This window comes from Rattus norvegicus, chromosome 1 (assembly GCF_036323735.1).
Source record: "Rattus norvegicus strain BN/NHsdMcwi chromosome 1, GRCr8, whole genome shotgun sequence".
In the NCBI taxonomy this organism is placed as follows: domain Eukaryota; kingdom Metazoa; phylum Chordata; class Mammalia; order Rodentia; family Muridae; genus Rattus; species Rattus norvegicus.
The window spans coordinates 207,099,636-207,222,601 of NC_086019.1; the positions used below are offsets into that span (position 1 = coordinate 207,099,636).

A 122,966-nucleotide genomic window follows, 5' to 3' on the forward strand; every position below is an offset into this window, starting at 1 on the left:
GACACCTCCGGGAAGACTGGTGAGGCAGGGCAGCCGCAACCAGTGCCCTGAATGAAAGACAGGGAGTGCAGTCAGCCCTTACCAGGCCCCCAAGGGTAGCATACAACCTCCAGAGAGCACATGTAACCCATCTGTACATGTACCCCATGAGACAGCAGTGTGGCCCCATCTATACGTGTACCCCAACACAAACAGTGGTACAGACTCCATCTGTGTGTGGACCCCAACAGAGGGTGGTGTAGACCCCATCTGAGTGTGCACCCCAATACACATTGCTCTGGTTCCTGTGGGAAACACACACACACACACACACACACACACACGGCTGTAAATACACTATGTGGTGATGTACCTGGATGCTCTGTGCCCTCCATGTGTACAGTATCAAAAGAAAAGATTGTTCACTGACCCTGGCTACAGCCCAGCGGGAAAGGTTCTATGAGCATCAAACCAGCTTTAGGGCCAGTGGCACACCTGGCAGGAGAGATGGGCTCAGCCAGTCTGTCATGGGGACATAGAACCAAAGGGAATGGACAGTGACTGTGACACCAGGGTAAAGGACTCTGGCTAAGTAGACCTGTCATGATGCTGCTGAAGGCAGGCTAGGGAATTAGATATCACGTGGGTGGGCACCCTCAATACACTAAATGAGAAACATAGACAAACACGTTTGTGTCTTTCCGCAATGTCAGAGTGCACTGATTAATAGCAGTATAGCCACAAGGTGAGACCATTTCCATGGCAGCATTTGCCAGATAATCCTGCTTTCTTTTTTAGCCTGGCCGAGGCAAACACAAGTTCTTTTCAATCTTAATTACTAATATTGACTCTCAGAGCACACACCACACAGCAAACACATCTATCTATAGCTCTGTCTACCTATGTATGTCACATAATGGCTACAAAGTTTTAAAGGGTCCTGAGAAGCCAAAACTGGGAAAGTAATAGGGCTCTAAGAGTCTCTCTATTGATAAGATAGAAGCAGGATGGAGCTAAAGCAGAGACTGGAGGGGCTGGAGCGGTTTTTGTAGCATCGGGCCTGCTGGGTGGTCAGAGCTGAGCATTAGGAGGGAGGTGAAGTGAAGCGGCTGGGTCCACATGAGCCAACGGTTGGATAGACAGAGGTGCAAGCAAAGGAACGGGGGGGGGGGCAGTTGAATAGGCCACATCAACGGTGGGCACCAAACCAGCAGAAGCCCCTGAGACAGATATTCTCTCCCTGTCAGTTCTACGCACACCACACACACACTCACACGCACACACATACTAGGGTGGTTGGATGACTGGGGCAGAGAGGACATTGCCATCCATCCTTATCTCTTTGTGAAGGCTGGGTGAGGGATGTCCACCTTTTTCCTTGGTCTGTGAATTCTTGGGTCTGTTTCTCTGGTAAAAATCTAATATGCCTATGTATCCCCACAGTCTCAACCCACCCCAATTCATCTTTACGGTGACACCCTTTCTACTCCCGAGACTATTTATCCATCTGTGTCTCCTGTGTGGTGCTCGGCAGACAGTATCATTCCTGTGTCCACCAAGGCACACAGCCACCCTCATCTTCTAAATGGAGTCAAAAACTGCTTACAAAATGTACTTTCTTTTCTTTTCTTTTCTTTTCTTTTTTTTTGGAGCTGGGGACCAAACCCAGGGCCTTGCACTTGCTAGGCAAGCGCTCTACCACTGAGCTAAATCCCCAACCCCTACAAAATGTACTCTTTCAGGGCAACACACAGCCTATTTTTCTTTAGAAAAAGAAAAAAAAAAAAGAAAGAAAAGAAAAAAAAAAAAAACCCACCAAACTGGCTGTGGTAGCACAGGCCTTTAAATTCCAGCACTTTAGAGGCAGAGGCAGGCTGAGCTTTGTGAGTTTGAGGCTGGCCTGGTCTACAAAGCAAGTTCCAAGAGAGCCAGAGCTACACAGAGACTTGTCTTGTCTTGACAAAAAAAAAAAAAAAAAAAAAAAAAGCAAGGGGCTGGAGAAACAGCTCATGGGTTAAGAGCAATTGCTGCTCTTCCGGAGGACACAGGTTCAATTCCCAGCACCCCACAGGGCAGCTCATATTTCTTTGTACACGCAGGCAAAACACCAATGATCATAAAATAAAAATAAGTTTTGAAACATTTTTTTTTTGTTCTTTTTTTTCGGAGCTGGGGACCGAACCCAGGGCCTTGCGCTTCCTAGGCAAGCGCTCTACCACTGAGCTAAATCCCCAACCCCAAAACATTTTTTAAAATGTGCAGAATGCAGAGTAATGTATGGCAGGACACAACCTGATCTCAACCGATAGGGGGCATCCTACAAACACATGAGGGTACTCAGGTGTCAGGAGAGGGGCTGCTGACCTGACTTAGCAGTGAGGGTCCTTCATTTTCTTTTCTTTCTTTTTTTTTTTTTTTAAGGTTTACTTATTTATGTATGTGAATACACTGTCACTGTCTTCAGACACACCAGAAGAGGGCATCGGATCCCATTACAGATGGCTGTGAGCCACCATGTGGTTGCTGGGAATTGAACTCAGGACCTCTGGAAGAGCAGTTAGTACTCTTAACCGTTTAGCCATCTCTCCAGCCCCGAGGTTCCTTCTTTTGTACAAGGAAGTTCAGGGACAGGACAGCAGGCAGGGGACAAAGGAGACTGGGTGAAGTGTGGCCAAGCAGAGCATCTCTGTCCACACCCAGTATACACATACACCAACACAGCTCAAAACTCCACGCATGCACACACTAATGTCCCTCACAAATACAGCCTCTCACATGTGTAAGTACACCTCAACGCACACCCATTCATACTTACTCCCACATCCATGCACGCACGCGCACGCGCGCGCGCGCACACACACACACACACACACACACACACACACACACAGCCACGTTCCTGTATGCATTACACCCAGTGTGACTGGGCACTTTTTTAGATTTTTTTTTTCCAGAAATGTATACTCGGAAAAATTAATACAAAGAGTGTTGAACCCAATGGATCCCGAAACGAATCTCGTGTCCTTGCCTTGCTCTGAAAGGCAGCTCAGCAGCCCAGAACTGCTTGAACAGAATGGCTAAGCTGGGAACAGAATAGGCCATTACCCTGGGCAGGAGGGCTCCATGGACTAGAAGCTGGCTGTGGCTGTGGTTCAGAACTGAATGGGGAACTGGAAACCCCAGTAAGCCCTGGTTCTAAGCATGCCACTCACAGTAATGGAGGATTAAGGATCAAAAAAAAAAAAAAAAAAAAAAGACGGTTGGGAGGTGTGTGAGATTGGAAACAAGAGGCCGTTGAGCTGTTCCCACAGGCCAGGAATGCACATGAAACTCCCAAAGGCTGACCTCAGCCTAGGACCCAAAGCACACTCCAACAGTGGCAGAACAGAGACGCCCCAACCCAGCAAGGAGGGGACTTTTACATCGTGTCTTGGGAAAGCACTGAATAACTCTGAACCCAAGAGGAAGTCTTAGAGGGCAGCAGGAAGTACTTGGGGTTGAAGGGTAATAGAGCCGTGCTAGGGAACAGGAGGGACACAGGATAAACCATGGGCCCCTCTGCTTACATTAGACAAGGGAACACAGCCTCCATGTCAGTTAGGTGCACGAGTTACACACAGGACTTGGGAAATTCGCAGAAGAGCCAAGAACTAACGAGAAATGGAGACTCTGAGGAGACCGTGATAAACACAAGTTAATAAGTAGAGGAGGACCACAAAGACAAAAGCCAGGTCTGAAAGACAGGTGGGTTGTGTCACCTGCCAGATATCTGATGGAAAGTTCAGTGGCCAGAGGGGACAGATACAGATAATGAGCAGCCGGAAAGAGGGCTATAACGGCAGAGATGGTCCGGACTTAATTGCCCCAGAAGAATGTCACAAACACATTGCAGCAATCTACCTAGAAACTGGATAAAACAGCCCAGTCCCCAGGGCAACGTGCCTTGCAAAATAGGGCCAGGTAAGGAGTAAACCAACCCTCTTGAAAAGTGCTGACACCATGGCCAAATCGCTCCCGCCAACCCTGCTCTGCACTTTTAAAAACAGTATCTTGCCCATAGTGAAGATGGCTTCACATCGGAAACCAGAAAGGTGGGATTTGAGTTCACAGGACATTAAAATGGTGAAAAGTCCACAAGGACAAGTTGAAAACTGGTACAAAGCTCAGTGGCAAAGCCATCTGTTCAGCATTCATGGGCCGCCCAGAGCTGCAAAGGTTAAGAGGTTTTTAAAAGTAGCACAGAGCACACTCTATGATTCTGGAAGCTAAGCATAGAGATGCTTGCCCTTAATCCCAGCACTTGGGAGGCAGAGGCAGTCCAAGCTCTGAGGATTTGAAGTCAGCCTGGAGTACATATACAGTTCCAAGCTAGTCGGGGCTATACAATGAAACTCTGTCACACAACAACAGCACCAAAAATAATACATGATGGTTCCAGGAGGCAAGTCAAGATGAGGCCATCTTCCTAAAACCTACAGAGAGGCTTAACCCTGGGAAGTGGGTGGCTAGGATATTCCTTTTAAGATAAAGAACCAAGCAAGAGCCCCGGCATGGTGATACACATCTGTAATCCCAGAGTTTGGAAGACTGAGATAGGATTGCTGGGAAATTGAAGCCTGTCTGGGGCAGGGGTTGGGGGAGGATGTCTCAAAAACACCAAAGCAAACAAATAAAAGTAGGTAAAAGCTGAGCGTTTGCTGTTCCACACATAGGAGGATAAAATAGAAGGATTTTTTTGAGTTCAAGACAAGTAGCCTAGGCTACACACGCAGTGAGTTCCAGTTCAGCCTGGGCTACAGAGTAAGAGTTTGTCTCGGGGTTGGGATTTAGCTCAGTGGTAGAGCACTTGCCTAGCAAGCTCAAGGCCCTGGGTTCAGTCCCCAGCTCTGAAAAAAAAAAAAAAAAAAGAGTTTGTCTCAAAAACTAAGACAGTAAAGCAAAGCCGGCCTGTGACTTGGTTGGTAGAGGGTTTGCCTATCGTGTGCAAGCCCCTGGGTTCCATTCCCACCACTTGGGGGTGGAGGCTGGAGGATCAGAACTTTAAGGTTATCTTCAGCTATTCAGTGTGAGATCAGCCTGGACTACGTGAGACTCGGTCTCAAAAACAAACAAACAATAAAAATATTAAGGCAAAGGAGCAAGAACGTCAGCTTGTACTTCAAACAGACCAGATGTCTTCGTCCGTTTGAAAAAAGATAAAGGAATGTTTTGAAGAGGGATTTGCAGGCAAAGGAAAAAAAAAAAAGCCTCCGTTATCATTCTGAACAGCTGAGCCAAGGGTTCTGAACTGTCAGAAGTGAGCGAGATGGAGCAGTGTAAGCCTCCTTAGGATTAGGGCAGAGCTGAGACCGGATGATGTCCAGAGACAGCTGTGGTGGTCTGAGAATTCCCACTAACTGAGGAGGCTGAGGCAGGAGGATCAGGGGGTCAGATTGGACTCCATTGTGAGACTTTGTCTCCTTTCTTCTCCAAAGAAAAATATACCAAGGGAAAAAAATTGGAAGTTTTTATTTTTTAAAAAGTTAAGTTACCGTTATTTGTGCATGTGTGGGGTGTACCTGTGAGCCATGCTATGTATGGAGAGACCAGGGAGCACCTTTGGGGAGTTGGTTCTCTTCTTCCGAGAGATTTGGAGATCTTGGGTTTGCATGGCAAGCGTTTCTGTCCACTGAACATCCTGTCAGCCTCCAAACTGAAAACATTTCAAAAATACGATAAGAACGAATCCAACAGCTCTTTTTCTTCTCTTTCTCGTCCCTCTCCCTTGTCTCATTCTCTCATTACAACCTCTCCACGTGGAAAAAAGAAAAGAATAAATCCAACAAAAGACATGCAGGACAGTTCTGGAGCAAGTCTGAAGATAAAGCTCCCCACTGAAAGACATTCAGGGGACTTGGGGCTATTTACTGGCCCTGTGTTCCAGTCCTCAGGTAAAGAGATATTACCAAAGTGATAGCCACAGGGACTCTTTGGGATCCACAGAGTGGGTAGGGACAGGCTTAGTTAGACCCGTGGGGTGTGGGCTGGGGACTCAGAGCTTTGGAGCAAGGTGAATCCTGACTAACAGAAGAGACAAAAGAAGGTGTCTGGGATGAGGAGCGCCCTGACCAGACGCCAGGGGGTGCTCAGGTGTCAGGATGGGGAGCTTATGGACTTGACTAACAGGATTCTTTGTTAATGCCTAGGGATGGGCTCAGGGGAAGTGCAGGGGCCTGGCTGAAGTGTGGTGAAGCAGAGAATCTTCCAAAATAAGTTGTTCATAGCCCACAGAAAGCCCAAGACAGTGTTGGGGGGGGGGTAGTGGCAAATGTACCAAATCAAAAGTCTGAGTGTAGCAGCATTTGGGAGAGAAAGTCCAGACTATCCCTAGTTTGATACCAGCCTGAACAACACTGTAAGTTCAAGACTAGCCTGGGCTATGTAATAAGACCCTGTCTCAGAAAACCAAAAGTTAGAGGCAAAAGAAAAACAAAAGAATCTGAGCACCCACCCACCAAGGGCCAAAGATTAGATCAAGTGTGGTTTTAGTCATGAGGAGTCCCATACCACTGAAGCATCTGACCCACAGCTCTCAGACACTACGGCAAGTCAGAAGGTACATACTGGATGAAGGAGGGCAGCATGCAAAAGAGGAATGCAGCAGGACACCTCCATACAAGTTAAAGCTATTTTATATTTAAGGGATAGGTTAGGCTACATGTAAGTCAGTGGTAGAGCACTTGCTTCAAGGACTTGGGGTTGAGCCCCAAGAAGTTAAAAAAAAAAAGAACAAAACAAAACCCCAAAACCTAAACTAAACTAAAAAATGTATCCTATGTGCTGAGACTTGCAGAGCTCGGTGGAATTCACATGAAGGGTCCCTGGAGCCTGGTAGAGGAGGGGACGACAGGGCCAAGGGGCCACACGGAGCCTAAGGGTGCATTCCTCACGTTCCTTGCCTTGCGCCAGCACTGGACAGGCGGGTGGGGGTTTTTCCTGCTTTAATTATGCCTTCTGTACATCTCAACAATTAAACAGTTCAATAGCTACTTTCTATGGAGAGAAGGGCATCACAAAAACTCTAATTTTATGGAGGGAAGGACACTGCAAAAAACTCTAATTTCTATAGAGGGAAGGACGTTGCAAAAACTCTAACTTTTATGGAGGGAAGGACATCGCAAAAACTCTAGTTTCTATAGAGGGAAGGACGTCGCAAAAACCTCTAATTTTTATGGAGGGAAGGACATCGCAAAAACTCTAGTTTCTATAGAGGGAAGGACGTTGCAAAAACCTCTAATTTTTATGGAGGAAAGGACATCGCAAAAACTCTAATTTCTATGGGGGGAAGGACATCACCAAAAGCCTATCTTTACATTCACAAGCAAACAGAATAAACACTGCAGTAACCAAGGAAAGCTATAAATAAGCCCTATCTTTGTCTGCCCAGCCAGAGAAACCCTGAGCCCCCACCTCAGGCAGGAACCACGCACGGATGCCTGCTTTTGCCATTACTGCTTTACCCGGGTCTGAAAACCCAAGACAATGCGAAAAGATGTTCAACGGAAATAAGATGTATAACTTCTGGAAAGGAGGAGACCAAAATACCACATTCTTGCGGCCCCCAGAGAGCCAGAGGAAGAGTTCTCAGGATGAATGAGGGGTTCAGGGAGCAGTCAGATGCAAAATGTGTATTGTAAATCAATATATTTTATTATTTTCCACCAGCAACCAGCCAGAAGATACAGAAAAGTAAAAAAAAAAAAAAAGTTTCCATTAGGAAAAAAAATCATAAAAACAACAGCCACAATCAAAGTCCTAAAAGTACTTAGACAGGATCCTCTTGAGAACTGTCCTGGTCTACAGATAGAAAATTTCAAACTACTACAACATGTTAAAATGAAACTTGAAGAAAAGATAAAAACAGGAAAAAAAAGATTATGCTTTTGCACACAAAGCTTGACTCTTAACACCAACCCCCAAATTAGTGCATACTGTACAGTTTACCAGAGTTTTTAAAACAAAATTATTTTCTATTTGATTGCCTCTTTGTTGGGACAGGGTCTCCTGCAGTCTAAGCTGGCCTAGGACTCATTGTGTAGCCAAGCCAAACCTGCTGGGATGACAGGTTGGTGCTCCACTGTTAGAATCAACCAACATTGTAACAGGGGGTTCTTGAGGATAAAGGCCAGGGGTAAGACAGCCTTCAGAGTGACAATTCTAAAATTCAATACAGGAAAAAAAAAAAAAAAAGGAAGCTGTGGCTAAGAAAGCAGAATGCAGTTTCATAAGGTATGGTCCCTGCCTACTGAGACTGCACAAAACAGCCTTGGTCTTTGTCTCCTGTGACCCCCCTAGCCAAGGAAGTGGACCCTACCATCATTTGGGGTCCAAGAACAGCACACAGATGTTCAAGCCAGTCTCCACGGAGCTCCCCCCAGACCACCCGGCTACCAAGTGACAAGCTCAGCAGGGACACGCTGACCATGCCTTCCGTGCCCCGTAGCATTCATCCCTTTCCCACAGTGTTTATCAGCATTAAACAGTGAACACAAGAGAGCTTGCGGGGGTGCACAGCCCCCTCGAGAAGGCGGTATGTTTGACAGAAAAGGATGAGAAAATAAAATATAAATTGGGAAGGAAAAGGGGAGAATGGGATTTTTGTTCCCATTCTATTCCTAAGGCAGGGAGGGAGTTAGAAAGTTCAGCAGAAGAAAAATTGTTAAAAAATAAAATCAGGGTGGATGTGATCAAGAGACGTTTAATGCATGTATGAAATGTTCAAAGAATACATAAAATAGTATTTAAAAGTAAATTGAAAAATTCAGAAGGAAAATCTGTTTGTTTTTTCAGATCTGTTTTCCTGCTGAGAAACATTTTCCCAGCTTAAAAACAAAACAACAAACAGAATTGTGGAGGACAAAGAGGATAGTAGATTCTACTTCTTAAAAGTTAATTTCTGTTTTTGATATAGGGTCTCATGTATTCCAGGCTGGCCTTGAACTCACTATGCAGCCCAGGCTGGCCTTAAAGTCACTATGTTGCTCCACATGATCCTGAACTCTGATCCTCCTGCCTCCACGGCCCACGTGCTGGGAAACTTTACATTTTCTGTATATCAAAACATTGTCCAAAATGAAAAGGCACATTTCCACTCCTGGCTAAAATGGAGTAATAGAGACCGGATTTACCCGCCTGCCTGCAGCAGCGGACAAAACAAAAGAACAAAACAAAACAGACACAAAGCCATGGAACAATGATGTCTAGGGCGCCGCACATCAGCTGGCAAAGACAATGACCCCTGCGCAACGGAAACGTCTAGGGGGCCTCTCACTGCCCAGCTCTCTTCCCTGAGAGAATTCCCAGGCCTCAGGCAGGAAGGGAGCAAGGTGGAGCCCCGAGATATTTGAGGGAAAGAGCTGAGCTGAGGGTCTGAGGGACTGAGGTAACTGTAGCTCAAGAAACAGACTCAGAGGGGGCAGGGCAGTGCAGCACAGTGGGAGAACCTGGGGCCCTGCAAGCATGGCTGGGGCCAGCGCAAGCCTGGGAAACAGTCCTCTGAGTGCTGCAGATTCCCGTGCCCAGGAATGGTGTCGGTTCCCACCAGCCGGGGCAGAGGGCTGCAGGCTCATGGGTCTTGGGTCTGGGAAACCTTGCCCAAGTCTTCAGGACCTTTGGCCTGGAGCTGAACATTCTTCCAGACCTGCCTGTGAGAAATCATAAAACCAAGACCTGGAGGATCCAGCTCCCCCGCTCTGCGCCCCCCTCCTCCCCGCCTCTGTGTGTGTGTTTTGAGATAGGGTTACAGTCTGCTTACTCAGTTTCTACACTGCCAGAGATCAAACCCAGGCTTCGTGTGTGTGGGGCATGCAGTCTATCAACTACAAAGCCCAAAAATATTTATAGAAATGTGAAGATACTGGGCACTTGCTGAGGCAAAACTCAGGATGTCCGGGGTCCCATAAAACCCACCAAGCAGAAACAAAGCAAGAAAGGTAGCACACGGGGTGGTGGTCATGAGGCCAAAACAAACGGGGTGAGGCTGAATGAGACCCCAAGGTACTCACTAAGACAGCCAGCTGGAAGGGTCTGGAGGGAAAGAAAATGGCATAAAGAGATGAACACTGGTTTGAACAGGAGGTGGGGCAGCTAGTTGGGGAGGGGGACCAGGGGACAAACAGCTATGTGGGCTGCACGTGGTCCTGACCACACAGGAGGCAGGGTAGCTCGGACTGAATGTGTGCTTAGCCTGCACTAGGTTCTGACTTCCATCTCTAGCAAAACAGAACTAAGGGATTAGTCTAAACATCCCAGGTAAGAAGCAAGCTGCAAACTGCGGCTGGGGAATATGGCTTCAACCATTCAGTACTTGCCTAGTGTGCACGAAGTCCTGGGGTCAATCCCAGTACCACATATTGGGGTGCTGTACTGTGCTGTATTGTGCTCAGGTGTGATCCTTAGACACATGTGACAGATAAAACAGTTACTGTGTCTTAGGATGGTCCATGCCCATACTCCTGGCTGTGTCTTCCACACTTCTTTTTTCTTTACCTAACCCTATGCTTGAAGTCATTATCAAACACGCCTTTTTAGAGACTGGCCCAATGGTTGAAAGCATTTGCTGCTTTTTCAGAGGACCTCCGCTCCAACCCCAGCACCCACATGACACCTAACAGTCATCTGTAATTCCAGTCTCAGGGGAACACCTTTTTCTGGCTTCTGCAGACCCTGTGTTCACTTGGTGGACAGACCTAAAAACAGGCACACATTCACACAAATAAAATGAAAATAGATAAATTTAAAAGAAAATAAAATGTGTTTAATAAACCTGAATCTGTTTTACACTGGCGAAGAAATAAGGGGGGGGGGGGAATCAAACTTGCCAAGTTGAAAAAAAAATCTGCCCCCTCCATGTTTTAAATGTGGACACAGGGGTTGGGGATTTAGCTCAGTGGTAGAGCGCTTGCCTAACAAGTGCAAGGCCCTGAGTTCGGTCCCCAGCTCCGAAAAAAAGAAAAAAGAAAAAAAGAAAAACAAAACAAAACAAAACAAAAACGTGGATACAAATGGTTTAAAAGAAATAACGAATTTCAGAGAGCTGAAAGGAAGAATAAGAGAGTCCCCAGCTGGGCCAGGCTGCAGTGTGCCCAAGTGTGCCCTGACTATCACAGCACTGGGGAGGCTGAGGCAGGAGGATGGGGAGTGTGAGGCCAACTTGGATTATATAGAAAGACTTTGTTTCAGAGAGGGGCAGGGGTGAGGAACAAGGACTGGTGGTCTAAAACTTTACTGTCTCCCAATAACTAACAGAAAGTCAGCAATCCTGTGTGGACCTGACCACACAGCCACATAGGTTTGCTTGTTGACAGTGACAGGACACCCAATCCCTCTCAGGCATGCTCTTCCCAGTGTGTAGAAAATACCCACACCAAACCGAGTTCTGGGCCTTTACATCAGACTTAATAGGTTGAGAAGGATTCAAGCCCTATAAAGTATGTGCTTTGACCATAATGGAATTAAATTATAAATCAATAACAGAAAGATCCTTGGAAAATACCCAAGTATTTGGAAACTCAATAACATACTTTTAAACAAGGAAAAAAAAAACAAGGAAATTGGGGAGTGTTCTGAACAGGAGGAAAATGAACCCCAGCGCTGAGGGCTAAGAAATGCCACTCAGGAGGCCTTGGTCGTGGGGGGGGGGTTGTCGCTGAAGACCTGTGTGGGAAACTGAGAAAGGGCTTGACCCGGGGATCTCAGCTCTCACATCTCAGAATGCAGAAAAAGAAAAACAGTCAGACCAAAGGAAGCAGGAGGAGGGAAATGATCCAGCAGGGAAGTGGAAGCTGGGGGTGGGGGGCTGTTAGAAACGAAAAAGCAATGAGAAAAACCAAGAAACCCCAAACCTGGTTCTTAGAGGATCAGTACAATTGATCAACCTCTGGCCAATGTGATTGGGGTGGGGGTTGGAGGGGGAGAGAAATCTTGGCCACAGGAGAAGAGCTCAAGCCTTTCTACCCAAACCCCCAGGCCACGTGGCTTCTTTAGAAGATATGACCAAATATTTAAAGAAGAGATAATAGCCATTATATACATTTCTTAAAAGGATAAATAAAGAGGAGAGAGTACTTCTCAACTGCATGAGGTCAGACTATCCCACAGAAAATCAAAGTCACGAGAAACCAATAGTGTGCACCACCTCTCCCCAACCCCAAATAAAACTAAAATTGTAGCCAGCAGAACCCAACTCTCCGTGAAAGGGTTAATGCATAGTGATCGACTGTGGAACTAACGAACAGTTACTGTGACACTGGAAAACCAGAGTGACCCATTGTGTGAGGGACTCAACAGGGAGAAACACAAGGTGATCATTTTTGTTGTTTCAGACGGAGTCTCTTGTAGCTCAGGATGGCCTGCACTAACCAGGCAGCCTAGGAGCCTCAAATGCTGGATCTTCCTGCCTCCATACTTCTTGAGGGTTGGGATTACAAACCATCCACCCGACCCAGCTGATATCTCTTAGCATCATCTCTTAGCAAACATCCACTCCTGATTTACTTAGGGGGAAACAGCAGCTCTCAGCGGTGTGGAGAACTCCCTGGGCCCCTCCAGGAGGTCCAAAGCAGCTCTCCCCACTGCTGAGAACCAGTGGGGGTCTGGGATAGCTGTCCCCAGACCCCTCCTGTGCCCCCTTGCTTTCTCCAAAGGGGTTGCTCACTTGGGCAATCTGGCTGCTGACATAAAGAGAAAGTTGAAATGGGTTTTGTTTATAGATAACGCAGGCATCTTATCTGATAAAATCTTGAGAAAAAATTTGAAAATAGGGGTCTGGTAAGGTTGCCAGAGACAAGATGGATACACAAGATCAAATTTATCTCCATGGAATGGTCTGGCATTGACATCTTCAAGATGCCATTTTCCAGTAATATAAAAATACACCAACGGCTAGTGATAGTTATGACAGTGTGAGATACCGGTATCTGGAGAAGCAGAAAACAGAACCGAAGGGCATCCTTGGATAAATGGGGCTGCTGGGGGCTCATGTTGATAAGCAGCCCAGTTCTCCCTGAATTTGTAAAAATTAACTGGAGATTGTAAAATTTAAACCGATGGTGAAACCTGCTGAGACTGAGATAAAATTGTTCTTGTCAGGCCCAAACAACTTGAGAGCCGGGAAGCAATAAAGACCTCCTGCCTGACTGGCCCAGATAACTACTTTCTCAGGCACATTCTGAAGGCCCACCAGAGATTCCTTCCCATTCCACACCCCCACCAGCTCTGCACGAATGCACAGATTTCTGCAACAAAGTTTATCTTTAACATTCTTTCAGCCTGCAGCAATGCCTACAATGTACTCCGGACAGAAGACAACTCTGTGGGTACCTCCACCAAGGAGCTGGCGCCAAAGCCGCCCCTGGCTCTTCAAGATTGACAGGTGAACTTTGTTCCCCGGGAGTTTACGTAAATGGCTCCCTTTTTCTGCTCTTAAAAAACTTCCCGTTGGCCCCATCTTTGAATGCATGCATACTTTACGGTGGCACCAGGGTTTCTGTACAATGTTCCGCAGATCAAGTCCCCTGTAAACATCATCACTGGTGATGGTTTTGTGAACGGAATCTCGCAAACAGCCCCAAACGGCACAAACATCCTTGAACGAGAACAATAAAATCAGAGTGCCTACATTGTGAGAACTAAAACTCTAAACAGGGTGGCACTGGTATAAAACACTGAAATAGATCAAGGGACAAGATGCTCCGGAGATGAGCACCACAGGACTTCTGGAAAAACAAAAAACCATTTTTATTGCATGTACTTATTTATTTTGTATGGAGAGTATGCACGCCACAGTGCTTATGTGGAGGTCAGAGGCCAACCCTTGGGAGTTGGCTCTCTCCGCGTGAGTTCTGGGAATCCAATTCAGGGAGTCAGCAAGCGCTGTACCCACTGAGCTGTCACCAAGTCTTGACACAAGGTGCAAAGGCAACTGAGTGAAAAACGGCCTTTTAAAGAAACTTGTCTAGGACAACTGAATGCTTAAATTAAAAAAAAAAGGAAAAAGAAAAAGAAATAAAAGAATAACAGAGCTCGTACCCTATACAGCATGTAAAATCTATTGACAAACAAGTAATAGGAACACAGAACACAAGAGAAAGTCTTTGTGGTTTGGGTCATTCAGAGGGTTATTGGTCACAGCACTAAAAGCATATTCTCTAGAACAAACTGACAAGCTGGAATTTATTATTATTATCATCATCATCATCATCATTATTATTACTATTACTATTATTATTACTATTTCTAATTTGGTTCTTCCAGTGATAACTACAGGGAGGCTGAGAAGCCAAGCTGGGGACCAAGAGAGAGAATTTCTGCATAGCATGAGATTTGTTAGGTCCAAGATTAGAAAGCAAATTGCCAGTGGTGGCTCATACCTTCAATCCCAGCACTCAGGAGGCAGAAGCAGGCAGGTTTCTGAATTCAAGACAAGACTTGCCTACAGAGTGAATTCCAGGATGGCTAAGGTTACACAGAGAAACCCTGTCTTGAAGGAAAAACAACAAGAACAACAAAATAGACAAACAAAAACAAAACGAAGGCAGCAAACATCCCAAATGCAAAACATTGGCTGGAGATCAGAGGCACGTGGAGGGGTGGGGAGGCCCACAGAGCCATAGGATGCTTTGCTGGCATCTCAGATGGCAATGTGTGTTAACGCCAACCCAAATGCCCTCTGTAAATATGGCCTGTCATTATATGAAGGTCACCTTCAAACTAAAAGGCTAACCACAAATTGGAAAAGAGGTGTGTTGTGCGAGTGTGTGTGTGTGCATGCATGTGTGTCTGGGTTTCTCATAGTTCAGGCTAGCTTTCTAACTCACCACATAGCTAAGGATGGCCTCAGACTTCTGATCGTCCTTTCCTCCACCTCCCAAGTGCTGGGATTACAGCTGCCCTCCATAATATGTGGTTATCACGGGGTGGAGATGCGGCTTGCTCAGGGGACACAACTACTACAGAGGAGCCAGAATGGGACTCCTGTGTTCGTGTTGGGAGGACCAGGTGTATCCTTAGCCTGAAGTCCCAAAGTCCCTACACTGTCCATCTTGAAGTCCCAAAGTCACCTGACATTCATCCAGAAACTTTCATCCAGAAGGGAATTGAGGAACCCTGATGGGACAGGCTTGAGGTAGGTAGTTGAAGTGGCAATACCGTCCCCTTTTACAATGTGTCCTAAGATCAGTTCCTTATCTCCCATAAGGGACCCTTTCCTTCTCCCTTTCTTTTCCAGGCCATTAGGACCCCAGCTCCCAGGGCCATGTGGCATCTCCCTGCTCAGCACCTTCTTCGTACTCCTGACTTCTAGGGAGTCTTTTTCTCCCAGAGTTATATGTGCTATATGTCACATTTAAGGTCACTTCACACTTGAATGCTTCCTTCACATGGGGGAGTCTCAGAACCACCTAATTTTAGAGCTGGTCAGCAAGTCAGCTCAGTTTGGGTAAAGGTGCTTGCTTCCAAGCCTGTTGAATCTAAATTTAATCTCCCAGACCCACATGGTCTACTAAGTCTCTTCCCTAGCAGGCATGGTAGCTTTGTTTTATGACCTTGAGCCCATCTTAAATATGGCTAACACCAGTCCTTAGTAAGGAAAGGACAACTCTGTATTTCTCTGGTCTTCACGTCCCCTCTTTTAGCCACTGACCTCTTGGAGGAGGTGTAGTGTACCGGGCTGTGGCAGTCCAGTCAGACTGAGCAACGAGTGAGGGAGGAAGTGGGAGAAAACCCAGGAAGTCTGATCTGGAGAGATAGAGAAAGGGGCCTCAGGATTCAGGAGAGACTAATATCATCTGCTACTGGGCCATGACCACACTCAGTTTGCATCACAACCCAGGAGGCTTAGATGTGGGCAGGAATCTGTGCTTTAATTCCTTCATCCTAGGTGACCCCAATGGTCATTTTTCTCATTAAATGTGTCACTCCAGATGCTTCTCTCAGAGCCACCACTATGGGCTCTTCTAATGTGCCTGATATCTCCACCCATGTCTCCTTCCCTGAGCCCCCAAAGACAACTGTGTTGTCACCGGGTACAGACAGAAACCTACAAGAACCGAGGGAGCTGGAAAGCAGCATAGAGAATCTATGGGGAGCATGGGAGGAAGGAGGAGAGAGCTGCAATACCACCGAGTCAGGACAAGACTACAGACAGGGGTCCCTCAGTTAGGGCCAAGCTAGTCGGTGTCTGACCTGCAGGGCTGAGGACTTGTGAGCAGAGAGGCCTTGGGAGGTTAGTGGCCTCTTGAAGGAGGTGTGGCCAGGGGCTCCTGGGACAGGGAGTATGCAGGGCTGCTGGGCTGCAACTGTGGCTGGGCAGCCAAGAAAGGGAGGCAAGGAGAAAGGAGGGGGTCCTGGGAGTCCTGCCTGGGAGGGAAAACAACCCAGTCTGGTTGGGAGAGGGGCTTTAGACCTCAGACAGGAGGTCCAGTCCACCCCACCCTTCCCCATCTCTGCTGCCCAAGGGATTGTTGGCCAGGCTGTGACTGGATTGTTGAGGGGGATAGGGTCCTACATGGGATGGGGCCTGGGTGTAGCGTCTGATGTGCTTTGGTGGGAAAGGGGACAAAGAGCTGGCAGAGTCTAGAGGAAGGATAGGTTGTAGAACACAGGGTGGGGACTAGCCGGCCAGGCCTTGGTGAGTCTTATGGTGTGGTTTGGTCCAATCCAGAAAAAGGGGAGTGGGAACCAAGGTACTGCTGGGCCACCTACAACAAGGGAACAGACTAGATTCACAGAGTAGATTTGGGGTACAGGGTGTATGACTGTGATTGGTGGGGTCGTGCATTGTTGGGGTGGGGAAATAGGACAGTAGTAGAATCCACCAGCCAGCAGTGCAGAGATGCGGGACTGCTCATGGCAAAATGTGGTGCCCTTGTGGGTGGGGAAGCATGTGGGTGTAGGGTGCTTACAGGCTGAGGAGCAGGGAGGTAGACTATACACCAAGTGGTATGCAGGATTCTGTTCAGTGTACAAGTCCGGGTGGGGCAAACCGGTACAGAGTGCACGCGGGCTTTTTGCGGGACCGGGTGAGGGGCGGGGCTGTGCAATGAGTGTAAGGCTGAGAGGCGGGGTGCACTGTGTCGGGGGCGGTGCGCAAGCAGCTTGCGGTGCACGGGTGGGGGTGGGGCTTTGTGGGTGCGTGGTTGGGGGTGGGGTAGGGTTTGCGGGACACCCACGGTGCGGGGCCCTGCGGTGCAGGGAGAGGGTAGCGCGGCCTCCGGAAGCGAGGGGGCGCTGTGCCAGCGCGGGCGCTGTGCGGGGCCAGCGTCGCTCCTTCCTGACCAGGAGGTGCGGCTGCCATGGCGCGGAATGTGTTGTGAGTAAAGTCGTGGCCCGGCCAAGCGGGCTGCCTAGCCCAGGTCGGGCGGGTGCGGGGCCCGGGCCGGAAGCGGAGGGGCCCGCACACGGCAGGAAACCCGCCGGGGTCCACGCAGCAGGGCCACCGCGGCGTAGTGTCCTGGCTGTCAATCACAGCCAGCGGCTACGGCCGATTTGGCCGACAGCCAGGGCTGAGCCGGGATTGGCCGGTGCCTGCGAGGACCCCTAGCCCAAGCCCCCAAAAGTTGCTACATTCACTGGTCTCCACGTGGCCAGCCATGCTGGCCTCCTACTTTCTAAGCCGGAAACACGTGTTCAGTAAACACGTTACCCACTGCTTGGGTGGCCCCAGGTTGAGCATTAGTACGGTTTTGAGGGTTCTCATGGAAGTGGAATTTGGGGGACCCTGCTCACAGATGGGGAGAGGACTGGTGGAATTGCTTGGTGGGCAACCTTGTGGTTTCTTTCTGGCTGGGAGAGACCAGGGACCTCAAAACCAGGCCAGTGTGAGGCAGAGCCAGCCTAGTTCAGCTTATGTGATCACCCCCTGGCTTTGCAGGGAGCCAGTGGGAGCCATGTGTGAATGGGTGATGGGTAGGTGAGGGCAGGGTGATACCAGGGATGAGACCTGAGCTTCTGGTGGACGAGTTACCATCCACCAGTAGGGAGCCAGGCTCCCAGGAGGAGAAGAGAACCAAGAGTACCACTTGAGGTATGCTGTTTGGGGTGCTTGTGAAAGAAATAGTAGAAAGGAAGTTAAAGGAACCCTAAAAGCCCAGACCTCAGAAGAGCAGCAAGACTGAAGAGCAGGGAGGGTCCTAGGACCAAGACCAGGCTGTAAGTTTTCCAAGGGGAATTACCAGGCTTGGGATGCGCCTGGCAGTCTTGTGGGTAAAGTTTGTGGGCAAGGGCAAATCTAGGGAGAAGAGAAATTTGCCAATAGTTCACGACTTCAGTGTGGTCTCAGGGCTTCTGACCTCAGGTCCTAGTCCCAAAAAGACTTGGGGTTTTAGTGAACATTGCTCCCCCTTTCTATCCTAAGGAAGGTCTTCCCAATTTTGTCTTCATGCTATGCCACAATTGGGCCCTACTGATAATGTGAAGCCCCTTAGGTACCATAGTTGGATGTGTAAATCAGAGGCTCCGTATCCCCCTTCAGAACCTGCCCTATTCTTTCCTGCCCACTTGGCTGCCTGTTCCTATAGGCACAGACCTTAAGGCCCTCTCCGGAGGCTCTGCCAGATCACTGGTGGCAGTTTCTAGACTGATGGTCTGCCAACAATGTATGGATTTGGTCATTAGGTAGGCTCTTGAGCTGTTGAGTTTGGCAAACATTTAGCAGTGGGACCTGCCTCTGAGGCTCCCACCATGCTACCTTGGGAGTCATCTGAAACCCAGGTACCTAAAACTTCTCAGCCCTAAAAGTCCCCTGGCGCTCTCAGCCTGGTGCTTCCAGTGTCGTGTTCCCTGGGCTTACAGAGCCAGAATATACTTGTCCAAAGCTAGATCAGCATGGAGCTCAGTCTATCGTAGGGCTGGGTGCTCCCAGGTCTGGCCTACATGCCATACCTCTGGTTATCTGTGTGATCCTAGGTGGTCCCATGTACCCATCGTCCACCTGGGGACCGTGAACTATGCACTTTTAGTAACTCCACAGACCTTGAGTTGCTCCCTTCCACTTCCATGATTGCTCAGGTGGGCAGGGAGGTGTGCAAGACCACCAGGCAGAGATTCTGCTTTGCCTACAGGCCTGATCATGGTGGGAAACAGTGGCTACCCCCAACTCTTGCTTGTTTGGGTAGTTTTAGGACTCGAGTGAGGCGTTGCCAGCTCGGAGCATCATGTTGGAAACACTGTGTTCTCTAGTTCCCAACCTGTTTTCCTCCCTCTCAAGGAGCACGGGCTTTTCTATGCTGGGTGGGAGAGTACTCGGGCTAGCCATGGAAACACCCAGAAGCAGGAATTAGTAGGCCTTTGGAAGAGGTGTTATCTCCAAGCCGAGTACCACCACGGCCCTGTTTATGAGGTACCCCCTTCCTTGTTCTTAAATTTTCACAAGCTGGGACTATTGTTCTGCTACCACAGCTATGAGCCTCAGTTCCTGTTTTTGTTTGTTTCTTTGTTTTAGCTGCCTTTTTGCCCTTTCTATAGGTGAGCTGTAGTGTCAGTGACCCTGGAACCCCAGAAGGGAGGCTAAGGACTAGGAAAGCTGCTTGCTCCCGCACTGATGAAACCATGCATTAGGGACAGGTCCTCTGTATAACTGTCCCAGCCTGCCTTGACCCCCCTGCTGTGAGAGGACACATGAGCCTACCTCACTGTCTGTGTGATCCTAATCCCCTAATTTCTCCCGAGCAGGTACCCCCTCTACCAGCTGGGCGGCCCTCAGCTCCGTGTGTTTCGAACTAACTTCTTCATTCAGTTGGTGCGGCCTGGTACCGCACAGCCTGAAGATACAGTGCAATTCCGGATCCCCATGGAGTAAGTAAGCCCCAGAGGAGTTCAGGGGCTGGGGAGTGACCTCCAGGATGTGGGCCCTGTCCTGTTTTTTAGCTCAGCTCCCAGGGCCAGGCTTTTCCTGTGGTGGAAAGACCTGGGGCCACTTTGCTTGCTCAGCGGATGGTGGAGGGGCCTGGTGTTTGCAGAGCTTCAGGCAGCCAAAGAGTAAGCGTGCTCTTGGCTGGCTTCCTGGCTCGCCCTCCACCTGGGGAAAGCTTAGCAGAAAGCCTGAGATTTGTTGAATTCTTGCCTCCATCCTTTTCCCAGGAAAGGAGTCCCCGGAGGCTGGGTTGGAGCATGCTGAGATTTGCAGAGCTTCTAGTGTGTTAGCTCCGAGTTCCTCACCTCGAGCTGCTCACTTCAGTGTACCCCCTTTTAAGGAAGGTGCAGTGCAACCTCATCTGCCCGTGCTTCTCTGACTCTTAAAATCCTCAGGGACCAGCTCATCTGGGACAGAGGGTGGGAGTTGGGGTGGGGGGCAGGAGCAGATCCCTGTAGAAGCTGGGTTAGGGTCTCTTTGACTTTACAGACATACACAGAAACTTATGGCGCCAGGGTTGTGCTGAAAGCCACCATGGGCTTTGTCCACCAAAGAGGCCGCTGTGGCAGCAAGTGACTCATAGACCCCCAGGGGCAAGTCTTTAGTTACAGGTAGGAGCCCAGGCCTGACTACAGGCCTGATATCTTACATTTTATCAGGGTGAGCCCAGCCGGCTCCAGGTGATGACCAAGGATACAGGTGGAGAAGACCAACCAAGTAAACAGTTCTGATGGAATGAGACCCTCATTGCTCTAACTTATCTTTTTATCTGGAAAGGACAGCACTGGCGCCGGCCTCACCTGGCCACAGCTGCTTCTTGGACTTTCACCCTTATCCTTGGGTGAGATATCTGTCTTTTTATCTAGGCTTAGCTAAGACTTGTTTTCTTTCTGTCTCATCCAGGATGACCAGGGTGGACCTTCGAAATTACCTTGAGCAGATTTACAACGTTCCTGTGGCTGCTGTGCGCACACGGGTACAGCATGGTGGGTACCTGTGTTGGTGGCTTGCCACCAGGATATAGCCCTTGCCTACTTCATGTTGTCCTCAGACTCTCCATGAGGAGAAACAAAGGCCTGAGGGGCTTGAGTGATTTGCCAGAGTCATAGGGACCCCTTGGTGGAAGTCTGTGCCCAGCCTCTTGTAGCTCATTGAAGGTTCTCAGCACTTTTAGCTGTGACCCTGAAATGTCCCCTGTTCCTTTGAACCACTTTCTTACCCTGGGCTGGTCTCTAGTGGGCCTCCACAGTCTCCTCCTGTAGTAGATCCTAACATAGCCCACCCATCAGTGGCAGATTGGTGCTACCCTCCTAGAAATGCCCTTCCTAGAGAATCAACATTTCACCAGAGAGCAAAGAAATCCCTTTTGTTCTTTTTAAGTCTTCTGTTGTCATTTCAGTTTTCAAAAAACTTTTTTTTTTGGCCATTGTTTTGGTTTCCGGTGACAGAGTTTTTCTGTGTAACCCTGGCTGTCCTGGAACTCAGTCTGTAGACCAGACTGCCCTCAAACTCAGAGATCTGCCTGCCTCTGCCCCTGAGTACTGGTATTAAAGGTTTATGTCCCCACCAGCTGGCTCAAAGACCATTTTCACTTAATCAGAGAAATTGGTTTTAGCAGCTCTACTGGGATGTCTGCCTGAGACCCTTCTCTGGTGTTCAGCCTGCCATTTGAAACTCCTGTTTGATATACTGTGCCTTACTAGAAAATGGTTCCTAGATTTGGAGGCTGACTGGGGGGGGGGGGGGCTGAAGTTAAGGCAGGGTCTGGTCTGCTGTCCCCTTACAGGCTCCAACAGGAGGAGGGACCATAAGAATGTGAGGATCAAGAAACCGGACTACAAAGTGGCCTACGTGCAGCTGGTGAGTGAGACGGCTCACTGTCATCAGCTGTGTCCTGGGGCTGTTTGTGCAATGCATTCTACCTCACCAGGACCCAGACCTGGGGCAGGAGGAGCCCAGGTCCTAGTGCACCTCCGTAGAGCACTTATGTAGACCTCAGTAGACCCATTCCTTATTTTGTGCTACAAGCCCACGCCTTGGTTACCTGTGTTTGGAGAAAACAAAAAAATTACAGTGTGAATGTGAAAAGCCACAGCCCAGTGAGGGTACCTGGTCTGGTGCAGATTGTCTATTCCCCTGGGAGCCCATTGCGGTGAAAAGGTTGAAGTCCCTGGGGTATATGGGCCCTTCACAATCTTCTGTTAGCCATGATAGTGATCCTAGGCGCCAAATCCCCTTCATCACATCCTTGCCTGGGGTGCTGGGAGCGGACTACTAGCCTGGGTCTTTATTCACAAGATACAGACTTGCCCAGAAAGAGGCACATTTTCAAACTTTCTCTCAGAGCCTCTGCCCTGGACCCACTGTCGTTGAGACCAAATTTTAAACCACAAGTGCCCTTTGGTCTCAGTCTCCGGACAGAATCCCTTTTGACCTCTGGGAATGTTGCAGGGAAGACTCCACTGGCAGGGTCCATTAACTAACCCCCCACCGCTCAAACCCCACAGGGGGGCTTCCTCCAATTTCTCCAGTTTCTGTGTAAACAGCCCTCCAGGGAGCCCCAGCCTCCACAGCAGACCACTAGATGGCAGTCATGCAATTGAGAATGGGCTCCTCCCACCCGCCCCGGGCTGCGTGGCTGTTTGTTCAAAGACCCTGTGAGGGAGGCAGCTCTGCTAGAAAAAAGAGCTACAGTTGTTCTAAACGGGGGGCTAATATTTGCTGTGCATAAAATCAGCCCATGCAGGTGGGAAAGGACGGCCTGGGCCCTCGGAAGGCTGTGTGTGTTTGTGTGTTGGACGTTGAATCCACCCATCTGTCTCTGTCAGGGCCTGTGGGGCCACATCCATATGCTGGCATTTGCCACAAGTCACTTCAGAGACAGCTATGGTTACAAGTAGCTTTTGAGACATCTGAGCCCCTACATTCCCCTCCTCATCCCCACAACACTCATGAAAGCTGGACTCAGTAGTTCTCAGATCTGGCAGCTGCAGCTGCCACCAGGCATGTCCACCTTTCTCTGTGAAACCGTGATAAATGGAGGGGCCCCCCGTCATGTCCACACTAGGCAAGACTTCTCGACCAGAATTAAACTTTGTAATGCGCCCCCTTCTCGGCTCCAGCCTAGTAATGGTTAGTGTTTGGGGCTTCCTGGTATCTGCAAAGGCTGTCTTTGTCTTTTTCGTTTGTCTTTTATGGGTGGGGGGCTTCTGGTAACTGCATTGTGAGGTTCAGGAAGGGGCAACCAGAGAGAGAGAGAGAGAGAGAGAGAGAGAAGAGGAGAGGAGAGAGAGGGAGGGAGAGAGAGGCAGCTCATTGTGAGTGTAGAAGGGGAAAGGCGGGTCCCACGTGGTGGGCGACCACATTTTTCTTCTGAGAACCTGATAAACATCTTTTTGGTCTGGTGGGGAGGGAGCCCTAGCAAGCTCTCAGTCCCCACACAACAAAAAGAGCATTGACCATGTTTACACAGGGTGGCGTTTGACTGAGTGGTGCACACAGGCCATGAGCCCTCGGCTCCAGAGTAAATGCTACAGGCAGGCACAGTCCAGCCCAACAATGGCCCGTGGGGCCCCTAGGATTACTGGAGTCAGGACTGGCTTCTCCACTTTTCCCCTGGCCTTTTTTCCTTTCCTGCCTTGGGCCCCTCAAAACCGGCTCTCCCTCCTTAGAGGGTGGGTGGCTACATTTTTTCAAAAGTATGAAGCAATTATCTCTTAGAGATAAGTCTTCATACTGGTACCCATAGATGGTGATGCAGGTCCCTCACATCTGCTCTTTCGAAATCCCCCCCTAGCCCCTTGCATCTGTCTTTATCTCTGGAACTTTATCTCTGGACCTTAAGCTGTTGTTTTGCCATCAAAGCTAGCAGTCAATTCTGGATGGGCAGTCGGCTCTGCTTAGGGACTTCTGCCTCCCCCATTTTACCTTTGAAACACCGTCCCCAGTAGCACTGGCTATCTTTGAGCTCCTTGTGTAACCAAGGATGACTTTCAATTTTTGATCCTTGTGCCTCCTCCTCCCTCCCCTGTGCTAGGACACAGGCTTGAACAGCACCAAGTTTTAGGTAGTAGTGGAGCTCAAATCCTGGGCCTCATGGGTGCTAGGCAAAACTACCAACTAAGCTACCTGCCCAGCCCCAAGGTGCACATCTCTGACAGAACTTACTAAGGTCTCAGATCCAGAATTCCGTATCTGTCCACCTCTGAGACAAGAGGGGATGGCAGGAGGGGCCTCTGCCTCAAGGTTGGCTCTTTCTACCCCTAACCTCTTATCTTGGAGATGTTAGCAGCAGCCTAAGTGAGCCTCTAGAGCCTTGCAGAAATGGCTTCCTTCTCCTTCCCAGGGCCTTCACTGTTTCTGGCCCATGTGCTTGGGGCCTCAGGCTGGGGCTCAGCCGTACTGACACACTGAACTTCTAATGAAAGACGTAAAAGCAGTTAATTTGCAAAGCCAGGCTTGATTTATAGACTGCTGCGTATGTAGGTTTCTGTGTACGTTGTGTGCATTTTATTTGCCAAGTTTGGAGCCTAGAGGAGGGCGGCCTTTAATGTGGCTGAAGGCCTTTAGATATTTTGGATGGAAAAAGTTTTTAGCATGGCACCAGACGTCATTTGTGTCCTGTTTTTCTGCTCCTAGTTCCTGCCCCCAGTTCCACCGGCAGCCGCCTGGTGAATGGGCCTTTGCTGGACTGCATTTAACGAGCCCTGGGTTGGTACAGACCCCCGTAAAGAGACAATGTCCTTGAAAAGGGCCATTGTCCTGGTTATAGCCTGTTGGTGATAGATAAAGGTTGAAGGGCTGGGCGGCAAGGTGTTTGTTTTCCCAGCAGGAACCCTGCCTAGAGACATGGCAGCTCATCTTCCTGTTGTCTGTCATCCAGGGTCCAGGATCATTAGCAGCCCAGCAGTGAGTCCTGAGTGTGATTGGAAGGCTAGCCTCTCAATTAAGCCCCTATTTCTCTCCCCAGGCCCACGGGCAGACCTTCACTTTCCCAGATCTTTTCCCAGAAAAGGAACCCACTTCTCCAGACCCTCTGGAAGAGGAGCTACCCCAGCAGAGGCAAAGCAGCGACCCACGGTGCCCTGGTATCCCTTCCTGGTTTGGCCTATGACCTCTGACAGCAGGTTCTGGGCCACAGACCCTAGTGAGCACAGTGGTTCTGACAAGCCCAAATAAAAATTCTTTGTGGAGAAAGAAACTGTTGGACACTTTGCCTTTTGTAGTGCATATACCTCTGGGTCCCTGACACAAGGTACAGGAGCCCTGACAGTGGGTAGAAGTTCACCCTTCTTGTGGGTGAGCTTTCTGGGGTACAGAGACAGCAGTGTGAACATCTGTACTTGATAGGACATCCCAGGGTGGTTCTGTGGGAGCAGAGGCCCACTGCTAGACAAACAAGTGAGCCCCAGGAAAACAGTCCCAGGTTGCAGTTCTCATTCAGGGTTGGGGGACAGGCTGGGAGGGAATTGCCTGTCCAGACAGGTTTTAGTGTGTGTGATACAATGGCAGGAAGGACGGGAAGGGCAAATCTGCAGGCTCTGGGGACTCTGTCATTGCAGGGAGATAGCCAGGCCACCACGACCAGAGGCTGTGGGTGATGAGACATGAAGAGCCCCTTGGAGACTGTAGGACTGCGGGGAAGGAGGTTCTCAGGAGATAACAAGGAGCAGAAGGCCAGCAGGATTGATTGCTAGATAAAGGCACTTCCCTTTAAGCCTGGGGGCCTGAGTTCAATTCCCAGAAGTCACGTAAAGTGGATGGACAAAGCAAACTTTACAAGGTTGTCCTCTGATTTTCACATACATTCATAGCACACATTCCCACAACAGCCATCATGCATACGAAGATAATTCTTAAGGTTTTTAAAGGTACACAGTCGTGACTCTAGTTGCGTTGAGTAGAATCATGAAGGTGTATGTGTCAGCACTGATGTCCGAGTTCGTGTGTGTGTGTGTGTGTGTGTGTGTGTGTTGTTGGTGTTGGTTTGGATTTGGTTTTTTGAGACATGGTTTCTCTGTGGTAGACCATTTTGGCTTCATGCTCAGAGATCTGCCTCTCTCTGCCCCAAGTGATAAGATTAAAAGTGTGTTCCACTATTCCTGGCCTGAGTTTGTGTTTGTGACTGTGTCTGTATATGACTGTGTCAAGGTGTCAGTGTGTCTGTCATTTTACTGACTGAGTCTGTAAATGAAGTTTCTCTGCCTGTGTCCTGTTAGTGGGTTATGATATCTGAGAGTGTGACTGTGTCTCAGAGTTATGTGTATGATTCTGTGACTGATTTTGTTTATTTGTTTGGTTGTTTGGTTGATTTTTAGTTTCTCTTTGTAGTCCTAACCTCAAACTCACAGAGATCCACTTGCCTCTCTGCCTCTAGAGTGCTAGGATCAAAGGCGTGTGACACCACACCCAGTTGAGATTGTGACTGTGTTTTAATGCACCCATCTCAGTATGAGTCTGCGTGATTGTGACTGTATATGTCAGTGTAACTGTCACAATATGTTTACTTTAAGTTTGTGTGTCTGAGTATCTGACTATGTCAGTGTGTGTCTCTGTGTGTGTGTGTGTCTGTGACTGTGTCAGTGTGTGAGTGAGTATGTGGCTGTGTATATGTATGTCTGTGACCGTCTTGAGTATGTAACTTTGTGTGTTAATGTGTGTGTCTGTACCTGTGTGTTAAACTGTGTGTCATTGTGTGTCTGAGTATATCTGTGACTGTGTGAGTGTGTCAGTGTTTCTGTGTCTATTTCTGTGTGTCTGGGTGTGGTATGTCTCGGTGTGTGTGTTTTAAGTTCGTGATTATATGACTGTCTCAGTGTTTCTGATTATGAGTGTGTCTTGGAGTGAAACTTGATTCTGAGGAGGAAATTTGCTTAGAGATTTGGGGAGGAGTAACAGTCTCATCAGAGTACTGTGGATTAGCCCATTCCCACCACTCATGTGCCTGCGTGGCATCTTGCTCTGCAGCATGGCTCTGCTGTGGGTTGTGGGTTCTGAGCAGGGACTGGGGCCCCCTGAGATGGAGTCAGTGCTCTCAGCCCCACCCCCACTGGAGTGCACAGGCAGGCGGGAGGAGGGGGGCATGCTGGCTGAGGCTGAAGGCCAGCAAAAGCACCCTTCAAGTGTTGATTTAGAGGATGGGGAAGGTCAGGAAGTGGGCAGGAGAACTGTATTTTCCTTAGAGAAATAATTCATGGGGCCCCGGGCACGGAGGACCCTCACTGTTGGGGGAGGAGGAATCCCATCTTTCACGCTGCCTGCACAAGGAACTGTTTGCAACCTCCAGAGGGGCACAGGCAGTCTTGGGGGCCAAGGTCATCCTTCATCATGTCCTGCTGGCTGCCACAGTCCCCCACCAGCTTTGCCCCTGTCACACACACACCCCACCAGGGCTCTCACATGCCCAGGCTACATCCCACTCTTTTAGCCAGAGGAGGAGGAAGGGGTCTCTAGCTGCTGGTGACTGCTTTCCCAATATGCAGGAGGCTACCTGGGCAGGGGAGCTGGGGTGATCTGGGGTACAATAGCCACTTCAGTATAGAACCAAGTGACCTACAGTAAGACAGCCTAGGTGGGCCAATGACTGTAGACATGGAAACGGGGCCAGCTGCCTCCTTGTTACCAGACCCCCTTGTCATCTCTACTTTGTACACATTAGCCCAGCAACTCCAGAGATGCCGCATTAGGGCAGAGCCTCAAGGGGGGTTTTCTGTACTGGGCCCCAAAGGATGTGCTCACCATAGATAGGGTGATACAAGGCAGGGGTGAGCTACTATAGCAGGCTCCTGTACAAGCTGTACAAGTGTATATACCGCGCATGCGCGCGCGTACACACACACACACACACACACACACACACACACACACGTATATACACACCTCATGAACCCATAGAGAGTACCCCACTTTTGATCCCAGTCTGGCTGGTAGAGTTTGAGGAGATCGCCTTCTACAGTCACTCAAGGGGTCCTGAAATTTCCATATCCCTCTCTGGTTTTCATGGGCCTGTGGGCCTCTCTGGGCCTGTGAGACTTATCTTCGAGGAGTACTTCTTGCTTGGCTGATCAAAACAGGCAGAAAAGCCCAGTCTTGCTCACCACACCACAGATATGGACTGAGGAGAAGTCCAGAGGTTATGGTCTGGAATAGGGTACTCTAGAAGTCAGGACATGGGCCCCGTCTGAAGCTACCTACACCACCCCCCACCCCCCCACCCCCGATACCTACTGTTGTCTGGGAGGAGCAGGCTAGGTGTCCAATCCATCTGAAGCATAAGAGCTGGCTTCTCTGTGACTCAGTGTCCCTTTCTTTTAAATAACCCTCAAAGGAAGGGCATATCTCCCCACCCTGTGATTCTAAGTTACGTCAGCTGAGTGTGAGGGCAGGGGGAACCCCAGAAGGTGGGCTGCCTACCAGCAGGTTAGCACAGAGGGTGAGTGTAGAAGACTGAAGCTCTAAGGTCTGAAGAGAGAACCAACATTTTGTTACCTTGGTCAGGAGAGAGCTGGTCTTGGGACATTAATGTCTGCCTTTTGTTTTGCATTACACTGATTGGGCTGGAGTTCAGCTAGTAGCAGTAACGGCTCAGTAGTTAAGAGCACACACTGGGTTTGGTTCCTGGCACCCACATCAGGCTGTTCCCCACAGCATACAGCTCCAGGGTGATCCAAGGCTTCTGAGCGATGCAAGGATCCTCTTATGTGTACCTACCCCACACACAGATGCACACAGACACATAATTAAAAGTCTTTAAAAAAATACAGGAAAATTGCACTTACATATTTATTATGTGTGAAAGTGTGTAAAGGTCAGAGGACAAATTTCAGGACTCCATTTTCTACTTCCAGGGAATCAAACCAAGCTCATCGGGTATGGTGGCAGGTGACTTTACCTGCTGAATGTTCTCCCCCAGCCCCATCGTTTCTGACTTTTAAATAGCTTTACAGAGGTACGGTTTGCACACTGTACGGACGGTGCTTCAGTGTGCGAGTCAGTGGCTTCCAGTGTGTTGCCAGAGTTGTGTACATTTTCACAAACTGTCACCTTTGGCTGTGTGCCTCCCCCACTGCTTACCCTTCTCAGCCACAGGCACCCACATCTTACCTTCTTCTGTCCCTGTGGATGTGGTAATTCTAGGGACAACACATGAGTGGTGCTGCAAAAGGTCTGTCTTTCCTGTCTTCAAATAGTACCTTCAATGTCCGTCCAAAGTAGAAGGCAGAATTTTCCTCCTTTTCAGGGCCGAGTAATATTCTGTGGTATGGGTGGACTTTTTTTTTGTTTTTGTTTTTGTTTTGTTTTGTTTTTTCGGAGCTGGGGACCGAACCTAGGGCCTTGCGCTCGCTAGGCAAGTGCTCTACCGCTGAGCTAAATCCCCAACCCCGGGTGGACTGTTTTGTTCGTGTGTGGGGGCGGGGGGGGGGAGCTTGGGAATCATAGCTACCGTCTGGCTCTTGGGGCTGGTGATGTTATTCGAATTGGCTATGTGGACATGTGTCATTGTTTCTCCTGAGGAGGCTGTGCATTCTTGACCCCCGTGGTCAAGGATGCTGGCTGTCCTTTGAGCAGGGCTCCTTCCCTGAACCCTCTTTGTCTCCAGGTTTGTGCCCATTTTCTGGGATGTTGATCTAATCTTGGGCCTCCTCAAGCTTCACTCTCAGCTCAAGCCTCAGGAGGAGGCAGGATTCCTGTATAAGGCTGCAGGGACAGCCGATGGGCCCACAGGTCCTTACCTCCACTTTGCAACCAGCTGTGAAGAATGATTCTGGGCCTGGGGAGATGGCTTAGTGGGTATGAGGTACTTGCTATGCAAACATGAGGGCTTGAATTAGCTCCTGGGAACCCCTGTAAAAAGGCAGGCGTGATAGGAGGTGCTTGTAGTTGTAGGGCTGAGGAAGAAGGGATACCTGGGGCTCTGCCAGCCTGGCCAGTTAAATTAGAAGGAGAGCCCCCAGGTCCCAGTGAAACACACAAAAAACAAAAATGCTGGACATGTCTCTCCTAAGGAATGACACTTGGGGTTGACCTCTGGCCTCCACACATGTGTACAGACATGGACTCACATACAAAGAAATTTTCTGTACTGTCCTACACATCCCAGTTTTCAGGACTTTTGATATAGCCTTTCTTTGATGGGAGGTACCATTTCCCTCCTGACACTTCTGCCCCTGTTTCTCCTTCAATTATATAGTTTGCAGAGACAAAGGGAGAAAGGGCTCCCCAGGGACCTTACTTGATTCCCACCAGCTCAGCCTTGCAGAAATGAGGGCGCTAAGGGACCTATAGACCCTCATTTCATCCAGGCCTCGGAGGAACACTACCTCCAGCCCTTCCCATGAGGAACCTGCTTAGTGTCTGCATTGGTCACCCCATCTGAGCTCACCCCCCAGCACCAATCTCCCAAATGGCTTCATTATTTCTTGGTAAATAAGGTTTTTCTGTTGCTGCCACATCTGGCTTTGATTGGCTCCAGCCTCTGAGGGTTCTGTCGTTATGGCCAAGGAAGGAAGCCGCCCTGGTCCTGCACTCCTCCCCATTCCAGACCGGTCCCTGCTCCGTATTTTTACCATACATCTGCAACTCTGTATTTCATCAGATGCCTCTGCCTGGTGGGCCATATGCTGAAGTAGAGTCAGCCTTTGTGTGGTTGGGGCCTTGAAGGTTCACCTTGAGCTACACTTCCTCGCCCTGTCATGCCTTCGGAAGTGTCCCTATCCTTAGATCTAAGCCTCTACACCGCCTTCCCTTTCAGAGAGGAATAAGATGTTGGACGTGTTCATAGCTCCTACATGCAAGTCATGGTGTGAGGTGAGGTGGGACCACTGCCTGCCTGTACCGGGATTGTGTGTGTGTGTGGTGTGTGTGTGTGTGTGTGTGTGTGTGTGGTGTGTGTGTGGTGTGTGTGTGTGTGTGTGTGGTGTGTGTGTGTGTGTGTGGTGTGTGTGTGTGTGTGGTGTGTGTGTGTGTGGTGTGTGTGTGTGTGTGTGGTGTGTGTGTGTGTGTGTGGTGTGTGTGTGTGTGTGTGTGTGTGTGTGTGTGTGTGTGCTCACTACCACAGCAGATACTTCTGCAAGATGAAGGTTCTGGGGCAGAGGCTGGGAAGGTTGTGAACCTGCTGTATCTAGCTGTAACACTCACTCTGGCCCACCAGCTGGACATCTGTACCACACAACCACAGAGCCACCAGGAACCCACCAGCTCTCCTGAGGCCCAGCCAGATTTAGGGCCTCTGATAGGCAGGATTGGGTCTCTCCTTCCTTCGGCTGTATGTAAGGCAGAGAACAGTCTTCCTTCTCATGAGAGAGCCTCCAGACCTAGTATTCTAGCATCTTTGGGACTACCATCTCCTTCCCTGCCACGGGGAGTGTCCCCAGGGCCCTCAGGAGCAGAGTTGTTTTCTCTTAGACTTTGTGGGTGTTAGTGCCAGCTGTGAATGGACCAATGCAGTGTGCCCAACCCCTGGAACACCTTGCTCTGCGTGTGAGTGTGTGTGTGTGTGTGTGTGTGTGTGTGTGTCAGGGGGTTGCAGTTTGGATACTAGAACAGAGACTGCTGTGTGCTGTGTGACGGGGGGGGGGTTTAATCTATGCATCAATTTCCCCTTGCACATGCTACCGTGTGCAAGGCCAATAGCTCTCTCAGAGGGTGTGTGCTTAGATACCTGGGGTGAGTCACCTTCCTGTCCCTCTGTTAACCACTGGACCTTTAGCTACCCTTCAGGGCTAGCTCAATTTATCAGCCAAACATTGTCTAATACTTATTGCAGTAGTTCTCAACATTCTTTATGCTGTGATCGTTTAATAAATTTCCTTATGTTGTGGTGACCCCCAACCATATTTCTGTTGCTATATCATAACTGTAAGTTCGCTGCTGTGTCTTAGTTCCTAAGACCATCAGAAATATGTGTTTCCTGGTGAATACTATCCACAGGTTGAGAACTGCTGATTTAGTGGGTCAAGCCTGAAAAAAATTGGGGTACACCATTCGGTCCCCAGCACAGACCAGACCTACAGGGTTTTGCCCATTGAACCTAGGAGGTTGGACAGTGAAAATTTTGAAACATCAAGAGGATCTGACCCCTGTTCCCAGAACTTAAAAGAGTGTCCTGGGGATGGAGTACTTTGGGGTATTGTTGGGGACCTAATAGGGCAAATTCTCAAACTCTGTCTCTCACTTTCCTGCTACAGCCCAGAACCAGGGCCTCCCCGGCAGGCCAACTCATAGGAGCGAGAGTATGAACTTGGCCCTTGCAATTGTGGGGACTGCCCCCACTTCACTTCAACCTAGGAGTTCCCAACATCCTCTGGGCTGGGGCAGGGGAAGCTGCTGCTCAGCAAAACAGGGCGTCCCCACCTCCCACCCTCTTCCCTTCCTACCTTCACTTTATGAAGTGTTTGGGATTCCATGGGCCAAACAGCTGGATGTTCCCTACCCCAGTTCTCCCTGGGACCTCAGCGGCGGCTAGGGCCTTAAATAATTCTTATAAAGACCATGTCAGCCCCAAACTGTGTGATACCTGATTTGTAGCACTCATAAAACTCCAAGCCTGCTGCCAGAGAGGGGGAGGGCTGAGACCAGCACATAGAGGCCTCATTTCCCGCCAGTGTGTGTATAAGTGTGTTCACAAGTGACTGAGGGATGCCTGGGGGCAGAGGGGGGGTCACCCCAAGCAGTGAGACCCTTCAGATCAGGTCTCCATGTTTACCACCCCCATCAGGGACAGCTGGTCCTGCTCAGTCCCCATGAGTCCCAAAGGCTTAACTTTGACCAAGCTGGGGTGGCTCGCTGCTTCATGAGGAATGGCCATGGCCAGAGGTCAAGATGGCTGCAAAGATCAAGGGGGCTAACCAGAGTAACAACAGTCTGCCTAGGAAGAGGCATGATGAGGGCAGCAGCTTCTACCTGATGGATGGACAACCTTGGGAAGTGAACAAGATGCCACCGGCCCAGCAGTTACTCTGAATAAGCTCCAAGAGAGAACAAGGGGCTGGCTTGCAGTGGGAATGAGCCTCTGGTTCCCAAGCTCCAAAGGAGTGCCCAGTTCAAGTGAGTGAAGATCCCTTAGATCTGGGCTACATCATACTTATCTGTGAAAGTTCACAGCAGGCCCCAAATGGTGAAAGGGAAAGGGAACATGGTCAGAGAATCCAGCCTCAGGATTAGAAATGCCCAGGTGACTCCGGGAACAACCCAGCGTCACACACCATCCAGTGGACCCAAAGCAGATCTTCTCCCCAACAAGGGAACAAGAGTCCTTAGCGTCCACCCCAGGTGGTAGCCAGGCTGGTCCCAGGCCGGTCAGGTCATCAGGTCTGGATAATAAGCCTTGTGCAGGCTGCAGGCAGGATGCGAGGCTCCTGGGTAGGGGGTGTCGTTAAAACCCCAGATCAAAGGGCTTGGAAACAGCTCATTAGGAAAGCCAGCCCGGCGGCAGGCTCAGACAGGGTCTGCTGTTTCTGTGCTTTGCCTTTGCTGGATGAGAAGGCCCAACCCCTCCCCCACCTTCCTACTGGACCATTCCCTAGGGTCACAGATTACCTCCTGGGGCTTTGAGCAGTTCAGGGTGGCCCCTTGTGCTCCCATTTTGCCTCAGCTAGCATCTCTCAGTTTCTGAGGATACCTGATAGAGCATTGGGACCTGGTCTAAAGGCCCTTATGAAGGTTTATGGAACACCCTATGTGTCCACAAGTGTAGGAATGACAACCCCTCCTCTCCGGTACTCATGGCCTTGCATCTAGTGCAAGTGTGTGACAGCAGTCACAGAGCATTTGACACAACTCATAAGCCCTACACTTAGAAATATCAAGGCCAGCCTGGGCTACATCGTGAGACTGGTGTCTCAAAAAACTAAAGAAAACAAAACAGACAACAGCCAAAATCCAGGCAGGGAGCTCTCATTGCTTCAGGGAATATTTGATGTCAAGAGTAGGCAAGGGGGCTTCTTGAAGGGAAACATGGCTTAAGTCAAGAAGGTCTGGAATCCAGTTCCCACTCTAAGGCCATGCTGGTCTTGTGAGGTCCTTGGCTACAGACTTCTTTTTCTTTTTCTTTTTTTTTTTTCTTTTTTCTTTTTTTCAGAGCTGGGGACTGAACCCAGGGCCCTGTGTTTGCTAGGCAAGCGCTCTACCACTGAGCTAAATCCCCAACCCCTACAGACTTCTTTATATAAAATATATCACGTGGGCCAGACATGGTGAGGTAGATCTGTAATCTCAGAACCTGGGAAATGGATGCAAGAATCAAGAGTTCGAAGCCAGCTCATAGTGATTTCAAAGACAGTTTAGATGACCTTGTCTCAAAATAAAACAACAAACAATAACAATTACGAAAAGCCTGTTATAGGCCAGGCATGTAGCTCAGTAAGTAGAGTGCTTGCTTGGCATATAACAGGCCCTGGGTTCAATCCCCAGGGTTGATAAAACCAAACCAAAAACAAAACGTGGTGTTATAATACCACCCACATGAGGTCCTGGTTGGCAGAAGAACAATAATAGGCTGATCTATTTCCAGGATTCTCATCCACCAAGCCCCTATCCTCTGTCCCAGTGGGTCCAGGAGTTAGGCAATGCCTTAATGCCTCCCTGCCTAGCCTAGTCCCTGTCCCTTCCTCCCAACGGCCACGGTGTGGCAGAATGTGGCCAGGCATGGGCACCTCATGGACAAATTGCTCCTCAAAGCTGGCACTGCTCCCTGCTGGCATGCAAAGGGAGCCTCCCTTTGTGCCGGCCCAGACCCCAACCACGAGGTGGCGTGGCCAGCCTGCCCAGTCACCAAGACCAACTGACATGCCAGTTGGAGTGATTCTATTTCCAGGATGGTCAGGACTTTGGAAGAGCTATAAAGTCCAATCCTTTAGGCCTACTCAGACCACTAGGACATCCCATTTCCTGAAGAAGCATCCCATGACCTAAGGCACTCTACAACACTTATGTCCGGCCCCCAAAGTGATCTCTCACTGGGGTGGGGGCAACCAGGCAGGCCTTGTATTCATTCAGAATCATCGTTCTGAAGCTGGCAGAGACGCTATACAGGTCTTGGGGTCCTGTTAGGTCTCTTGTCTGGGTTTCGGGCATCATCCTGTTCTCGACACTGGTGTCATTTGACATACTCTTAGGTATCCCCTTCCTCAGCTTCCAGAGGTCCTATTGTTGGGACACAGGTACCCAGACTGCAGAACTATGACTTTTCCTGAGTCCCAACTCAGCCGAGTGGCCTTACATAAGTAGCTTATGCCCAAATCAGGGGAGAGAGCAGTTAGCCTGAGGCTGGGGGTTCGGGGGACATTGGAGTTGGGGGTTCAGGGGACATTGATGCTCACACTATCATGCAGTTGTGAATGGATATGCCATAGGAAACTTATGCCCAAAGAATAGGACCACTTGCTCCAGACACCACACAACCTACTGGGCACTGTTGGATTTGAGGGGTCCTCCAGAGATTGGGGGTACCTTAGTATGTGAACATTTTGAGTTTTTCCCTGTGTCCCTGGGATGAGGCAGTCTAAATTCTGGAAGGGGCTCCTAAAAATAAATCCCAGGCTCGAGGTTCAGCAGGCCCTCTGGGGTTAGGAGCAGCTGTTCTCCTCATCTTGGCCTGTCTTCACCTCCCAGAACATCCCCTGCCTGCTGGGCCCTGGGCCTCTCCCGAGCTAAATCCTCCTTGGCCCCTCGATCGGTACATAACGGGAAAAGTATGTGTTCTGAGCCTCCTTTGGGGTTTGAGGAGGACATGGCCACTTGTGCTGGGATAAAAGGAGCCAACAGCTGCCCAAGGAGGGTGATGAAGGATGGCAGGAATGTCCTTTATCCGAAAATATCGGATGGCCCTCGAGATGGCGGGAAGCCCACCCCAGCCGTCCTCTGCCGAAATAGAAGTGCCTCTTGGAGCGTTCACAGTTGCTCCCGTCAGTCAATATGGCCCCGGTCAGACTGGTGCTTACTATTGACAGACTTTGTAAGGTTTCAGGGACCCCCACGCTGTAAGAAAAATACAGGGGCCCCAGAAAGGGACTGAAAAGAGCCATCTAAATCTCCAGGTCTGGTGTCTCACTCATGACCTAGATAGAGAGCAGGGCATTGTTTCTTACATGTTTCTGCTTTCTCACAGGTTCTTCCTCCCACCCATGAATCTCTATCCACTGCCTGAAATGAACAACCTTAGGGACCAAAGACTGGGAGGACCCCAGGATCTAGGAAAACATTATAGATAGGGGTGCCAGAAACACTCTTCTTTGTAAAGTTGTGGGGACATAGTGGAAAAGGGCAGGGTGCTCCCATTTGGGAAACTGGACCTGAGTCTTAAGTGGCCAGAGGCTCTAAAGAGGGACAGAGTGACCAAGTGGGGACATGGGGCTTAAGAACTGGCGCCAGTCTGACGGACATAGTCTGGCAAACTGAGCCACATGCTTGCCTATGGAGCTCATGGAAGATTCTTGATGAGTCTGGAAGGGCTGGGGCCAGGGCATGAGAGTCCTGAGAGGGTACAGGGCACCTGACGTTGGCACGGGGCACCTAGCAGCATCCAGTCACCTCTGAGATATGACTCCTTCTTGGGCCTCTGTGTCATCGTCCTGGCAACGTTAGGAGCAATAGACAAACAGTACCCCTAGCCTGTGATGTCTTCTTGGTGGGGTGGACAACAAGAGAGAGACACAGCCAAGTTTGAGAGAAGCAAGTACTGACTTTGTGAGGGTTCTGCCTGACCATGTGTGCTCTGCATTTTCCTGCCAAGTTAGTATGTCGTGAGGATTCAGTGTGGGGCTTGGATGAGTGTTAGAGATCAGGGCTCCCAAGATCTTGGGATAAGGTAGAGAACTATGTGGTATCTCTTCGCACCCCAAGTTTTTGGTTTTTGTTGTTTGTTTCATTTTTGAGTCAGGTCTTGACTTTGTCCTACAGCCAAGGATGGCCCTGAAGATCCCAGTCTCTTGCTGCCACCTCTCCAGTTTTGAGACTACAATGTGTGCTGCCGTGTCCCATGTCCAGTTCATGTAGTGCAGATGAAACCTAGGGTTTCGGATATACAGGCAGTCACTCTCCCCACTGAGTTCCATCCCCAGTCCTTCCCCACTGACTTCTGTAGGCTCTGGGACCATTAATTCTAAGGGCGGCAATCCTTTTCCCCTTTAGAGACCTCAGTGTCTTAGTTTCTTCTGTTGGACACAGGATCCCACTTTTGGGGGTGACTGAATGCTCAGCAGGGTCTCTGGGGTAGCTGGTTCTGAGCCTTGGGCCACCTGAAGGGGGCAGTAGAGGAGTAAGCATGCCCAGCTGGGCTCACTGCTTGGGGGGCCTCCTGCCCCCAAGCCAGGCCAGTTGGTTCCACATGGCGCCTTCCTCCACCCCCACCCATGGAATGTTGCTGCAGAACTGCAGGTCTGGCGCAAACACACCCAGGGCCCCCGCCAGAGCAGCCCACCCCCACCCCATACCTTCCTGTCAGGGAGGTCCCAGGCTCTGTGCTCTCCTAGCCTGTTTTCTGATATTTTTCTGGGTGGGGAACAGCCTAAACGAGTTGGGTCTGCTCACAGGAGATAGGGGGCTGAGGCAAGAGCCGGGCACTTTTGGTTCTTTGTCTTTGGAGGCTTCTGCTTAGGGCAGTTCTTTCTCCACCATCTACAACCAAGCCTCAGTGGGTCTGAGAGCTGTGTGCACCCAGGGCCATGTGGTGGTAGGGGGCAGTGGGAGCATGGTGTCCCCAAGTATCGGCCAATGGTGGCGCTGCTGACCAGGAGGCAACAGAACATCTCCCTCTAGGAGAGGTCAGATACCCTGCTGGCCTAGCTGCCCTTTGAAGCTTAACTGTCCCCAACCTGAGCCTTCCAGGACCCCAAATTAGTCTCTGAGGCTGCTGGTCAAGAGGCCATGGCGTCACTGTGAAACTCGAGCTTCCTGGGGCCGAAGGGTCCTGACCAAAGAAGGAGCGCCTGTGTACACAGAAGGCCAATAGCCTTCTAGAAGGCTCAAGTGTCCCCATTATGGATGTGCCCCCAAGGTGGCCTTCTTGCTGTTGCCTCTTCCCCCAACCCCCACCCCAAGCCCCGAGGCCTGTGTCTCACAGCCTCAGGCCCTGCCTCCCTGAGGGCTTCAGGGATCGAGTTCCCCTCCTGGCCGTGTCTTATCTCTGGAAAAGCGATTACAGGGTTTCTACATTAAATTTTCAGCGTGAAGCTTTTTTTTTGTATGAAGTTTGAAGTGGGTTTTTTTTTTTTTTTTCCAAATAACACCTGGAGAGGAAGGACACAAAAGAAGAATGTTGGCTCACAAAACTCTGGGCTGGGGGTGGCTGTCCTGCAACCCTGCCTCATTCAGCCCCTCAGTGCCTTCTCTCCCCAGCCCTGTTTGAGCTATTATAAGTTAACCCTCTCATGGCCTTCATTCGTCCCCGAGCCTGTATCCACTATGACCTACAGATTGGTACCACAGCTTACAGAATCATGGGGCCTGAACCCCTCAGTCATGCACCCCTCCGCTGGCCTTTTGCTTGGTGTGTGCTGTCTCCAGGCAGCCTGGCTTACCTTTACTTAAAGCTAGGCATGCCTGCTTGGGACCTCTCTGGGCCCTCGGAGATTGGTAATGGCTGGGGCCTGCTGTTTTCCTCTCTTGGTAATTGAAGGGGCCACTTGGGAAATCTACTCTCAAGCTTGTCTGTTGGGTCATTTTGATTTGGGGATTTCCAAACATTGGGGCCATGAAAGGTCACCCCGCTGACCCCAGCCTGCCTCATTATGTCACAGCCAGATTGCTGTGGTACCTGATGGAATCCAGAAGGCCCAAGCCGGTGGGAGGGCAGGCAGGCAGGCAGGCAGTAGGCTGAGATGTGGGGGCAGGGCACTAGGCCCAGCTTATCCCAGTTCTAAGCAAAGCTGCCTTCCCAGTCTTCCTCTTGTCAGAAATATCAGCCATGGTACCACAAGTCCAGGCTGTGTGTGTCCTGCCAACCTTGCCCTTGGGCAGCAGGCACCAGCCACTTGTTCTGACTCCCTAGGCCCTTGAATGGACCTTGTCCGTTGTCCAGTCTCTCACAAGTGTCTTTACGTCCCTTCCCACCACTGTTGGCTGCTTTTATCCTAGTTCACTGGCCCCTAGCCCTCCCACAAGCCCCTTGGCACCTCCCCAGCCCCTCAAAGGCCCTATGGACCCATTTTGCAGCCCTTACCGGGGACTGTAGGAATTTGCCTACCCAGCCAAGTGAGCAACACTTCCAGCCACCCAGTCCCTTGTTGAGCTTTTCTCTTGTTTCCATTACTTTGATGAGCAGCCGAAGGGTCCCTTTCTGCCCCATATTATAATTTTCTTGGGTGATTACTGGGCTCAGGTCCAAGCTCCCCCAACTAACAGCACCCTCCCCCCCAGGAGAGATGTGCAGTCTTGGGGAAAAGACATCTGTAAACCAGAAGAACCAGGATTGCCTCTGGCCTTTCTCCTCTCCCAGAGACTCCCTTTCTCTCAAAGTCTCCAAAAGGCATCCATGCTCAACTTGGCTGTCCCCTAACCCCTGACTCCCAGTCAATGCCCATCCATACTTACGAGCCACAGAGGATGATGTCTATGGCCAGAGAGGGCAGCCGAGGGTACAAGCATGGCTTGTATCCACTTGCTACCCGCTAGTTCTCAGTGCTTCAGCAACTCCATAGCCCCCTTCCCTGCCAGGACATGGGTGAGTGGAACTACCTAGACTCACCCTTCTTCTCCTGGAAGGAGCTTGTTATCCCTGAAATCTAGCTTTCTTCTGTGAGTGAGAACTGAAGGGCATTCTGAGGTGTGTAATTGGAGTGTAATGTGGAGGATCCTTCCCCTCAGTTTCTTCAGGGCCTTGGAGGCTGATGTGGGTAAGTAATTAAGTGATCAGGGTAGAGGCATCAGAGAGGAGGATAGATGTTTAACCTCCTCCCCCAATGACAGCCAGTAGCCCAGCTGAGCATCCAGGCCTTGCTCATCCCCGTGTGCCCTGGAAATGGGAGACGGCTCAGCAGTGCCTGAGGCCAGGCACTGAGCACTGAGTTCCTTTCTATCCCTTGGAGCCTGGCTTGGCCCATGGGCTTAGCTGGTCAGCACTGTCCATAAACCTCACAAGTAGCAGTCAGAGGTTGGCGGGTAAGGCACAGCACTCCTTCAGAGGCAGAGTTGGCCAAGGCAGAGTTGAGCTACTCAGGACACTGTGTGCTAGACCCGGCCATGTTTGTCCCTGCTTCCTCCTCACCTTTGCAGCATCCAGCCTCCCCTCCGTGCTTTGAGATTCCTTCACCTCCTCCTTTGCCTCTCTCTGACCTTCTTACCCACACAACCCTCCTGAAAGCCAGTGAAGGGCAAGATGGCTGGAGCACCGTCTATCCAGGAGCAGCTCGTTTTCTCTCTCTCCCAGCAGTGGCAGGCAAGCCCAAGGAGAAGGGCACCTTAGACATGCCCAACACCCTGGTGGTGGCCCCAGCCCCAAGAGGTGGGGATCTGGAGCCTGACCATGGCACCTCTTGGGACGAGAGTCTCTTGTTCAAGTAAGACCTTGATAGTCCTGGTGTGGAGGTTGGGTTAATTCCAGACCCCAAATCCACCTCCTTTGCTGTATCAAAGATTGTCCATGGCCGGCGACAAGCCCAGAGTCCAATGGTGTTGTTGGTCTTGGGGTACAGCGGGACTCTGGCTGTACTGTAACAAGAGCAGTGGTGCTAGTTGTCTAACTGCAACAAGGTGGCCTTCAAGGTGAAGCAATACCCATTCGTTCCCAGTGATCAGCATAAGGGTGATGCGTGGTTTTCTCTCGGTTCACAGTGAGCCCGGCACCAGGGAACCCACATACTAGCACTGCCCAGTTCTGAGGCAAGACCTCTCCCAGCTCCTCCCAAGCTCTCGTGGCCCCAGATGAAGCTCCTTCTTCAGCTTCTCACATGGCAAAGCAGCCTGTTTCCATTCCTCTGTGTCTACCCGCTCAGGGAAGTCCTCAAATCATTTCTTCTGCCTCAGAGTGTCCTGGGCCGCCACCTTTCTTACTCTCCTGCCACCATATGAAGAGGGACCAAGAGGAAGTGGAAAATTTCAAGAAGAAGGGAAAGAGGGTCTGTTGGCTTGATGGGGCCAGGGCTGGCCCAGCAGGTGAGACGGCTTGGGGAAGGTGGACGGGCTTTATAGGAGACAAGTGAACACTTTGTGGATTTTGGAAAGAGTTAAGAAGATAGAAACACATCAAGGGGAAAACATAGTTTGAAGAATATGGTGCCACTCCTGGACCCAAATGCTAGCTTTAGGTGAGGTGACATTCTGGTAGAAGGAAGGACAGAAAAGAAAAGCAAGATGGAAAGAAGAAAGCCCAACTTTGTCCAGAGAAGAGAGTGTTTCTGGCCCCAGGGACCATGACAAGACCCTCCAGGCCCAGATATGCTGGGGGCTTGTGGGGAGGGTACCCCTCTCTGCAGAGGATGGCTTGTACCTGCACCCCACAGAACTAGATACTGGTAACTGCCTCCTGTGTGGCCATCACAGAAAGGCATTGCCTCCCACTGGATGCTCTGCCTTGAGCCAGCCATCAAGATGGGCACCATTTTTTTTTTAATGACCATGTATTCTTCAGGACTGGAGATAGGGGAAACCCCTCAGCCATCCTGGGACCTGGAATGCTGGGCAGTTGGTAGCCAGAGTGCCCTGTACCAGACACAAGACACAGGGCTAGCAATTTCAGGAAGAAAAGGTAGTTTCTGTGTCTTGGGGATAGTAAAAGGTAATCTATGTGCTGGTCTGGGGTAACGTGGCATTAAGGGAACTGTGCTGGGGGCCCCTGGGACATACTTCCTCTCCTGTTAGTATCACCCAAGAGGTTTGGGGAGATGAGAGAGGAAAAGGGGTCCTGAGGTAGTAGACATTGGGAGGTGTGTCTTGAGATTATGGTTGGAAAGACAAGGCTCTAGGGACTGGGTCTGTCAACGGCTGAATGAGACCTAGTAGGAGGTCTGCTTGGATGAAGGAGGCCTCATCCTAAGGGACCTGGTTAAGAAGAAGCATGAAGAGGGTGTAGGGACCTAGGCTGGTCCCTCTTCCCTGCCATGTTCTGGGAGGCTCCTTGCACAGAAGGTAGTCTCAGCACTCCCTCCAGTCATGAGGCCCCATTTTGTCCTCACTGCCTGGTCCCATAGCTTTTTCTGTTCTCTGGACATCGGTTCTAGTGCAGATTGGGGTGTCAACCTACCCATCTCCGCTGGATTGAGCTGGAGAATGTCTGAAGAAAACACTCGCGTATGCACGCATACACACACACACACACACACACACACACACACACACACACCTAAGAACACAAAGGCTTATTGGTTATCTCAAGACCTAAAGGGGGAAGGGGAGAATAAAGGAAAGGAACAAAGATCAGATTCCTGACTTCGATCCCCTTGAGCCTCCCAGTCTCTGGACTAATTATTTGCTTAGGTCAAAGCTCCCAGAGGGGCCAGGGGCCAGGGGCTGGGGGATTAGGGTGAGGGGCACAAGGCTCTTTCCCGGATGAGATCTGTTTATCCCAAGGCCAATTGGCCTCCAGAGCAGAACAGTGGGGGCGGCTAACTTGCTCCGGGTACAGGCAGGCTTATCTGCTCAGAGGGGCACCCTTCTGAGACTGGGGGCCCGAGAGCGGCCCCTCTGTTCCATATCTCCTGGCAAGACAGGAGGAGGGGAAGAGACAGAATTGGATGGGGCTGGGGATGCCTCCTGATGTAGGAGGAGCCCCGGGGGCCATGACAAGACCCTCCATGCCCAGATATGCTGGGGGCTGGTGGGGAGGGTACCCCTCTCTGCAGTAGAGGCTGCTTGTACCTGCAGCCCACAGAGCTAGATACTGGTAACTGCCTCCTGTGTGGCCATCACAGAAAGGCATTGCCTCCCACTGGATGCTCTGCTTTGATTGGCCCCTAAGAGAGTCCTTAAGTCCTCAGAGACCTCATTAGACCCCTACCTGGCCCTACAGTGCTGGGGCCAGACCCCCTAGATTCATTGAGGGCTTACTGTTTTCAGCTTCCAGAGCTCCAACCTGAATATCTTGATACTGACCTGTCCTGAGCTGGTCAGCCAAGCTATGATGGTGGCCGTGCTGTGTTCTGGACTGTAGTGGTCTTCGGCTTTGGTGCTGGGAGTTGAGAGAGGAGGGTCTAGTTCTGAGAGATGTCCATCTGCTTGGCCTTCATGTTCTTCTAGCCATGACATGACTTCACACTTACCTCCATCCCTGTTACATCCTTGAACATCTCTCTAAGACCTGGGGACCCACAGTGGCTGCTCCCCCACAGGGGCTGGCTGGGAAAAGGTCCACAGTTCAGGGCACACAACGGGGCGGCCTGGGATTGGTCACTGCCTGAATGTCCCCGGACGGATGCCCGGGTGCCCTTGGGCAGCCTTCCCCTCGGACAGTCTGTCCAGGCTGGGGAAACCCAAAGCCAAAGGGATTAAGAAGAAGGGACACAATTGACTCTCCCTTGGCTGTGCTGATTTGTGCTTCATTTAGTGTATATTCACCCAGTGGGTGAAAACATGAAGGTCATGATGCCAGCGATCCTCCAATGTCCTCTTGCTCAGGTCAGCCTCCCACAGATGCCCAGCTCCGCCCTGCCCCACCCTGCCCTATCCATTGCACCCTTGTTTGCCTTCCCTCCAGCAGCCACCTTACGGATTCCTGTGGCTGCACAGAAAGGAACAGAGAGCCTGGTCCTAGCTCCTGCACACATAGAGGTATACAGGGACCCTCAATATGGATGTCCAAGATAGTCTCCAAAGAATAGCAGGCTTGAGTCGAGACCCAAGGGTTCTGCTTCACCATCTACCCCAGATTCTGAACACTGATCGATGTCCCCTTCCTGACTCTCATGATGGACACTGCTTGATCAAAGTGGAAGCTCTGAGAACTGGTCTTGAGAGCCAAGATCGTCCTTCCTGCATGGAAACCAAGCCACTCTCTTGTAGACTGAGGTTGTCCATGGATGCTGATGGCGTATCTTGGTCGTACTCTGAGCCAGAGAACAGACAGAAGAGCGGATCTTGGGTTCCATGTTGTGCCACCTCTTTTTGGTACCCTTAGTACTGTCTGGGCTCCAACCATTGGTTAGAAGCCTCGGGAAGGCATCCTTCCACTCGTGGACAGGGGTTCATCGGGGAAGAGGCTTATTGTTTTCAGCTCCCAGAGCTCCAACCTGAATATCTTGATACTGACCTGTCCTGGTCTTTCATAGAACGTCATGTGGGGAAAATGCTCTAAACTTTTCTTACTTGTCAGTAGCAGGGTGATAATGATGGCCTTGATCTTAATCATACCAGATCACCTTTGCAAAGTGACAGGGAAGGAATAGAGCCTGACTTTCTGTCTCATCTCAGCCCCAAACTCTTTTTGACTCCCTTAGCCTCTGCCCGGCAAAGTATTTCAGTCCATTTTTTCTGGGGCCGAGACCTCCATGGATTTTTTTGGGGGGGGTAGGGGGGTTCAGTGCTCCATCATGGCGGAAGGCCCCAGTGTGCTGGCTGAAGTGTGGGGGTGGGGCAGCTTTCTCTCCTCTCTCCCCAAACTCAGACTGGACCACTTAAGAATAATGAGGTCCAGGTGGCCTCACGTGAGCCTCGATCCTTGCTGGCTGCGGGGGCCAAGCCTCCACCCCTCCACCTCCCGCCAGGAGCAGCTAATGACAACCAGAGTTGGGAAGGTGTGACTCCTCAGCTGTCAGGGGTTTTGCAGGGACCCTGGCCGGCAGGTGGGACCCAGGGCAGGGATGGGTCAGGTTGCAGGGCCTATTCTGCTGTTCAGTCTCCAGGACACAGCCCTAGGTTCTGCCGGGCCTGGTTCTTTGCCTGTCTCTCCTGGCTCTCAATCCATCTAGTGCTCTCTACCTAAGAGGTGAGATGACAAACTCCAGTTCCCTCACCACACAGGACCACCTCTGCATCCACTCTGCCCTGAGAGAGAACAAGCAAGTTGGGAGGCCTTGACGCTGCAGCCAGAGAGGAAGATAAAACACTTAGACACTGCTCATGCCGATTACCACGAAGCTGTGTGCTTGTATGGCTTAGTGTGTTACATATCACAACATAATAAAACAAAAGGCCTACAGTACAATATGAAGGAGTGAATTCATAGAGGACAGGAGTCCTGCTTTCCACCCCTACATGTGGCATCTCTCTGGTCATCTCAGGAGAATCTATAGGTGTTCCTGTGATCCCTCAGCTCCCTCCAGGAGACATGATCTCTTCCCTCTCACCTTTGGTCCCTCAATGCTCTAGCCTTCAGTTTCCTGGATAAAGGGAGCTATCCAGCCCCAAATAGGCCAGCAGTGGACATCTTGGCAAAATATGGAAGTGTGGGATATATAAAGGCTACCTGCCTCTTGAGCACGCAGACCCAACTTCTCAAGTATGTTTGGCCCTGTTTAAAGAGCCTTTCTTTTGTGTGTGTGTGTGTGTGTGTGTGTGTGTGTGTGTGTGGTGTGTATGTGGTGTGTGTGTATGTGGTGTGTGTGTGGTGTGTGTGTATATGTGTGGGGGGTGTGTGTGTATGTCGTGTGTGTGTATGGTGTGTGTGTATGTGGTGTATGTGTGTATGGTGTGTGTGTGGTGTGTGTGTGTGGTGTGTGTGTATATGTGTATGGGGTGTGTGTGTATGTCGTGTGTGTGTGTATGGTGTGTGTGTATGTGGTGTATGTGTGTATGGTGTGTGTGTGTGGTGTGTGTGTGGTGTGTGTGTATATGTGTATGGGGTGTGTGTGTATGTCGTGTGTGTGTACATGGTGTGAGTATGGTGTGTGTATATGGTGTGTGTGTGTATATGGTGTGTGTGTATGTGGTGTGTGTGTGTGTATGGTGTGTGTGTATGTGGTATGGTGTATATGTGTGTATGTGGGGTGTGTGTGTGTATGGTGTGTGTGTGTGGTGTGTGTGTGTGTGTATGTGGTGTGGTGTATATATGTGTATGCAGTGTGGTGTGTGTGTGGTGTGTGGTGTGTGTGGTGTGTGTGTGTGTGTGTGTGTGTGTGTGCGTGCTATAGTTCTTCCTGTGGGAAAGCCCAAGCAGGACAGGGGCAATGCAGAACCACAGGGAGAGGACCCAAGAGGAGTGGGTAATTCAGTGAGTAATCTGGTGGCCCAGTGGTCCCAGCTCAAGAAGATCTTTTGGTCACATTGCTTGGGGGTCCCACTGTGGCATGCAGAGGAAACTTTCTGCTTTCTGTCATGAAATGGAGTGGAGAAAGAGGAAAGCAAAGATGGGCGCCTTTGGCGGGATGTCAGGGCCTCGGGCAGGAAGGACCGGGTGGGGGTTCGATCTGGCTGCATTGACAGAGGGGGTGGTGGGGGCAAAGGGCAGGCAGCAGGCGTGGGGGGCAGCTAGGGATCAAGGCTGGGCCGGTGGTGGGAAGAACAAAGGCTGAGCCCGCTAGAATGCTTGCCGATAATGACATGTGGGGCGGGCAGGCAGGCGGGAGGGCAGCCCGGCCCCCACAGCCCACCAGGCTGTAAGCATTTCCACATCTAGTGATAAGGCACTGGTTACACAGTTACAGGCTGACTGGGAGCGACCCCGGAGACGCCAGCCCGCCCAAGAAAGTCCAGGAGAGGTTGGGGTCCAGGGTCTAGTTATGCCTACCACGCCCTCCTCCCGTTATCTTCAGTAAACCTTTCTTGTCTCTCCAGGCAGTCGCCACGTGGCCCCTTGGCCACCTCTCACAGAGCCTAGAATGTGTCCTCCCCAAAGTCCTGGACAAGTGGACATGGGGGTAAGGAATCATACAAGTCCACAACTCCTCATGCCCACCAGCAACCAGCTGGTACCCAGGCCCAGGAAGGCATTATTCTTGTGCTAAGCCCTTTGTAGAGAATATGCAGGGTACTTGTGTGGTGACTGGGCTGTCCAGAGACTCCTGGGACTAGACTGGCCCTGTCCTAATGACGTATCGAGCAAAGCCCTAGCTGATGAACTGGTACCCACACTTAGAGCCAGGTAACTCCAGCACAGGCAGATGGACATTTTTGGCAGAACCTGTAGCCAGCAGGACACAAGTGTCCCCAGCTGGGACTCCCATCTGCCTCTCCCTAGGGCACTTGGAGGCTAGAAATGCAGGCAGAGTGGAATGGGGCCACCAGCAAAAAAAGACCTCTTGATAGCTTTCCTTAACGGGTTTCCCACGATGGCCTGGTAATCGGGGCTCTTCACCCTGGCACCCCCACACCTCACAGCTGCCCAGGCACAGCCAGCTGCTGTTCCATCCACCCCGTGTTGGATGAAGCCCCGCCTGGAGATCGTGTCCGTGTCGATGCAGTGCTGTCTTTTTTCCCATGGCTGGGATTTGGGGTGGCTGGGGCAAGGAGGAATTTGAGGAGGAAATAGCAGCAGCCTGAGAATTTTGAAAATGTGTCCAATTGCCTGGGCTCTTGGGAAGAAGCAGACAGGAGGATTAGGAGTGGGGGTCGGGCAGTGTTGTCCTGGGTAGGCTGTGGCTGGTGGGGGTCTGAGTGTCCAGTAGGAGAAGGGGGCCTCTCCGAAGGCCAGCAGCTGTCCTCATCTTTCAGACTGTCTCCTCTCCTTCCAGCAACTAATCAAAGATCTTCAACTCCCCCGCTGAGCCAGATTCCAGTCCCACAGTCTGCCACACCTTGCAGGTGACCTGACACAAGGCTTCTTGCTAGGTTTTCTCATCCCTATTTGCAAAATGCAGCTCAAGGCGAGTTCTCAGAAACCAATAGCTCCCCCAAGGATCCCCTCAGCCACCTTTGGTACCAGCTCCATCTTCTCTGACACCTACTTTTTGTGGGGAGCTGGGTGTCTCCGAGTTTAACTTGACTTTTACAAGGGAATGGTTTGGGAACAAGAGTAGGTGACATTGGGGTCTTCCCTCTTATGCCTGGTGGGTCTGGACCTTGGGAAACCTGGGGAACACCAGCTGTCTTTGCCTCTTGGAATTGGCTGACAGGTCCCCATTGGCCCCCCTGGGCTAAGCCCTCCACGGTGGATTAGAGTGGTTATCCACACCAAGGAGCATGGGCTCCAAGAAACCTAGCAGCTGCTCTAAAGGGCTGAGGGGCCACAGGGACTGAGGCACCATCCCCACGCCATCCTCTTTCCCCCACTGCTTGCATCTTTGTCCCCTTGGTACTTCCTCCCACACCCACCCCTCCTCAACGACAGACTAGGTCCAGGGCTCTGTTGCCATTACTGTTACTCAGGTAAATGAAGTCATCTCTTTGGTAGCCTGATTCTCCTGCTTGGGGATGATGGGATTACAGAGACCCCTCCCCCATCCATCCTTCCCAGGTCCAGGGCAATTAGCAGCAGTGTGGAGGCGGAAAATCGCAAATCATGCTGCTGGGGCCAGACAGGCTGATCATGCACAGAGGCTCCAAGTGCCCCAGGATGCAAGACTCTGCAAGTGTCCCCGGGGAGAGGGGCCTGTTTCAGTTGGGACCAAATGGCAGATACTGAGCTGGCTTTTGGCCAGAAGGGCAACAGAGCTTGACAGAGACCGGCAGAGGAGGCATGGTTGGCCCCTGACCCTTGGCCTGGCCTCTGCTCAGTTTAAGTTTGCAGAGGGGACACTGTATGTAAAGAGAGGCCCAGGTGATAAGGATTCCAGGTCATTGACATCTGTTCTATGACCCTCACTGGACTCAGGTCCCTGCCCACCCCACAGCCCCCTGCCCCCTCCAACTGTTGTCTTACTCTTCTGGAACATTCTCAGATCTCTGGGAAATGTTTGTGATTGCCTACCATGTAGGCGTAGCCTTTTCCCCGAGGCCAGAGGAGAATCAGGGTCTTTTCCATGGTCTTTGAGGTTCACTGGGACTCCCACACAGCCTCCTCCCACTACCACCTTTTTCTTGAGCTTGGGTCCTGTAGCCTCATGAAGCTTTTCCACTGGTGGGCTCTCCAGGAGACCATACCTGTCTATCTCCTCTGTGTCTAGGCATAGGGTGAGGACCCTCAGATGTGACTGAAGACCCCCAATGGTCCTATTCTGTTGATGGGTTGTGCTAGAATCTCCCGTAAAGGGCTTCAGCATGGGCCTGCTGATACTTAGACCCCACAGAAGTATTCGACGGAGAAAAGCTGGGTCAGGTCTGCTGCCCAGTATGATTCTATAAGTTATTATTTGTGGAGCACAAAGGGGTGTCCTTGCATGCTTCTCTGCCCCAAACTTGGCCTTTCAGAGGGTCTCTCTCCCACCCCTTCCTCATCTCATCCTGTAGCAAGCAGGGGTAATTGTGGGAGATGCAAGCCACATGCTTTGGACCCATTTACACTTAATTCAGTACAAGGAGCTTCCTGGGCCTTTGATGTCGCCAAGACCTGTGGCCTTTAGTGCTTTGTGGGCTGTGAGGCAGGAAGCTGGGGGGATTGGGGGCAGAGAAGCAGCCTCTCCACTCTTGTGTAGCTCACTCCTCTCTAAGTACAGGCTATCAGAGCTCTGGGACACACCCCCTACTCCTGAAGAAGGGGCTTCATGAGCTCTGCTCACCGGTGAGTTAGAGAGACCCAGGTTTCCTGAGAGAGGACCAGGCAAGATCCCTTTGTACCTCAGCAGCGCTGAGAAGAAGAAGAAATTTCACAAGAAATACACAAAGGAATTCCCAGGGTACCCTAAGACCAGAGTAGTGCAAAGTAGAAGCAGGAAAGATTAAAAACAAAACAAAACAAAACAAAACAAAAACTGGCTACTGGGATTGGGTCAGAGCTCAGTCAGCAGGGACAGTTCTAGGGTGTCTTTCTGACTCCCCAAACACCCAACAGAATTTCTTAGCAGCCCTGGGCAGCATCAGGCAATGGGTCACTGATGGCCAGGCACTAGAGAGTCATCTTAGGAAGGAATCATGAAACAGGGTCCTCACTCCCTAGAGCCTGGTCTCTGCCTGTGGGAACTAATGCCAGAGGACCTGGGATCCTTCTGTGGACTGAGTCTAGCTACCCTGTGTGCTTCCCTGAGTGGGGAGCTCAGATAAGGGCTGGGGCAAGCCTGGGTGGCCAGGAGCCCAGCAGGAGCAGCGGCGCCAAGGCAGCCTGTGGTATGGCGCGTGTACTAGGAGGCCAATGTTATGAACTCCACACTAGGGGTGCTGGGCCCTGCTGGTCAAGACAAGCTGTCCCTGCATGCATGTGACCCCAGGGCCATGGGGGTGTGGGCTTCCTGCTGGGGACACAGCAAGGCTGGGAATGGAGCCCAGAGCCAGGATCCTACGCCCTGACTACTGTGGCTGGTGTCTCCCCAGGAGGTATCTCATAGCCCCTGCCCCCAACCAGGGTCTTCATGGGGCCTGGGAGTCAAGACAGCTGTTTGTCTCCCCACATTCCAGGCATAGGGTCAAGCGTTTGGGGGAGGCCATTTTTCTTAGAAATGTCATTTGAAAATAAACACTTTGCCTGCACTGCTGTGATTTCCTCTGATCCTGTGGAGAGGGGCGGGTGAGGACCAGTCTAACAGCAATTGCCCAGGTGGCTGGAGGCTCTTCCGGGCCATCATGGCCTCTGACCTTCCTGAGCTGGCCACACCACACCCTCTGGGCTAGTGTCTTCCTCAGCCAGATGGCTCTGGCAGCTCGGCATCCCCCTCCTTTCCCATTTGTCACCAGAAGAAAGGCCTGCTTTGCCTGGTCAGGATTCCAGGAGGTGGACTTTTGCTCATAAGTCATTCATAGCTACAGCTCTAGGTCCAGAGGGTCTTGATTCCAAAAGGAGGACTGTATAGAGTTTCTGGGGTGACGAAGGAGCCCAAGTCCCCTCCCTACTCACCCCTGGATAAGGTAGTCCCTTCCTGCATGGCTGGGACTCTGGGACCTGCAGATAAACCTTTTCTTCTCAACTTGGGTGTATAGAGCTTCACGGCCTCCATTTAAATCCTGCCTGAAGACTGAGGCTTTCTAGGTCTAGGGAGACCTAGACTATGGGTCCTCCCAGCCATCTGAGTTTTCTTCCAGGGTGCTGTGATTCTGTCTCCTCTGAAGCAGAAGCTAACCCATCCTTCTCATCCCACTGTGGGTCTGGTCCATGACGGTCACAGCCATCTCACAACACAGCTCTTTTCCCTTTTCTCAGCAGAGTACCCAGAATGTGCCAGGGATTCTTGTGGACAAGAGTTTGGGGTATCCCTGAGGGCTGGGAGCTTTGAAGGTAGTTGTCAGAAATATCTGGAAGCTGGGCTAGCATTACGGCCACCACTCTGTAGTCCCTTCTCTTCTCCAGCTTCCGTGTCTCTGAGGGAAATCAGTATCTCCTTTCTGGGGGCTTCCTTGACTGACAGCATAGTGTAGCAATGGAATCGTTCCTTTACCTGTTCCAGCCCTGGGGTCAACAGGACAGGGATGGAGGAAACTCTCGTTTCCACTGTCCCCTGATTATCACAGGGCCCCAGAAGTAGAAGTAGGACAGTGTTTCCTGAGGCTGGCAAGAGAGGTCTGGAATTGGGGCTAGAGCTTAAGAAGCTGTCTGAAAGAGAGCACCTTGAAGCCGTGGTTCCTCAGGAAGGATTCATGTGCCAGGGCAAGTAGGAGTCCTCTCCACACAGTGAGGTTAGTAGGCTTGGCATGTTCTCCCTGGTCTCAGAAGCTCCTGGTTACCTTTCCCAGAGAGGCCACGGAGTCAAGGACAGCAGTGTAGGACTACACTCACAACACGACGCTGAGGGGCACTCCTGCCCTGCCTAAGTTTGCACGGTGACCCACTGTTTGTCCAGGGGGTCGGGTCTTTGTCCTGTTTGAGTTCTGAGGTCAGTGCCCTAGGACTTTACCCTTTACATTCCTGCTTGTACTGCCTGACTAGGGAGGGACTGTGGGCTAGGTTTCTGCTGATCCTAGCAGTGGGACCATTTTACCTTATAGAAAGTTCCTCCTCTATTTCTCTCTGCTCCATAGCTGGTCCTAGGAACTATCTTTTGGTTGCCTTATGAAGCTTAGGGACCGCTGGTTACCTGTATCCATGTCAGATGTCAGAGGATGGTTGGACCTATAGACAGTTCCCTGTTCTGTAGATGAGAGGGCCAACTCAATGAGGTACATGGCTGAGCTAGTATGCCAGACTTATCACCTAAGTCCCTTTTATCAGTGCCCTATCCAACTGTGTCCAGTATTCCAACTTGCCTTGTCTCTATGTTCTGGTGGTGGGAATCCAACATCCAGAGCACCTCTTCACAGAAGGCTGCCACACCCTAAGCTTTCATCTACAGAGTTTCTGTGGTGTCCGTTAGTGCTCTTTCCCATGGCACCCCAGGTAAACTTATGGAAGTCTTTGTGAATGGAGATGCCCAGTCTGGAATGGACATCTCAAAGCTAAGAGGCACAGAGCAGCCAGGCCACAACAAGTGGCTTTGCCTGCATGGGCTACATACATAACAGTAGTTCTTAACTAGGTCATGTCGTACTGTGGGAGCTGCCTGATCTTGCCTGGACACTAAGTTTTAAAGTTTAAAAATAGGACCAGGATGTTACTCAGTTGATAGAGTGCTTGCCTAGCATGCACCAAGTCTTGAATTCAATCCTCAGCACTACGTAACCAGATATGGAGGGACATGTCTGTAATCCCGTACTTGGGAGGTAGAGGCAGGAGGAATAGGAGTTCAAGGTCATCTTCAGCTACATAGTGAGTTCAAGGCCAGCCTAAGCTACATGAGACTCTCTCGAAAAAATCAAAATAAGCAAATAAGAACACATCTGTGCTAGTGGAGTAGGAAGGTGAGGGCTTGTGGAGCTAAAGAAAAATAAAACCAGGAAACATGGCTCATGTTCCACGGACTGGTGACTGTCAGGGTTCATCAACTGGAGGTAAGGGCTGGTGGGAAGCATGTGACCTTTCTGACACAGTCTCTCTTCCTGGAACTTTTCCCAGAGGCACCCTGTTTACCCCTTTCCTATTTTTCTGCAACTTTCCTGCATGGAATGGGGACACTGCCCTTAAAGAACAATAGTGATCTCCTGCCAATGTTTAGCCTCCTTCCCTGGCTCCAGGGGAGGCTAAGAGTCCTTATACCCATCCCCATCTCAATGAACTGCACCCACTGAGTGCTGTGGCAGTCTGGGCTCTGTAGACTCTTCTGCCATTTTGAAAATGCCACCCTGGTAGAAGAAGAATGGGTTTTTCTCTCTGGAAGTGGGGACCTCAAGTTGAATCATGAGGAGAATCTACTTGTTAACAACACTAGCCACTAGCATGCTTCATATTCAGGGCAACCCATTTCTGAACTATGCACTGATGTACCCAGATTAGGGTCTGGAAGCTGTCACCAATCCAGTCAGGCAGATGTGAACAGGCACCCTTCTTAAGACACCAGGAAGGCACTGGCCACGGAGTTGAGACATCAAATATGGATAAGGCGTGTGTTATGAGACTCACAGGCCTGTATGAAGGGGGCACACAGACTCCTTGTTTCATAGATGTACATAAAGTCGACTCCTGCAAGAAATAGATCCATTGATCCCTGCTTGGCTGTCTCTTTCTAGGACCCACTTAGGGTCCCACCAGAAGCCTCACTGAGACGAGCTGGGAGTACCACCAGCTGGGTAAGAAATCTCGGAGGACTTCTCTCTCGGAGGACTACCCTTCCATGCCTAGTGAGGCCAGGTGGATAGAGATGAGGGTCTTTTTCCAGGCCTACGCCCTTTTGGTTACCCAACGAGGTTACCCTGAGGCCTTACCTAGGCAGGTGGGAGCAGAAGGTTTGAAGTCCCTTTTCTTGGGGACTTGGCCAGTTCCCAGGACCCCTCTATGAGAACATACCCTTGACTTGAGCATCCTGTAAACTCTTAATCTAATCATCTTGGCTCTTCCCATGTCTGTCAAGGTTTACATATCTCTGACACTGCTCCCCCTGCCCTGATCCTATGTAGGTTGGCAGTCCCTTGGCCAGGACTATGCCCACCTAAATCACAGACCACATTCTGTCATAGTTAGGCAGTTGGATGGAACCTCATTACGGGGAACAGTAACACCTGGGACTTTCAGGCACCAAGGGAAAGTCTAGAGAGCTAGTAGAGCTGACAACCTCGTGTGGGGACTGCCCTGTAGCTGCACACCCCCCTCCTGCAGGTACAAACACATAGGAGGGGGAGGCCAGGGTTGCACAAAGCCCTACAGCCTGGCCTTGACTCCCACGCCCCCCTCAGCCCCCTCTGGCCCCTTGCCCACTGGGAAAACAGCTTTTTATCTCAGCTGCTTCTCATGAACTGCAAACAGCCACGTGGCCCATTGGGCCCCCTCTTGGCACACATGTACTCTGCCCCACGACCCAAGGGAGAGGGAGGCCATTCACCCTCTAGTAGGGGACACTGCTGACTCTGGTGAGGGGAGGGGTTCATGCAGGGCAGAGCCAGGTTACAGCTCTCACAAACAGAGACCACTCCACGGGGCGGGGGGGAAAGGGAGGGGGAGTGAAAGGACAGTTGTATCCAAGGTCTGCTCCTGGGGAAGGGCTGTTGGAATAGAAAGCAGCCAATAGGAGTTGGGATTTAGTGACTATTGGTAGATTTCTTTCTACCGGCCCCAGAGGGCTCTCCCTCCCAGTTTGTCAGCTCTGTCTCCCTCTGCGCCTTTGGTCCTCATCACTTCCTTCCATTTTGTCTTTCCATTCTGTTCCCACTCAAATGTGCTCTGACCCTTTAAGGGCTCCTGGGTATGACTCACTGGTGATGAAGGCCACTGGACATAGGACTGTGGAGGAAGCAGGACAGAGATCACCTCACTCTTCTTCCCATCTCTCTTGCTTCTCTCTTCCTCTGGCCTAGGGACCCCACTGCCCTTCCCGGAATATCAGTTTATCTATACTTCCTTAAGAAATGTATCTGAGCTTCAGGTAGGCCAAGACCCTTTGTCCAAGCTGACTCATCCCATTCTGGTCCCAGACGACTCCTGGGAAAGGCACAGCAAATCCGACCCCCAACAGGAAGCTCCCACAATGGTAGTAGCAGTGGTGACAGCATAGTTTACAAAGGTGAAGCTAGTCTGCTCAACTGCCCGGGGCTACTGGCTCTGTGAAAAATGTACCTACTCCTGGTATTGGCCACCACGTTTGGGATTGTAGCCTGTCTGGGGAGGAGAGCCCCAACACCCCCCAGGTCACCATTATCCAAGTAGGCACTGGGAATCAAGAACTTCAACTCCTTCCTATAGCTGGGGTTGGGTGGGCCTATTAATCTGTAGGAGGGATAAGCAGGGTTCTGGTCACTGGAAGGTCATGCATGGACTCCAGAGTCTGACGTCAGGCACCATAACTCTTTCCCCAAAAGTATACCTTGCTCTAAGGGGACTGACAAAGCCAGGTGGGCAGGAATGGTCATCACAATGGCTTTTTGGACGATTTTCTGACTAGTGACCCCCTACAAGAACTTCGGGTCAGAGAAGGCAAGTCTGTAAGGCTGGCCCCTATGAGAGAGGCCCTAGAGTCCCTTTAGAGCCCAGTCTCTGTTCTGTGCTGGATTTTTACTCTATAACCATAGGCACAGATTACAGACCTCTGTGGCCCCAGGGTCTCAAGCTCCTTTCCAGAGGGAGAGGGAGGTAGGGCCTGCATACCCTGTGGCCAGGGATGCCTGGAGGGAAAGAACTGTCCCAGGACCTCAGAGGTAGGTGAAAGAGCAGGAGGCACCAGGATGTTACAGTACAGCCTCCCCCAACCCCCAAGACCCTAACAGTGGGCCAGTGTGTGGGATGAGTGAGGTGGGGGCCCAGGCGGGGTCGCGTCCCGCTCCATAAACCCTGGCCAGCCAGGAAGCTGCAGACATGGTGGTGTTGACACAGGAGTGAAGTCACCAGTAGCCAATGGGGAGCTTGCTAAGGGCTCTTTGTACACCCCCCTTAGTCCCATGGGCTCTGCCACGCACGCGCACAACCTGAATGCCACCTGAATAAACCAGTCTTTCCCAGCCTTTCATGGGGCCCCACTGTTCCCCTAGGCCCCATCCCTCACAGCACCACCCCAAGCCCTCCACCCATGAGAGGTCGGGCTCAGATTCATGTTTTAAGTCTATTTCTCCTCAGATGCACAGACTAGAGTGTGTGCTAGTTAGCACTAGGCACCATAACCCTACCAGTCACTCTCTAGTCCTCTGTGGCCCTTTCTACTCCACACTGTGCCCCACGGTTCCTCCTGGGTCTTCCATGTGTCACCTGGTCCTGGTCTCTAGACTGGAGACCCTCAGCGCTAACTCTACACTCTGTCTGTGCTCTGCACACACCCAGGGAGGTTCGCCTGCTCTTAGGCCTCCTCTCACCATCTTTTCTTTCATTTCTCCCCCAAGAAAGACTGGAGTCCAGGTTTTATCATTTAATCTCTTCTCCCAGATAGAGTGCCCACAAGGGCCTGACTCTACGACTCCCCTTTGCGCTGCCTCTTTACCTGGCTCAAAGTGAAGAGTTTTACCAATCCCTCTCTCCCTTACTGTGATGCCTCTCTCAAGTGGCACCACTTCCCATTCAGGTAAAAGATTCCGGGGCTGGGGATTTAGCTCAGTGGTAGAGCGCAAGGCCCTGGGTTCAGTCCCCAGCTCCGAAAAAAAGAACCAAAAAAAAAAAAAAAAAAAAAAGATTCCTGCAAAGCCAGGGTCCCAGGGCTGACCTCTCCATGGACCTGCTCCCAGCTTCTCCCTGGGGTCTGCGTGGTGTCCTTCCCTTGGGGACTTCCCTCTTGCACCTATAGCTGGTTTTGGGGTTTGGCATGTGCTCACCTCAAAGGTGTCACACAGAGGGCGGGGGTAGAGCCTCCTGTACTTGGCGCCTGTGCTTGTTTATGGGTCCAGCCCCCGCCTCGCCTCACACTGCTCCCCATGGCCCGGCTGCCCGCCCGCTGTCTTGCCAGGTGTGGGGTGATGGAGCTGGGCTCCCTAAGGACAAGGAGCACAGTGTCTGCTTTATTTGTAGGCTCGCGCTGACAAGGAACAGAATACCCAGTGACTGCTTCCAGGAAGCGGCTGCGGGCGGGTGGGAGCCTGAGGGAGAGCAGGCCCCTTCCCAGCAAGCCTTTGCAGGTGGGCTTCCAGGAAGGGCCCCCGCCGGCTCCCCTCAGCCCTGGAAATGGGCCAACAATGTCACCAGGAGAGGGGGGAGGAGGAGAAAGGAGAGAAGAGGAGAGGGGAGGGAAGGAAAGGAAAGGAAAAAGAGGGTGGGTAGCTCTGCTGAGCCAGCCTGGCTACAACAGCCTGAGGGGAGGCCAGAGCTGACCACAGCTCCTTCCAGAACCTTCTGTTCCCCTTTCTGGAGGTTCACACAGTCTCAGAGACGACCCCAGTTCCTCATGGGACATATACACACATGCACAAGTATGCACACACATGCCTGTGCATGCATACACATGTGCACATACACATTTGTGCACACATGCAAAAGATAAATGTTCTGTGGAGAGGCGGGGATCATGCTGGAAGGGCACAGGCTTTGAGCCCAACCTCTGGTTCTGGTCAGATGCTGGTCTGCATGGCTGAAGAGGACCACATAAAGCTTTAGATGGGATTCTCAGCTTTCTAGTTCCTTTGGAAAGGAGACCCTCCTCTTGCAGTTTAGATAGGGGGAGGCCAACCTCTGCAGTCTCATGCCACGTTTGAGATTCTGCAGGGTGTACTGCAGTCAAACCCTCAGCCCCCGGGGGTCTAAGAGGCCTCTTTCCCTGCTCAGTATTGGAATGTTCTCTACTCAGTGGGATAGCAAATATCTTGACTGCTATCCCTCCCCCATGTTCGTGATTCCCGCCCAAAACGTGCTCTTGGGTTACTCAGATCAACCTGAGACATGAAACCACAGATGCCCAACATAGTCAGCTCAAGGGTACACTTTCCTGGAGGCCTTGGCCACATTCACCCCCACAGAAAATCCTGAAAAACGACAGACCCCTTGCTTCAGGCTCAGCCTCAGCACCAGCCAGTGGCCAACTGGTCAGCACACAGATCCTACCACGTAGACCAGAGTATATAGGTGAGGCTATGTGGCCTTCACACACAGACTACTCACCCACAGCCTATGGGTCCTCAGGGACAAACCCCGAGTTATTGCTGTGGCCACATCACCACATGTGATAAGGACTCTCTAATGGGCTACTCCAGTCTTTTTGTCCAACCTTAGCTTGTCACTGAGACATAGCTGGGGAGGGGGTTGGGTGTGTGAGGATCTCTGTAGTTCTGTGCCTGCAGGGTGGGGGTTGTGCTAGGGACCCTGGGCCCCATGAAGATTTGAAACATCTCCCAGGCTGTGCAGCGTGGAGCAGCCAGCCCCTCCCCACCCTCCCCACTACCCACCCTGACTGGGGTTTGGGGGATGAAATTCAAGCCCCTGTTAGCTTCTCCGCACAGGGAGGGGGTGGTTGAAAGTGCCTTTGGGTGGCAGGCTTGGAGCCTGTCTAGCAGCCCTCTCTAAGCCCCTTTTCTAAAAAGCAGGAAATCGGGTTGGGCTAAAGGTAAACACATTCCAAACTGTGGGCTGATGGAGGGGCTGTGCTGGCTGGGGGGTGGGGGGCTGGGCCACCTCTGTTTTCCCAGCCCCTACCCCTGGGCGAGGCTCTTGAGGCCCAAGACCCACAGGCACACCTGTTTGCAGAGCTATGGTGATTTGGGGGCATCTAGCCCCCACCAGCCTGCACCTTGAGGTCCTGCCCCCACACATCCATCCAGTTTTTCTGGGGGAGCTCCTGGGTATGACTTCAGACACTGGCTTCAGAACCCACTGCATTAAATAAAGGAGGAGTGGGTAAACTCAAGGTAGGCCCTGTCCTGAGACACCCTCACTATCTGTGACATTCACTGGCGTGGTTCAAGGAGGCGTCCACCATGGACTGGTGAGAAGATAGGAAGGAGCAGATCCTCTTGCCACACTGGCACCCGTATCTCAGAACCAGATTTGTCTTAGCATCTTCTGGGTAGAACTCCAGAGTGGGAGTGAGTGTTTCCAGCACCCCACACCTCCAAGCCGGTGGAAAGTTCACTTTCAGAATGGTAGGCTCCACAGGTGACCAGAAAAGCAGGGGCCAGAGGAGGCAGCTCATGTCATTCCAGAACCTCCTTTCCACTCTGCAAACTCTATTTCTGTGTCTCCTTAGACAGACTCTGGGCCTTCTTGGCTATCCTTACCCCAATCTTCGACAGTATCCCCTTTAGCTACCTCCACTACCTACTAGCTGCTCCTGCCAAGGTCTCTTGTAAAGCAGCAGCTTTTGTCTTCTGAGCCTGGCTTTTGCAGGGTTGGGTGGGTGGTCAGATGTCCGTCATAAAGGCTGTTTGTAGATTACCCTTCCCCCCCATAACAAGCTACTTTGTCACTGGGGCAAGAACCTCTAGTGGGGTCAGGAAGACGGACATGTTCTGACTCGGGGCTTTTGAAGTCCTCTATGGAGGTGATCAGAGAAACAGCCACATGTAATTGTGCCCAGTGGGTGCCTCACCACCCTGTCTTAGCAGAGGGAGACCACAGAGGTCCCCCTCCCAGAAAATTAGAGGGCAAAATGATAGGGAGAGAAAGGGTTGTGGAGGGTCCAGAAGAGAGACCAGGCATGTATTGGGGGTGGGGAGGAGCTGGCCCACTGCCCAGAGAGGGTATGGGGCGGAGAGGGTGGGTGTTCCTGACAGTCAGTCCTGTCTGGTCTTTGTCAGCTGGAGGAGATTTTCTTGACTGCTGTAAGGGCGGGGGCTGGGGGAGGGGGATGAGAGCCAAGGACCCCAGCCTCTCTTTTTTTTTTTTAAAGCTGCTCTTCCAGTCCCTTTCTAGTATCCAGTGTCTGAACAGCTAGCTAAACAGCTAAACATCTAGGAGCTGGGAGGCTGGTAGGAGTCTCAGAGATAGAGGGGTCAGCCCAACCAGCTGCTGTTGCTATGAGGACCCTAATCGCAAACCCATGGGGGTGCTACGCTTCCACCCTAGGAAGCAAGACCTCAGTGGTAGTCCTTCATCTACCTGTCTTTCATGCTGACCTCCCTATTCTCCTACATTCACTGTGCCCTATGTTCTGTGTTACATCCAGACTTGAGCATGTCCCTGTCTCTCTGCTGAGGCCCTTCAGCTTCTACACAGCAGAGAGCTCGGGGAAAGGTACCACTGCAGGCATCTACGTGGGCTCCAGTCCAGAGCTGAGCATGCTCAGAGCAGGAGAGGGAAGCCCAGGGGCCACCATGGGCTCCTTTATGTGGCTGTGGTCTACCCAGCCTCACATATAGCTGTCTACCTCATTACGAGCCTCTGCGAGGAGTCGGGAGTCAGGTTCACTTTGCAGTTGACAGTAGGCTTCAGGAGTTGGGATAAGTGTGAGGACTCGGGGAGTCATCCAGACAGGACTGGCAGCAGTGTAGAATCCAGGTTTCTGGTCAGGCCACCATCTCTCTCATTGCTAAGGATGTCTGTCCTTCACCTCCCCAGTCTTGAGGGACCCTCCTCACAGCCTTGCCTCTGTCTCCTCATGGCACTCTGCCACTCTCCACTGTGATGTCTACTGCGCTGCTCATTCCTTAGGCACCATTTCATATTCATAGGCCCCTTCCATACTGTAGCTTCTTGGTATCTCATGAGCCCCCTCCCATGGCCTCCCATCCCAATGCCACCGTCCTTTTCATAAGCCCCTCCCATCTCCTATTCTTCATTCCATCCTAGATGCCCCCTACTTCATAATCCCCTTCATTATGGGTGCTGTACCCCATCCCTTTTATTCCCCTTCCCTCATTTCTTTCCCCTGCCCCCCAGCCCCCCAAGTGAGTCGCATTATATTCAAGTGCACGAGACCAATGACTGTAACTGTATTTATTGGTGGACCCAGGACCTCTGGTGAGGCCCTGGTGAGGAGGGACAAAGGATGAAGGAAGGTGCGTTGAACACTTTATGATGGAACTGCTTCCAGACTAGGCAAGGGGAAGGTGAGGCCTCAAGCGCACGGCCACACCCAGTTGCCCTCAGACAGAAGTGGATGACGGGCGGGCACTGGGGCAGCATAGCCAAAGGGGCCTACACACTCGCTGTATACATCCATACGGAGAGACTCAGGCTATCTCCGGGACTCCAAACCAGTGCAATCGACTTAGTGCAAATTCAAAAGGGGTGAGTGGGGGAGCAGAGTCACGGATGCTTTGAGTCTCTCAAGCAGAGAAGGAACAAAAGGAAAGAAATATAGAGTTACAGGAAAGGAGGAAGAAGAAAAAAGACAGGAGGGAGATGATGAAGTCATCCCGGGCTAGAGGCTTGGCTCCAGGATGATGTGGGTGGTGGTCTCCCGGGCCAGGCAGAGTTAGTTGGCCATGAAGATGGAGTCTCAGGGGTGGGTGGGTGCTGTGTGGGTCTGCTCTTTCAAGATGTTGTCACCGTCTGTTCCTTCAGCTTTACCTGCAAAGAGAAAAAAGACAAATGAGGGGGGCTGGGAGGGGGAGGGGGCTGAGGGGGATGTTGGGAGGGGAGAGTAGGCTTGCCGAGCTGCCAAAGGGCGCCCTGACTCACCTTCGAGCCGATTCCTGAGGCAGGTAGTGTAGTGGTTCTGAGTGCAGCATATTCTTGATTCAGAACTAGACGGACTTAAAGAAGTCCCCGGATTCAAAGGCCCAGACATGAGCTGGGTAGCACCATTTCTGTGGGTGGGAGAGAATGAGACCCCTGCACTTGGCAGCCTGCCATGCCCCACCCATGTGGGGCAGAAGAGTCCTCACCTTTCATCTTGAGGGTTCAAGGTAGGGGGAAGAGGATCCAGAGAGCAGCAGAGATGTGTTAGCTCTTTGGGCAAAGGAAAGAACAGACGGCTTCTACGGCAGTGTCCCACGGCACCAGCCCACGGTGTTCTGCAAAGGACAGAATCTGGAGTGAGTGGGTGACAAATTAGGTGGTTGAGCGGGCTAGCCCTGTGGCAGGGAGTATGCTCACCAGGAAGGCTGGATGACTGTCCTTCTGTCCTCTCCATCACACCGGACCATGTCATGTCTTTCTATCACGTTGACCACACCTGTCATCCTCGCCTTCAGTGACTGGCAGGCACATCCACTTCTGCTAGAGACCTGGCTGTGGGGAGAAAAGAAGACATGAGTTAAGTGGACTTGAGTGGGAGGAAACTGGGTGGCCACTAGTGGGACAGACACTTACCCTAGTCTCCAGTCCGAGCTCTCCGAGACACCGATCACTGCTCCGTCGCCGCCCGCAAGGCCCTCCTTGGCCACGGACTCTGGAGGCCAGTGCCTCGCTGGCTCACCACCCCAGCTGCTTTACCTCGCTCTACCTGCACCCAACCTCCCTCCCTAGAAAGCTCATTCATTCTGCCCCACCTGCCTCGCCTTGTCTGGCTTCATCCTGTGCCCTTGACTCCCCTGGAAATGTTCTGTCTGTCATGCCAGACCCAGGGACTGAGCGGTTAGGGCATACAGTGCACCAAGTCCACTGTGGGCCCTTTCCGCACCAGTCCCTGGGCCGCAGTGCCTCATGGGAATGGTGTGTCTGCAGGCTGGACCCACTGCAGCCTCCTTGCTGTAAAATCCCTCTGGAGTCCGATACCTGCAGCCCCCGTTCCCTTCCTGTTGACACCCTGCACTGCCCTTCTTTCCCGTTCTCCGGCCATCGAAGCTCTGGCAAAGGCCTCAGAAGGCCCTGCCAGAGCCACTCTTGAACCTGCTTCTAAATGAATTACGGTGGGTGGGATGTGGTGGCGGCTGGGGACCCATCTGTGTCCTGTGACCCCCATCTTGCCCTGTTTGACCCCAGCCTAGAATGCTTCTGCTCTTGCTGGATCCCATAGTCTCTGCCACTGTCTCCAAGGCCTCCTATCACTTGCCTGGAGGCAGCAGCCTCAGTCTTGACTGGCAGCCCTGCACCTCTTCTATCTTCTCTCTAAAAGCTCTTTCCACTCCGGGGTGCCCAATGGTCCCCCAGCCTTGTTCTGTCTCGGCTCCCCCCGAGACGATGTCTCCTTTGCTAACTGTCCTGCCTTTCTATGTGCCATTCTGTTGGGAGGTCAGCTGCTTCTTCTCAGCGGCCTCGCTCTCTAAACCTTTTAGAAGGTCAGTGCAGCGAGGCCAAGAGAGAAGAAGGAGACTCACCTGCCCAGCAGACGGCGGTCCTCACCTGCCCACCGCTGCCAGCTACACCTTCACTGCCCAGGTCTGGGGTCGAACCCTTCCCAGCAGCTCCCCTGTATCCGACCAGCCGCCACGTCCTGTAACCAAAAGTGACCGGGATGAATGTCTGGCTCCCCGTTCCTCTCCAACCCTAGCTCAGGCCCTTCAACCCCACACCGATGTTTTCCAGCCTCTGCAATGCCTGGGAACCACACCATGCTCCTTCCTCCCAGGTCCTGCTGCCTTTGCCCTGCCCGAGCTAGCCCCTCAGTCCTTCAACACTCCTGCCAGACTCCAGATGCCGAGGTGCTCCTCGGACCCCACAACTCTCCTCCAGCACTCCCATCTTCCCCAGTTTCCCCATTACCCCCCACCCCCACCCCCCACCCCCCTCCCACACCCGGTGCTTCGGGCCCTCTAGCCCGGGCTTTTTCTAACTGGAGTGGCTCCGCCCAGAATTCCCGCCCCTACTCTGTCAACCAATCAGTACAAGGACCCGCCAGGGCCCCCGCAGGGCCCACCTCCACCCTGGATCTTTCCAGCGCACGTTCGCCTCACCCCGCACCCGCACTCGTCCTGAAATTCTCCAAAGACAGCCTCACCACAACTCCCACTTTGGAATCCCTTAGACAGGGCCTGGCGTTGTCCCAAAATATCTCCCTTGAGGTCGAGAACATATAGCCCCGTAGCCTACTGGAGTCCTTCATGGAACAGTGGTGCCCCAGGCACCCTGCCACATTGAAGCTGCCTACTACTCAGCTTGTGTAATGACCCCAACAGGAATTTGGGGGCAGGGGTCTCATACTGTCCCAGGCAGTATCAACAGCTTATCAGTGGTCAACCCTCAGCCTTTGTCCCAGTCTGCTTGACTGACCTTGTCTGGCCACAGTGGTTTCAACGAGGTGGCTAATTTGGGTGCTCCTCACTGTCACTTTTCTGGCCATCACATTCATCAGTACTCTCCTGCGGTGAGTTTTATTTGTTACCTCACAGTCTGGCCTTGATCTCCCCACCCAACCAGAGGCACAGTATGGTCTCCCATCCTACCACTATCAGCGATAGAATGGGGACAGGAAAGATGCCCTGTCCCTCTAGCCACTTGTGGTACACCATTGCCCTTAGCTTCTGTTGAAAGCCTGGAGGCTGTAACCCACAGAGTTAGAATGGATGGCAGTGACTGGAGCTTCAGGTGTGAGGAAGACCCCAGGGCTGACCTGTCATGACCACTCGGCAGGTCCTCACATAGGTGAGGTGCATGTCAGCCGAGTGCTCATTTCTGGCTCTTGTGAGCAACCCCACGTTGTGAAAAGCCCTGGTTACTGCTGTGAGTGGACCCTAAGTCATGGTACTGACAGACACCTCCAGTTTGGCCGTAAGTAGACCCTAGCCTCTGTTATCTTGGCGCTGTAATGTGTGAATCTGTGCTGTCACCTCGTGGTGGTTGTGGCTATCTCTGCGCTCTTAAGAGATCGGTATATGAGATGAAAAAGAATGACCCCCATCTTCTGATGAACCTTAAGGACCCTGGCAGCAGCAGCAGCCCAAAGACAGCCTCACCACCACCGAGGGCTGGCCATCACACGTGGGCTGTTCACTGGTCTGGCGACAATCGGTCCCTGTCACCCCCGCCCCCCAGTCACCCTGCTATACTCTCCTATATTACCCACTATACCCTCCCCACTACAGCCCCCACTATATCCCCTGTCATCCTCCCACCATACCCCCTGCTATACTCCCGCTATAGCCCCCATACTCCCCGCTATACCCTCTTGCTATACTCCCCGCTATACCCCCTTCCCCCCGCTATACCCCCTGCTATACTCCCCGCAATCCCTCCTTCCCCCCGCTATACCCCCATTATACCTCCCCGCTATACTCCCACTATACCTCCGCTATACCCTCCGCTATATCCCCCGCTTTACCTCCTGCTGTACCCCTATGCCCCACCCGCTATACCCCGTCACCCCCCCCCCCCACCGCTTTGCTTCAAGCTAAGCAGAGCCCTGACTTCTAGTCTCCAATGCCAGCTCTGTAACTTCTCGCTGTGGTTCCTAGGTGACTTGGGACATTGCCGTAGTTGAATCTCAGCCTCTTTTTATGGCTATCGGGGTTCCCGCGTGTGAGATGCGCGGCAATTTCTGTGTCTCTCACCCGTAACCGATTTTGTATTGCGCTTGGACTGAGCAGATCTGGCTAGCGCGAGCAGTCCCAAGACAGAAGGGGACCATTCCATAAATCCAAATGCCTGACCCCTTTGTTGAACCTGGGTGACTTGAAGCTTTGTCACAGGCGAACCCCAAATCTATGCCACGTCAGCCCAGCAATACGTAGGGTTGTACTGCCACCACGCGGCATATTTGTCCATCTAGCTATAGTCAAATCCGCGCTGTGTCGGGAGTGTACCGATCGTGAAGGGCGCAAGACCGAAGGAGTTACCCGAGAAATGTGTGTCCTACCACCCCATGACCCTTGTGAATCGCTAGGCCTGAGTGACCTATGAGTTTGCCATAGGTGAACCCCAACTTTGGTCATCTCTGTGTTAAAGTATGTGGGATTGAACTGGTCATCGCTCGGCAATTTCGGCGATACCAGCCATTGACGATCTCGGGCTGTGTAGGGAATGAGTCAAGTTCTCTGGTTTCAATGTGCAACCACTCCAGAGATGCACACGTCTTACCACCCCTATGAACTGCATCAGGTTTGGGTGACTTGGGATATTGCTGGGAGTGAATCGCTCCCCAAAAGTTGGCTACATCTGGGCTACGATATATAGGAGTATGCTGCCACCGCGCGGTAACATCCATTTCCCCGTGCACACAACAGCTTCTACGTCTTCTGATAGTGAGCCGCACTGGCTGATTTGGGGATCCAGAGACCATAGGGACCCCTCCAGAAAGACAAGTGTCCCAACCCCTTATGAATCTTATCAAATATTGAGGCATAGGGGCTTCGGACATTGCTGCGGGCGACTGGACATTGCCGCCAGCAAACCCCAACTTTGGCTGTCTCTGGAACGGGATGTTTCAGACGACACTGTCACTAGCGTGGCAATTTTGGTCTTTCCACTCAGAATGGTTTCTGTGCTTTCTGGCATTGAGCTATATGCACTGGTTTGTGGGATCTGAGACCAAAGGAGACCATTTCGGAAAAGCGCAGGTGCCCTGCCTTCTGCTTTTAACAAGGTTCTCAGGGTCAGTAAAACAGGTGAGCCCCAACTTTGCCACCTGTAGGCTGTACCGTAAGTATGATTATCTGCCAAAAACAGACAGGGACCCTACCACCTCTACAAATAATTTTGGGCAAGGCTTGGGTGCAAGGCTTGAAGTAGGGTTCTGCAGTTCCCAAACTGGTAGTTGAGCACAAAGAAGAGAGAGGATGCAGTTTCTGAATTGTTTGCCAGGGCACCCCAGAGGTCATTAGCATCTGAACACCCCAGTTAGCATCCAAAGGCTCAAATTGCCAGACTTCTTGCTGGAGTCTCATTGAGTGGTTCTATGGGTAGGGGTGTCAGGTATCCTTACAGAAGTGCAGGATTTGAGGACTGCTTAGTGAGGTCTGCATTTTGATACCCGCAATGCATTCTATAATCACCACACGCGATAGATATACCTCGATTTTCATACCGTAGCACTGATGGCCCCAGAGCCCCATATCCCTGAGATAGCTCTTGAGGAAGTTCTATCAAGGACTATCATGAACCCCGGGACTCATGAAGCCCATGATTATGGGATCATAGAGAGTAATGGGGAGAAAAATTCAATCTCAGTTGCAATCTGTTTCAGCAGGGATGCGATGTACGCGACTTCACTGCCGCCACGCGGCAGGCCTGGTTTTTACGCGCAAAGGATTCTTCGCCGATAGTATGCCGAACTCGTTGATTTCGGTGTCTGAGACCGCCACGGACCAGCCTAGAAATGCATGTGTCCTGCCCTCCTAGTGAAGTTTGAGACCCTCTGAGGTACTGAACTTGGGGTACCCACAGTATTGCCTTGTGTGGATTCCAATACGGGGCTCGGGGGGTTGGGGGTTTTTTTTAGGTTTGGCGCAAGTGATTTTTGCTGCCACCACGCGGCAACTTCCGCGTATAAACCACACAACAAATTCAGCGAACATCCAATAGAGCATGGTCCTCATGCCTCTTGGTAGCTCGTATGAATGTAGGGTTTCCCCTTGGTCCCTGCACACTCATACCCAGGGAATGGAAATCGAATCTCTTTCTTTCTCGCCAACCTTTTCCCTTTATTGCGATGATTCAGGAACTGCAGGCAATGGCCATTTTCTTGGTTTTATTCAGGCTTCAGGCAGACGCAGTACTATCTGGTCATCAGTTGCTGCACAGAACGTATTCATCATGGCACCATAGCCCTTTATGCTCTACCGTGTTCTTCCTGTATAGTCAAAGGCCTTTGAGATTGACTGCATCGCATCCAACTACTGAAGTGATTTTGACCAGTAAGCCGGAAAACTTCCTTGGTCAGGTTAAACTCCTACAGGAACATTGGATTTTGCTGGGATGGGACCAGCTCTACTTCCAGAAGCCAGTTAGGCGTGCCTTTATCAATCTGGGGACTTCCAGGACAGTAAGGACAATGAGTACAGTAAACTTTGAACTCTTGGGGTCAAGTCCAGTTTGTTTGGGTCATTGTAATAATATAGGACATTGAGGACTAGGTGATGGTTAGCAGCTGGTGAGCAGTCAGACCTAACTGAGGTATGGTACTCTGTTGGGGGATAGGATCCAGTGGGAGCCTACTCCGAGCCCTGTTGGTGGATATGGAGTTAGAGCAGGTGGTAGAGAAAGAGCTCAGCTTTCCTGAGGCAGGAGTCAGATTCCTTCTTAGTAACTCTTCTAAAGGATGAGCATAGAGAGAGAGTGGAGCCTCAGTCTCTTCTGAGTTCATGACCAAGACTTATGTCCTAACCTCACACTATGGCTCTCTCAGTTGGAGCCAGCACCCGTTGTCATCTTCCGGACACTCTGCCCATACAGAACTAACTCCCACAATGTATCTTTCAGATCACTGTGAACATGGTGGTACCATCTAGTATCTGGATAACACTTGTATATGATGCTGACGGGAACAAAACAGTAACCTAGATAAGATAGTACAGAAGAGTAACATAGCTGGGACATGAGCACAGGAGTGTCATATAGATGGGACAGGGACACAGCAGTGTCACATAGCTAGGACATGAGCACAGGAGTGTCATATAGATGGGGCATGGACACAGCAGTGTCACATAGCTGGGACATGAGCACAGGAGTGTCACACAGATGGGACATGGGCACAGGAGTGTCATATAGATGGGACAGGGACACAGTAGTGTCATATACCTGGGATATGAACACAGTAGTGTCACACAGATGGGACATGGACACAGGAGTGTCCCGTAGCTGGGATACGGACACAGGAATGTCACACAGATCATATATGCACACAGGAGTGTCACAAAAATGGAATATAGACACAGAAGTGCCACATAGATGGGACATGGACTTAGGAGTATCACATAGCTGGAATATGGAAAACAAATGTGACATAGATGGGACATGCACACAGAAGTGTTACACAGATTGTACATGGACACAGGAGTGTGCCATAGCTGGGATATGGACAAAGAAGTGTCATATAGATGGGATATGCACATAGAAATGTCACATAGATGGGATATGGACAAGAGTATCATATAGCTGGGACATAGACACAGGAGTGTCATACAGATGGGACATGGACACAGGAGTGTCATACAGATGGGACATGGACACAGGAGTGTCACACAGATGGGACATGGACACAGGAGTGTCACACAGATGGGACATGGACACAGGAGTGTCACACAGATGGGACATGGACACAGGAGTGTCACACAGATGGGACATGGACACAGGAGTGTCACACAGATGGGACATGGACACAGGAGTGTCACACAGATGGGACATGGACACAGGAGTGTCACACAGATGGGACATGGACACAGGAGTGTCACACAGATGGGACATGGACACAGGAGTGTCACACAGATGGGACATGGACACAGGAGTGTCACACAGATGGGACATGGACACAGGAGTGTCACACAGATGGGACATGGACACAGGAGTGTCACACAGATGGGACATGGACACAGGAGTGTCACACAGATGGGACATGGACACAGGAGTGTCACACAGATGGGACATGGACACAGGAGTGTCACACAGATGGGACACGGACACAGGAGTGTCACACAGATGGGACACGGACACAGGAGTGTCACACAGATGGGACACGGACACAGGAGTGTCACACAGATGGGACATGGACACAGGAGTGTCACACAGATGGGACATGGACACAGCAGTGTCACGTAGCTGGGATACGGACACAGGAATGTCACATAAATCATATATGCTCACAGGAGTGTCACACATATGGGACGTGGACACAGGAGTGCCACATAGATGGAATATGGAAAACAAATGTGACATAGATGGGACATGCACACAGGTGTGTCACACAGATGGGACATGGACACAGGAGTGTCACTTACCTGGGACATGGACACAGGAGTGTCACTTACCTGGGACATGGACACAGGAGTGTCACTTACCTGGGACATGGACACAGGAGTGTCACTTACCTGGGACATGGACACAGGAGTGTCACTTACCTGGGACATGGACACAGGAGTGTCACTTACCTGGGATATGGACACAGGAGTGTCACTTACCTGGGATATGCACACAAGACTATCACATGGCTGGGTAATGGATACAGGAGTGTTCCACAGATGTGATGTGGCCTCAGGAGAGCCACATAGATGTGACATGGACACAGGAGTGTCACACAGATGGGACATGGACACAGGAGTGCCACACAGATGTGACATGGACACAGGCATGTCATATAGCTGGAACACGGACACAGGTGTGTCACATAGATGGGATATGGACACAGGAGCATTACCTAGACAGGACATGGGCACTGATGTGCCACCTGGATGGGACATGGACACAGGGGTTTCTGTCATCTGGAGAAAACATAGGTATAAGAGTGTTACTTGTATAGGACATTCACACAGAATATCATTTCGATAAGATGCAGGCTCAGATGTATTACCTTGGAAGGACCTGGGTATAGAGATATTTCTTTTTTTTTTTTTTTTGGTTCTTTTTTTTTTTCGGAGCTGGGGACCGAACCCAGGGCCTTGCGCTTCCTAGGTAAGCGCTCTACCACTGAGCTAAATCCCCAGCCCCGAGATATTTCTATACATAGAAGTGATGCCTTCTAGATCTTCTAGACACATAGGTGTACACATAGATGGGACACATAGATTGGACACATAGATGGGACACAGACACAGAGGTATCTTTTGGATGGGACATAGGCACAGAGTTGTCATTTGTATGGGACATGGGCTTAGGAGTTCCATAGAACATAGACACAAAGATGTTTCCTGAATGAAACATGGGCACATGGGATTCCACAGGACAACAAAACAGAGTTGTCACCTTGATTGGATAAGGGGACAGGGGTCTCCTAGATAGAACAGAAGCACAGAGATGTCACCTGGATAGGACATAAACATAAAGGTGTTACCAGGATAGGACACAGACAGAGCTGTCTCCTAGATGGGACATGGACATAGGTGTCATATGGAGGGGATAATGCCACAAAGGTGTCACCTAGATAGTACATAGGCACAGAGGTGTCACCTTGATGAGACAGGGGTACAGAGGTAACTCCTAGCTGGACATGGGCACATAGGTGTCATTCTGATGGGACATAAGGACAGAATTGTATCTTGGGTTGGTCATGGGCACAGAGGTGTCACCTAGGTGAAACATGGTCACAGTGGTATCATCGGCATGAAGATATATACACAGTCACATCCAAGGATGGGAGCATGAGTATCATGGTATGACTTGGATAGGGACAGGACATTGTATGTCATCCAAAGCAGATTGAAGATGCCATCTATAAACTACATGCAACTAAGGAGAAACCAGCCCTACAGACGTGGGCACCTTGACTTTGGCCTTGATATTTTGTGGTATAAGAGAACTGATTTTTGTGTGGGAAGATGGTCTCTTATAGCCCCTGCTGACCCCAGACTAGCTATGTAGTTAAGGTGACCTCTAATCTCTGATCTTCCTGCCTTCACCTCTTGAGTGTTCAGATTGCAGGTTTGTACCATTATGTCTAATTTATGATTCTGCTTTTCCAAACACGCACTTCTTAATGTTTCTTACAACTCCTGGTCAACTAGCCTAGAGAAGATTAACCTGGAGGGTGGTTTGAATGACACCCATAGGTTCATAGATTTGACTGCTTGGTTACCAGGAGTGGCACTATATGAAACCATCAGGAGCCATGACCTTGTTTGGAGGAAGTGCGTCACTGGGCTTTTGAGATTTCAAGGGCCCAAGCCAGGCCCTTGCTTTCTCTTTCTGCTGTCTATGCATCTAGACAGAGCAGACTAAACCTATGAAACTATAAGCAAGCCCAGAATAAATGCTTTTTAAAAAAATAGCCACAATTGCCACATCATGATGGCTCTTCACAGCAACAGAACACCGACTAAAACGGAGAGCAGCAGCTAACTGTGTGTCACAGGTGGGTTCCAGATGCTTGCAGCTGCAGCCCAGGTGTGTGGTGTTAGCCCTTTGCTGTTCTAGCCAGTCCATTATCTGAGTTCTGAGCTGAATGCTCTGCAGCTTCCTCATGAAAGGTGCCAGCTTGCCTTGGCAACCCCTCACTGTTGTTTGGGAGTATGTGTGGGTATTTTGAGGTGCTCCCAAAAGCAGGAATTTATTCTAGCACAGCTCTGGACACCATAAGCCCGAGATCAAGGTATCTCTCAGAAGGCTTCAGGAGAGGATCCTTCCTGCTTCTTCCACACTCTGGAGACCCTAGAGGTCCTTAACTTGTGACTTTATTCCCCAAACCTATGCTTCCTTTTTACAGAAGCTTTCCCTGTGTCTATGTCTCTATCTAAACTTTCTCTTCTAATGGATGCAGATGCCACCATGGAATCCAGGGCACTCTTAACCGGCGTAGATCAGGAAGGATCACTGAATTACATTTGCATCAACCCGATGTTGAGGTGAGGACAGGCCTGAACTGGGGCAGGGGGGACATTTTGATGCAATCCAAAATGGCAAGGGGCAGATATAAGTTTAACTGTCCACTTGGGTTCCCACATGCCCTTGTAATGTCCACATGACCTGTGGCCTTTCCTGCGTCTTGCACATCTTCCTTCTGACTTGTTGGCTTCAGAACCGGAGCGGGAGTCTGCCATGGGGTACCATGATTCCCTCGTTTCTGGTCTGACCCATTGTGGGCACCCATGGATGAACACTGGCAGGCATTCAGGGTCTCCTACAATGTAGTAGGTAGATGAAAAGTGTGATAGCTAGTCCCAAAAGAGGATTCTGGAGAGATGGGATAGAAAGAAAAGAGGGAGCTGAGCACATCTGAGGGACGGTCTCTGTGACCCCTGGATACAGAGACACAGCGATGAGTCTGGTTTTTCAGTCACCACTTTGAGGCCATCTATACATGGCGGCTCCACTGTTTCAGCAATCCTGGCTGCTTTTCGTCTCTGCCCTGAGCCTTCTCAAGGCCTCTGCTGACCCTCCCTCCAGTTTCTTCCTCATCCTTCTCCATCTATTACAGTCCGCTCTTAGAGCCTCGTCGCTGTTTCTGCTCTGGCTGCAAAAGACACATGAGCATTATCTTTGATCTGAGTTCCTACTCTGGGACTGAGCAAACTACACAGACCCTGACCTCAAAGTCAAACTATGTATTTTCAGGAGTCCACCATCCTGTCCCATTGCATCATGGGATTACCACTATCCCAGGAGCTATCATGTGAGGTGGGTGAGATCCAGGAAGGTGAAGAAGGTTCTTAGGGCAGGTAGTATCTCATCAGTTTGATTCCTAGGGGCAGAGTGGGTGCTGACCTATATCCACATACGGACAGTAATCAAAGAGAAGAGGCCCCAGTGCGTAAGAAGAGAAGCTGGCCTCAGTTTTAGGGGGCATTTATTGAAGGGACCAGTGATGGACTGAGTAGATTAATCAAATGGTGCTTAAAGGAAGAAAAATAAGGTCACCCTGGGCTGTCTAGGTGGAGGATACTGTCCTGGTTTGCATTCAAGAGGGAACAAGTGCCTCCTTCCTCCAGCCTTGTGGATTGTTCCTGGCCCTTCTGGAATCATCTGGAAGTTAATCCTTTGGAAAACAAATATTTCAGACATCTCAACAACACAAGCCCTCCAAGTGAGAGCTGAGCAGATGGGCCAAAAGGTCTGGAAACTCTACCCTACACCCAGATGCTTAAGCCCCCCAAACCTCAGCAGTGTCCACGGGGGATGCGGACTGTGGCCAGGAAAGTGTCAGAGCTGCCGGCCACCTGCCTGGGCCTTACTCCTGGGTCCTGTCCATTCTCTTTGGCAGCTCTGACCATCGACAGGACATTCCTGAAGGCTGAGGCTGTGCACTGGGGGCTGCTGTTAGAAAGGCCAGAGGAAGGTTCACTGTCACCCTGGGGCCCTTGCTGTTCCCTGGCTCTTCTACTTTCCCACACTCTCCTCAGGGCTTGGGGACTCACCAGGAAGTGGGACATTTCCCTTGTTTCTTTTCCCAAAGTCCATGTTTAGGGCCCATTTGGTCCTTACTCTCTGTGAACATCCATTGTACATGGGTATCTTCTTGGGCTAGCCACACCCATGCCCACCGCTCTCCTTTGTAAGTAGGGTCCTTTCTCATTCCTTTGCATGGGTCTGGGCTACACTTGAGTCATCTAGTTGAAAGTCCATACTGTCTCCTCTCAACCTCTTCCCTTTCCAGAAGCACAGTATGGCCCAGCTACAGAGTCCTGCTGCACGGGTCTCCACCTGGCTGGTGGTGTGACTGTGAGTCAGGGGTCTGGATCCCCTCAGGAGACCAGCAGGATCCGAGCAGAGGGGCCATGTCTCTGCATGTGGAACCAGGGTACATACTATCCTAAGCAGGTCAGCTCCATCTGCAAAGCCTAAGAGGCCATCACTGTGAGGATAGCAGAAGCGCCCACGGGATATAAGAGAGACAAGGACTTGGAAGCAGAAGGCCAGGCCACAGTGTGGAGAGGTGGCTAGCAAGCACCCACTCTGTGGTTTATTTTCCCCTGCATTACAAGTGGCAACACAGTCACTTCTAGTATGGCTCATAAAGTTTTCCAGAAGGATCTTCCCCTTTCTCTCCTCTGCCCCTAGAAAGAAGGGCATATTGTCCAAGGGTACTAGAGGTGCAGAGCCACAAGATGGCAGGAGCCCGGGATTTCTTTACATACCTGCTACTCTTTAGTGATGGCTTACAGAGATGTGTGCTCATGGAGCTGTATCCCACCGTCTCATCGGGGAATAGGGAAGGGGCACTTGGGAAACCAAGAGGACTGAGAGGTGGTGGGCTTCTCTACAAACAGGGAAGTGTAAACCATAGGCAAGGGTGATCTATGGCATGTGAACACTGAGGTGTCTTTAAATAATTACAGGGGAATCCCTGTTGGTGTGAACAGGCAAGGCTTGGGCATGGTTGGGGAGGGGTCCTCGGTTGGGAGGCCACCACCTTTATGGCCTTGTTGATCTGGGAGAGAACAAGCTTACAGTCTCTGTTCTTATTCTGAGTCTTGGATCTTGATCCCAATTGACCCAGACCCTAAGTCACCAGGAGTTGGGACAATCAGGGATGGGGGCAAGAAGAGAATGAAGCAAAGTGATGGTAGGGGCCGTGGGAAGGGGTTTCGTGCTGTGTGGAGTTGACAGTATCTGTCTGAGGGAACACGCAGGCCTGTCCTTTATCTCACCCCTTATGCTACATATTTCCAGAGAAATCATTCCCAATTTCAAAGGCTCCATGGAGGCGGATTTTTCCATCTGGGCTCTGCTGATGAGCTACTTGGAAGGAACTTATGCGTTCAGTCACTTCCCTCAGCCTCGTGTGGGGACTGGGAGGGGAGGCAGGGAGCCCATGATGCCTGGGAGCCCCTCAGATCTTGGAGGCAGCTGGTGGCTCCAGTCCCTTCCTGGGCGGGTCTCCACCTGGCTGGTGGTGTGACTGTGAGTCAGGGGTCTGGATCCCCTCAGGAGACCAGCAGGATCCAGGCAGAGGGGCCATGTCTCTGCACGTGCAACCGGTTCAATGGCCTCCCACCCCTCTCCTGGGTCCCCCTCACATCCTGCTCTGGCGAGGCTGTTTCCCACACTGTGGCGTCCAAGTGCTCAGCCCACATTCAGTTCCCTCCTTCCCCTGGCTGAGATGACTGACTGCCTGTCTTCCCACCAAGGCTCCCCCACACTCCCCGCCCTGGGCCTCACCCTTGGGGCCCTGGAGAGGAGGGCACTTCCATTGCCTGCACCTCTCATGGCCAAGCTTACTCAGCTCCAATCTGGTTTCTTCCTCAGTGGCAAGTGGCGTCTGTGACACAGATCTGCTGCCCTTCTCTGCTCCTTGCTTCTGTGGATGTCCTGCCCCAGCCTTCTCCTAATGTTCCTGCCTTGGCTATAGTTAAACAAATGGTGACATTGTTAGGATCTGGAGGCCTGTGAGAAGCCAGCTGGGCCTGCATTTTGTAACTCCATGGCCAAAGTAGAGAGACCCAAGGCCACAGTGTCAATGACAAAACAGTGGGATCTCCACACAAGTAGGCAGTACACACACACACACACACACATACACACACACACACACACACACACACACACACACACACACACACACACACCCCTCCCTCTCAGCTCTCCTCCAAACCTCCTAGAACCTGTGGAAAACAGGCCAGGTTACAGCTTGTTTCTGGGCAGGCCTCAGGCCTCTATGAAACACCTGGTAAAGAAGGACTCTTCCCTCCATCCTCAGATATGAAAGAGAAAAGAAGACAGGACAATTTGGGTGAGGAGCCCAAAGCCCAACTCTGGCTGAGATCCTAGCAAAGCAGCTCAGGTGCCCAGCTCCCTTTGTCTGACTCGGAACTGGGTACTAGTTCAACTGGGGCATACTCCATAGGCCCTGGAAGAAGTATCCTTCTGTGGCCTCAGTTCCCACATGAATATGCTGGGGCACATACTTGACACAGAGCAAAAGGGCTTCAGATTTAGAAATGCCATGGGGATACCTGGGAGATAGGTGCTGGCTTAACATGGATTGCTGTGAACCAAGTTACCAGGCTGGTACAGTAAACTTGGGGTCTCTAAGCAGGAGAATGGTTTGGCCTCCTGGCCCAGCACCTCCCCAGACACCATCGTCTAGTGGAGAGCAAGCTGTGGTGGGTGTGGGGCCTCTGTTTCCCTGTCCCGTTGGAGAATGCCTGACAAGCAAGTGCCATCAACAATGTGAAGGCCATGAGGAGCCATTGCCTCTTTAGGGTACCGCCATATTGCCTATCAAGCTTCCTTACAGTTTTACCAAAGGAAAATCCTCAGGCCATGGGGCCCCTTGACAAACCCAGCCAATGCCTAGATCATTTGGAGTAACTCCCAGGGACTGTCTCTCTGGTCCTCTTGGAGCCTCACATCAGATCTAGTGTTGAACTGCCTTAGCCTAACCGAAAGACTCCATGTTCCTCATCCAGTTTTGTGCGGAGTTGGGTCTCTGAGGCTGACCCTGGCCCCTTGGATCTGCTCCCCTGACCACCTGGCCCCTAGCCTGTTTCTCTTTCCTATGGGACTTCCTCTGACTTCATTGTTTTAAGTTGGTGGTTGGGCCAACAAACAGTTTGAATTTCACGCCCTGTGGGCCTCCCTCCCCTCCCCTCCTTCCTCTTCCTGGACTCCTCCATCCAGTTGCTGCTCTAGGCCCAAGGTGGCACTGGGGCAAGGCTGGAGCAGGAAAAGTAATGCTCAGGCTAAGGGCCTAGGGAGAAAACAAAAGAAACTCTTCCCCACTAACTCCTCAGCCCTTCAGTGCTACAAAGAGCACACCGGCTCTTCTGCCATACTGTATGCTGAGTCCTTGGGTTTCATTTAGGGGGGATGTGGGAACTTGTGAGGAGTAGAGTATTTGTTTTCTATTGCTTTTGGGGAAAACATGAGCAGGCTCTTGCTGTGTGCAAACTGCCCTAGGACTCTTCTGCTCCCTACCCTGTGCAAGGCATGGAGGAAAAGCTCTTTCCTTTCACCAGTCTCTTAAGGAGCTGAGGTGAAACCAGGGGCAACTGGAATCCATGACCTTTGCCCTCTGCCATCTTTGAACTCAATAGTCTTTAATCTCTCAACATTCACGGTTTCCCCCATGGCATGGCATAAGATCAAGCTTGGTAGAGTAGTCCCTCCTAAATGGAACCCACATGAAGTTAAGGACCCCTCTCCTCAGTGTTCCTATCAGTCCCCATCCGACAGAGAGCTGGGCAAAGTGCAGATGCGTGCCAGGCACCCTCGTGCTCTTCGGGTCCTTCTCCAGAGTCAGGGCTTCCTCCCTTGGTCATCTGTGGGCCTTGCATACTAGAGACTACAAGCCCCGCCTCCATCCCCTCCTGAGGGAGAACTGATAGGCTCTCTGGACAAGCGGTGGTTTGTACCTCTCAGTGAATACCCTCCATTTCTCTCAGATACCTAGAGAGAGTCCTATTTCTCTCTCCACGCTCCAGCCAGGACCGGAGTCTCTGGGTTGTAGACGTTTGGGAGGAAGCAAATCACCACCTGATGCCCTCTGTAGGCTTGACCTTGGGCTTCCTGCTGACTCTGCTGCTTGGGCATCTCCTGGACCCTGAGTTAGGCCTGCTCTTGATCGCTGGGGCACGCTTTTTACAGAACAGGCACTCAGTGGAACAGATAAGCCCCTCCACTCATTTAGCAGTCACTTCTTGCAACCCTAACATTATGGGGTATCATTCACTCACTAGGCACCCTACAGAGGGACAGAGAAATAGAGGCTCCACACCTTCTACAGCTTGCTCTCTGTGTCCAACTAAACAGTCCCTTGTAGAGAGATAAAAGTGAAGTGTGTGTGTGTGTGTGTGTGTGTGTGTGTGTGTGTGTGTGTGTGTGCGTGCGTGCACGCATGAATGTTGCGGGGGGCGGGGGAGTGCAAGGCCCAGAGGCCAGACTACTGTGCCAGGGTAGGTAGTCCCAGATCCCTCCTGACTCTTTGGAGGTAGTTTAGAGGTCAAACGAAGGACGATCAGGGCCTTGAGTGCTAAGGGGTGAGCCTGTACCCAACTCTAATGAGTTCTCTTTACTGATTTCATCATTTCCTTCTCAGTCCTTACTGGGGTCTCTCAGTCTCTTTCTCCGTCATTTTCCTGTAGTTCTATTCAGGAGCGGCCAGAAACCACCCTGAGCGTGATCGTATATGTCTTAAGGTATGTCCTGGTCTGGGGCCAGATCTCACTGGGTTTCAGTCCTGTCTGGGTGGCCCTGAGTCTGAGCCTTGCACACTGAACAGAGAGAAGGAGAGAGCATAAGGATTGGACTGTGGCTGTGGGCTGCTGAGGGTCCAGTGGGTGGGCAGAGGCTAGAAGCAGGGCCCCAGTCCTGGACGCCAGTTAGCTCCCTGCCCCCGCCCCATCTCTGCCCACAAGTGGCGCCTCTGCCAGGTTTCTGAGGAACATTGTTGTTAGTACTATTATTACAGCCGCTGCAGGAAGAAGCACTAAGCTCTGAGTGATTTATTTAGCATGTGGTCCTATTGATTAGGGTCAGTTTTCCATGGTGGTGGGGGAGGCTATGCCTGGGCCTCCAGGAAACTCTGGCCTGGGAGGGGAGCAGCCGCCTGCAGGGCGCCTCTGGGCAGACCCCAAAGACTCTTTCAAAGGTCTTTCTTATCCTGCCCTGAGAGAGGCCCCTTCTGATCAGTGGCGGTGGGAAGAGGCAGCCCCTACTCTAGGGAAAGCGCTTATTGTGGGAGGGGGCAGCCCCGCTCTAGAAGACTAGAACAGAGACTCAGGTGGCCACCAAGCCTTTAATACTGGTCCTGGGTGTGCTGGCAACATAATGGTTAGGCTTTGGACCTGGGTGGGTCCAGTACCCACTTTCTGATCATGCCTTACAGATGTCAAGAGACAAATTGGGAAAGGGGGCTATAAAACCCTCCAGGCTTGATACCAGTTATAGGAGACACTTGGCCCAGAACAGCAGCACGTTGAGGACTCCACCCCAATTCTTCAATGAGCCCAGTAGCCCCAGCCTCCCCAGATAATACTGAGGCAGAGAGGTCCTCATGTCTTTGGTACTGGCTAGTCTGAAAGACCTGGATTAACAGCATTGTCTCTTGAACGTGACCACCAGCTCTACCCACTACCTGTGTGGGATTCGAATTCTCCCATCTTCCCTCCTTGATAGGGCAAAAGTCCTGTGCTGAGAAAGAAGGGGAGCCAGTTAGAGGAGGACCTCACCAGACAGGAGTAGCCTCTTCGCCATTGCAAAGCTGCTTGCTTGTCAGCATTAGGAACATTTCTTCCCCAATGGAAGGGCAGTGGGAGTTGGGGTGGCAGTACCACCTGCTTGCCAATCATACTAATTCCCAGGGGTGACCTTGGATCACAGAGCTCAGAAACAGGCTGAGGGGGTCCCTGGGATACCAAGGCCTCACCTAGGTAGATACCTTCTTGAATCCTAGGAGGCCCTCCCAGGCATCTTGAGCACATCAGACCTAGGGTTCTAGGCAGCTAGAAATTTGGGGTTCATGTAGAAAGCTAAGGGGTGGAGTAGCTGAGTATGGGGTAGGCAGAGGTTAAGGCTACATACAGGTCCCCTGTTACAGGCACTGCAGTGGGGGCTGTCCTAGATGTTCTTCCCAGTGTTTTGTCTGCAGCATGAACACCTATGTCTTAATCCAGGTACCCTCTATAGCTCTGATTCCTTGAGTCAACTACCTGGGGCTCTGGCCAACTAGAAGCAGCATTGGAGAGATGAGCTTGAAGGCCACTTATTATTTGGGGTACAGCTAGAGGTCATGAAATACCCCGAAGTTCATGGAGAGGCAAAGGAGAGGTGACATAGTGACACATGAAGCTGACATCCAAGAGATAGAAGGTCTGTGCAGCCCAGACCTTCCCATGAGCTTAAAAAAGAGCTCAGAAATAAGGATGTCCCCAGGACAACGGTGTAGACCCACGAATCCCCACCCTCCACATTACCCTTCCCTCTGTTCCACGGAGCCCCAAGTGTTGGGCTCTCTACCCAAGATTCACAAAGGTCCAAGGGACCCTGCCCTGACTTGAAGTCCATCCATCCCCTGACCCTAGATCCCAGGAGCAGGTCTGACTGGGCTGTTTTTGAAGACTTATCTTCACAGCCTTGGGCCTTTTTCTCCAGCCAGGGCAGCAGCTGGGCTCCAGCCCCAACATGCTGCCGTCTCTCCTCTTGTCCCTTTTTATGACTAATAAAAGGGATTGTAAAACCCGTGCGTGTACAAAGTGCACCCTGTAAATGGGTCCTGGTAACAATGACATGTGGAGCAGCACTCCATGGCCAGGCGCGCTCAAGGAGGAGGGGAACCTGCCTTGGATGCTACAGCATCTGGCCCACCCAAGGACAGAGTGCTGGGCTCAGGTGCACCCCCACCACATCCCTCTCTTTGTAGGACTAATGGGGGCTAGACAAGAAAGAACCCCATATGTAAAGTCATCCTTCAGGTCTTCACCACAATGGACATGCTTCTGCCATGGAGAGCTGGCTTTCAAATGGGGTCCGCCACCTGAAGGAAAGTGAGATGCATCATGGTCTTCGCCTTTTCCTTTTCTGATGTGCCCTGGGATCCAGAGACTCAGTTTCCCCAGCTGACTCTCTTGGTCGAAAGGAAGCCTGGAGGGGAAGCCCAAACCCCTTTCTCAGGGAGCCCCTCAGGTGCAGGTGTCACGGGCTCTATGCTCCCCCTCCCCACTGCCATGCCAGTGTAGGGTGTCAGGCCCCCAGGCCACAGGACAGCGTGGGAGGTGGGAGGCCCAGGCTGGATCATGAACTATGACAGTCTCATCAGCAAAGCTCCCAGGAAGGCTATGGGGATTAACTCCTGTTTTTCCTCCTCCCTGACAAGCTGCTTCTTGCAGAAGGTGGCCCTGGGAGGACCCCCATCACCTTTTAAGGTTAATTTCCTATTAAGATTCTTCTGTTTGGAGAATGTTGAATGGAATGTATGTGGGCTAATCCCACCCAGCCAAGCCAGCAGGCGCCCGGCCCTTCACAGTGAGAAAGGCAGGTAGAAGGGACCTGCCTGAGGCAGTAAGCCTTGTCAGGGACTTTTAGGGAGTATTCAGTGTCCCCATGCATCCATGGCAGGGCGAAAGGCCTCTAGTGTGTCAGATCTGCCCTTGTTTAAATAAAGACAGAAAGTTTCCTCTTAGCAAAATTCTTGGGAAACATTGCTAATGATTGTCTTTTGCAGAAGGACCTGTCCCCAGCCATCCTACAGAATGGGGAAGCTAAAACAAAGAGCTCTTGAGGAAAAGGGGGGAAAGCCCCCATTTGTCTTTATGTTGCTGCAGCCTAGGTTAACTCACTCATGGAATCCTGTGCCACCACAGAGCCCATGAAGTGAGCCAGGTGCAGAGAGTTCACAGTGGGACCACCTTGAGGGGAAGTCCATTTTCTTCCTCCCTTGTCTCCCAGGACCACTTCAGTACTTTCACCTTGGCCCCTGTCTTGAGTAAGCTCCTTCCAGATAGCCCACACTCTCCTTTCCCCAAGGCCAAGAAAGTACCCTGTGGGGCTCTTTCCCAATCTGACTGTTGTCAAATCTGCCCCCACCCCATAGACTACAAAGGGGTAGTGAGAGAGCTGGGGCTGTAGTACACCATTCACCCCACCAGTGGTTTCAAACCTTCAAGCAGGCACAGACACTGAATGGACTTCAAGGTGGGTGGGGTCCGGACTGCTCTGGGAGTACTACAGGCCTTTGTTAATCTGCACAGTGCCTAGCACAGAGACACATGCTGATGGATGTTTGCATGACCTAGTAGGACAGAAGTATACAGAGAGTAGGGATGCAGGGCCCTCTCTGCAAGGGAAATATCTGAGCTGGGATGCTGGGGAAAAGAGGCAGGCCTGACACCCATGCTGGCAGCCTTCCCAGCTTTGCTGAAGCCCCCTCCTCCCCTCCCTGCTGCCCCCACACCCGGTTTTCATTATCTTACACCTGGGCTATTGTGGCAGCCCTGCCTGCCTGGCCCTGGCTCATGCTGTCCCCAGTTCTCAGTAGGCCCCTTCTGCACACACTGAGAGCCTCAGTCCCTGGGTTGGAATGGTTGGGAGCCCAGGGCTGCACACTCTTTTGTCTGCTCACAGTGACCAGCTCCTAGTGAAAAGTCCCAAGCCACTGCTCAGGAGGATGGTCTATATCTCCCCAACCTGTGTGTTTAAGAAAAACCACAGGTGACACTTTCAGATGGGAGGTATCCAAGACCAGTGACTTGCTGACTACTGCCACTGTATCAGGCAGCTTCAATTTGAGCTTCCTGTTTTGGTTTGTTTTTGAAGACGGGGTCTTATATAGCCTAGGCTGGCCTCAAACTTACTACATAGCCAAGGAGGACTTTAGACTTCTGATCCTTCAGAGTCCAGGCATAACAGAACTGAGTCTGTTCATCGGTAAGGTACCAGATATGATAACTACGGGTTTAGGAGTAGAGCATACATGAGGAGATCCTGGTCAAAAGCCCGACTTGTGATAATTGGAATCCTGGCCACCCAGGGCCATCTAGGGTGACATCTGGATGCTTCTATTCAAGCAACCAAGATAGAAGCCTCCATGACAGGAACATTCCAAACCATCACTAACCAGCCAGGAGCCCAGTTACAGAGCCCCTGAAGCCCCTGATGTATGGCTAATTTAACTCTAATTTAATGGTGGGCAATTATGGTCTTGGATGACAGAGCAGAGGTGTCATTGCAGGAATGGTTAAAGGACCCGTCTTGCTCCAGTGAGCACTCGTTCTACCCTGTGGTCTAGGGTCACTGATAAAGTGCAACATGCTTGCTAGACTTGGATCACAGATCAACCGGAAGGTTTCAGTATGAGCTATGTCTCTCAGTGGCTGCGTCAGTACTGGGCACACATTTATACTATATGTAACCCAAGGCAGTTCTGTCTTATCCAGTGTGGCACAGTGGATAGACACCCTTGCCGTAAAAGCATATAGTCTTGATCTGAATGTATATTTTCAGGTATCTTTAATTTTATCAGTAAATTTGGGGGGGCATGCTGGGTGCATTTGATCCACTACCCTATAGGATAGCCACTGTCAAGACTAGCTTACAGTGGGGAGTCTGTACTGTTGGTGGAAGCCTACCCACCAGGTGACCTCTGCTGTTTTAAGGGCAAATGAAGTCTTGGCTGAGCCGGTGGATAACAGCAGACCTGGGTGTTCTGGCTGTCCTGGAGGCAGCATGATATTCTAGATGTTCAGAAGCTGTGTGTCTACTTTGAGCCTAACCAGTGAGGAGAACTCCATCTCAGCCCTGCCTTCTTTTAGCAGCCGTCAAAGTTGAGGAGCACCTGCGGGAGCATCCAGGCAGTTTTGTCTCACCATGTTACAAGGAAGGCCTTTTTTAGGAAACCAAGACCTTTGATGTTTTGTGATTATCACTGACCCTGCTCACCTGGGCTGACAGGTTGTAGGACCCTTGGGTATCAACTCCAGCAGGTATCTAAAGAGGAACCAGTTTCTGGTCTTATCCTATGCCCTTCACTGATTCTCTAGGTCCCCAAAAGCCTACATTCATGATACTCAACACTCCTTCCAGCTGGGAACACCAAGGAAGTGACCCTTCCTACCCTGTCTGTCTGAGCAGTTCCAGACAGTGTGTAGACCTATGAGGAGAAAGTTTTTCAAGAAGGCGGTGAACCCCAAACATTTGTTCATTTCTACTGGCAACAAGGCTGATTCTCTCTGAAGACCAGGCTTGGGAGGCTGTGGCCTTTGTGCACTTGTGTGCACAGGTGTGTTTTCAGAAGAGAAAGAGGGATGGGGCCAGACAGCCCCGGAGGCAAGGCCAGCATTCAGCAGACACCACCCTGTGATATCTCTTCCCACCTGCTCCTCTTCCCAGCCAGGGGAAAACAGATCCACAGAGTTTGATCTGGGCTCCATTTGGGGGCAAGGCTGGCCCCAGTCCTCCCCTTTGTTGGAGGAAGAGTACTACCGGTAGCAGGCAGTGGGCTGCCGTGCAGAAATCAGGTGCTGGGGAACTCACCTGCAGCCAAGACAAAGTGGAGTACCTGGTCTGGAACATAAGGGGACTCTGTGACAGTCCCAAGCACCCCCGTCTTTGTCCTTGGGAATGTATAAAACAATCTGAATTCTGAGGATCCCTGAGCCAAGACTGGCTGACCCACCATCCTGGGCATCTTTGGGGCCTTGACCTGACTGGTCATCTGTAAGCAGCTCCTGGCTACAGGCTGGTCACTCCATTTCTGGCCATCTTTCAGCCCCGCTGCCCCCAGCCCCTGCACAGCCATCATGCCTTGCCTGCAGTGGGGGGAAGAAGATTCCTGAACTTTGTGTCTGAGGCCCTCTGTGATTTTGTACATGGAGACCGTGTTCGGTTACATTTAATAGCGGACAGGAGAATTTCTTCTCAAACCACCTCGTTGGCTCCAAACCAAGTGTGGGAAAGCAAAGCGAACATCAATCTTTCCCCTTTTAAAACAATTTTTTTCTTTCCTTTTCTTTTCCAAAGGAAAAAATTCCAGGCACCATCTTTCCACATGTGCATTCCAGACAGGGACCCCCCGCCCAGAGCCAGTATGGACCACCAGAGCCATGGAGTAGGCAGTCCCTGGCACATATGCGGGTCTTGTCCTTTGTCTTAAAGGGTGCCCTGGGGTTGGGTGTTACAAAGGCACCTGAGAACTACTCTCATGGAATGGGGTGTCCATAAGACTTCATCTGCTGTGCCAAGGCTCCTACAGAGGAGACAAAGAGGCAGGGGAGAGTCCTGGCAATCTTCTGGAGAGGGACTGAGATGCTGTAGCAGAGGCATGCCCACACCACCTTGCAGAAGTGTAGTGTGCTGTGTAGTGTGCTACAAGATACTTTACTTGGAGTTGAGATCCTAGGATCTGCATGTCTGTTCCACACAGAAAAATGACTTCCCCAGATATGTAACTGAGCAAGTTGCAATCAACAATCCTGAAACACGAGTTGGAAGTCTTAGCTACAGCCAGACCTATTACTACCATGGGCACCCAGAGGTGCCAGTTGCTCCCTTTCAAGTCTCCAGCCTCCCTGTCTTGAGGTGGCAGGGTTGCCTGTTGAAACTGACCCATAAATGGTTAGTATCCAGGCCTTGTAGCACTCTGTCAACTTCTGTGTGAAGAGGACATGGACCTGTCTGGCTTGCACATATACACATCAGCCTTGCATGCCCCAGAGAGCCTCTTGCTCTGAGCTGTGGATAGGAAGCCCAGTCACTTTAAAGAGGCTCCTCCATAGAGTGGAGACTCAGAAATATCATGGGGACAGATAATTGCCAAGGACCAGGAGGTCTTGAAGAATAGGTCATTCTGGGCATCTGCCTACCTACCTTGCCCAGTTTTTGTCAGCAAATGGGTGTGAGTGGCAATATCACTGTGGGGGAGCCTATGAGAAATCCCAAGGAGACCCTCAGGCCCCCCTCTTCCTTTCTGACTCCCAACACATAGTATTCAGGTTCCTAGAAGGTTCTGGTTCTCTTCCACCATCCCAAGTGGATGCTGAAGAGGAAGGATGTGTTAGATAGGACCTCTCCCACAGGATGCTGGGAAGGTGTTGTGAGGGCCCTTCATGCTAGTCCAGAGCCCAGCTAGCATGTGGCCCTAGGAAAGCTTCTAGAGTAGACAAAACCGTACCTACCCATTGATGTCACTATCTCTTTGGTTAAAGGACTAGTCAAAAGCCAGGTTAACCCTGACTCTCATACATACCCCTACTGCATGCCCACCATATGCTGCCAGGAGAAAGTCTAGGAAGGGGCTGACAGGGACAGAAAGAGAGGTGGAGCTCTGGTCTGGCACATGGGTTTGGACTAAGAAAACCAAAGTAGGACAGGACAGTAGGGATGGAGGCAGAGCTAGGCCCTTAATTAAGCAGAGACCCTGAGAGGAAGGGCAGAGAGTAGGATTCTTAGAGAAGGGTGAGGGGCTGCTACATAAGTTCCCTAGGACTGGCTAGAGCTGGGTGGGGCTGCTCCTTCTCCTTATGTAATACGTGGAGAAACTGAGAGCACAGTGCATGGGATCGAGGAGCTGAGTTTAGACTCTGAGAACATTTTTGCTGGAGTACAATTTTGTTTCTACCTGGACTCTCAAAGTCGGGGCTCTGGGCACGGGGACAGTGCTGAGTCGGGACCTCTGTCCCACCCTGACTTTACTTGCACAGTTCAGAACCCTCAGCTGGGTCCTGGGTGTCTTGCCTGGGAGTGGAGAATGAGGCTGGGAGGAGGGAGAGGACGGTTCGGTTCCCAGGGCGAGCCCTGCCAAGTGTTCCAGGAAGCGGTCTTCGGAAGAAGCCAAGTCGCACAGAGCCGGCTGCCCATCCCAGACCAAGGAAAGCAAACACGGGCAGCGGGATGCAGTTGAAAGAAAGAAACTTCAGCAAGTGAGGGTGCTTGAGGCCAGGGCCTCCAGGAAAGAAACATCACGCGCAAAACATGGCACAGGGCCGCTGCCCCTGCTGGGCCGCCCGCAGTGCACGTTCTTTCTGTCCCAACAGCTGCTCCAGACTCTTGCCTTGGGCCTTCTCCTCTAGCCCACCCGCCTTGCTCCCCACAAGTCCAGGACCAAGGAACCCCTGACAAAGGGAGAAGGCCAGAGGCAGGAAGGCCAAAGCCAGTCAGGACAGTGTGAGTGACCATATAGGATCTTTCTGAGGTGCCCCTCCCAGCCGACCCTCTAGGGAGGGACCGCTGCCCCTGATGTCCCTAGGGGCTTCCTCAGGACACAAGGCACAGCTATTTCCAGCCTGAGAGATCAGCACTCTTCCTCAAGAGGTAGGGAATGTGGGCATGAGAGACAGCTGGGTTGGCCAGGGTCTGAGAGACCCCAAAAAGGGCATGAGCTGCTGAGCGACAGGAAATAAAAATGGCAGAGCAGCTGGCCTTCTCAGGTTTCTCAGATCAGCTCTCTCTTTCTTTCCTAGTGGCCCTCTCAGCTGCCCTTGTCCCCAGATCCGTTTATGGGTCTGTGAGGGGAAGGAGCTGTAAGCTCTGACTGTGAGTTCTCAGCCATGACTACACCCAGAGCCAGAATTTGGGGACCCTCTCTGGAGACATAACAGTTGGCTAGCCAGGGAGACCACTGAGCCTGCTTGGGGCCTCCAGGATGGAGGGAAATGGCAGGCAAGATGCAGTGGGTTCTGGTCAGCATGGGCTTGGTTGGCAACCTCTTCTTCCTCCCTCTCTGTGCCCTCTTCCCTGCCCTAAGTCCTCCCTCCCAGGAGGATGTCCCCATTGTCCTTTCCTGCTCAGCTGTCCTCTTCCATCGCCATTGGTCCTGACGGGTGGAGAATGGCAGCCTCAGCTGCTATGCCCGCTTGGCCCGAGACCCACTGGCAGGTACCCCTGCCAACCTTGTTCTCAACTCTTAGGCCCCCACCCTTCCCGGGCATGGGGACACTTGGGGAGGCTGTTGTCCTTGTTTGGGCCTGTTTGTTGCAGGGTCACATGTGTCACTGAGAGCAGACCAATCAGCACATCCATACGCACAGGCATGCTGGCCATGGAAGAGTAGCTATTCCCAGCCCTGGTCTGGTGCTAAAGAGGGAGAGAATGTAGAGACTACCCAATAGGCTCCAGCCAGACACCCCGAGACCCCCAAAAAAGGGCAAAGAAGGAAATAGAGGTTAGCTAAGGCTTATCTAGTGTTCTTTCTGCTCATGAGCTACTCCAGCAGGTTCAGGGCCTCTCACCCCAGGTTTGGTTACAGCCTTTAGGAAGCCCACCTCTTCTCCAAGTTGCTAGGGTGGGCTTGACTGCCCGTGACCTTCATCCCACCTTATATCTCTCTGCTCTGGGGAAGCAAAGGGCCCAGCCATGGATGACCCTTGGTATTCAGACTCTCCTGCCAGCCATTGGTATTCGCTGGTCACCTGGCCTTGGTGCTTCCAACATGGTGGGATCAGGCTCACCAGGTCTCAAATGACACAAGAATTTTCTTCTGATTTGCCAACTAGTGAATGGCAGGGAACACAGGTTAAGACTGAGCCACAGAATGTTTTAGGGATAAGCTGGTCCGGGACTGTGAGGCTGGGCATCTACGATCACAAACACTAAGAGGTTGTGCTGTCCAGGGCTCTGTGGCACCCCTGCGGGGGGGTGGAATAAACTGCCTCCTTTGCAACTGGGTGTCTCTGCTCTCACTAAGCCTGCATGACCAGAGAATCCAGCCCTACTCCATGGGTTCTTTTCCACAGTAGCAGGAGGAGAAGGGCTGGTAATAACCCAAACTCTCCCCACCTCACCCAAGAGAGGTGGTCAAGAATGGGTACCAAGACAAGGAAGTCGAACTTTGTGAAATCAGCTAGCATCACTGTATCTGCCCCCAAACTTCTAGAAATGTTTGGTCTCTCTGGAAGGCTATGTCCCCCGAGGAGACACCCTGGCTGGAATTCGCCATGATTAGAGATGTTCAGAAAGCCAGTTATATAGATGGGGTGTGTTCTTTCTGGGGAACAGGTGATACTGACACTCAGAGATGGTGAGATCATTAGTGCCTAGGGCACTAGGGCACCAGGCAGAAGGGATCCTGGGACTCTCAAGACTAGTTATCTGGGCCCTAGCACAAACACCTTCACAACAGGACACTCAGAAAGAGGAGTCACAGCATGGGAATCCAGCCACCCACACCTGGCTATACCCATTGCCTCCCTGAATTAATGAGTTCCTCCCGAAGTGGTTGCGGCTGTGGGGGCCAGCTGGTTCAGTTAAGCTAAAGATCACTAGGTCTTAGGGTTCTGCAGTTTCTGTGCGACCTCGTTCTCAGAGCTGGGGACTGTGTAGTCCTTCATCAACCCTAAGCTTCAGTTAAGAGGTCTGGGAAGTTAGATGGAGGACACTGAATATGGAAGGCAGAGAGAAGCTCTTGGGAGGGAATATCTGGGGCTGGGCAATAGAACTATATGTCACACATACCAGGCTCTGGAAAACACAAGATTATTGGGGCCGCAAAATGGAAATGGACTATTTTTTAGGAAGGGCTCAAACTTGGGATCCAGAACTTGGTCTAGGAGGGAGCTTTGGAAGTCTTATCTTTCTCTCTACAAAGCCAGAAAAGTGGTCTGAGGTCTTGGGTACTCAGATTCCAGACTTAAACCTTGGTACCACTGCCACCAATGAAGGCCCTGTGCAGGGACAAGAGCTGCCTACACATAGAGCTGACCACTTTCCCATGGAGTATGTGCCTAAGTGGTTGGGGCATCTTGGGGCATCTTTTGGGAGCTCCCACCCCCTACCATCTCCTAGGTGAGAGAGATCTTATTTGAGTTTCCGCTTCCCCCACCTTCCAAAGCCATCCATGAACTCCACCAGTCCCCAATTGTCCTTTCCTGTCTTTTCCATTTTATGCCAGACCTAGTAGTGTGTAGAGGTGTCCCCAATCATCACACCAAACACACAATGCAGAATCATGGGCAGATACTAGAAGTCAAAGACCTTTGCTCCCAGATGAAGGCCTGCCTGGTGTAGGTAAATTCCAGACAGATGGGAACAAGCAAAAGAGGGACAAGGGGCCTAGTACCTTACCTGGGGCTGTAGTTTTAGGCAAGGCCACATGGTTGCCTGAGCTCCTGTGAGACCCAGGGACCCAGAGATGCCTGCTGCCCACTGGCCCCTGCCAGGAAGTGAGCTCTCTGCCAAAGAAGCCCAGGCGAAGCATCTGCCCTGGTGGCTGCTGAAGCAACCCAGTGTGTCAGCCATGTGTCCAGAACAAGACACACTGGGCCTGTGTCTGCCCCAGATTTGTGCCCTCAAAACCGAGTTAGTAATACCTCATTGGAGCCTTGAGAACCCTACAAAATGGCCACAGCTCTGACTGCTGTGCATGGAGAAGCCCTTCCTTTTGCCCTTCCATGGTGCTCTGCGAGCAGCTGAGAGAAGAGCAGGGTGGATATAGAGAGTTTGGGTTGGGACAGAGGGTCCTGGAAAGTCCAGGCAGACAGCAAATCCTGGCAGATGACGGTGAAGGAGCTCTGGCCAAGGGAAGGCTGGGTGGGTTGGCGGTGGGGCTGTGGGGTCCTGGCCAGGGTGGCAGAGTGGATGGGTGGGCCAGAACTCAGAGTGATAAATGGCTTCCCTCAGAGTCAAGCAGCTCTGCCAGGGTCTTAGGTCCTGGAATTCAGTCTTGTTGACCCTGAGTCCCAATGGGGTGGGGGGGGGCCCTTGCAACAGGGCAGCTTTGTAGGAGAGTCAGGGTGATGATTTAGGGGGCGTTGCTGGTGGTGGGTTTGTATGTGCAGCACTGGCACGGGGGCACAAGAGGTTTCCAGGGGACTCTGCCAGCCCAAGGTATGAAGCACAGCACTGGGGAAAAAACAAGCTTCGGACTGGGAACCTAGGGTCCTATAGCCTTGGGGATCTAAGCTCCAAGCGCACAGTGCTGACCTGTGTTGAGGTAGCTAGCCAGCAAATGCAGCTCTGCTGGGGATATTGCTGCCCCCAACTGTGTCCCTGCCTGCAGGGTGAGGGACAGTGGGTGCCTTCTTGATTGGCAGTGTTGTGCAGAGATCTCTTTCCAGTCCTATCTCCTTGAAGCCACGGAACCTAGGAGGGATCTAGAGTAGGCTGGTGAGTATCCTAACCACCAAAGGTGCCCAACCCCACTCCTAACTCTAACCCCTTAGCGCTCACCACATCCCTGCTCCTCATGGCCCAGTGCACTGTGTGGCTTTTCCCTCCATGCCCAGGGGAAACTAGGGGACAGATTATGCTTTCCCTAAAGCATATTGAAGGTGAGGTGTTCCCACTGTCTCTCCTTCCCCAGGATCCCTCCCAGTCCTTCTGGCTCTGGGACACGTCATGTGGGTCTCTACCACCAGAGGAAGTGACACATCTTGGCTCAGAAATATCAAGGGTCCTAGGGAGCCTATGGTATCCTTTTCAGTGCTGCAGTAGAGGGTCCATGTAGCTTTTTTCTCTCCACCAGCATTACGTGGCAAAGCCCTGGGCTTCTTGGGCACAAGGAAACCTGGACACTTGGAAGATGGACTACTGGTGTCTGGGGGTGGGGGTGGGGGTGGGGTGAATTGTAATGGCCCTTTCATCAAGGCTTTCCCAGCCTGTGGTTCTCCCATGGGCTTTGGTGTGCACTCCGAACAGAACCCTTGGAAATGGAGAGGAAGGAGGCCTGGTATTGGGCGGCCACAGTGGTTTGGGTAGGCTGGCCGCCTGTGTCTTTGGCTCCATGGGACCCTTCGCACTCCTGGGCCAGGGAGGAAGCGGGTTGGGCCTGCCATGGAGCCTCTTGGACCTCACAGTGCCTGCGGCTCTCTAATTACTCTTTCTAAGAAATCCCTCAAAGTCTTTTCGCAGGAAGGCAAGACCTAGGAAGAGTGGGCCAGGGGCCTCTTCCAGGCCACTGGTGTGTGAACAGGTTGGGTTTGGGGAACGCAGAGACGCCTTCAGGTTGGCATGGGTTCAGAAGCTATCTCCTCCAGAAATGTGTTTCTCTGGACCCCAAATTCCAGTTCTTGGCCCCTGGTACCCCAAACTCCTCCTCTGCAGTAGCTTCTTTTTCTCCCTCACTTGCAGGACCCGCCCAGTCTGGGTGGGCCACAGGGCTTGGGCAGCCTGACTGGTATTAAGGGAAGAGGAAAAAGTGACGGGTGGGCGGGCAGGAGACAGAACCGCCACATGTCCATGATGCCCACACACACGTGTTTACCCACCAGAGCCTCCCTGGCCTGTAGGGCCATGGAAAGCATGAGTTGGGCTGAGCAGAGCTGCCCCAATACCAGTCTGGTGTAGGCACGGAGCCCTGAAGCTTGTCTGGCACTCTTCATGTGGCCTCAGGGAGGGCAGGACAGTGCTCTGAGGCCTGAGCAGGGTGGAAGGGCCAGGCCTGGACTTTTGGGGAGCCCCAGGAGACAAAGAGGCAACTTTGCTCACACCTCCATTGTAGTCTGTATATCCTATACCCCTGGTCTAGGGCCGCATTTGGCAAGGGATGTTTGAGGCTTAAAGACTCGTGTGCGTGTGTGTGTGTGTGTGTGTGTGTGTGTGTGTGTGTGTGTATGTGCTAGTGTATGTGTATGTGTAAGTGTATGTGTAAGTGTGTGTAAGTGCATTTACATGTGCATGTGTAAATGTATGTGTATGTGCATGTGTATGTGCAAGTGTATGTGTAAGTATATGTACATGTGTATGTGCGCATGTAAGTATGTGTATGTATAAAAGTGTATGTGAAAGTGTATGTATATGTGTGTATGTGTAAATGTATGTGTATGTGTAAGTATATGTGTATGTGCATATGTGTATGTGCATGTGTAAGTGTATGTGTATGTGCATATGTAAGTGTATATGCATGTGCAAGTGTATGTGTAAGTGTATGTGTAAGTGTATATGTATGTGTAAGTGTATGTGTATGTGTTATGTGCATGTGTAAGTGTACGTGTATGTGTATATGTGTGTATGTATAAGTGTATGTGTATTTGTAAGTGTAAGTGTATGTGTAAGTGTATGTGTATGTGTTATGTGCATGTGTAAGTGTATGTGCACTTGTATGTGGGTGGGAAGGTGAGCTGAGGAGGCAGGGCAGACTTCCCCTCCAGGCCATCAAGTACGCCATCTTTAAGGGCCACTCACAGGAGTTCCGGCCTCTCCACTTGAGGGCTTTCGCAGTATGGCGACACAGATCTTATGACAGTGTGTGCTTGGAGATGAGATGCAGAAATACTGAGGCCTGGGCCAAGGCCTGCTGAGGCTATGCTGGCTTCTGGAATAAGAAAGCTGCAGGCTGGGAGATAGTCACCTACTCAATGACAATGAAGGGAGAACAGCGGTACTTCCTTAAGAATAAGGTGGTGAGGGTGAGGCCAGGGATGGCAGCAGGAAGCTTGCAATTCAGTAAGCTGTGCACAGGGGACAGGGCAAAAGGCAGCTGTGCACCTACCCTGGAATAGCCTTGTGTAGCACTTCCTGCCTCAGGACCTCATGAGCTTCCTTCCCATGGCCTCATCAGTTCCACATAGGAAGGGTCCCAGGATCAGCTTACCCCATAGAACTCGGTTCTTGCATCTGCTGTGATTATTGTTGGGAGAGACAGTGCCCATCCTGTCCCTCCGCCTTGTAGTCATCACCCATTCTCTCCAAATCCTTGCTTTGGTTTTGACCTTGGATCTCCATGGCCTCCTAGGATAACCAGGGCTTTTAAAGTCCCAATACCACCTGCAGCCACAGTATATGTTGCCTCTGGGTGTCCCCACCTTGCATCAGGTCACCTCTGTTTTGCCAGTGCAGTATGGGCTCAGGTGTCCTTGACAAAGGCAGGCATCTTGACCCTAATTGAGCCCAATATCCTCTTTGTCTTTGGTCCTATGTCCTATAGGGGCTTCTCCAGGGGCCTTGGAGGAAGGGTGGTTTCTGATCAGGGTCCTATAGGAGTACTATGGAGCACACCCAGATCTGCTGGTAACAGCAAGGAACCTGGCATTGTGAATATTTTTAGGGGTGATGCAATGTCATGACCAATGAGTAAAGAGACAGAGTGGAGAAAGGGCATGTGAAAGGAAGGGAGGCCCAGAAGTCCTGCAGGAATAAGGAATGGGCCAAGATGGGTGGAGAGGAGAGGCTATGCTGCTTTGAGTCCCTACACCAGCCATCCTGCCAGCCCCAGCTACTCAGGAATGTGGAGAATGTTGTTCTGGCCACAGAAATCCTAGGGGTGATTAGAGGGATGGGTAGTTAAGGACTGCTGACTGCCTACCTGGGACTCTTACTGAAGTCACACCTGAGACTGCAGGGCCTGTGACCACTGTACCCAACCTGAGGGACACCACATACCTGCAAGGTCACCAGAGAGGACAGAAAGCTAGACTCATGACTTCTACCCAGGACCTAGGTTAGGGTCTTCCTCCTCAGGGTAGATGAGAGAGACCTGCTACCACACCCAGAGACTCCATATCTCCACTGAAACCTAATTAGATGTGTTTCGGGCTCTAAAAATAATGCCTAAACTCCAACCCCAGGCTTCTTATGACAGAGAAAGCCTTTGATAGGGAAGGTGAAGGCTCCTTGAAGGAGGGGAGTGGCCGGAAAGTGGCTGAGGTTCTCAGCAGTCTAGGATCACCAAGGAAAGGGTTGTGCAGATGATGGAGAGACTTTGGGATATCCAGGGCAGGCCAGGGCCCCTTTCACCAGATACAAGCTTAGAGCTGGAGAGGCAGCGCTGGCTTTTTGGCCTCCATGAGTCCCTCTCCCAAAGTCCAGAAGGCAGAGGACAACTACATGGTCAGGGAAGGGGTCAGTGCCATACAGCTTGGGCCCATGTTACTGACAGCCTTGTCAGGGAAGCAAATCCTGAGTGGCTAGATCTAGAGGTAAGATTCTGGAGTAGCCCAGAGGACACTGGGTCCAGGTAAGACTGTGGCTGTGTGGAGAGGTACTCAGCCCAGGTACTTGCAGAACTTGACAGACTGGTGGAAGGACATATCCTGGTTACTTCTTAACCCGCTGGGTCCTGATGATTCCTATTGGGTTTCCCAGGGACTTGGAGCTGACCTTTAGACAGCATCAGCTGCCTAGGCAGGAGCAAACTTCAAGATTATGTTTTTCTTCGTCTGTTTTGGGAGGTGCTGGGGGATGACCCAGAGTTTCTAGCATGGTAGGCAAGTGCTACCTAGGGAGATGCCTCTCACTCCGAGATGGGTATACAGGTGGACATGTACCCATGTGGGGCATGCTTCCCCAAAGAAGACTAGTTCTCAAGACCTTGTGTGTTTGCAGTTGTATTGGGGTCTAGGGCAAGGAGAGGCCCGGGCAAGTGGAATCCACTGGCTTCATTGGGCACTGCAGCTGGACTATATAGTGTTGGATGTGACATGAGCCATCATGGTTCATGGACAGTTTTGGCGTCTGGGCCATGTGGGAGGTTGCCTTCTTGGAGATAGGTATTCTGAATCTAGTTCTAGAGAGGTTTTTCTTAGGTGGGTCCATCACCCCTTTCCTCGCTGAGGCTGGTCCTCTTATTCTGTAGGAGCCTGGGAGCCATGGGAGGAAAGTGATTCACAGTCAGGGAAATGCATGGGGCCACAGAAGTGGTAGGGAGTTGGTCTTTGGGCATCAGTAGCTAATCAGGCTGGAGGAACTTGGTATCATGAACACATCGAGAGATGGTGGTCCAGATGCTGATCCAGACGGGGTTTGCTATCCCCCTGAGCCTTCTGAGCTCTCTAAAATCCACAGATCTCACCTCCATGAAGGAGCAGAGCCTAGGGTCAGGGACTCATATATAACCCTCACTGGTGAGTCTTGTTTCCTCTTGCTCCTTGTGACAGTACTTTGGTGAGCTCAGTTTCTCAGCCATGGGGAGTCTGTGCAAGGACCCAGGGTCACCGTAGATCAGTAATAATGGGGAGTGTTGAGGGGATCTTAGTCTCTTGGTTAGGGTAGTAGGAAAAAGACTACTTTTGACCCCCAGCAGCTACATGGCATCATGTTAGCATGCATGTCTCTTCCTAGGGCACTGTGTGGTTTAGAGTCTTGTTTCTGGGATGGTCTTGTTTTGGTCACTGCCGAGCACTAAGAGTAGAACAAAATCTATTAGGTATCTAGGTTCCCCTCCTTTTGTACATCTAGAAGGTTCTGGAAGCTCTCTGGCTTCTCTTTTGCTGTGGGCACAACCTTGTCCCTCCTTGTTAACTCTGCCTTCTGCAGGGACTGCAGCCAAAGTAATCGTGCCCCTGACCTACCACCTTTACCACAGACTAGGCCATGTCAACATTGTGCAGCACCAGCCCTCGCTCAATAGACCCTGACTACAAAAAAAAAAAAAAAAAAAAAAAAAAAAAACCCGATGTGACCATTGCCTTTGTTGGGTCCCCAAACACAGGCCCCAAGCAATTTTTCCCAGAATTCTTTCAATCCCAGCCCCCTGCTCAGCCTGGGCCTTCTGACCAGCTCCAAGCTGCTCACAGCAGGGCAGGCAAACCTTAGCCTGACCCGGGATTCCAGGCTTGGGGCTGGCCACCGGCTGCCGAGATAAATCGAGGAAGTCTCCCCCAGCCCTGGCCCCAGCCAGACCCCTGTGGTGGGCAGGCAAGGGAAAGGAGAGACCCCAGAGGCTTGTTTGCTGTCCCAGCTGGGCTGGCTGCACAGCCTTCTTCCTCTGTCCTGGCTCTGGCCCCATCAGATCTGAGAATACGGACATCCTTCCATGGGAGCCATCAGTACTCTGGCCTAGAGAGGAGGGACATGAAGGGACATGGAGGGACAAAGGTCCTCTCCTGACAAGGAGATGTGACTTCCAACTCCAGCTCCTCATTGAGGACATCTGGGACACCGGGGCTCCAGGGTGTGATCCCAGCCCTCCTCAGCTTATCCCAGGCTTGCTCACTTGACCCCGCAGTCTCCACCACTGGATGTTTTGATCCTGATGAGGGATCCATTTAGCTTTCTCCTTTGAGAGTGATGGAATCCTCCTCTCTAGACAGGAACAGGGACAGGGACACCCCCAACCTGGATATACGTCCCTCCTATACTTTCAGGGACCCTTCCACAGCCACCAGGAGCCCTGGGTTGGAGAGCTCTGTGGTGTCAGTGATATGCATATCACTAGCACAAGGACCTAGTGTCCATCCAGACAGGTGTCCTCCACCTGTGACTCCTGTCTCATTACACTAGCTGCCATCTTAAAAGTGTCTCCCTAGATATGGAGCTGTGCCCCAAGCTCTTGGAATCTAGATGTTATGTCTTCCTCAAAGGGTGAGAGACACTAAAGACCAGGAGAATAAGGAAAACTGAACCAGCAGGCTGCTAGGAAGGTTGGGGTTCCTTTTTTTTTTTTTTTTTTTTTTTTTAGCAGCTTATTGTCAGTGGTAGATTTATAGCCATGCTGCAGGCTGCTGCAGCCCGAGGAGATGTCATTTCCTGAGAGGCCCAGTCCAACCTTCTACTAGGGCATTAACTTTAGGGACTCTGCCTTTAGCTATGCTTGGTGTAACACCCTGTAACCCCCAAACCTTAAACAAATGTGACTTTTGAGAGTAGGGCTGGTAAAATCCAGGGATTCGGACATAGCTGGAAGGTCACTGGAGGCTAGACTGGGGCTCCATGGAAGGAATGGGCCCAGGACTTGAAGGGTGCAGCCGACTAAGATGAGGGTCTCATGTAAGACAGAACTAAAGGAGACAGGGGTGGTACTCCACACCTCCTCAGAGAAGCAGAATGTAGGAAAGCCTGATGCCTCAGGGCCCCTAGAGGACCTGAGGGGAAGCAGGAGCCCCAGGTCTGAAGGCAGCGAGCATGGGCTGGGGGCATTTTTACCCGCACCCCACCAGGAGCCCCACCTCAGTCGCCAAATGACTGTTATGCTAACCACTGACCTCACGGGGGCGCAAGAGACAACAAAATTTCAGTTTGGAGGTGCAGTCTAGCTATGGCCAGAACCTCCAGAGCTGAGTCTGGCTCACAGGGTTCCCCCAGCTCTGTTGAAGACCCCACTCCTGAGTAGCTTCCTGATAGGCATCCCGCCCCTGCTGGTTCTCTGACCTCTAACTTTTTCCTGCCCACTCCCCTTCTCCCTCCCTTCCTCTTCTCTTCCTCAGGGCTCTCTCCCACCTTCTCTCCCCCTCAACCCCCTCCCCTTTCCCTTCCTGCTTCTCAGGGGCCAGGCAGTGGAAGAGGATACTGTTCCGTACGCCCTAGGCTAGGCAGGGACCAACCCCCACTCCCACCCTTCCGACAGGCAGGCCCAGCCTTTCTATGCAGCGACAGAGAGCTGCAGGGCTCTCATCAGGAGCTGTGAAGGAGGAGTGGTAGCTGGAATTCTAATGACCTTAGTTAGGTGTGGGACAGTAAAGAGAAGCAGAAGGCTCAGGGACAGCCTGGGAGGGGGCGTGGCCTGAGAGAGGCTGGGAGGAGATAGCGCTGGGCCAAAGCCCTGGATAGGGGCCCTGGACAGAGAGCTGGGTGGTAAGATACCTGATAGCAGAGGGAGGGACAAATGGGGTGGGGACAGGAAGGCTGGCAGGGTTCCAGGGAGGGCTGTTTCAGGGGAGGGTGGGGGAAGGGAGGCCCAGCTTTAGGCAGAAGCAGTGTGTGTGTGGGGGGTGCTATTTCCAAGTCAACCGGCCATGGCTTTGTTCGGGGGGGGGGGGGGGTCTTGAGAGAGACTGAGAGAGATTGTCCAGGGTCTGTTAGGGAGCTCCTCAGTAGTGTGGGCTGGTAGATGCAAGGAACAGAGATGGGAGAGCCAAAGAAAAGTTTCCAGTGAGAGCGATGGGGGCAGGAGCTACCTGGGAAGTTGGAAGTCCCAGGAGAGTTCTGAAGCAAACTCCCTACCTAGCTAGTCCTTTCCAGGACAGATCACTACCTTCATCCCTCACCTTTCTATGTCCCCAGGCTGATGCCTCTTCCTCCCAGCACTGGCTGCACTCTAGGCTTGAGGTGGCAGTCCCAAGGACTCCTAGAAGGCTCTAAGCACACTTGGTTGGAGGACAGCTGATTTCTCCCTTCTCCCAGCTTAGATTATCAGTGGAGGCTCTAGTGGAGGAATGAGGAATGCGGGGTGGACAGTGAACTCGGCTACCCACAAGGCTAAGTGGAGAGGTCAGCTGAAAGCTACTCATGGGGTTACCAGGGTTGGGATCTTTTGTCCAAATATGAGGAGCCATGGGATCTGATCCTGTCAGATCAGGAGCAAGTGTGGAAGCAGGGGGTCCTGCGGGAAAACTTGGTAGGAACCAGTTAGGTCCAGCTCAGCTGGGAAAGCCCACACTTGTCTTGTGTGCTAGTATCCCTCTGTAGGTGATTGTGTCAGGAGACCCTGAGACTGAGGTACCCTAGTGGCCACTGCTGGGTCAGGTGCTACACTCAGTTCTCTTATCATTTCCAGGTCAGGTCTCCAGGGAAAAGTAGTTCACCCTCTTCTAAATCTGTCTTCCCCTCTCAACCCTCAGTTTCCCCTTGTGTGCTTAGCTCCTGGCAAGTTAATCAGGAGGTATGATCCTATAATCTCAGCATAGCTTAGAACAGAGACAGCGTCTGTCTCTGGGAGACAAGGGGCAGAGACAGGGACCAGGAACGGAGTCATCTAGACACATGGGTTTCTCTGGGCTCACACTTAGATCTTATTTGCGATTAGTGGCTCAGGTCTGCCTCCAGCACAACTCAGGCCTTTATCTTTCCTTTTGTTTCCAGTCCTTTCTTTCATCTCTCCTGTATAGAGGAGGGTTGGTGGACCTTGGGTGTGGCAGAGCCCCTGGGGACTAGGAGAGAAGGAGAGGTCCAAGACCAGGGACCAAGCCCCATGTGAAGCATATGGGGGACAGAAAGGCCCCCGGTCGGCTGGCAGGCTTTGTGGGAGTCCCTGCTGGCTATGAGTTCTATGGATAAGAAGAGGATCTTCATGTCTGAAAGTGGCCAAAATGTCGCTTTATCCAGTTTGTCCCTTAGCCTTTGGTTCCCCGTATATAAAGGGGTCTTCATCTTTGCCTGGGACCCAGTGTTCCTAGGATCCTCTATACCAGCTAACTCCAGCAAGGGCAGCTCATTGGAACTGTGAGGGTAGGAGCCTGGAGTGCAGCCACCTGCCTATGTTTATCACCTAATCCCCTGCCTGCTCCCAGCAGGCAGTGCGCTAGGGTGGGCATGAACGAGTCCTCCAAGGGTCTCTTTGTCTAACTCTTGGAGGCTGAGACTGAGGCTGGCCGCATGTTGGTGGCCTGTGTTAAGAGGTGTGGGGAAGGTCGGCGGGTTGGGGGCGGGGCTGGCAAGGGTTGTCCTGTCCTGTCCTGTTTGCTATTTGCTAACTGAACCACTTCAGACACTTCTTAAACTTCGGTAAATGGACAAATCTTTGTTCTCTCTGACAGGGTTTGGTTTGTAGAAACACCCAGAGGCACTTGGAGCTAGAAATGAGGAGGTACAGGTGAGGGAGAGGCCTGAGGAGGAGGAGGAGGCCCCAGGTGGGGCAGGTGAGCCATGAAAGTGGCTGCATCAGGGGCAAAGGCAAACCTACAGTTCAAGCCCCCGAGGCCATTGTGGAATAAGTGAGGCATGGGGTACCAGTCCACTGGGGTATCCTCAGGGTACCACCAAGGGAGCATCAGGCCTCCGCAGGAACCCTGCCATGCAAAACCACAACCCTGAAACATGAAGCCCCTGCATTTTCAGTCTAGGGCTCTAGAGAGCTGTGCTGGGCAAAGAGTCTGGCAGTTGTACCTGGGGGCTTCCTGTCTACATCCCCAGCCTCCAAAAATTTGCTGCCTCCTTGGTGTCCCCAGACTCTCACAGCCCTCCCTTGGGGGCTCTCCTGAGATACTTGACATTCATGAGAGGTGGCATGGCCGTCTCTCTAGAAACAGCAGGGAAACTGTGGCTTTCCTTTGCTTACCATTCGCAGGAGTTTAGACATCCTGAACATGTTTGGCACACAGTGGCCATCAGCCACAATGAGAACAGCATGAATGAAGTCAAGGGACACACCCAGAAGAACAGCAAGCTGCCTTGACCAGAACCTCGAAGGATCGGTGAGTGTTCCCTACTGCACCATGCTGCACGCATGTCCTCACAGCTAAAGACCCCAGACCACCTCCCACAATGGAGAGCTGGGGGCCCAGGTCATGAGAACCGACAGAAATTAAGGTAGTGCGGCTAGTGTCAGCCCCAAATCTGTTGGGACAAAGTCCATCCTCCACTTCCCAATGTCCATTTAGGTCTGCTCACTCCCCATCCATTGTGCTCCAGACCACCCCTTACATTCTCCAGACTCTGTTATCAATAATCTATACACCGTACTTATTCTCTACTCCTCGTTTTCATCCTCCACCCTCCGTCCTTCACTCTGCAGGCCATCACCCATAGGCCACCCTCTACTTTCCTTCCTCCTCACTGCATCCTCCTTGGACATCTTCAGACTCCATCACCCACATGAATCTCAGGGTTTCTATTTCATGAAGAGACCCCGTGACTACAGCAACTCTTACAAAGGTAAACATTTAATTTGTCTGGCTTACAGTTCAGAGATTCATTCCACTGTCCTCAAGGCAGGAAGCATGGCGTCGCACAGGCAGACCTGGTGCTAGAGAAGGAGCTAGGAGTTCCACACCTGAATCAGCAGGCAGCAGGAAGAGAGAGGAAGCCACTGGGCCTGGCGTGAGCTTCCCAAACCTCAAAGCCCACCCCCAATGACACAATTTCTCCGAGGAGGCCGTGTCTCCTAGTAATGCCACCCCCTATGAGCCAGTGGGGGCCATTTTCATTCAAACCACACCACACCACAACATGGGATACGTCCACCTGTGATCCTCCATTTTCCATTTGTACCCTCCACACTCGGTCCTCCACTTTCCAGCGTTCACTGTCCGTCCCATGCCCTCCACTTCTCATTTCCCCTTCTCCACGCCCCCTTCACTTCTGTCCTCCATGTGTAACCCACCATGCACTACACTCCACACGCCACTGGCCAACTCCGAAATTCATAGCACTCCATACGGCTTTTCTCGCTCTCTGTGATCCATATTCCTCGTCTGGCCTCCACACCCCACTCTCTTCGCCCCGCTTTTCATTCTCTGCTCTTTGCGCATCACATCTGGCATTTCGTGTTCTACTTTTCATCTCTGGTCTCTGTTCTGCGTAGCCCTTAGTCTATCTTCACACCGGAGGCCATTTTCTACACCGTACCCTGCATCCTACATCCCGAGCTCCGTTCTTGAGTCTCCATGCTCCTTGCTTTATACTCTGCACTGCACCCTTCATTCTGAATTCTACTCCATTTCACACAGGGTTATGCACGACCCATTTTCTTTACCCACTGTATCCACGCCTCCTACTCGATACTCTGCTCTCCAACCCGTTCACCATCCTCCACGCCCTTTGTAGACTTTGACACATCATCGGACATCCCTGTAGTCCCTGCTGTATTCTTTGTACATGTCACAGTTCACAGTTCCGTTCCCACCTACTTTATACCTCGCTGCTTCCTCTCGTCTCTCCATTCTGTAATCTGTCTCCCAGCCCCATTCTCCTCTGCACGCCATTTCTTATGCTTACTGCATTTTATACCACATTTTGCATATGGATTCTGAACTCTGTATTTCCTTCCCCATTACCCGTACACTATTTTCTACCCCCATTTACTTGTGTTTTTAAGTTGTATTTATTTGTGTATGCATGTATGTGGCTGGATGTGCATACCACAGCACACATGTGAAGGCCAGAGGGTGACTTTGCGACATTCTTACTTAAATCTCTGTAATGTTTCCTAGTTTTTCCATTCTGCATATTCTAACTTCGTTTGCCACGGCCCACATCATATTCTCTACACCCCATATGGAGTATGAAATATTCTGCCTCCTACCCTCAGTTTTGTCTTTACACACCAGTCCCCATCCCCTCTTCCCACAGTCTGTTCTCAGCTCTATTCTCCACACAACATTCTACACAGGTCTTTTCATTCCCTGGATACCACAACATATTCCTCACAGTCTGTTTGTTCTACACGTTTTGTTCTCCATACAAACCTTCCTTTCTCAATGTTTGCACTCTATACGTAGTTCTTCCTTGTCAGTTACCAGCATACTCACAGTCTGCTCCCCATATACCAGTCTCCGTTCACCATACACTTCACCATTATACTCGGTTTTCTCTATTCCGTGATCTAGATTCCGTCCTCCATACCCACTAAGCATCATGCCATTCTCCTCAGCCCACTCGCACGGTTCCATTTCCCACACCCTGTGCACACTCCCAGTGCACGCTCCCAGTGCACGCTCCCAGTGCACGCTCCCAGTGCACGCTCCCAGTGCACGCTCCCAGTGCACGCTCCCAGTGCACGCTCCCAGTGCACGCACCCAGTGCACACTCCCAGTGCACACACCCAGTGCACACACCCAGTGCACACTCCCAGTGCACACTCCCAGTGCACACTCCCAGTGCATGCTCTGCCACCTCTAGTCTGTGGTACACCTGGCCATTCTTCACACCGGATGCGCACCGTGCCGTTTCCACATCGGGAGCCTACCATGGCGTTCTGCACGCCATTCTCCGAGTACACCCCACACTTCACGAGACACCCTGTGCACTCCACTCTCCACACCGGCTAGATTTCACTGTATTCTCACGCTCCTCGTACCGCACAGAACTCATTTTCCACACTCCGTCTGTCACGGTCACATTCCAGGTGTCACAGTCTATTTCTGAAGCTGTGCTTCAAAGGCTGCGCTCGCCATCCTCCAAAACTCACACTTCGCTCTCCACACTTCTTTCCGTGTGCTATAACCTTTCCTCCAGTCTCTTCTCCTTAATTCATTCTCTGCTTGAAACTTCTACATTCCTTCTATCATAACTCCTTACCCACGCCACAGACTACTTCTACCCCTCCTTCACACATCATGCACAGTCCTAGCGTTCTCCCCTACACTCTCCGTTTTCTCCACTCGTGTGCTATGCCCAAACTTCATGCTTCATTCAATGTAGTCTCTGCAACACCGTCCATTCAGCATGCTCTATCCCGCATTCTGTCAGGTTCCCACATTGTTCCCATGCTGGGATTGAACCCAGGACCTTTGCAAGAGCAGTCAGTGCTCTTTACCTCCGAGCCATTTCTCCTGCTCCATTTAAAGCATTCCACTGCTTTCCAAATCCAAAGTCCCCAAATCCACATTCTTCCAGACAAAAGGATGATCAGACCTATCATAGCAATACTCTTGTACCAACTTCTGTCTTAGTTAGGGTTTTACTGCTGGGAACAGACACCATGACCAAGGCAACTCTTATAAGGACATTTGATTGGGGCTGACTTACAGGTTCAGAGGTTCAGGCCATTATCATCAAGGCAGGAGCATGGCGGCATCCAGACAGGCATGGTGCAGGAGGAGCTGAGAGTCCTACATTTTCATCTAAAGGCTTCTAGCTGAATTCTGACTTCCAGGAAGCTAGGACTAGGGTATGAGAGCCCTCTGTAACACACCTACTCCAACAAGGTCACACCTCCTAAGGGGGCCACTCCCTGGCCCAAGCACATACAAACCATCACAATATCTCTAACCCATTTGCTGCACTCCATTCTATATACTCTGCTCTCCACAGTGCACGTGCCATTAGCCGTGTTTTCCCTGCCCCTTTCCAGTCCCTTCACTCTATAATCTGATCTCACCCTCCATAGTCTATTCTCCATAGTCTGTTTTCCATTTACCACATCCTCCCCATTGTTCTCACTCCAGACTCTGTGTCCCCACACTGTATTCTACAGGTGAAAGGCTCTAAGCCTCACATTCCATTCATAATATCCTTCCAGCCATCCTTACACGTCACCACGCAATACTTCATTCCTCTTTCAGTTGTATTCTCTTCTCTATCCTTCATCCATTGTGTTCTTCCTTCCATTCTGTGTTCTCCTCAACCCACATCTGTGTTCAGAGCTTCACTGAAGTACGCCAGTCTCCCAACCTCAGGCTCCTTTCATCATACCCTCCCCATTTACCGCATACTTTATTCTACACTTTCAATGCCCGTCTCACATGTTCTGTAAGTTATAAGCTATAAGTAAAATGGCCATATTTTCAGGGTTTTTTTAGACAGAGTTTCTCTGTGTAGCCCTAGGTGTGACTAGAACTTGCTCTGTAGATTAGGTGGGCCTTGAACTCAGAGATCTACCTGCCTCTGCCTCTTGAGAGCTGGGATTAAAGGAGTGTGCCACCACACCCAGCTGTATCTTCAGTCTTTAATGGGTGAGCTTATTACATAGATAGCAGGCAGAAATAAGGAGATAAGTGGCAGATAGCGTAGAGAGGGAGCTGCACCAGACAGATAGTAAAACATCAAAGCAGGCCCTTGCAACATCTAGCAGAAACAAGTGGAGCAGTCGGATTGAGAGAGTAAACAAAAGTAACATCATCAAATTGGGAACTTACAAACACCCAGCAGAAACCAACTGGGGAAGCCCCACCGAGACAGCCAGCCGGGGGTTCCCCAAGTGTGTTTGCAACATGTAGCAGGAACGTCCAGAGCCAGTCAAGCTGATGCAAGCATGCTGGAGTTCTGGACGAGAGTTTTGGTGGAGCAAAGTGTTCTTTCCAAAGATGAGCTTCCGGCTTCTCTTTCCACCGCAGGCATTTTTAATGTCATGGGATTAAATAATCACAACCTCTGTCAAAATAGTTTACTTTCTAGCCATTCTCAAAGGCACAACGATTTTATTGCCATTAGCTGTGGCTGTTTTCTGCTCTCACTGTTACAGAGAAAGGGAGCTGCTGGACCCAGGACAGGGTGTTTGGAAGATACTTGACATAAACACTCTTGGGTCTGGGATGGGGGCAACCCCACTTATAGAGGCAGCTTCTCCAAGAACAAGACACTGTAAACAGTGTAGCACACACTACACCATAGAACAAGACAACTTGAACAGTGTAGCACACACTACACCATAGAACAAGACAACTTGAACAGTGTAGCATACACTACACCATAGAACAAGACAACTTAAACAGTGTAGCATACACTACACCATAGAACAAGACAACTTAAACAGTGTAGCATACACTACACCATAGAACAAGACACTAAACAGTGTAGCACACACTACACCATAGAACAAGACACTAAACAGTGTAGCACACACTACACCATAGAACAAGACACTAAACAGTGTAGCACACACTACACCATAGAACAAGACACTGTAAGCAGTGTAGCACACACTACACCATAACAGCATTGATTCTTCCTGTTCTCTGTCTGTTCTCCTCACTCTGGGCTAGGTACTATGGCCAACTCTGCTCTCCACAACTCATTCTCCTTTCACCCCGTCCCCTCTTCATTTTCTACCCACCTCACTCTATGTTCTGTTGCATCCCAGATTTCATTCTACATACTATGCTACACACCCCGCACCCCATTTGCATATTCTTCCTTACATTCTCATGTCCTTGTCAGTACTCTATCATTCTTCTTCTATGTCATACTTGATTCTATCTATTGTTTTTTTTTTTTACAACACCGCACTGTAGCCATGTAGTGATCCTCCGTTCTCTATTCTCCTCACAACAGACTCCATGCTGCTCTGTGCATACACCGCCGTTTATAAGCCCGTTCTTCTGCCATGTTCTCCTCTCCACTCTCTTCTCTTCATGTTCTGTTCCAGTCGTTCTTTCCATACACTTTACTCTTCACTCACTCTCCTGCACTAGCCAGGATCTCCCTTCCACTTCCATGCCTCTAACCACACGCTACCCCACACTTCCTTTTAAAGTTCTATTCCCCACACCGCCCCCGTGCTGCATTCCACGTGTATCCCCTCTGTTTTCCATTTTCTTCCCTCCTTAGCCCGTTTTCATAATTTACTATGCAGACTCACACTGCACACTTACTGCCTGGCCCACCATTCACTTTCCTCCCATTTGCTTTCTCTCACTCCATGCTCTGTACCCACCCTCAGCATTTCCTTTTCACTGTGCAGGTTCCCGTCCATAGCTCCTCCCCCATTCACATCCCCTCCATTCCACTCTCTGTTTTCCTTTCTCTACACTCCATGCATCTTCTACACAAGCTTTTCTCCACACTTCCTACTCGATTGACCATGTACTTCCACGTACTCTCCATTCCCCTCCCTCAATGCTGAGTTCTTACGCTATACTTCATCCCACACAGTGTGATCTATGTCTCATGCAGCACTCACCGTATTTTCCCGTGTTCTCTGCTCTTCTGACTGTTTACGCTGTTCTTCACTGTTCATAGTCCTCTCTCTGTAGCTCATTAACTTAGTTAATTAACTCTAATAACTTAATTGTCCCTTGCGTTCTTTACTCTTCTCAGAGCACTGATACCATGTTGTGTAATTTCTCCTGTGTCCTCTATGCTCTGTGCCCCATTCACAGTGCCGTCCCCTCTGTTCTCTCTACCTACTCTTTTTTTTTTCTTTTTTTCGGAGCTGGGGACCGAACCCAGGGCCTTGCGCTTGCTAGGCAAGCGCTCTACCACTGAGCTAAATCCCCAACCCCTCTCTACCTACTCTTGTGTCATAGTTCAGTCTGCACAGTCTGTTGTCTACATTCTACTCTATTCAGTGTGGTTCCCACACTGCACACATCCTTCTGCACAGTCTTCCCCATCCTTTATTTGCCAGCTAGCTCATGGCTGCTCACCATGGCCCTTCCTTTATTCTTCTCAGCCCACCCTTCACACTTCTTTCTGTATAGTTTAATAACCGTTTCTCACGTGCCACTGGCCGACTTCTCTGTTGTCCGTTCTCCTCACTCTAGTTTGTTCAGATGACTTTTCTACCCAGCTGTCTGTTCACCACCGTGCCCCATTTGCCATGTCCCCTTTCCTGACACTCCACTGTTACCACGTTCCATAGCCACACCTCCATCTTCTATCCTCCTTACCCCACAGTCCGTTCCCAGTGTTCTCCCCTTGATTGCCCATTCCTCTCCCTTTTCTCATGATCTGTACCTCGGCCTGTACACGCTCATCATACACACCTCACACTCGACGCGCCGCACTCTCCCAATTCATCCCGTGCTCTACACTTCATACCGTGTGCTCTACGTTGATCGCCTCACGCTCTAGTCGATGTTTTCTCCTGTCTATTCGCCATCCCCCTCTCTAGACACCCCACCGCGCAGAGTCTGTTCTGCACAACTCACACTCTGCTCACCATGTTCTCTACTCTTTCCACACGGTGCACTAGCCACACATTGCATAACTCTTTCCCAGTATTCTATTCTCTGTACCTAATGCTCGTTTCACAGGCCCTACCCTCCACATCCATTCTCTCTTCATGCTATCCCTCATCTTATAGTCTTTTCTTCACACCACAGACTATAGCTACCACGTTATTCACCCCCTTTCCCACTCTTTATCCTATTCAGCACCCACACTCTGTGCCTCGCTTACATAGCATTTTCTTGGCATTTTATTCCCCATTGACCCTTTTCTCTCTCCTATTTTCCATTCTATGTATTCCTCTCCCAGAGACCACAGTTCACCCTATACACTCTTCTCCACATGTTCTGCTGCATCAACCCTGTTGTCACCTCTGCATCCCATCCTTGTTCATTTATGTTCTGCTCCTAAGCTCCCTTCTGCATACTCTGTACCTAATGCTTCCTGTGTCATGGTCTCCCATTTTCATCTCTGTTGCTATAGTTACACATTATACACATTTGACATCTATGCATCATACACCACTAGCCACGTTTTGTCTCCATCCTCCTCTGGCCAAACAACACACTTTGTCCTGGGTAATCTCTGCATCTCAGCCTGCCTGCCTTCCTTCCTTCCTTCCTCCCTTTCTCTCTCTCTCTCTCTCTCTCTCTCTCTCTCTCTCTCTCTCTCTCTCTCTCTCTCTCTTTCTTTCTTTTTTTTTTTCGGAGCTGGGGACTGAACCCAGGGCCTTGCGCTTGCTAGGCAAGCACTCTACCATTGAGCTAAATCCCCAACCCCCTAGCTCAGCCTTTCTTAACCGAGGTTTTTTTACATCTCTTGTCCATTCTCTTCACTCTGTAGCTGTGTCTCCTGTACCACAGGCCATTCTACATACTCTATTCTTGCCAACTGCCATGTTCTCCCCACCTCCGTCTCCAATCTCTGACCCCGTATTCTGTTCACATACTTCTCTCTACACAGTTTACTGTCGGTGTGTCAGGCTCTACCCACGGTTACCCCTCCCTTACTCTGCGCACTCCACACTCCGACCTTCCTTCTACGTAATCAAATCTCCATGCCTCCCCGCTCCAATGTCTAGCCTTATACGTTCTTCTACTGTTTCATTCTCTGTACATCACGCTTCACTTGCCATGGTCTCCCCTCCCATTCTCCCCTCTCCACACTCCATATGCCCCTCTTCAAAGTCTAACGTGTGTGCGCCACACTCCGATGTCCAGTCTCTCCTCTCCATTATTCTCTCTAGTTTGTTCGCATACTTCCCCCTTACATTGCTCTGTGTGTGTCTATCTGTTGACCATGGTCTCTCTCCATTTTTCTCATTCAAACCTTTGCTCCCACAGTCCATGCATAATGCTGTTTTTATGCACACATCACACTGCCTTCATGCCGCCCTCTCCTCCTTTCCTCTTTTCCTCCTTGTTCCCACACTCCTTCATTCCACACGCCCTAATCTCCACCCATCCATCACAGACAGCTCAGCGCTGTTACCCCCGTTACCCAACCCCCTAATGCCACATTTCCTCCTTCAGACTGTGCACTTCAGTGTGTATCCTTCATGCTTTCTTCTCCATCACTTCTCTATGGCGTAATACTTGGTTGCACATGGCGTCTTCTCCATACCGCACCCTCTGTTGACTACATCCTCCCTGCATTCTCTACTCTTAAAATACAACACACTGTTGTCACAGGCAGGCTTCACTCCATTTCCATGGTTGTCAGGAACCTCATGTTGCATTCACGTGAGGATCTTCTATAATACTTTCTCTACTCTCTCCATACTGTCCCTCGTGTCATTGTTCATTGTTCTTAGTCTCTTCTCTATACCTCATGCTATATTCCCTCCATCATGCATCCCGTTTCCAGTTCCCCTACGATGCATGCCGGATCCTGCATGCATCATGCTTCATGGTGTTCTCCCTCACGTTCTCCATACTCCTCGCTCTGTCCTCTGTTCTCATACACTGCTCCGCCTTACACACGCTAGTCTCGGTATCCATGCTGAATTCGCCATGCTACCCCCCAACATTTCCCATTCTCCTCACACCATTTTCCAATACATGACCTTTCCTCCGATTTCATTCCATGTTTATTATGTTCTCCTGAACATTCTCTGCTCTTCTCGCACAGCACCCTGTCACCACACTGAAGACTTTATTTACGCACACTATTCTCCACACGTCATGCTCTGTCCGCAGGGATATTCCATTTGTTCTTCATTCTCCTCTCGCCATAGTTGCACACACCCTACTCTGCTATATGGTCTATCTCTATACCCCATGCTATATTCAACACATCATACGTTCCCTTTCTCTCTAGCCTGGTTCTATAGTCTGTTCACCATGAACTTCACTGCATTTCCCTCCTCCTCACTCCATCCCCTGTCCCCATACTCCATACCTCCCAGTACAGATTTCTCCACACCTCCTGCTCCAACCGCCATGTTCTTTCTTCTGTTCTCATTGTCCCTTCTCCATGCTCTGTCCTCATACTCCCGATTTCATCCTACGTATGCCATTTCCCACACTCTGTGCGGTTACCAGCATGCTAGAGTTTCTGTTTTCCACTCTCCTCACTTTAGTGCATATTTTATGGTACATACTCCATACCCCACAGTTCATGCTGCATCCAGAGGCTGGACCTTTCCGTCTTCTATTTTCTTCTCGCCATAGTGTGTTCCCATGTACCACTCTTCATTGTGCACAGCCTGTTGTCTGTACGCTAGACTCTGTTCAGCATGTCACCCATGATTCCCATTCTCTTCATGCCGTTATCTCTTCTGGTGCCTCATTCTGCCTGCGCTACGCTGCATAGCTCATGCTCTATTCAAAATGTGCTCCGCTGGGCTTGGGGATTTAGCTCAGCGGTAGAGCGCTTGCCTAGGAAGCACAAGGCCCTGGGTTCGGTCCCCAGCTCCGAAAAAAAGAAAGAAAAAAAAATGTGCTCCGTTACAGCCACCAGCTCCTCATTCAACACAGTCCCTCGCTTTCTTCATCCGCAGTTTCCCCTACACCTTGCATTCCACTCACTGTGTCTTTTCCGGTCGCCATCCTTTCTCTCCATACTCCGTTCCCATACTCCAAGCAACTGTTATATAACCGTTTCCCTCCATAACACTTTATCATGCTTCCTCTCTCCCACTCTCAACTCCTCTCTCTGTGGACATGGCTCTCCTAGTCCACACTTCATTCCTCACACTCCATCCATAAACCCCAAGCTCCGTCTGCCATGTTATCTCCTTTGTGTGTTCCGCTCTCCTGACTCTCTGCTCCCCGCGTCATTGTGCATGGTCGCTTCCCCACGGCACACCCCGCAGTCACTAAGTTCTCTTTGACACTCTCTACTCCTCTTGTACAGCTCGCTGCGCATGCCTTGTGTACCCCATCCTTCCCACACCTTTCTCGGTGCCTCACGCCCGTACGTTAGTCTCCATTATTAATAGGCCGCCTGTCATGATTCAACCGCTTCTTTGTAACTACTTTTCATTCAACAACATCCATATTCCGTCCTCATCCTCACATTGCCCTACATATCATTTCTTACAGACCATTGCATTTCACATTCCAAACCCCGTGCCTCACGTTTTCTCTCTGCTCCTCATGCCATACTTTATTCTCCATATTCCTGCATTCTCTACACTTCGTGTTCCATATTCTAATCCCATAGCGTGGGTTTGTATGACATTTAAAATTGTGATACTTCCTTGACGGATTGTTCCCCTTCTTGGTATGTAGTGCTCTTATTTATCTCTCTAATTAATTCCCTTTTGAAGTCTCCTTTGCCAGGTATTTTAGCTATGGCAGCTTGTTTGAAGCTTTTATTTGCTTCCTAGATGGTCTTCCGTCACTTGGCCCTCAGGCTGCATCGTTACCAGTTTCTTGGAGACAACAGATTGTTGGAGCCAGGATTTTTAACCCAGTCAGCCAGTCCATGTCTCTTTATTGTTAAGTTGCTATTATTGAGATCTTTGCTAATTTCTGTAATTTTGTTAGTTCTTTGTTAGTTCTTTACTTTCCCGTTGGTATCAGGGGTTTGCTAGTTTGGTGTGTGAGATGCCATGATTCCTACTTACCTCTCCTTGTGCAGCCGTGACATTCATTCTCTCCTGTGCTCTGTGACTGAAACGGTTCCCTCTCTCATGTATGTGCTATTCCTCTCTGTACCATCTGCAACGCTGCCTTGGTGGTCGTGAACTTGCTCTCTGCTCATCTGGAAATGTCCTTTTCCACCATCAGTTTCACAATATGGATGTCTTGCATAGAGCTCTCTTGGTTGGGCATTTATTTGATTTCAGGGCTTGAAATGCACCATTCTATGTGTTCTTAGCTTTGAAGCTGACAGATCTGATGGTGTTCTGACACTTCTGTCTGTGTAGGTAAGTTGATTTTCCCACCTTCTAGTTTGGTATTAGCTCCCTTTCTGTTGCTGTGACAAAATACATGATGAAAATGACTTAAGACGGGGAGGGTTTGTTTTGGCTTATGGTTTGAAAGTATAGACTATCATGACAAGAAAGGCAGTGGCAAGTTTAGGATTGGGACAGAATTTCTAACAATTTCTGAAATGGATTTATTTGAACTTTCTGCTGATACTTTGTACTGTGTCTTTATTCAAATCAGCATTCCAAGCGCTAACAACCAGAGATCAAAATATTGGACAACTGTGAGAGATATCGAAGATACCAGCCTGTGGTATCAAATGCTCAGCCAATGTTTCATTCTTTATGTAAAAAATAAATGTATCCATGTCATTAGCATAGAGATTTCTTTCATCGTTAATGAATGGTGAAATTATATCTCTATCAAGGAATTGTTTTGAAATAAATTTATTTATGATTGGTGATGAGTCAGCTTGATTTACACTCCATCTTCTCTTCCTATATGCTTGAGGTCATGTAAAGTTTTCTTGGGTGAAATAGAACAGAAAGTGGTAAGTGACAAATTTCTGTCTTGACACTCATTTTCCAAGGGTCTTGCTATGAGGCTGGTTACATGTCACTTGTGATAATGGAGCAAAACTTCACCCTCAGCCAGTCCCCACTAGTGTTCCCTGCTATGGAGTGCATTAATATCCTATTGCCTCCTCCTGCTTACTGATCTTTGACTCCAAATGATGAATCTTAGCATTTGAGGTATGGGATGCCCATCCCCTAGGAATCTGTTCTTTTCTAGAATGACAGTTTATCTTAGAAGCAATCTTGTCATTCAAACTTTCCTTTCTGATTTGCTCCATGAGCTCCCACTGGCATACTTTTGGTTTTAAGATCTGTTGTATTTCTTGGCAAGGGCATCCTAACACCCAGTCACCCTATTACATCCCAGGTAAGAAATAGGAGTATGCCAAGGAGTTTGTAGATGGTGAACTGAGCATTAGAGTAGAGCCTTGCAGTTCAGGAGAGGCTGAAAGGGGCCAGGGGGCTAAGGAGAGGAGACCTGGGACATGGTGCACCACAGAGCTGGAATCAGGACAGGAACCCACTCAGAGGGCACACAGCTGGGAAGGGCCCATGGGGCTACTTAGGAGAGGGACCAAGAAGTTGAGCAGGCCTGTGCTCTACAACCCCTCATACATACTGACCCACACTCATATGCTCACACACTAATATTGCCCACTCAAACACAAAAACATTCACCGAAACACACAAGTACAAGATGGCTTCACACTGGAGCTCACAAACACACCAGGCACTCAGAGTCACAGACACTACATCCACTCATATCTATACTCAAACATACACACAGACACATCGTTAGCCAAACACAGGTTCAAAACAAGCATGCTCACGCACATGCTCACACACACACACACACACACACACACACAGACACACAGACACGCACGCACGCATGCACCACACTTCCATAGCCTGCCACATTCACCTGTCTCTTCCTTTTATGGTACCCAAGAAGCCACAGTAGGTGGCAGGTGATAACAATGTTTCTGTTTACAGATGGAGAAACTGAAAGGGAGGGGGCTTCTTGAGAGCTCAAGGATTTGGCTTAGACCCAGAACTGGATGTCAGGCTCCGTCCTCCTGACACCCAGCGTGACATGGATACACTAGGAGCACGTAGGGACACTGTTGCACCATAACAGCCTTCTATCACATGAGACCTCCCAGGGACAGAAACATTGAACCAAGGCCAGGGCCATCGGGAAACTAGTCTGTATCTCTCTAAGTAACAAATTGAACCTGGGCCCTGCAGGGCCACTTTCTGCCTCACATACAGAAGTTTGGAGTACAGAACCCTATCCACTGTGGTGTCTGCCACCGGACCAGAAGTAGGACTATGTGTACAGAGCAGGAAGACAGTTCTCTAAGAATGTCCCACCGCCCACGCATGCATGGTGGCAGGAGATGAAGCCAGCTGTGGCCACAGAGTTCTGGTTCAGAGCAAATATTGTCCTAAAGTGGTTCTGGAACGTGCCTTGTGCATTTGTGTTTTTGTGTGTGTGTTTTGGGAGCTGTTGCATTGACAGTGGCTGCCAGCCAGCCTCCACAGAGGAAAGTAGGGTAGCTAGACAGTCTCTTGGGGGCCCAGCACCTGCATCTCACATCTGTCTCTGCTTTATATCTAGGGCTGTCCATCCGCCATGAGCTTGTACTGGTGAGGCAGCACAGGTGCCCATATGAAGGACTCTCCTGCCAAAGGTTAGGAGGGAGGGCAGACTCAGCTAAGGAACTGAGTCCTATTACTGGACCAGGTCCAACTGGAGAAAATGCTCTTACCAACCTTAGAACCAGCCATTGAAGTCAGTCACCAGATACTTGTTCCAGAGCTTAGAGTCCTCTGCAGCACCCCAGAGGTAGCCACCAGACCTGGCAACCCCAGACATGACCTTGGGTACCTGCCATTCCCTGGACAGGAAGAATTAGGCAAATGGTGTGGAGCCAGTTCTCTGGTGTCCACCATTCCTGCACAGCTGAAGGGCTCACTACTCTCAGCTCCTCAGATGGACAGATGATGGTAAGTCACATTTTATCCCCATGAGTATGACTATCATCAGAGACCTCATGGACCTGCCCAGTGTTCTCAGGAATGTTCTAGAAGCAAAGGTAATAAGGTGCCTAAGGTTAGGATAGGTGGAACGAGGTAGGCTATGAAGGAAGGAACTCAGGAAATATGGGGACCAGAGCCGCCACTGGAGCCAAGGACAGTTCTTGGCCCTCTGTGTGTGTTAGACACCCGGTATCATCAAGTCTACCCATATGCTGTTGTGGGGTGTCAATTCCACCCACTCTTGCTCCCCATAAGGCTGCCTCAAATACTAGCTTGTTTAGATGGCATTTGTAGGTTGACTCCTGCCCACCTAACAGGTTCTTCCCTGGGCATTAGAATTCCAGGTTCTCTCTCAAGGACACCTAGTTTCTCTTCCAAAGAGAAAGCCTTCAGACAGACTTGGCTCCCCATACATGTCTCTCAATGATGTAATCTTGCTTGCTCTTCAGTGAATTTCGTTTGGTACCCGGCACAGGTCGGTGGGCACACAGAGGTAGTGGCCAAGTTAGAATTTGAGGCTCTGGGGAAAGTTAGGACCCTCTGGCCCAAAATCATTCCTCTTATTTTGTATACCTCTTCTCCTTTGTGGTTTGTTTGTTTGTTTGTTTGTTTGTTTGTTTTGTGGTGAATGAGCTGGAGAGTGTAGTATATGCTCATGTGTATGTATGTCTGTGTGCACGCAGATGCATGTGTGTACATGGGTGTGGAGGCCAGAGGTCAACATCAGATGCCTTCCACTATTGTTCTCTGCCTTATTATTTGTTTGTTTGTTTGTTTGTTTGTTTGTTTGAGACAGGGATGTTAGAACTTGGAGCTCACCAATTAGCTAGGCTGGCTGAAAACTGAGCTCCTCTGTGCAGCCTCCAATGCCCAGCTAGAGGTAACCCTCAATTCCCAGCCTAGCCATGTGCTTTCTAGGGCCCAAGTTGTTACTGGACTAGACTTTTGCCAAATCTTCTGAGCTGGTACTGTGAGGCAGAGGTGAGGGATGGACCAACAGGAAATCAGGTGAGGCCAGCATGATTTTTCTAAGGGGCTGACCCAGCCATGGCCCTTTCTACAGATCTCTCTAGGTCTCTGCCTTCTTCTTCTGGGACCAGAAAACCCTGCATATCCCTCTTAACCATTACTGAATGTTGGGGGTGATCTGTGATGGGAAAGACGGAGCTTGGGACTCAGCTAAGAGATCCAGATACCCCCATGTATTCTACACATCATTTTGGAGAATGTGGGGGGCCTGGAAAGAAATAAGTGGCCCCCTGAAGCCCAAAAGTAGCCCAGATGGACACAGGCATGCGGGCAAGGATAAGTGTCCCGACTGTGGGGAGGAAGTCAGGATGATGTGGGCAGTTGTGGTCTCTGTGGGTCTGACACAGAGGTTCATTGCTGTAAACATTCCTTCTCTGAAGGCGTCCTGGGAACTTCAGGTACCGCCCTCAGGGGACTGCAGAAATGTCTCTCCCTGGCCTTCTCAATCCCACAGCCACCTACCTCCATGCCTTTCTCACCTGGTCACCTCAGGGCCTTGAGAAACCAAAACCTCCCCCACAAACACCTTCCACCTGAGATCCCTGACCTACCCCAGGTCTTGGAACCACAGACCCCAAAACCTGACACTCTTGCCATCACAGCCATTTGGAGGCCTCCTGTATCCCTTTTTCCAGTGTGACAAAAGCCACCATGGGAGACATGCCCTGACCCTCAGCCATCACCCCATAACCTGATCTTGAGTTTCTCAGACCTGGGGAAGACCCTCGAATGTGGGAAACCCCCCCTAAAGTTTCCATAGGAGCTTTCAACCTGGAGCAGATAAATGCTGGAATGAAGACCTTCCTGAATGCTACTCAGGCTGTCACGTCTCCCTGGCTCCCCAGCCCATTCTTGTCTAATTCCAAAGCAGATCCGCTGGACTTCAGAGAGACTGTGGGATGCCTTGCCTTTAATTACAACCAGAACTTGAAAACTCAAAGAAGGAGCCACTGGCCTTCTCCCCCACATCACACCCCAAGCTGAGAGTTCTCGCAGAGCTCACACCGCAGGACCTAGAGCTTTCCTTCTCTTCCTTCAAGGAGGATGTGGAGATTTTGAATCCATTCTTCTGACGCCTGCTCTTTCCCTGAGACTTGCAGTAGGCTCCTCTCCTGACTGATGTTTTATAATGGTAGGGCAACCGGGACTGACCAGAGGGGCAACGGTTAAAAGCACAGCTCAGAGACCTCAAGGCTTTGCCACGTATTCTTTTTTTGACAGCCTTAGAGGTATGATGACTTCAACCCCTGCCCTCATAAAGAACAACTCACTGGGGGCTGGAGAGATGGCTCAGTGGTTAAGAGTGTTGTTGCTCTTACAGAGGACCTGGGCTCAGTTCTGTGACTCAACAACCATCGGTAGAAGAGAGCCCTCTGAGAGCTCTGTGCCCCAAGTGTAAACACAGACACACATGTGCATCTATGTGAACGAGGTACACTAACCATCTGACTGGAGACAGACTAAGAAGAGCAGTGGATTTGATAGCATGTGGCTCCCAGAGTGGGTTCCCTGAGGCTGCTGTCTGTGGGATTGCCACAGAGATGCCACAACCTGGGTGTTTCTGCCATCTTTGGAGGTGGGGGCCACGGTCTATGGAGAGCAGCTCAAAACCTCCAGGATTCTACTCATACCTGTCCTCGCTGTTCTGGTAGCTTTTTACTTTTGACTATCAACCTCATTGGATTGAGACACCTAGGACATCTGCGCAAACATTTCCAGAGACAATAAACTGGGCAGTGTGTGTATGTGTGGAAAGGCTTGGTTATTGGTGGCACCATCCATCGGCTACGGTCCCCGATGGAAGAAAAGCAAAGGGGAGAAAGTAAGCTAAACACCAGCATTCCCCGCTCTGCCCCCTGGTCTGCTGATGTGAAGACAAGCAGCTCGGGTGCACACTGTCATGGAGCTGCCTACAACCATGACCTTCCCACCAGGATGCCCTATATCCCCTAGCCTGTGGGAGGGAAAAAATCCTTCCTCCTTTAAGTTGTTTTTATCAGGTATTTGGTTATAGAAATGAGGAGTAATTCATTCCTGGTTTGCTCATACGAGAAGGGCTCGTCTCATCTTTCAGACCCTATGAAGCAACTCACTGGACAATAACTCGTTGCTTTCAAGGGAAGCCAGAAGTCACCATACATGACATTGTGTGCTGGCAAATGGATACTGAGCCAGAGTGGCTTGTGGAAGGCTCATCCTCCCAGGCCTGCACTCCTATGCTCTGGCCCTGGCCCACCCCCCTCCCACATCACTCTGTACCACAGAGGGCCAGGAAGCCATGTTGGTTGGCCCCCTGGACCACAGAGGGCTCATAGGACCAGACCATGACACTCATGTTGTCTAGGCCAGACTTCTCCAGGTACTGAAGTTACCTTGGACCTGTGCCACTGAACAGGCAGCTGTCCCTTGGCCCTACCCACCCATGTTTTCTCTCCTTTCTCTCTTACCTGGAGGCTTCCCTCTTAGCTGCCTGAATCCCAGTCTGTAACCAAACTCCTTACTGGCCCCTGTTTTGCACCTCACTGCTTCATGCAACCTCAGAGAGGCTAGGGAGCAGCTCCTCCTACCTGGTTTTCAGAACCCAAAGACTTTGAGATTCCTGCAGATCCTGACACTGGATGCCTGCCACAGAGGGGGAGAGGGAGGAGTCTCAGAGCCTGTTACCCAACATTTACCAAGTTCAGATGCTCTCCTGATGAGAAGAAGCTTTACAGTTCGGCTCTCTGGAAGGTACTAGATGGCAGGAAGTACTCCCCTCCCCACTCCCCATGTGATCTAATTCCTGGGAGACACAGCAGCATCCATTTTGAAATCCCTTTGAAAATGTTTGCTTTGTTTTATTTAGAAATTTCCCAAATTTTTACCAAGTTAAAGAGATGACCACAAGAATGTGTAGCCTGGGTAGATGTCTGGCATCAACAACCCCTCCCGGCACTACCCAGCCTGCCCCTGCAACCACAGTCCCCCAACTCAGCTTCAAAAATGTCAAACACAAGTAAGAAGATACACGGCGATGTCGATGTAGCTGAGTGAGGGCAGATAACGTTTCCGTGGCCGTGGCATGCACGCATTTCTGCGGATATATGCATGCCACACACATCAGCAAAGACACTTACTTGTATATGCTCTGTATACAGGTGTGTGTGCACAGGTATAACACATATGTACATGTACACACACATGGGTATAACCATAGGCATACCAGCTATTCGTAATCCTAGTGGGGAAGTGCAGGGTTGAAGACAGGCTCTTGTGTTCTCAGCAGTCACTTGTCCTCTCTTTTGTCTGTTTCCTCATCCTTTTCCCATACCTCCCATAGTCCTTTAGTGAATTCAATGGTACGGATTGGTAAGCTCTGTGTGTCAGCCAGCACAGCCAAGGACATACAACCTTGTATACCCGAAGGAGACTCTTGCAACTGGGAACCCTGAGGCCACTACAGCAAAAATGAATGGGCACTGGAGACTAGAAATAATACTGAAGAAGGCTTGCACGTTTCATTCTCCAAGGACCTTTGGCACCTCTCTGGAAGCTATCTTCACCCTTCCAGAACTTTTCTTTTCTTGAAGAAGCTGCCTGTCCAGTTGATTCTGGCAGAGGCCAGTTTTGCTGCCTGAGGGGTTCACCTAGAGTGATGGCATTCCTTGGCCAGGGAACATTTAACTTTAAGTAATCAAGATGGAACTCCCCACCCCAAGAACCAAGGATTCTTTGCCCCAAAGCCCAGCATATGGCTGCTGCACAGGCCCAAGACCCAGATCAATCTGATGGCGTAGCTACAAGCCTACAGCCTGGCGTCATGGAGGGATGCCTTGCCCACACAAGAGGCAAATGTGGAGCCCAGGGGGAACTCCCCACCATGCAGGGGAGACTTTAGGGTACAAGTGGGCCCTCAGAGCCCCTGGAATTTCACTTCCCTTTAGGCATTTACGAAAGATGACTTGGGCCTGTGGGACTTTGTTGGCATATAGACTCTTGACCTCTCAGATGGTTACTATAGCAGGAAATTAATTTACTGTGCACAGGTTTCAATAGTGAGAATAAACACACACCATCACTCAAGGCAAATGTTGGCCAACCTGAGACTCTCCACCACGAGTAAAGGTAAGTCAAGATGAGTCAGGTAGGTTTCTCTCTAGCCCAACCCTGCCATTTCTGGCATAGGCTACCGCCCACAATGTTCCGGGCTGTCACTGACCAGTCTGGCTTTTATTATTGGGTTTTGCCCTACTGAGGAGGCAGGTACCCAGCAAACCTTACCCTCAGTCCTCAGCAGTGTGCATTACCAAGACTAGGAGGATAGAGACCTATGCTGGCTCTGTGTTGACATGAGACTATCTGGTGGGATGGGGGAGAACTGGCATCCCTGGCCATTGGGACTTTCAGAAACCTGGGCTGGTTTAGACTAGGGCATCTGGCGATCAATCTCCTGATATGATGTCGTGGTCAGTTCTGGACCAGGATGAAACCCAGATGATGATGCTGGGGTCTGGAGTTTGGGGACTTGAGTACAAAGCATAGTGCTAACAATATGCTCATACCATACACATCTCTCTCCTTTTGACCAGCTAGCTCACAGAGACAGCTGCTGGAGTCATAAGCTCAATTTCTCATCCTGGTTGTTTGCTCCCCCGCCCCCAACAAGAAAGGCCTCAACCTCTGTCACAGAACCATTTCACACCTCACTATCTCACCATCTCACTAAACATGGCTGCCTGGAGCTCACGAGGAAAGTCCTGGTCCTCATCTTTGCTTCCCTGTTATCTCTATAGTCACTAGTCTAACATGTCAGTCCCTGGGTGCCCTGCCCACCACCTCTTCCTCCCATAGCCAGAGCCCATGGGATTCACATTTCACATGCTCACAGCAACTCTAAAAAGAACACCAGGGAGTGAGGGACAATTGTCTCACCAAGTCTGGCAGCCAAGAACCTGTTGTGCCCTGCCCCTGTCCATCTAGGTGGAACTGGCTAGCAAAACCTTTCCCTGCTTAGTTATGCACCACAGGACACTTCAGAGAAAGGATGCTGGTTCCTCACCCTCTGGCCAAACACTTCAGCCTCCCAGGACTTCCAGACCCAGCCACAATCCTTTTGCCACATCCACCTTGACCCCTGAGCCACCTCTAACTCTCTTACAAAGTCAAGGTCCCTGTTTCAGGATCCATGGAATTTTCGAGCCCCAACTTGATGCATGCCACTGTCATAGTATCTGACCTGCAGGACTCTGTTCTAGGCTTGAAGGCCTTTGCACATTCATAAAGCAATGGATGCCTATGAGACCCAGAGCCTGTCCAGCCTAACCTGGCTTTGTGAGCACTGCTCTCCTGAATACTTTGTTCCATGGTCCAGGAAGCTACATGGTTCCCAAGCAGTATGCAGGAGTTGGAGCATGGAACCTGGATATAGCTTTGAGGAGAGATCTAGTTGTTCTCAAAGCAATATGAAGGCAAGAAGGTCCCTGGTGGCTATAGGAGATGTGAAAGACATCTAGTTGGCCTTTCCTCTGGCCACCTGCCAGCCACAGTCATTCCAAGAAGCCACAGAGGGAAGAACTGAATGTAAGGCATTTTGGCTAAGAGTGAACGGGTATGGGGTCAATGTCCCACAAGACCAGGGACCCCAAGCTGAACCCAAGATACCAGCAAAACTCTAAGGATACCTGGAATGGGACTGGTGTGTCAACATTCTTTGAAGTCCCTCCCATAGGGCCCCATGTCATTTGATGGGTCACTATGCTTTGGGTGGGAGACCCAGTAGGAGGCCTCCTGTGTCCCTCATGGATAGTCTCTGTCTCAAGCTCCAGCCCAGCTTGGTGATTGAAGCCAGGCTCTCTTCTTCCATGGGGTCAGCTCATGCCAACCTTGCAGGATGACCCTGTCTGCTGAGCCCTGTCTTGCCTGCCTGTTGTATCCTCTCAAATAACCAGGCCAGGGTGCAGGAGTACTGCCAATTCTGTGTTGTCTTTGGGAATGTGGGGCTGTTTTTCTTTTCATCGATGCTGGGGCTGAAGGTCCCAGGACTTAGGTCAAGGACCTAGGATAATGGCTGGGACAGAGCAGAGCTAGCTCTGCTCAATAGACAGGCGTGGCTGAGCCATTAATAGGGCTACGTCACCTGTTTTCGGTCTCTGTCTTCACCCTTGAATAAGGGCTACCAGATTGTCTGCCAAACGGCAAGCAGAGCTGAACCAACAGAGCTAGCACATTGAACAGGTGTGGCTGAGGACCCAGGCTGCCAGCGACAGCTAGATACACCAGGTTGACCTTAGGCATAAGCGCCTGCCAGATACACCCTACCTTCCTATGTCTCACTCTGCCAGCACATTTCAAAAAGCACCCAGGATATCAAACATGTGCCAAGTTCCGAGCCCCAAGCCATGACCCTGTTTGTCTGCCTCAGTGTGCCAAGGCACCCAGAATAGGCCCAGGCAAGCCTAGAGAGTCCATGAAACATTGGGATCCTTAGAGAATCATTTCTAAGGGAGAAAGGAAGCTTCATCATTACCCTAGAACACATACATACCCCAAGTTCAGCTTGCTTCATGTGCCCCAAACAAGCTCAGGTGAACACTTGGGTCCTTATCTCTAGAGTGACCACTGTTTGTCATCTCCGAACCCAGCCAGGCCTCTGTCTCACCATGACCAGCATCCTCCACCTCAGCCATATCACCTCCTCACAATTCTGCCTGCACCAAGCTCTGATTTGCAGCAGATACTCCTCAACCCTTTTAGCCAGTTCCCACCTCACCCAGTATTACCACTTTCTGTCAAGAGTCATACCTTAGCCCCTTCTCCCAGCTCCCGGTACATGCTCAATGCCTTTCCCAGTCATCTTTCATTGCATGGGCATCCAACTTCAGGTGTTCCTTCCCACATCGCCAGTGACCCTGAGAGGCTGAGATGGTATAGAGCTTCCCTCCCCTCCCCCTGCTGTTATCCGTTCTGGTAAGCTCTGTGTCCTGTGCACTGGTCGAGCCTCTATCTTCCTCGGTCTGTCTGCTAGAGCCCACCTGGCTCCTCTCACCCTCTGTGTAGCACTTTCTGATTGAGACTCTCCCTCTGGCCCCTCCCACCTGGGGGGGGTCACTTGAGTCCTCAGCAATTGCTGATCCTTACCAGTCTGGCGCATGCGGTCCTATCTAAGCCCTAGTATTCTAGGAATAGCTTCTCTGCCCATGGTTTTTATTGCAAAACACAATTAAACATCCCCAGGTAGGCCCTGCCAGCTGGCACAGGACATCTCAGTGAGGTGTGGCTTTTGGATGCCAAAGAGACTGGCTAGTGCCAGGAAACGGAGCCTGTGTGCCCCCGGGATACTGTTCTGCCCATTCATTTGCTGGCAACAACCGTTC

At 51.0% G+C, this 122,966-nt stretch overlaps 1 protein-coding gene, 2 long non-coding RNA genes and 1 other non-coding gene across 8 annotated transcripts; 2 read left to right on the forward strand and 2 right to left on the reverse strand.

The window, feature by feature from the left end:
• The first annotated feature begins 17,294 nt into the window (after positions 1-17,294).
• On the forward strand, positions 17,295-25,067 carry Mrpl23 (mitochondrial ribosomal protein L23). 3 transcript variants are annotated; one of them, NM_022529.1, is given in 5 exon segments: positions 17,295-17,326; positions 19,687-19,809; positions 20,771-20,853; positions 21,654-21,727; positions 24,837-25,064. In NM_022529.1, coding segments are annotated over 5 exon segments (441 nt in total). In that variant the 5' UTR covers positions 17,295-17,309; the 3' UTR covers positions 24,981-25,064.
• A 12,228-nt stretch (positions 25,068-37,295) lies between these two features.
• On the forward strand, positions 37,296-117,357 carry LOC102548505 (uncharacterized). 3 transcript variants are annotated; one of them, XR_005494667.2, is made up of 5 exons: positions 37,296-40,954; positions 100,324-100,450; positions 100,771-100,910; positions 111,912-111,960; positions 112,205-112,427. It is a non-coding gene; the product is annotated as an uncharacterized LOC102548505 (long non-coding RNA). The 3 variants fall into 3 exon arrangements; XR_005494670.2 differs by lacking the exon at positions 100,771-100,910 and having other exon boundaries at positions 112,205-117,357; XR_005494668.2 differs by lacking the exon at positions 111,912-111,960.
• H19 (H19 imprinted maternally expressed transcript) lies at positions 60,540-63,216 on the reverse strand. The gene is made up of 5 exons (NR_027324.1): positions 61,875-63,216; positions 61,659-61,793; positions 61,448-61,576; positions 61,242-61,369; positions 60,540-61,130 (listed from the first exon to the last, which is right to left on the reverse strand). It is a non-coding gene; the product is annotated as a H19 imprinted maternally expressed transcript (long non-coding RNA).
• On the reverse strand, positions 62,117-62,200 carry Mir675 (microRNA 675). Its single transcript, NR_032754.1, has one exon. It is a non-coding gene; the product is annotated as a microRNA 675 (primary transcript).
• Positions 117,358-122,966: the final 5,609 nt, after the last annotated feature.

Bases quoted from the DNA above. Each gene is read 5' to 3' on its own strand.
- Mrpl23 (XM_063272761.1), top strand. From the start codon at position 17,607: ATGCTGGCCTCCTACTTTCTAAGCCGGAAACACGTGTTCAGTAAACAC. The intron at 19,810-20,770 runs GTAAGTAAGCCC...TGTCTCATCCAG, and splicing joins CAATTCCGGATCCCCATGGA to GATGACCAGGGTGGACCTTC. The intron at 21,728-24,836 runs GTGAGTGAGACG...TTCTCTCCCCAG, and splicing joins AAGTGGCCTACGTGCAGCTG to GCCCACGGGCAGACCTTCAC.